General features: G+C 35.5%; 1 protein-coding gene across 1 annotated transcript; it reads right to left on the bottom strand.

Annotated features, from left to right (window-relative positions):
• Positions 1 to 12,930: 12,930 nt before the first annotated feature.
• LOC138711922 (cytochrome P450 6j1-like) lies at positions 12,931 to 113,142 on the bottom strand. Its single transcript, XM_069843221.1, has 7 exons — positions 112,419 to 113,142; positions 92,986 to 93,259; positions 82,556 to 82,659; positions 56,628 to 56,849; positions 54,063 to 54,326; positions 45,846 to 46,018; positions 12,931 to 13,761 (listed from the first exon to the last, which is right to left on the bottom strand). Exons 1-6 carry the CDS (start codon positions 112,939 to 112,941, stop codon positions 45,849 to 45,851), a joined length of 1,557 nt encoding a protein of 518 aa, XP_069699322.1. The 5' UTR covers positions 112,942 to 113,142; the 3' UTR covers positions 12,931 to 13,761; positions 45,846 to 45,848.
• Positions 113,143 to 121,371: the final 8,229 nt, after the last annotated feature.

The raw sequence follows: 121,371 nt of genomic DNA, 5'->3' as shown, positions 1-121,371 counted from the left end.
AGAAATTCCCGAGGGTAATTTATCCTCTTTCGCCTAATATTGAATTTTTCAATTAATAACGACCTATTTGTCTTAGTTTTCTTCCGAAAAAATTCCAGTCTTTTACAGAGTTTTAACATTACTATTACCTCTATTAAAGCCATTTCTGTCTTTCAATATCGTACAGTAATTGTTGTAACTCGTTTCTCGGTGATGCAAAAATCGTACATTACCCTTCGCACTACACTCTCATTAAATGCGTCTAGTTTCGAGACACTGTTTTTAACTGTTTTCTTCTTATCCAGTGTTTCGAAAGACGTACCGTCGCCACACTCTATTTTCCTATTTTTGACCACTCTTACGGGACACGCCTACAGCCGTTGTCACTCACTCTTGAATTCTGTGTAGAGGAATTTCAGTTCCTTAAAAAGCGTCTTTAGACATAAATCCAATAATTTGTTTATAACTTCTTCGGTTTGACTATGAAGCTTCTTCCCTTTTTAATTTTGAAGTACCTGGAGCCATTTTCTTATTAGTTGCACTTCTAAGCACTTAAACTAACTCTACATAAGAGTATATAATATATACATTTCAGATACATATACCTTTCAGCGCTACTACTAAATACTTTTAAAATTTTCGTAATGTAACACAAATCGAATCACTACACGATTAGCAAGCGAGCGACTGACAAAGAAAAATATTTTACAAATGGACATTATGTCTGATCAGGAACCGATACCTGCAGTTTAAATCTCAACCGTTGCGAGGCTTTGAGATCTTTCGCGGGAGCTGTACATTTTAGTCATTATTCTGAAGTTTCATTTAGTACTCATTGTAAAGAGATTTATCATTCAACTGTTCCTAACCGCTTTGTTGATTATGTGACCAGTTTAGACGGCCATGAAATCGTTGAACATGAATAAAACAGGCTGTCATACTATGGATACTTACTCTACTTCTTAAAGTTTCTGACATTGTGATCTTATAACCTCTCCAACTTGAAATATTTATTTAATTTAAATTTGTGCTATCGTACAAAAACATATTGTATATGACACATTCGTGAAGTCACCGTTTTGGCTTTACCTCGTTTAACAAACTTTACACTTGTGCTAAAAAGTGAACTTTTAAGAACTTGTCTCATAAATAACTATTATGCAAGCGCACCATTTGATCATTTTTCACTCTTTTCTTGAATAAATTTAATCTGAAATTATTGAAGAATTTTCTTTAAATCTGTTTAATACCAAAATGATTATGCTAATCATTATAACCAGCACACGTTCCGAATATTTCTAACGTTAATGAAATATTTTGCATGGGCTAAACATATCTGACTGATATACAGGTGAATCACTTGGGCCTTATTTATACGAAGTTATGCAATCCCGCACATCCACTGTCAATTCCGTAAACATTGTACTCTTAATCATATTTTAAATGCAAAAGGGAGTCGTAAGGCATACTATACGTCGTTCCATAATATATGACAGGCTACTAAACATTGCCGGCAAAGGAGTAAAGTATAATGGCTATCCAATCAATGACGGAGGTCTCATTCCACGCTTGTCTTGAATTGGAAGGGGATAGAACGCTTCAGACTGCCTAACTTCAAGATACGCGTGGAATGAGACGTCTGCCATTGGTTCAATAGCAATTATTCTTCTGTCTCCCTCTTTCTCTGCCGTCACTCTTTACGATGTATAGATCCGGTGATTAATAATAATAATAATAATAATAATAATAATAATAATAATAATAATGATTTATTTAACCTGGCAGAGTTAAGGCCATACGGCCTTCTCTAACACTCAACCAGGAGTAAAAACTGCGTTACAAAAACACTACAAATTTACAAAGTACACTACAATTTTACACACAAAACTGAATAAGATAATAATAATAATAATAATAATAATAATAATAATAATAATAATAATAATAATAAAATGTAAAAAACAACTAAGAAGAAATCAGACATAATATATAACATAGAGAAAGAAAGAAAAAAGCATAATAAAATGTGAACAGCAGGTCAAAATAAATGAGGCATACAAAGTATAAGAAAGACAATTATGATAATAATAATAATAATAATAATAATAATAATAATAATAATAATAATAATAATAATAATAAGAATAGTAATAATAATAATAATAATAATAATAATAGGCCTAATAGTAATAATAATACTAATACTAGATAGATAGATAAGTGCATTTATTGATGCATAATAAATTATACAAACTCATGTACACAAGATCCTTCGCACGAGCTCATACGGCCATTCGTGTTGTAACTATGCACAGTTTGAATTTTCAAAAAGAAAATAATGCCTACTAATAATAAAATAGTGAAACAACAGTTATTATTATTACTACCGTTATCATTGATTACCACTATTATAACTAATCTAACTTTATACCAAATTTCACAAAAATAATACAAATAAAATAAAAGGGAGATATGAAAAACAGACACGCACAGTGTCACACACACACACACACACACACACACAAAAACACACACACACACAAACACACACACACACACATATATATATATATATATATATATATATACACTATAAACAATTCAATTTCTTGTTGAAGCTGCACCAAATAATCCAAATAATAAATATAAAGGTAATACAGTATATAAATAAAAACATACACACGCAATAAAATACAAAAGATACAGTAAAAAAAATACATTATCCCCTAATTATATCATTCGCTCAATGTTAATATTACTCATTGCAACACTAATAAATCTTTCCCTTATCCATCGGCTCCCTCCCCCTCGGCCAATTCCACCCTCAACTGTCGAACTTTTGCCATAAATTTTCCCACACTGTCACAGGATTTAACGTTATTTAATACAGCGTATGTCGCCAAGTGCCCCCTGCTAGATGTAATGAAGGACTCTGGCAGGAATCGTTTCCTCAGAGCTTCTGTGGCTTCACACTCCGACAAAATGTGGTGTGATGTCTCGCCTCTACCGCAAAGAGGACATATTCTCGCCCCCTCTTCGTTGACGATTTTAAGTGCCCTCCAGGCTCCTAGACGGAACCAGATTAAACCCAGTCTACCATCTTTGCTATCTCCATAGAGATATAGTTCGGCCCCCCCCCCCAATTTGTTTTGATCATCGATTGGATCTCCAGAGCAACCTTATCCCTACATTCCCCTTCTGTTATTTGCCTGTCTATATCCTTCAGGCGTTTCTTGACTTTCCGCCAGACATTTCGCTTGTTCCTGCAATCTTCCGCGATTATAAATCCCATGCCTATTTCCTCCAACCCTCTGCGTAATCTACCTGCCCAGGTTACTTGGTTTCTCCTCTCGAGTTGCTCCCTATAACACACCGCTCTAATAAGAGACTGATCTCCATGCACAATCCTCAAGTAGTACTTTAAAACGTTTATCTTGCATTCTATTGAGTCTCTATGGCGTCCGAATTCTCTTAGGATTCCGCTGTTAGCCGTTCCCCTCCCCACTCCCGCTATCCGTTTTAAAAAGTCGCTTTGTACCTGGTTAAGCTTTTCCGTTCTTCCCCAACCCCAAATTTCTGCCCCATACGTAATTGTAGATCTAACTACCACGTTATATACTTTATCTAATAGACTTCCGGGATTTTGTTACGTATCTTCAGCGTTTCCATCGCTTTTATCAATGCCCTATGTTTTGTAGTGTCTATATGTTTATTCCATTTTCCGTTCATCGGCATTGTTACCCCTAAGTAAACAAAACTTTTCACGTTGTTCAGTGCTCGGCCTTCGTATGTCCAAGTCTCCGTTTTACTGTAAACACATCCGTTCTTAAAAGTCATAGTCTTCGTCTTTTCAGTATTTACTTTTAATCCCCAGTCCCTAGAGTATATTTGAAGCTTGTTAAGTCCTTTCTGCAATCCCTTAACACTTTTAGAACATAATGTCAAATCGTCAGCGTATAATAGTACTGGAATATTCACGTCCCCTATGACGGGGGCGTCGATGTCCTCTCGTAACATAATCTCTGTTATATCGTCAATAAACAGGTTAAAAAGTAAGGGGGACAGTATGCAACCTTGTTTCACACCTCTGCGACTGCAAAAGCTTTCAGACACTCTGTTCATGTCGTACTTAACACAAAATTCCACTTTATTATATATCCCCTGAAGCGCCCTAATCATCTTGCCCGACATCCCTTTCATCCATAATTTATACCAAAGCGCTTCTCTCTCCACAGTTTCGAAAGCCTTTCGAAAATCCACGAAAGCGCAGTGCAATTTCCCCCCTTTTCTAGACATTTGTTTCTGTTTCAGTGAATCCAAAATAAATATGTTGTCAACTGTGCTACGACCTTCCATAAAACCCATCTGAAATTTTGAAATTTTGCCATGCCGAGACACCCACCCCTTCATTCTTTCATACAAGATTTTACAATAGATTTTACCCATAGTAGGCAGTAAGGCCACGCCTCTATATGAGTCTGGAGATCCAATCGAACCCTTACTTTTATAGATAGGATGAATGATGGATGTAGCCCAAATTTCCGGGTATTTCCCATACTTAAATAAATCATTAAACACAATTTGCACCCTTTGTACAAATTTATCATTGACAAGAGCAGCCTTAAATATTTCTGATGGCAGACCATCCCAGCCTGGTGCTTTATTATTCTTCAAAGAGGAAACCGCTTTTCTAGTTTCTGCCCGTGAAATATCTGCGTCCAGCTCCGGAACCTCCGGAAACCCCAATAATTCTTCCGGTCCTATCACTAATCCCCCCACATCTCTCCTTCCCCATAAACACCCCTAAAATATTCCCGCCATAATTCTGGTGTAATTTCGTTCCTTACCCATCCCCCACCTCTTATTCTTTTAATAGTGTGCCACATTTTAGATATATCCCCGTTCTCTACCACTCTACTCAGCTCACCTGCTTTCCTGAGTTCCCAGTTAGTCTTTTTGAGCTGAATGATATCTTTGTAATTTCTCCTCAATTGAACATACCTTATCCTACTTTCATCATTCCCCACGCGTCTAAATACCCTTAGGGCTTCTTCAGCCATCTTCTTAGCCACCCTACATTCGTCGTCATACCAGTCATCCCGTTTGCTCCCCTTATTCTTTCTTCGTTCCACCATACTACTCGCTGCCGTTCTTAAAATATTTGTCAGCGTCTCCGCCGATTCCCCCCGCCCCCCCTGAAGCTGTCCATTTAAGTTAGTGAGAAATAGTAATAAAATAGTGCAGTACAAAAGTATACAAGGCATGTAACTAATAATGGTTCGGATGTTATACTACATAATGTTAGTTACTTAATGCTCTTGTTTTAATATGGAAACCCCGGAATATTCCACTTATTTCCTCATCTATTCTGCTCCAGTAATTATATGTATATTTATTGTGTATAATTGCTATTTGAGTATATGTTAGCTGTAATTTATTAAGCTTATGTACTTTTTGTGAGCTATTATTAATAAATATCTACATAGTACTATTCTGCTCCAGTGGTGTCGTACATATAGGTCAAACTTGGCTAATTTAGTAACATGGCTAATTTCGTGATATTTCTTTTCAAATTTACCACGAAATTATAGCAGCGACAAACGTAATTATTTTGATGGTTTAGTATAAGTGGTACAATATATAATTTAACATAGCTTTTATTCACTGCGCTCTTTCAGTGACGTGATTTTATTGGAAAGTACTTGAAGAGTTGTGAGATCTATAGCTTGAATTTGAGAGTGAATACACCATCCGATGTGCTTTGTTAAAAGAAGTTAGTTTTTGTGCCGTATTTTGTGCTCCACATTGTTTTCAGTGGTAAGTACTAAGGTTGTATATTTCTCGGAGAAGAATATCTACTTATCAATGCACTGATTGTGTAACAGAGCCTTATCTCGGAAGGTTACTTTCTTAGCGTTTTTTTCTGAATCCACGAGGCCATTTTTTCTCTTTAAATTTTTATATACCATAAAAACACTCTCTGATGGGACAAATATCGAATATAAGAAACGTAAAATACTTGCGTGTGTATTCAGAGCATCTGTGATAAGTTATATTGTGCACGTCGTTAATGCTGCAGATGGCAGATAATCGCAAGGTCAAAATGTGGAAAGAAATACAATACAAATTATATAAAAGAGACAATTCATTGTGTCTTAAACAAAGGAAAACTGCCGTCTTTTTCTTGCAAATATTTACGAGGACCAGGAAGGAACCAAAGATACTGATATTTCCAGCCTCCAAAGTTAGTTAAAAGAAGTAGACAACGAAACAGCATCATTTTCAGAAGGCAAATAAAGAGATGTGCTTGAAGAAAAGAGAATGATAATTAACGTTGGTCTAATGATTTGTTGCTAACTTGCTCAGGAAATTTCGAGGACGACAAGCATGGTGAAAGATGGATTCAGTGTGTCAGTTGTGATCAGTGGTTTCATTAAAAGCCCTTTCAAAATACCGGAAGAACTTTAATTATTTGAATTGTAGGTATGAATCTGAGGTATTTAAAATTGAATTGAATATGCCTAAATACTCGTATTTTTTATTTTAAGACTATCACGAAAATACCATTGTACTGTTACAAAATTATGCCAACCCTTATAAAGAGAGTTTTTTTTTTTGTATATCGTCGTTGTTCCTGCAATAACTCCTATGTGACATGTTTATCGATTTTCAGATTTTTGCTCTATTAAATAACTTAAATAGTGATACAGCAAATAATAAAATCTTCTGTATGTAATTATATTTCTTTGTTTCGAAAATGTAAGAATTCACAGTCTCCTATGTACTGCAGCCATAGGATGAATAAATGTGTTTTTCTTCCTACTGAAAATTTTTATATTTTGCACATAGGAGTTATTGCGGGAATAACGACGATATTGCGTGTTTAACTATACTATAAATTTATTTGAGGTAAATTGCTGATACGTAACTTTCTGAACTCTAATAATGTACGCCGAGTATGCCCTAGTGCAAAACGAGGCCATCAGTTCTGATATTTATTATGAAATTTATTATTTCTCCAACACTAACATCTTAAGTGCTTATAAATTAATAAGTTATTTAAATTTGTCAGTATAACTTAACGTCTTAAGTCTATCATAGGTGTCTACTTCATTAGCTTTGAAAACGAAGAAATTGTATAAAATCAACTGGTGCTAACTTTTCTTTATAACAAAATAAAATACATAGTTGCATATTTTCAATTAAGAAATTATCCACCCTGTAGGGATATAAATTTGCGTTAAAATCTCCTAGATTCCTAGAAATAGGTACCGTATCTCAGTTTCGTGTGCATGTTATAAAATGCAGGATTGCATAATATTTGATAGTATGCAGCAAGTGAATGATCCTGGAGGTAATTTGTAAATATGAGTTTTCCTTTTTTCTTTATTCAAATCATTCCGCATGCTCCATTACAGAGTAATACTGCATGCGATTAATGTCCTTAAATCTTTACAATTCAACTTTCTCGAGTAAACTACACATTTTACACCAATAAACAGATAAACAATGCTGCACATATATTTACATTATATGCTAGCATTGAAATATATATTTTTGTCTTTTTTTTTCCTGTTTTCTATCCATGATATTTACGGCCTAAATCCACTTATATAACTTTTTATTAGGCGGAACCCAGAACACTTCAGCCGAAGTAACCTTATGGTGCACACTGTTTGAAATGAGTTGTAGACCTACCAGTTCTGTTCCCTGGCTAAGCCGGCTCCACAATCCATGCATTTCTATTCAGCAATAATATTCATATAGGTATATCAAAACTCTGGTGGTCGTCTATCGTACCTCATAGATTGCCTGAGTCACCTTTTTCTTTTAGGAAGGTGAGATTCTGGAGGGTTCCGAGTCCTCTTCTGCAGATCTCTGAATTGTTTAGAATCCACCATCACTGCTGTTTACCTAACTTTCGATAAGCTGCGAGTAATCCTCACCAAGGTAGACGATCGACTCGGTGTCTTACAACACAAGCAGTGCCCTATTTTTCGAAAGGGAGATGATAATGAGACGGGATTTGTATAGGGAGTCGGAGGAATTAGAAGGGGAAAAACGGGAGATTCCCAGAACAATGTCAAAACCTTGGGTTTTTCCACCAAAAATACAACTCAGCCAGCGCTGGCATTTGAACTCTCGCGGCCGTGAGCCACCGCTTTGCCAGATAAGCTTCTATGGAGACGAACAGAGTTACACACATCTCATGTGAAAGATTTTTCTTATAAAAACGGTTGTCGTCTAAGCTTACTCTAGTCCCTTAAATGAAGACTTCTCATCGAAAAAGATCCTGGGTTGGAACCAGTAGACGATTTGCAGTACATTGGTGTAAATACGACGTGCACTGATAAACGTATTCGTATAGCCTAATTAAAAAGTAAAAGATTGTAACACAACATCTAGTGCTCCTCCTTGGTCTTGAGGTAGCGTGCTGGACTTCTGATCAATGTTCGATTTCCGGTCGTGAAGTCAGGGGAATTTAATTCGGATCTCTTCACGGGGACTGATTGTCTGTCCATTGTCCCAGTGAATGTGATGTCTTGCAGTGGCCCCCGGGTACCCCGACCCAGTAAACGGGGGAGTCTTGCAGTGTGTGCGTGTGTTCAGTAGAATTGTGGATCTAGGCACAATAAGCCTCAAGCAGTAGTGCCAAAATTATAAAAAAAACCACAACATCTAAATTTCTTTACGAAGAATATATTTATACATTATAACAGTTAACAAAATTCAACAGCCTCATGCGCTAGTGGTCAGAGCTTCTGACTACAGTTTATGAGGTCCCGAGTTCAATTCCCAGTTAGAACACAGGAATTTTTCCTTAAAAGGGAATGTTCCAGTGTTCGTCCATGGTCTGGAAATTAAGTTAGGCTTGGGTTTAAGACTCTCCTGGCACATCATAATCATTCCTATCATAATATCATATCTTCGGAGCAGCGTAACTCCACCTTCCTGGCACCCCAACCTCAGAAGTTGGTTACAATTAAGCCATTGCCAGAAGAGACCAGAAACGTCAAATGACAACCTGATGGCTCCTACTAAGTGCGAAAATCAGACATTGAAAGTATCATAAATTATGAAATCATTGAAATCGCCTACCTTTGGTCTGATTCAGACGGGGAAAGTTTACAGGAGTCAAATACTTGAAACCTCTAAACTTTGCACCATAATTGTGATCACACGAAGTCACTAAACTTGAAACCATTTTCCACACGTAAAAAACTCGCGCTGAATGTTGTAAACTTGAAGGTACACTATTTTAAGTTTTTTTTTTACCTTTTTGCGAACCACTTGTACAGTAATTTTTTGGAAACCTTGTCCCGCAAGTTTTGTAAGATGTTTTTTAAATATTGCCCTCTTGATTTCTTTAGTGAAATATTTCTTGTGCCGAATATTTCACAGAAGTTCGTATCTGTCATGCACTTCTGAGAATGTAATATATATTATATATTAATGCTACAATAGGATCTATATATTTATTTTTATTTACTTATTGTTACTTATAGGAAAGTACACAGGTTTGTTGCACATTAAAGCACCTTCTTCACATAAATATACATGAACAATTTAACCTATAATTATTATTATTGATAATAATTCACATGAGCGACAGTTATAAAATAGAAACGTGCAACTCATTAGCAATAAAAATAAAATAAATGAACACATAAAATAGAGATGTAACCTGTAATGAGTCAATACTGACAAAAAATCAGAAATTTAATAAATCGATAATAAATTGTAGGGACAAAACAAGAAAAAAGTTGTGTTATTGCAGGACATGAATTACGTATACTTTTCTTTTTATTTTGGTTTCTGAATAACTTTCAGTGGGAGCCTAAAATCCCGCGGAAACAACAAGAATCCGATTATATCTACAGAAACAGAAAGTGCAGAGTAAAATATTTCAAAAATGCTATAGAATATTAAAAAAAAATCTCCCAGTCAAGTATACGGGACACTATAAAAAAAAGGAATGCTACAAGCGTTCAAGTTATCCCGACAACCGAACCTAATTGTCCACGAATTTAATTATAAAAATTGGCCTATATCACTTATGAAAGAAAACACACACAATTATCGGTTACTTGCATCTGAAAAGGTTCTGCGTCGTTTTAAGAAATAAAACAGGATAAGCTCCAGAAAAATGACAAAATTCGATGTAGACCTACAGGATGAGTCTACACTAAGTGAAACAGCAAAACACCTGACAAATTTAAACAAAATTATTTCAGAAATCCCATACAATGCTGACTGTGTATTCAACACCAAACAGTCTCGATCTGAATACGAGATGATATCTTGTAGGACTTTATCACAGATAGGTGAAAAGCACAGCCATGCAGTTGTGCAATCATTATCTTCTATGACGCTCTCATACACTATACAGGTCCATATTATTTCATCGACTGGCACATTAGGTACTCGAATTTACCTTTGTTTCTAAGATCCGAAAGGAGAATTTGGACCCAAAGTTAAACAAACTATTGAAAGGGAAACTCCATTTAATCTTGTTGTTGATGCTAGCCATTCGGGGAAACTCACGAAAAACCATGTGAAAAGATGGCTGTTGAGTGTGTTCATTCTTGATATTAAAGATGATATACTAGTTCTATTAGATTCCTGAAATGAACAAACTAATAAAAATGTTTGTAATGACCCTGAAATAAAGATGCTTTTAAATATTAAAACTATTCAGACGCAAATAATTCCTTCTACCTCCAAGACCACAACGTTTGTGCAGCCACTTGAAGTTTATTTTTTCCGGCAGTATAATTATATTGTAATTCGGAGAATAGAAGACTATTTCAGACACAAAATTATAATTAAAAATAGTGCAGGAAATTTGCATGATAGTCTTTATAATAAACATTACATTCTGTTGTCTAACATCAGTTCTGTTCCCCATACTGCAAGAGATGTTAGTATACGTGTCGCGGAAATCTGGATATATAACAAACAAACTGGATAATGGTTTTCGAAATATTTTTCGAACTCTACTTCAAGTTAACAATAGCGAATGTGAAATGGAAGATTGTGAAGAAGTAGAATTTGTTAAAATATCTGTACTTTTCCATGGTCCTTTGTTCGAACCACTTCGTTTTGAATCAACACTGTGCACCATCGATAAAGTAAAAGTAGTTTAAAATTTAAATTGATATATTTAGAATGTAATATGTCCCATTTGTTACTAAATGAAACAAGGATGAGCCCACACCTGTAGAGTAACGGTCAGCGCGTTGGCCGCGAAACCAGGTGGCCCGGATTCGATTCCCGGTCGGGGCAAGTTACCTGGTTGAGGTTTTTCCGGGGTTTTCCCTCAACCCAATATGAGCAAATGCTGGGTAACTTTCGGTGCTGGACCCCGGATTAATTTCACCGGCATTATCACCTTCATCTCATTCAGACGCTAAATAACCGAAGATGTTGATAAAGCGTCGTAAAATAACCTACTAAAAAAAAACAAGGATGAAGAGTAGCCTATAGAATTAGAACTTGCCGCTTGTTATTTTGCTTGCATTTAGCGCATGAGTGGTATATCTGCGTCCTTGTTTTAAGTTTTTATCTATCATTTGCCGTTGTTTAGCATACAAAAATTAGCTAGTATAATTTTTTTTATCCAAATAGCCGCGGCCCAGTTGGGACAGTTCCCTTGTTAGTCATTTGTCAAGTTGGCTACGTGATCTGTGAAACATCGCGTTGTATGTGTTGATTTCTTTACAGTAAGTCAAGCAATAGTGCAAGGCTAGGCACCGGAGGCGAATCCAGACTCTAAACGGGGACGCTTAATATCCATCCGTGACGGCATCAACGCTGTGCGGTGTTCGGCGAGGAAGAAAGGGGTTGAAGAGAAGTCAAATGGCTTTCCGTGAGAGAATAGAATTCCCTCTTCGTGCCCAGCCCTGCAATAGTGCAAACACAACGCAATTTTCGACGGCTCGGCGGTTCATTTTGAGTAAATATCCTTCGCATAATGTTATCAACGTTTGGGTATCAAAATGGCGTCAGACTGGGAATGTTGTAGACTTGAAGCGCCCAGGCCAACAGCCTTCTGTTTGTACCCGGTAAAACATGGAGAGGATTAGTCAGGTGTTCATTAGAAGTTCGCAAAAATCTGCTTCTGAGCTACGCATGTCTGATCGGAGTGTGAGAAAACTTCTGAAGGACATTCACTTTCATCCACAGTGTCATTGACAAATAGTCCAGACTAACATTTTGCTAGAGCCTTCTTGAAACTTAAAGAACAGGAATCCCGAGATTTTTTTACTGTTTATTGATTTTTATTTATCGGGATTCATAAATAAACATTTCCGATATTGGTGGAGTGTCAATCGACGTGATGTTCACCATCACCAGCTTCATTCTCCGAAGGTTTGGTTTGGTGTGCAATATTTATGACTGGCATAACTGGACCATATTACTTTTAAGATAATGAGGGTACAACAGTGACTGTGACGGCTGCTCGATACACTAACATGCTAGAAAGATTTATTTAGCCAGAATTAGCAAGATTTCATCATCCGGTGTGTTCTCATCAAGATGGAGCCATATCACATACTGCCAGTATAAGTATGGAACATTACGAAGAATGTTTCCAGGTCGTCTGATTTCGAGATGAGGTGATTTAAATTGGTCTCCCAGATCCCCAAATTTGTTAGCTTCTGATTACTTTCTTTGGGGTACCTTAAGAGCCGCGTGTACCAAACTCGTCTCGCCACCGTGGATGATCTTAAGGTAAGGCGTTCAAGGAGTACCACAGGACATGTTACAACATGTCTTTCAAGAAATCCCCAAAAGTCTCCAAGAATGCACCACTGAGGAAAGTGGACATTTACTTCACACCATTTTAAAAAAGTGAACGTTTTCAAAGGTAGACGTTATCTCCAATATTTCATTTTTGCTGCAATATGATTGTAAAATACTTACTGAAGCAAATAAAGAAAAACAGTCTTCTGTGCCGGACTCTATATTTCCTAAATGATGTATAAAGCAGCCTATATCTACATTGTTTTGGACTACTGCAGTTATTTTGTTATATGTTGCATGTGAATCACTGCAATTTTATGTATTCAAACATTGGTAAATTAATATACTTTTATTTTAAAATATATGAACATTACCTTATACTTCATATTAATTTTAATTATTTTATTAAGGGGAGAATGTAGGTATCGGTAGGTTCCTAACTCCGCCATGTTAAATTGGTGCACTTTATTTACCCTTTTCTCTGAATGTATTTAAGGTAGAATCATGCAATTTTGCACACTAGTAGACAAGAATATTTTTAATCATCCTTGGATTTTTCAGATTATGTTAGAAATATTGAGATTTGTCACAAAACATACCTACATTCTCCCCTTAATTTATGACAAAATGTACTTTCTCTGTGTACTGTTACAGTATTGTCACTACCGTCATAGTCATAATTTTAAGTATCATATCCATAATAATTAACCACACCTCGTCATAATCACCACTACCATAGCTAAGTTAACAAGAACACATGTACGTAGGCTTATTAAAGGTTCTGATAATTGTTTATTTAAATGAACATAAAGCCCAGGCCTACATTATAAAGCCACCAATGCTGCATGTACGTGTGCGATGCTCGATCTTCTCGATTCGTTCACTCCATGCGGTCAGCAGGCAAAATATCTGAAGTCCGACAGGGCACTCTAATGATGGAGTTTGTTCTAGAGGATGGTCCTCTGTACGTCAAAAGTGCAGGACTCCCCTTTTTTGATTCACGTACCAAGATGTCCTACACTCGAGCCAGAAATCCTGTTGGAAAACATTAAAAACACCTCAGTAAATATTTTGTTAATTAGCAAGAACTTCTTGCAGTCCATCGTTAAGTCGAATTGCAGAAAGGTTAAGGCATAGTTCAGTTAACCACAGAGAGGGATCTATGTTGTATTCTCAGTTAATCTTGTGGGATTTCTGGTGGAAAAGAATGACATGAGAGCAGAATTTATACTGGTGGATCAGTTTTATATTTGGAGAAATCTCGTGAAAATTTAACAGCTACAAACTCTTCTTGCGTATATTGAAAAGTTAAATAAATTTCGGTACTTCTTTGGAAGAAGGTAACCAAGAAGTGTAAATCCACTATAAAATACAGCAGCGCACATTTCTTCCTGTATCTCATAAACTGTCAAAACAATATATTTGAAATTTTTAAGGCAGATAAAGAAAACTCTGATGAACATTCCCTGTAAGTTTCAGTAATTTAGTAAACCTATAACAATTTTAATAAATTATACTTTAGAAATAAACATTACAGAAAATAAACTGAAAACAATTAGATATGGCCAATATGCTCCTTTATCTAAGAAACTAGTGGAGTGGTTGGAATGAAATTTTTTGACAAAATAAAGACATGATTTAGTTTTGGGAACTAGAATCATTTTTCTACGTTGGTTTGGAAATTATATGTGATTTGTTTTGGAAATTTGAAAGCTTAATGTAATTTTCTTCACATTTTGTGTATTATTGCTATGAACTTCAATGAAACAATTAAAATATTAAAATAATTTTAGTTCACAGGATTCATACATGATTGAATAACGTGTGTGAAAATTTTCATGCAGATTGGTCCAACAAATCCAGAGGAAAATTGGAATTTAGATTGAAAAATTAAGTTTATGGGAAATTAAACATTAAATTGTCCTCTTTTGAAACAAACAGAGTGGACGTGTCCATTTTTGAAACACAAAACCCAAAAAAAGGATAATGATGAGAAAATCCTATGGAAGTCATTATTTTATTCTAAAACCATTTCAACATAGAAAAAAAATGCCTCAAAGCGGGCGTGGCATTAAAATACACGTCTCTCATAAATAATTTAAAACTCTTTTAGAGGCTTAAAATATTTTTTGTAATAAATCATACATCAAATTAATCCTAGAGAAATGTAGATTTGTTTAGACTTAAAAACAAACAAAAAAATTAATTTTTGATCATTTTACACCTCCTGGTTACCTTAAATAACCTAACATGTTTCTGGGTAATAGCAAATGTCAAAAGAGGGCGATAAAGTATAATTATTATTCTTATAAGCTATATGACATAATATCTCAAGAATCCTGAAATAAAATCGAATTTTACAATATGTGAAAGTGACTTCAGTGAAATTAATGGAGTGATGACACTTCAAAATTGTAATTGCTCTTAAGTTTCACGTAAATGAATAGGTAGTATTCGATACAAAAATACAAAGGGACAGTAATTTCGTAGCTACCTTTTCGTGCTTGTTACATAGAAGGTATGTATTTCATTAAAATTGATGTATTTAAATATATGTTATAAAAATTAATTTAGTTACTTCTGCGTTCGAAACTGTAACACCGCAAGAAAGCTCTGAAGGAAAATCATCTTTAAGTACAAATTCATTCTGAACTTCAGAGTAGGTCTATTTCATCCATTGTTAAACCGATCCACAATCAAAAATCCATCTTATTCCAGCATCAATTTGTTTTTGGACCTAATAGATTTCAACACAGAATTATAGAAAATCGGTTGAGTTATTTATGAATTTGTCAGTATATCTTCGGAAAGTAATTCACAGATAACATGAATTACCGCTTGAAATCAGGCATATTATTTCCTTACATATGCTCTTGATGTTATAACGAATTTTTACACCATATCAGCCTGTGCAAATTCGTGGCTTCCATCCCAGCCGAGGTTTTTTTTTAAGGGTAAGATTTTTATGTCCGGTTTCTTCAAGTATTGTTAGAACATTCAATTAATGTCGCACTCTAAACAAAACTCTAAACAATTTATTAAGTTTTTTGTGTTAACACTAGTTTGACTTTACAAAATGTTAACTATTTGTTAATTTTGAATATAGGACTTCAGGCAGTTAACTAATTTCACAAAATAAATAGTTCAATATAGCAGATGACAACACAGCAGTTAAAATGGAAGTTGTGAGGGCAATACTTTGTATGTTTCTTTAGAAAATGTTTACTATAGCTATTACTGGTAATGTAACATTTAAAATATACTTTGGAATGTAATGTAGGGAAGATAATTTCTAAAAGTGAACTTATTGTGACATTGGCTACTTATTTTTTATGCTGAGCTATTTTTTTTATTGAGTAGGCCTAGATGTTTAGAGAATGCGGCACCAGAAGTGTCATGGTAATTAGGAATTATGATTCTTATATTATTAATGGCCAAGGTTGCCAGATACTGTCGTCAGGAATCCAGGACAGGTGACGATACTACATACCTTAATGTGACTACATATTTGCATTATTTTAATTTGTAATGCAACTGATTTTATTCGTTTTAGCCTATGTAGCCTATTTCAATTAATTGTATAAGATCTAAACTTTAAATTTTGTTAAATTTTTGCTTGATTATGAAATTTCCTTTGAATTATTGATAAGGTCTGGAAAAAATGTCATATTACAGAAAAATGTATGATAGTGTGTTTAAATCCTATCAACAATAAATCAACTTCCAAAAACAGTCAAGAATAAAGATACTGCATAACACCTCATACATAGTACTATAGTACTATCGTTCGTATTTCAATATAATCCGATAGGAGCCGCCTGACGGCATTGACGACGACGTTGAACATAGGTTGGTCAGGGTCTTGGGAAAATGAATAAGGAATTTAAAAATAAATTTATAGAAATGAGCAAAAAATTGTATTTTCCAAACTTTTTGACATTCCGGGAAAAAAAATAACTCAATCCCGGACACAGGACATACCATTAAATCCAGAACAATCTTGGATAAATCCAGGACGTCTGGCAACCCTGTACATGACATTCAGTGTGACACGATATAGATTTTAAAAGAAGTTGTTGTTCAGTCAACTGTCTGATGCACACATCGCCGATTAGCTACATATCATACTGATCAGACTTCAGATGCATACAAACATTTGTTCTTTCTCTGATACATACCGTCCTAGATCATAATTATATACCCCAGATAGGTCGGCCTTAGCCTATAGGCTTTGACGTTAACAACTTTTGTCAGGTTTACTACGCTGCCATCTAGTTGCTACATAAGGAGTGACGTCATAATTCCCATTTGAATTGCATTAGCGACTGTACTGCCATCTTGTGTTCGTTTACGGCGGACGGGTGGCGATCCTGGCGGTGTTCTCTTCAAAGTGCTGCCGATTTGAACATAGTGATTACCTATCTGTTACATAATATGATCTAGGATACTGTCAAGTTAAATGTACTGTACAGATATAAGTCAGAACCTCAATCAGAGGATATCAAAACAAGTAGGCCTCAAAATTTGGACGAAATTGAATTCAGACTAGAATATTCTACAAACAGAAATAAGCCACTTACTCCAATTAAGCCTAAGATTCTATGCTACTGGTTCTTTTCAACTAAATATAGTCTATACTAAGCTTATGGCCGATGACGATAGTGTTTCAAATTGCACAGTGAGTAAATGTATCGAACATGTTTCAGCAGCAGATGCTTCTTTGAGGTATTACATACACAATTTCTACATGGACCTGAAGCAGAAAGAGCGATTAGAGAATAATATATGATGGAATGGAATTTATGAGAGGGGGGCATTATGGCCCAACACTGGGACCTGTTACGAAGTATTGTGCTAAACCTCCAGCTAGGTGCATTCTCAAACCTATACTGCCTGACCTACACTAAAGTTAGCTGCGTACTCAGGTTTCGAGCAGGCAACTCCACTCGTCCCTAGGCCACTCCTCTCCGTGCGCTGCCAACCAGCAATCGGGGAATGCTATGTAATGATGACGAACTGCAGAAATGTTGACGGAATGATGTAGATGCCTAATATGGGGGAAAACAGGAGAACTCCGAGGAAAACCCTAACTACGATCTAGTCTGCCACAAGTATCACTATGGATTTTAACTGGTATTCGAACCAGCCACCGCAGGGGATCTTATTATATGATTCCGGTACGAAATTTTCCTGGCGTTTGGGTAGAGTTGACTGCATCCTCATACCCAGGGCCGTGTATTTATGGACATCGGGAAAATGTACAGTATCACTACGAGCCACAATGTGTCGCGAGTCACGTTCTCGCCACGGCTGCCTTAAGGTATTAATCATTTGATGAATGAATGCATTTGTATTTTAGTGTGGCGTATATGCAATGGGGTATTTCGTAAAACTCACCGTGGGCAGCCTTCTAGCCCACGGCCACAAGCAGTTCATTAGCTGAGGTTCGCGAGCGCGTGCATGTTTCCGGAAAATAAATTGTTATAAATGTATGTGTGCTGATCCCATATTTCTAAAAGCAGTAGTTTACAGATAATACAGCAGGGAACAAGTCTATATTTTTCAGATTTTTAACTTGGCTATATAATATAGTAAATTTTCTTTGAAAAATAAATGATTAAAAAATTAGGCCAAATTTTAAACTTATTTGTTATAAGCCTAAAGTAATAAAAGTGTTGTTATTTAGTCTTTCAAATGCGCCAAACCGCAAATTTCAATTATATGTAGACACAGAATTCCAAGTGATTTTTTGTAACAGTGCGCGCATAATTTGCGTAATTTCAAATAGTCATAAGTATACAAATAATTAATAATTGTGAAAATAAAACAATACGGGTCTCCTTATTTGATGTCTGGTATTCATGAAAAAAAAATTCGACCATTTCCGAGAACGTCGTGTTTTATTGCTGTGCGATTTTACGTGGAATGACTCATATAGCCAAGTGTTTAACGATAGCAAGGCTGGGTAAGACAATAAACTTTGACAGTAAACAGATGGGAGGAGACAAAATATAGAAGAGAAAAATAATAAGTCAGGGTTTGAATTTCATGGAGTGGCGTGACTTTTATACAACATTAGTGACAGCAAAGATCGCGTAATATATAAGAAGTGTTTAAATCCATTTGACCTTCCTAATCACGCTTTTAAAAAGAAAAGTACACTAAGACGCGTAAGTCGCGATTTATTGATAAATCTCAATTTAAAGGAGTCTTTGAATGTGCGAATATGTGATTCTTTCCGTGAAAAATCTATCAACTTCCGAATAGGTTAGGTGAAATTATATGTGAAGCCGGTAGTTCTTGTGATATTAATAAACATGAATCAAATGAAAATGCGGACAGAGAAAGTGATTATGCCAGTTCTTCTTCTAGCAGTTATATGGATAAAGCGCTAGAAATCAGTAATATTGAGGAATTAAACAAGAGTTTGATGTCAATAGAATCCCTTATCAAGAAATGAAAACTACAACGAACACGATACCCTCGTGAAAAGTTTAAAAAAGTAAAAGGTTCCCTAGCAAGTAAAGTTTTTCATGTAGAAGATGCATAGTCATCCCTTCAAAAGTCGGCCATATTTTATTTTTGACGGAATGCAAAGAAAATGTACAACCTGAAAATTACATAGTTATTGGAGACTTTTCTGAAAATCATTCATTTGTAATACAAGATTCAGTACAAGGTGTGCATTGGAACAAATGTCAAGCCACAATACATCCTTTCGTAGTATATCGTCGCTTAAGAACCAATACCGCGTAACTGACATTTTTGGTCAAAACTGTTTTTTTGCACAGATGGTATCTCCACTGTCATCTGCATGCATTGACAAGCGCGGGAATTTGATTGCATGAATGGCCTGCGTGCGAAGGAGGGGGGTACAATACCGCGTATCTGAAGTCACGAGAAGTCTGTAGGAAATACCGCGTATCTGACAACAGATAGGCTGTTATGTCTACTCCCTGCGCGCCCTCAGTACGGAAGCTGGTTCTCGTTACTGCCTTGTAAAATTGTATCAACAGTGTGTAATATTCTGAGAAGATTAAAGAAGCGTTCAGTTTCAATTATTTAAAAGGTAAATATAATAGAATTATTTCACTAATGTCAATTGAATGTTAGTTGAGCTGAGTTCCCGCAGAATCTCCAAGTTCATTCATTGAAATAAGTACATTTAATATTTTATTATTATATAGGCCTACAGATACAAGAAAAGAAATGGACAATGAATCAGACGACAGTCAGTTTAGCGAGAACGAAATCCTATCTGTGCTATGTTCTGCATTCAAGACGGGAGAAACTTCTGTGAACATTAACAAAGGTATGGCATAAGAAGTATCACAGTTATTAAACATTTATTTTTCTTCAGTTACGGAATCATAACAGTAAACTTAATTTAAGTACTTAATATAAATAATAATGAATGGGGCCGCTAAAATAATTTGCGCTACATTTAGTGGTGCTGAGCTTGGTTCCTTCCATTTCCTCCGGTAGGAGGAAGATCTAAATTGATGATAATATTTACTACACATGTTTTTAAGCCATTTATATCACATTTATAAACACTAGTAATCTCATCTTATTCGTAGGTGTACTGCCTGATAATTCAAATGCAAAAGAAAACCGTCCTTCTGGAAATGGGCTGCTGCAGATCAGGGATTATCCGTCCAGTGTTACCGGTAATGTTATGATCGTATTATGCAGTCTGGTATGATTTAAAGCAACGCTATTAAAATAATACAGCTAGAAATAGGATAGGACACAAACTGAAAACAATACCATGTCAATGAAGGATCTACACCAAATTTCGGAAGCGTCTTCATATGTAGACGACCCCGAAGAATTTGTGGGTGCTACTTATTCTACATCTTTACATTCGTCAGAAAAAGGTAAAGAGAAGAATCTACAAGCGTTTCATGGAAATTTGACAGAAAAGAAAAAGAAGTTCAAAGCCACAAAAGGGTAAGTGGAAGAAAATGAAAAATAGAAAACTTAGAATGGAAGAGGAAGCTTATCTTAGCTACAAGAGATCGAAAGATGTCAAAGTAACACATGATACGGAGAGAGATGCAAGGAATTTGGGGCCAGAGTGTAGTTATAAAATGTGCCAAAATTCGAAAGTAATGGGCTTTAATTTAATTTCTAATGAGAGAAGACATCTTTCAGGCATTCTGGAAATCTATGACTTGGGAACAGAGGACCGTTTACGTATCAAATCTACGAAAAGACCTGACAGTACAAATTCTGAATCGAGAAGAAAGAGAACATTTGTCTACAACCTAAAAGTTGATGAGAAAAAAATTCAGGTTTGCAAAAAGATGTTTCTGTGTACATTGGGAATTAAAGAATGAACTGTGCAATATTGGTTACCTAATAGTACTGATGGCGTCCCTTCAGTAAAAAAAAGTCATGTTCTCGTGCAAAAGCACAGAAAAAAAAGAGCATTAGTAGCCTGCCTAAATTACCGTCACATTATTGTATATAGAACCGATTGTGCCATAGTTTTTATGATAGGGTTACTCAAGGATTAGTTTTTGTGATTTCAGCATAGGCCTATAATTATTTCTTTATTGTGTTTAACGAATATTGTGCCTGAAAAATTATCATCATTATTATATTTTTATATGATTTTCTTTTCATTATTCGCAAGTCAGTCAAGTCCATTGTCAATAATAATAATAATAATAATAATAATAATAATAATAATAATAATAATAATAATAATAATAATAATAATAATAATAATAATAATAATAATTATTTTGTTATAAAATTATATTTGTCAGCAACGTTTTAGCAACAATTCTACTTATCTATTCATATACGTAGTGTGAAAATTAAGTACCTGGTATCAGAATGTCATTATTGTTATTATTATTATTATTATTATTATTATTATTATTATTATTTAGCCTACTTACTTACAAATGGCTTTTAAGGAACCCGAAGGTTCATTGCCGCCCTCACATAAGCCCGCCATCGATCCCTATTATTATTATTATTATTATTATTATTATTATTATTATTATTATTATTATTATTATTATAACAATAAACATTGAACTGTGTCTTCTTTTTCCTTTCCCATAGTTTCAGCATTTGATTGACTAAGAATGCAGCAATCAATGTCTGGAACGTAATCTAGTGCTGATTCAAGCTACAGCCTACCGACCTTGACCTCAAGTCAGATGGTAGGACAACAATTCAGATAACACATTGACATATACAAGAGCACGAATAATATTTCCAGAAGGCAGTTTTCACGCAAAGAAAACGCTTGTCAGCATGTGTCCTGAAGCTGCTAAAGTTGCCTCACAATACCGCGTAACTAACAAAATGTAGTCAACGGCAGAGTTCCAATACCGCGTAAGTGACATGGCCAAATGTCTACGGCCATGATTATCCATTTTCACTTCGTTACAAATTAGTTATGCTATTTCATAGCCATACACCACTTTTCAAGACTATTGCGTTATTTTTATGGTTTTTATTCGGTTTTTTCCTTCTCCTGTAAAATTTACATTTTGTCAGTTACGCGGTATTGGTTCTTAAGCGACGATATTTCAAAGAATATACAGAAATTCGTCACAAAAGTATTGTTGTCACCTCAGAAAGCATGAAACATGACACCGATTCCTTTCACTTTTTTCAATTCGAAGCAATCAATTTCTTAAACCAAGAATTCAACGATATGAAAAAAATCATCTACTTTTCCAATGGATCAAGTTCACAATACAAAAACATTAGCAATATGCGTTACAAGAGCGGTATGTTGAAGTTTTCATGTTCGAGGAAAAGTTTGAAAAAGCGAAACGTAGTTGAGCTTTTTTAATTTCCGAGAATTGAAAGAAAGCATACCGCTCGTGTATTGTACATTATTTTGTGCGAAGATCGTTTATTACATACCTGAAAGAGGAATTTCTAATTAGTTGCAATGAAATCTCCATCTTGGTTTCTGTTCAATGACGGCAGACTTGCAAAACAAAAATATCTATCTTCAACATTGTTGCTTTAAAATGTTTTCTGTGTTTACTATACTCCAGCAGGACGTGATATACGTCTGTCTTTTTTTCCTCCAGTCTATAAATGCGAACTTAAAACAAACGGTAAGGTTATGTAAGGATTTAGAGTTTACTTAATTTTTGCAAATATTTAAAAACAATAATTAACAGTGCAATTTAGGTGAAATTGCAGTGGTAAGTTTCAAATTTATAATTATTACTATATTGAACGTCTCTAAAAATAATATGTTAAAAGCCTAAATTAGTAAAATCAATCTGTCACTTAAGCGGTAAGAAGAGGGAAATTGTTATGTGTGTTAGGTTGGGAATCCTGAATGTGAAATTTTACACTTTCAGTATTCTCAACCTAACACACATAACAATTTCCCTCTTCTTACCGCTTAAGTGACATTTTGATTTTACTGCTTTAGGCTTTTAACATATTATTTTTAGAGATGTTCAATATAGTAATAATTATAAATTGGAAACTTACCACTGCAATTTCACCTAAATTGCAGTGTTAATTATTGTTTTTAAATATTTGCAAAAATTAAGTAAACTCTACAACTCCACTAAAGTTATTGCATTCGTGATGCAAGTAACATTAAGGAAGCCGTGAAAAAATCAACAAGATTCCAGACTCATTACATAACCTTTGTTTTATGTTCGCATTTATAGACTGGGGGGGGGGAGACAGACGTATATCACGGCCTGCTGGAGTATAGTAAACACAGGAAACATTTTAAAGCAACAATATTGAAGACAGATATTTTTGTTTTGCAAATTTGCCGTCATTGAACAGAAACCAAGATGGAGATTTCATTGCAACTAATTAGAAATTCCTCTTTCAGGTATGTAATAAACGATCTTCGCACAAAATAATATACGATATACGAGCGGTATGTTTTCTTTCAATTCTCTGAAATTGAAAAAAGCTCAACTACGTTTCGCTTTTTCAAACTTTTCCTCGAACATGGAAACTTCAACATACCGCTCTAGTAACGCATATTACTATTACATGAAGACGATTACGGAATTAGCGCCGAATGACACTTCTTTGCAAGGTCGCATGGTAAAGGAGGAACTGTTAAAAGATTTTCCATTAGAGCCAGCCTATACAAGATCCTATAACAACACCAAAAAAAAAAAAAAAAACTCTTTCATTGGTCACAAAAAACAGTTCTAACGTGTCATTTTTATTTTGTCCATTGAATAAGCACAAAAACCACACTGAAAATTTGCAGGCCAGATACTACAATTAAAACCAACAACTGGTACATTTAAATTATATTCTTTCACTCCGTTGTCAGAAACTGAAGATTTAGTACAACAATTTTCTTTCGAGAAAGAAAGTAGGCGAATGAAAATTTAAAATGTAGTGTGAATGAAAACAAACGTTTAAAAAGCATAATGTACAAATATTTGAAGATATAACAAGTAAATTAGCAGTGTTTTCTCGAGTGACTTGATCCATACTGGGTGTAATGTTGCAACGTTCACTCGATCATCCAGCGCCGATAAACCTCCCCGCGCGCTTCAACGCTTCCCCTCCACTGCTGCTGCACCGACCGCTACACATTGTTTCGTAAGTAATTAAATTTCCATTAAACTATTGGAGATCCCATTGTGATTTTTTCTGGAATTATTAAGAATACTTCAGTGCACCTAGTAGACATTTTTTTAGATTTTTAATGCGGCTATTTCACATTGATATCTAACTTTTAAAAATTGAATCATAAAAAATATTTGTAATAATTATATTAAAATTAGTTAGTAAATATTCAACAAAAACAGTATTTTAAGCTTTTAAATGCATTTTTTCAAAAAATTTTAACATAAATATCGTCAGAAATATGACGCTTTAAATGTTGCATTGTGCGACATTTTTAACGAAATTTAGCATGCAATATTTTAAAAACATGTGGACTTAGGAGGAAATAAAAACAGACTTGTTGGTTTATTAGACCCATAGAGTTGGTAAAAAAAATATAAACTCAATCAGAAATATGAAGGTCAAAATTTGTATAATTTCGTGCTATTTGACGTGCAATGACTCAATATAGGCCTTTTCTGATAATCTTTACGAAATAAGTGATTCCGATTAATAATATGCGGATAAAACAATCGCGACAAATCGCGAAATATATAGTTCTAATAGCGAAATATGAACAAATTCGCGAATTATTACTATTGTGTTGTTTTATAGCGAATTTCATATTCTGAGGTTTTCTTTTTCGGATTTTTTTTTTTTTTTCATTTTAATTTGTTATATTTCCAAGTAGCCTACATTACATGATATTCCAGGTGTTCTGATTACGTTAGTTAACTCGAAAGATGGAAAATTCATTTAACTAATAATTTGAAAGTGTTAATTTGAGGGCTGGAAGTTTTTTCGTTTTTAATGAATGTGTGTTAAATACATTCTCTTTATCTAAAATAATTAAGAAAATTAAGAAAAATCCGGACCCAGAATATTACACTAATTATATTCGCTACTTAAAGAAAAAGACAAGGCGCGCATTTAGCAAACGTAAACGGAGCCATGAGCATTGGGAAAAATATGTTGAATTAATTAAGAAACTTGAGTGTGAAAAAAGGTTAGCTCAGGAAAATTTTCTAAAAACTATTTTAAAAGAAGATGAAAGTAACAATTGGAGACAGTTTTATAATTATGTACGCAGGAGAAAAGGGAAAAATGAAGGAGTAGTGCTTTTACGAAATCAGAACGGAGAAAGTATAACTGATGACAAAGAAAAGGCCGACTTATTAAATTCCTATTTCATTTCGGTTTTCAATAATAATAATAATAATAATAATAATAATAATAATAATAATAATAATAATAATAATAATAATAATAAAAATCCCGCTGATAGGAGTGGTTGTGTCACAGACCGTGAATGTGAACCAAATTCGACTTTCAAAATAACTTCCAAAGGGGTTAGAGAGAGAATAACGAAATTAAAAAATCGGAAGTCTCGAGGACCAGATAGTATTGCTACAGAGATTCTTAAATTAGGTTCCGAGGCCATAATTCCATACTTAATGCGTATATTTCATGTTTCCATAAACAATGCAGCTATTCCATGTGACTGGAAATCAGCTATAGTGGTACCCATACATAAAGGTGGAAATAAATTAGATGTCGGAAACTACAGACCGATTAGCCTTACATCTGTCGTATGTAAAGTCATGGAGCATTTGATATCGGATTATATTCGTCATGTTCTAAATGCGAAAGACTGGTTTTACAACCGCCAGCATGGTTTTAGGGAAGGCTTCACATGTGATAGTCAAATTACGTCGCTGGTTCAGGATCTAGCTGAAGAGGTAGATAGAGGCGGAAGAATCGATGCAGTTGTGATTGACTTTTCGAAAGCATTTGATTTGGTGCCACATGACATATTAATAGATAAGTTAAGTAGGCTAGGAATAGATAAAAGAGTGGTGCTATGGATCCAAGAATTCTTAAAAGGTAGAACCCAGAGAGTTAGAGTAGGTCATGAAATATCGGAAATTGGAAATATAAGTTCAGGGGTGCCACAGGGCAGCGTTCTGGGTCCATTACTCTTTATAATATACGTAAATGACCTATGCCAGGATATTACATCAAATGTGAGGCTATTTGCAGACGACTGCATTATCTATAGAAAGATTAGAAATAATTCAGATGTAGATGCTATTCAAACAGACTTGAATAACATTTACAACTGGGCGTTAAAGCACAGGATGAAAATAAATGGTTCTAAAAGTAAATCTATAACATTTTGTAAAACCCGAGAGGAAACTAGTCTTAATTACGAATTCAGTGGTGTTGTAATTCCGCAAGAACAATGTTGTAAATACCTAGGAGTGTATTTAAACTCCAAACTTTCTTGGGGAGAGCATGTTGATAATGTTACAGGCAAAGCATGGAGGGCACTTCACTTTATTATGAGAATCTTGAGAAAGGCTAGCCCCAAATCGAGGGAAATAGCATATCTAACATTAGTGCGACTGTTAATGGAATACGGAACTACATGTTGGGATCCCTATAGAATATATCAGATAAATTCCTTAGAAAGAATCCAGTATAGGGCAGCTAAATTTGTTAAAGGTAAAAGAGAAGATGGGAACGATACGATAAAAGAACTTAAATGGGAAACTTTGGAAAACAGACGTAGGAAAACTAGAATAACATCATTGTATAGAGCACATCTAGGTCAGAAAGCATGGGTAGACATAACGGCTCGGTTAGAAAAGCCAACGTACTATGGTAGGAACGATCATGATTTTAAAATCAAATGTAGGAAACAGAAAACGGATGTAGGTAAATTCTCATTTTTAAATAGAACTATAAATGATTGGAATGACCTACCTGCAGCGGTCTTTGAGGGCTGTCCTTCCTTAAGGAGATTCAAGAATAATTTAAAGAGTTGTGTATAAAGTGAAAATTAAAATTAAGGTGACATTCAACATTTAATTTTTTAAGGTGGCATGTATTTATCTAGCCTTACGAGTTTACTTCCTTGGTTTGAATTGTAAATTATTTAAAAATAGCGTGTAAGAGGGCCTTAGACTAGAAATGTTTAGTTTAAATGTAGTTCTGTTTATAAGTATGCATAAGAATGCAATTATTTGACTTATTTGAACTGTTGTATCAGTGAAGCGAGGTGAGTCAGTGAAGTTATGGTTTTACAGTGCAGTGAACAGTTCCGATCAGTGATAATTTATAGCGTCAAGGAAATGTGTTACAGAGTGTCAGTGAAATGTGTGCTAAAGTGTCAGTGAAATGCGTCATAGTGCCACTACAGGGAATGAGATGAGAGTAAAGTGAAAGACTATTGAAAATTATGTAGGACCTATACATAATTATGTAGGTTGTGTTGTAAAATTAGGTGTTTTATTTTATGTTTTATTATTATTGTGTTAAATTGTATTGTGTATTCTTATTGTATTGTGTATAAAATTGTATATGTGTTGTAAATTTTATTATGTATTGTAAATTTTATTGTGTATTGCTTATCATTTTAACTGTGTATTGTTAATATTGTATATACCACTGCCACCGGGTGCTTGCCCACTTGCAGTGTAAATAAATACATACATCTAACAAATATTGCCTACTGGCCAAACCGCACTTGTACCAGAATCCAACGAACCTTCAATGTTAATTATTGGGAAAGTAATTTTCATACTGAGTTAATATACTCCAATTCCAAAATAATTGTATTTCCCAAAATTTCCATTAATTTCCGCCAATAATACAACTCAATCTACAACAATCTCCGTCGACACCAATATTAAAAAATACAAGTGATAAAATTAATCTCCATAAATAACTGCCCCTGTCCATAACCCTATATTGTCATCTGGTGGTAACAATACTGAGATTTTTCGGAACAGAAAGCCATATTTTAGCATTAAAATTATAAGCTTACTACATATTAGAATTATTATTCAGCACTAATCATCACCTACAACTTCCATTTCTCAACTTTTCTTTATGGATCACGGCCTAGTATAACAGGTTGTGTGTGATTCTATACGTTTCGTGACGTAAGCCTACTGTCAACAATACAGAATTTAAAGAATAATTTCAGGCACTCAAAAATTGCCTTACATTTTTGTGTAAAATCATTACCATTTTTTATTGCTGTTGAATAGTTCGAATAGTGCTAACAAATTAAGGTTGGACAAAAGAAAAGGCCGTAAGTACCAATATTCTTGAACTTTAGTTAAAAAAAAAAAAACATAATTATATCTCTGGCTGAATTCAATAATAAAAGTGGATAAGTGTCATTGTAATTATATTTCATTTAAAACCGATCTTATCTCGTAGAAGTGAAAAATGTATTATATTACTAGTTGCACAAGTCCACACCTGTGGAGTAACGGTTAGCGCGTGTGGTCGCGAAACTAGGAGGCTGGGTTCGATTCCCGGTCGGGGCAAGTTACCTGGTTGAGGTTTTTGCGGGGTTTTCCCTCGACCCAATATGAGGAAATGCTGGGTAATTTTCGGTGTTAGACCCTGGACTCATTTCACCGGCATTACCACCTTCATCTCATTCAGACGCTAAATAACCTAAGCTGTTGATAAAGCTTCGTAAAATAACCTACTAAAATAAGAAATAAAAAAGTTGCACAAGGAAGCCCTGTTTTCTAGGATTTTTCTATTTGGACTTTTGCATCTCCTGTCTTTAAATCTTGAGTTAAGTGTTGGTTGTTTCAACTGATAAGAATACACGGGCTTTTCATTTAACATTTTTAAAGCCATATTAAACGTTCCTTGAAGAAACTGGCCATTAGTATAGAGTCCTTCGGAAGGCAAGTAATGCCGTGGATGCCGTGTAGATTCACAGCCCTTCGAAGAACCGTGCTCTTAGCAGAGGGCAGCAGGAAAAATTTGTCCGCTATTAATTGCCACGTTACATTTCTACGCTAAATAACGTTTGCAGCTGAAAGCGTAATTAAATAATATACTAAGATTATTTTCTTACATAAGCTCAGAAGGCCCTCTTGCATTCATCTGTCCATGTTAATCTTGTGCGACGAGAAGGGGGGGGGGCGTCGAATATGTAATCGAATGATGCTGATATCTCTGCCCTTTCAACCTTTCAAATGATTATATTCTTGAGGTGAAGTAGGTTTCGTTCCCTGTTAAGAGTCACAATACATTGCTTAAAATATAATCACTGCTTCACAATGAATCTGAGTTTGAACTCGGTTTCAGCGGTGGGATTATTTTACTCTCCCAGAAGACACGTTCCTCGCACAATAAGCATAGACAGCAGCAAAACAGACGCCAATAGCAAATAGCACGTGAAATTCTAATGTGTTACATAATATTGACATCATTCCCATTGTAAAAACCGCATCGTACACTAAGGTATCGCCATCGAACAAACCCATCTCACTTTCGTTTTCACTCGTGGATTCGAAGGCAACAGTATTCACGCACACGTACAAACTTGAAAGCAAGGTATTTGGATATACACTATTTTGTTGTTACTTTTCCCGTAAAAGTATTGTATTTCTTGTGATAAAACAGCACAAAGTGTAAGAAAAAAATGTAACTTTATTAATCACACGCACTGACAACTGCTCACTTACGCAAACTTCTCGAGAGAACTTAAAAGTTTGTATGATATTATATTTACCACAGTCTGCTTTCTTGCTTACAAACAAGACTGGCTACACAAGGTCACCGGGATTATCAGTTGTACACGCAGAAACTCGCATGTCAGTCAACTCTTCAGCAGTGTTACCACCTCTTGCGATTAGTATGGGGTGGGCGATAATAATTGAAGGTTTCTTGCTATGTATGATGTTATATTTGAAAAGGATAACATAAATCAATAAGAAAATACTTACTATTTTATTTATTACTCCTTGATGCTTCAAATTAAATAGTTCTCGTGTATTTTTTATAATTTCATTTAAAGTAGCCTCAGTTCTACGCCGCTTAGCGCTTGCTTTCTGGTCTCCTGTGCAGGCGATCCGGGTTCGATCCCCTGCCAGATCGTAATGGAATCTTTGGTTGACAAAATAAACTATGCAGAGGATTTTCCTCGGGATATTCCCATTTTCCTCTTGCATTCCACATTTTATATACCATCTTCAATCGTTAAAAGTAGGCTGGGGTGAAATCCTGGTGCTAGTACAGATCTTCGATGCTAATATAGATTATTTATAACTACAGTCCTGCGTTTGTTACCTAAAGTCTCCGAGCAACGCGCAACAGTTTATATATGTACGGAGTATATCGCAGCGTACACACTTTAGATCTGATTTTTAGTGAACCATGTCGAAACAAAACGAAGCTAGACGGTTGGAAACGAGTGCTCCAATAGAAGAATTTGATAATGGCCACTTCATTAGAAAAAGAAAACGTAGTTTATCAGAAAGAAGAAGAAATGTTTCTTTTGAAACAATTAAAATATTTACAGTTACTTGTAATGTATAGAGACTAATAAACCAAGTAGTCAATGTAAATAATTTTTTATTGTGATTTAATCTATTATTGCAATTTCCACCATTTATTTCTGTATTTATGTATAGATGTGTACATACATAGTCTGTGTCCAGTTACAACGTTCATGTGTAAAACAAGTAGGTCTATTCATAAGTAATTTCTATAATCTGGCATTAGAGACGCTAATACATGAAGACAAAGACAACCTACAAACATTTCTAAATGAACAAAAAGTTGAAATATCTGAACCTAAATACAGTATATTACATATATTTCAATATGAACTCATTTTTAATTGTGAATATTCAAATTTCAATCCTTAGAATAAATTATCATATTATTTACTTCTATACTCATTTCGTTTTGATAAAATATACCCTATACATTTATTTTAGAAAGTGCAATTTCAAATATTAAAAACTCTGTAAATAGGCGAAAAATAATGAGCATTGACTTTTACTTTTTGAGTGAAAAATATATTGTGAAACAAAAAAAAAAAAAAAAAAAAAAATAGGCTGTCTAGAATCTAGACGCGATTTACTTATTGTAAGAATAAGATAATCGCTATCTTAAAGACAATAATAGTAGAATCACTTTCCTATGCTAAAATACAAATGTAAGACAATTTGTTGCATCATAAATAACGCATGTTTACATATTTGGAATAAGTTTAAATACATTTACAAAGTAAGTGCTCAGAACTGTCACATGGATTTGCCACGTGTTATCTTTTTATCTTTCTGCTGCTTAAGACCAAAGCGGAATGAACTGGAAAGTTTCACTTTAGTCTTTTATTAAATGTCTTTGCTGCTATTAACGAAAAATTATTGGTTTTAACTAAGTCACCGTCCAGATCCAAGACCAATTAGGCTAATCTGTTTAAATTTACCTAACTTTATAGTATGAAAAAAAAAATGAAAAAATGAGTTTTTTTCCTTTGTACGAAGGAGGAGCCCAAAGGCTATCCAGCAGTAGCCTTCTTTGCGTAGGAACGTTTTTTGAAGTTCGAACGGCTGCTGCTGCTTTTTTTTTTTTTGAGCTATGTAAGCATAAATTCCCGATGAAGTCTACTAAGGTGTCATTTCACTCCTCTTCTGCCTTTTTTAATGGAATGGAGGTGTGAGGGAAACGGGAGAATCCCGAGAAAACCCTCAACAATTTTGAAATTGATCACCAAAAATTACAACTTCGCCATCACCGGGATTTGAAACCGGGTCCACAGTCGTCATAAACCAATGCTCTACCACTTGAGCCACCAAGACGGAAAAGGGGTGAGTAACTATTATTCTTAAAGTAATAAAGTAACGAATAGTATACAGATGATTATTTTTCAATGCAATTTTTGTTTTACTCACTGAAAAGCAACTTATTTTTCCACATTACTGTAATTACTCGCATATTAGACTTTCTTTTTTAATTTTTTTCTGTGCGCATTTATTTAAAAAATATATAAGGAGATAAAGTTTTTCAACTTAGATAAAAGTAGGTGTCAGAATATAAATTAGTTCTAAAATTCCAAATCATTTTCTCCGTTTCGAAAGTACGGCATGCAAAATCAATACCATCAATAGAAGAAGAAAGGGAATTCATCTAACTGTAGAGACAGAATACAGTAGGTCGTTTGAGAATAGACAGACAAAGAGAGATGATCCTCTTTGTCAGAGTGAAGGCAGTTTGGAGTAGTAACGGGACAACGGGACTGAGGATAGTTACTGTTTCAAAAGCGGATTTTACTTTGCAGTATTTCCATGAGCATTATAACTAGATCCCGGATTTTATGTAATATGAAAACGAGAAATATTTACATAAATATGTAGGCAATAATAATAATAATAATAATAATAATAATAATAATAATAATAATAATAATAATAACCATAATAATAATAATAACCATAATAATAATAATAATAATAATAATAATAATAATAATAATAATAATAATAATAATAATGAATTAGATGTTTGTGACCATGATGATGGTACAGATTGTCATGGTGAGGTATAGTACACAGTATTACTAGCATTATTATTCTAGTACTTAAAATGATTTTTTTTTCCAAGAGAGCGGAGAAATTAATATTCTTCGAGACTGCGATAATGTCTGTTCATCGTGCGTGTCATCCTATCTGGGATAAAACCATGCGCTGAAAAATATTAAATACGATGGCCGTCCAGGAAGTAAGTTTCGCTGGAGGCGTTTACAAAAATAAAATACAGTTTCATGGAAATATTTATTGGAACAGATAGGGCCTACAGCAATAAATTGTTGGGCTATTTTTCAACGTCAATTCCACCGGAAGTGAGACATTTGTCACAACGTGGGATCAACTTTTGTATCCCTGTGTCGTAGAAGTCTGCCGCCTGGGATCGGAACCAGTTTGAGACAGCCATCTGTTGATTCCACGGTACGACAAATGTCTCAATTCCGATATTGTAAACTGCCCAGGGAAACTTACTTTCTGGACGCACCTCATAGTTGTACATACTGCGCCGAAGATTATCCTAATGTTATCGGATCTGCAGACCGACCCCAAATGAATGCATCCGATGTCACAATCGAGATTATTCCATATAACTTTTCCGTTGCACAAAAAAATGAGTTTGTCTAGTCACCTCTACAAAGAAAGAAATGGAAGAGACATTGTGAAGTTGCAGTTACAGTAATTTGAGCGGTTTTAGATCGTTATATTTGTCTTGTCTATACGAGTATGTAGGCTACTATACCAGTGGTTCCCAAACGTTTTGAAGGCGCGACTCACTTTTGGGTGAGACTTCTGTATGCGATCCCCACCTCCTCTACCGAACTGGTGGGATACTTAACGCCATTCGAAAAATACAAATCCCTGTGAAATCGAAAACAATGAGAGTTTTACTGAAAATTAGTGGAAACCACCCAAAGAACGACCAAGATAGAAAAATATAGTGCAACATTGACATGAAATATTACCTGAAGATCATTTCTAATAGCTTACTTTGCTGATAATTTCGAACACTTTGAATAGTACGAGTTTGCAAGGCCAAGGTATTAACATAATAATAGCCAGGGATAAAATGAAAGAAACTTGATTTGTGGTCTACGTCACTTGACAAGAAGAAATTTGATGCATTCCAGCGCATTGAACAACTCCTGAAAAATTTAGCTACTTGTGATACTGTAAATACTGAGTTTGTTAAATTAAGTGTGCACAATTCTGAACAACAGCTTTTTTAGTATTTTCTGGAAGACACTCAAAACAATACGACAGTCACAGATGGATATAAAATCCATTTTTAGGCAGTTGCGTTCAACGGGTTCAAAATAATAATAATAATAATAATAATAATAATAATAATAATAATAATAATAATAATAATAATAATAACTAATCCTCTGATTGAGGTTCTGGCTGATACGTACATCTATTACTAGGCAGTGCATCTTACTTGACGATATGTGTCGGAGGAAGAACAACTGTTTGTATGCATCTGAAATATGTCTAGTGTAATATGTAGGTAGTCGGCGATGTATGCAATAGAGGGGGAAAGGAACTGGCCATCTTAACCCATTATCTCCTGGCCTATTACCTCATAAGTGGTGCTTTCTTGGTATCAACTTGTGAGGATAAGTCCTGTCTTCGGACAGCTGACTAAACAAGGAACTATAATAATAATAATAATAATAATAATAATAATAATAATAATAATATGTACGTACCTATTGATTGAATATTGAAACTAGGCTTTTCTCAGAGTATAGGCCAGTTGTGGATCAAAAGAATGCATGAATACCTCGAGCTTGCAAATAAGAGCTGATAATAGACTAATTATTGTACAGCATTTCGTCGTTGTTCCTGCAATAACTCCTATGTGACATTTTTATCGATTTTCAGATTTTTGCTCTATTAAATAACTTAAATAGTGAAACAGCAAATAATAAAATCTCCTATATGTAATTATATTTCTTTGTTTGAAAAATGTAAGAATTCACAGTCTCCTATGTACGGCTGCCATAGGATGAATAAATGTGTTTTTTCTTCCTACTGAAAAATTTTATATTTTGCACATAGGAGTTATTGCAGGAACAAAGACGATTTGCAACCTCATATTTATGAAAAATAAACTTCTCGTCTATGATAGTCATCGAAACAAAGGCGAAACATCTCATTGAACTTGAAAGTGACATCACTGTATGTGTGTGGAATACAGAGTCCACATTTAAGAGTTAGTTTCTGAAATGCAGGCACATTTCTCGCAATGATAAAATTATTTTTTTATTTTATTGTATAACTACTGAATTTTTTATGTTGAATGTTGTTTGTTTCTGTATATTAATAAGGCGTTTTTTGTTTATTTTGTAAATCATCTCATGACCACCCACCCTTAACTCTTTATACGACCCCCAGTTTTTTCAGGTTGGTTATTTAACGACGCTGTATAAACTACGAGGTTATTTAGCGTCGATGATATTGGTGATAGCGAGATGGTATTTGGCGAGATGAAGCCGAGGATTCGCTATAGATTACCTGGCATTCACCTTACGGTTGAGGAAAACCTCGAAAAAAGCCCATCCAGGTAATCAGCCCAAGCGGGGATCAAACCCGCGCCCGAGCGCAACTTCAGACCGGCAGGCAAGCGTCTTAACCGACTGAGCCACGCCAGTGCTCCTCCAGTTTGGGTACAACTGCACTATACTATAGTAAACAAAGTCATTGTTCGCATTCAACATGATGGATAGGCATACGCTTATCAATAAGGAGCGGATTCCTATGTAATTAAATATTCTTTTTGCGTGTGATAAAACAATTAACAAAGTTAAAAATTCCGAACATGATGTTTCAAGTTTAAAACCCGAATTTTATTTCACATAAAAACACATATTTTCACAAAAAAATTATGTAAATATATATTTTCAGGAAATCTATTATAAACACATAAATCTTGGAGTTTTTTATTTAAATAATTTTTTTACAAGAACTTTTAAATATTTTAAAACTAAATCAATTATACCACTCAGAAGTACGTTATCTTTTTAAGGATTCTTGGTTGCTTCGTGTTTTTAAGCGCTGTGTGGTGTATCCATGATCCATGTTTGCAATAGTATCGCCTCAAGTTCTGAGAACTGCTAGGCAGCATATCAATGTTATTATTAGAGAATAAATTAACATGGACAAGGAGGAGAGATCTTGCAACACCTATAATTAGGAATGTTTATTGTTGCTGTAGATTATTTCATTACACGCTTTGTTTGTGAAACACAACAGATAAGAGCTCGGGTATAGTCGGAGGCACCGATTTTGGCAGATGACCTCGATGACATTTCCAGTAGGCGAGCCAATATTGTTTGTGTAAGCTGCGAGAATGAGATGCGATAACATTCAGAGTCGTTCATATTTTCATAACAGCAGCTCATATCAATTATCCTTATTATGAAACACACCACGGTACAGTCCTACTCAAAGAATACCTTTAATAAGTGTAAATGACTTTCCTTCGCAATGATTTTACAATACTGTACGTCTCCTACATTTTCTAAATTAAATTAATTCTTAATTAAAAGGAAAATCCTACCCTTACCAGATCAATATACAAGATTTGTCCAGTAATAATCTAGGGATCATCTACTGGTGGTGCGACAATTCAAGTTAATAAAATTACGATTCTTCTTAATAATCAAAATATAATTTGGTTAATTGGGTAAAATTCATGCTGCGGAAGTTAGATTTATATAAGAGTATAATAAATAGGATTGTAATGGATATTACAAGGGCAATAATTTCTTCACACGCACATTGTGAGTAAAACAGAGAAGAAAGCATTTTAAAATATTCGAAATCGTACAAAATATCGGAGAAACTAATTTTCCCTGCACAAATTGAAAAATATAATTACCATTCACAATAAATACTGTATTTTATGGATTCTAAAAAGTTGTTTATTAATCTAGAGGTATTGGCTGATGACTATATTAAATTCCAGCACAACATTCATTCAGAATATGTAGAAATTACACTTTGGATTTTACTAAATGTATAGGCCTACTATCAAAAGGTGTTACATACCCCCTTAAAGACTATACATGTGTTACCTGTGCGATATCCGATGTTTAATTTTTAAAAATATAATTCTTAGTACTGAAACTGCCATATTGAATTCGCACAAATTGTATTATTCGTAAGTTTCGTCTCGAAAACCCCTAAGATATCTAATTTAATTTTTCACCCATTTTAGTCCCACTCCACCACTTTAGGGACAAAGTCGGACTAAATAATACCTTATTCGTATTCTGTGATCACAAAGATCCCCAGATATCGACTTTCATCGAGATCGGATGACATGAGATTTCTCACTCCCTTCTGCCTTTTCATCAGTACCTTAGGATATGGTATTTAAAAAATCTAAGAATGTTTAACCAGTAATGTAGAGAGTAACCTTCATTTTAAATTTTACGTCTCTAGTTAAATATAGTTTAGTGAATTTTTAAAATCGTCGACTTCTTTCTCTCTCCTCTCTGCTCGGAAGTAAAAAAAACAATTCTGAGAGATGAGATGAATAGTCTAACCCAATTTTATGAGTGAATCTTTGTTTTAAATTTAAATGCTGCTGGTTAAACAAAATAAATCGGTATAATTATTTTGATCATTACTGCCTCCCATTTTCCATCCCTTAATGTTCGTATTTCGTAAAACTCAGTCTTATCTATTGACTAAGGATTAACATATTTCCATATACATATATATTTCCATATATATAACAGATTATATTTCCATTTCGTACAATATTCTGGTCACGAGACATAATCATATACTTTGTCTTTTCGGGATTTACTACCAAACCTATCGCTTTATTTGCTTCAAGTAAAATTTCCGTGTTTTCCCAAATCGTTTGTGGAGTTTTTCCTAACATATTCACGTCATCCGCATAGACAAAAAGCTGATGTAACCCGTTCAATTCCAAACCCTCTCTGTTATCCTGAACTTTCCTAATGGCATATTCTAGATCTAGAGCGAAGTTAAAAAGCAAAGGTGATAATGCATCTCCTGGCTTTAGCCCGCAGTGTATTGGAAAAGCATAAGATAGAAACTGGCCTATACGGACTCTGCTGTAAGTTTCATTGAGACACATTTTAATTAATCGAACAAGTTTCTTGGGAATACCAAAGACACATATAGACTACTGTAATATTTGTTTAGTTTTTGGAGGTGTCTGTCCAGAGTGCACAAATACTCGGGCGTGCGTGTTTACTCTTATGTCCTACCCATTCCATTGTGACAGAGATAACAGCCGATCTTGCAGCGGTGAGAACTCGCTCTCCAGTTCACATTAAGAAAATCCATCTGCCAAAATCCCTGGCGCGACCTATATGAACATTATTTAATTTAAACAAATCTCTTGCCTCTCGCTCATGTCTATCTTGTTGTGATTCCCTGTTATCGGGCTTCGTCAATCGATATCATTCAAGATATATTGAAAGATGATTGTGTAAAAACGATTTGGCTTTCCTATTAGCAATACAAAGCTTTTTGTGTGACACCATAAAAAAAACTCGAAACATCCAAAAACCTGTTGTCTGAAACAGGGAAGTGCGTGCCGTGTAAATTAAACTAGACTCGCTATCAGGTTCACATGTACAAGTACTAAGGAACAAATTCCAGAATGTGTTTGGGAAAAACAGTGGATATAAAAAAAATGTGTAAAGTTCCTCAAGTATTGGAGGGTGTGCCTGTAGGTGAAATTGACGGTATTTGTATTTGGGACATTTCTCTCTTTAAATATGCACGTCTGATGTCCTGTGATGTGGAAAGATCGTTTTCACAATATAAGTCGTTGTTCAGAGATCATCGGCATGCATTTGTGATGGAGAATTTGGAGATGACCTTTGTTGTTCACTGCAATTCTCGGCCAACTACTAGCTCTCAATTATAGCTGGTAAGTATTTAGTAATATTTTTTTTTCAAGCTAAGTAAGGTATTTTTGTCATATTGAAAAAAATATATATTCTTTTATTTTTAGCAAATATTTTCGTACTTTTTCGCACATAAAAAATTAATATATTTAAATTTTTAGCACATAAAAATCCGCTCCCTACTTATCAATATTGTCACATTGCAGAATGGCCGATTCATGTTTGTTTGAACTCGTGGATTTCTTTGCACTCGACACAATGACGTGTTTCTGCACGCTTCTCTTGTGCTCTTCTTTTGGAGTTTCCAATACTGTTTAATCGACATAGTAGTATCATCGGCAAACGATTAGATATTGTAATTGTGTTTGCACTCTCCGACAAACATGACAGTACACATTACTTCTTGAACTTCTTCCAAGGGATATCGCTTTTTCTTTGTGTTTTATCATGATAATATACTGGTTTTCAATTTTGAGGTTCTGCCTTAGGATTTGACAAGTATATATATATATATATATATATATATATATATATATATATATATATATTCAGATAAATGGGCATTATTTGAAAAACTACTTAATTCAAAAGCTAATGTGAGAGGGGACATACTACGTACGAACTAAAACCTAGCTCGCAATTTCTTTTGTTTCAACACGGTCGAATGTGCTAGTCGCTTCGGTAGTGATGTTTTCTTTTTGTGTAGTAGGTTACTTTACGAGGTTTTATCAACATCTATTGTTATCTAGCGTCTGAATAATATGAAGTAGAGCTAGGATAAACTGTTCTTTTTAAGAAACGGTTTCGACTGTAACTGTTTCATGAACGATGCTGTTCCAAAATAACAGTTTCAAAGAAACAGTTCCATAAGAATATGTTTCCGACATCAGTGCCAACTGTACCTAGTATTCCAACTGTTTCAACCTCTCATCTGCTTCGGGAATATGTTTCAAGGCCCTTGAATCGTCTTTAATCACCTGTTCAGTGTATTATGACAACGAAAGTCATTTTCTTAGGTTACTGGTAAGGGTACAATAAATAACTACAATTCAAAATAAATCAATTTTAGTAAAAATAACCCTAGGCGAGTTTAATAACGATGACATTAGCCGATGATATTTTTCGCGGTATATTAATAATTAACACTATGTTAGGGCACCATGAACATATTCTCCATCAACGGACAGCTAATAATTAGGAGATTTATTAGGGAATTTGATTCGTGCAATTAAATTTCGCGATCCTACATAGGCTACTGTTGCACGAAGGCCGTGTGGAACATGGATACTATTATATCTACTTTCGATTGGAGGTCAATGATAGCACTACACAACAAAGAAGAGGAAAACTGTTTATAAATTGAACTGTTTACCTCTTGGAACCATGTGGGTAGTTGAAGTGATCACTAAGCAGTGTAACACTCTTTGGAACCGTTGGAACAGCTTATATCACGAAACTGTTCCATATCGAAACAGTTTCAATTGTGAAACAGTTTCAAATAAACTGTTCAGCTTTTTTTATCCATCTATAATATGAAGGTGATAATGCCAGCGAAATGAGTCCAGGGTACAATGCCGAAAGTTATAAAGCAATTGCTCTTAATAGGTTGACATAAAACCTCGGAAAAAAAACCTCAACCAGGTAAATTGCATGGCCCGGATGAAATTTTTTTCGTAAATTTGATAAGCAGTGTTATCAAAGCAATAATTAATTTTATGGCAGCTGAGAGTTTTTTTTCGTAAAAGACGAGCTATTTTCTCTGAACGAAAAATACAACACCAACGCGGTAAGAATTACGTAATTAGCTCTTTGACGACGATTGCCCCGAAATTTGATTTCATCTATTTGAATGATATTCCCTAAATCACATCATATTTCCCCTTTATTTCGCTGTAATAATCTGATATAATAAGTTATCTTACAAAATCTTTATTTTCTTTTAGTGCATTCAAAAGATCGCCGTTATACTCCGTAAACCTTGCATTTGAAATAGTGCTGAAAGAATATAGTCGCGAATTTTACTAGCGACATTTCGATTGTCTTTTGTTTTACTTATTTCTGTCACTGGTGGCGAGCATAGTCAGCGCTGCTGTGCGGTCCGTCTTATCCAGTTGTTCCGAGAGATGATATAAAGGAGAAGTGAAGTGTTGGAATGAAAGAAGGAAACGGCGTAGCCTGAGAAAAACCCCTTTGCAACGTATGTTTTTCCATCATACATTCCACGCAGACCCAATGGAATGGAAGGCCAGCGCACTAGCACTGTAGCCACACATGCGGCACGTATGGGTGTTACACGTCCAGCTTCCATGCACGTCCACACTTCCTGAATCTTCTACGCGCTGGATCCTTTGATGTTCCGCAGGAAAACTGACAAGTGGTGGAACGCAGCGCACCTCGGTCCGTAACGCTCAGGTTACGCGCCGAAGTTACGAAGTACCGTCCGCGTTGCGTTACAAGGTTCGGTTGCAAGTCTGAACGCGGCTTTACGACGTTCCATTGTACACGATTTCTAAAGCCTTGGTTTTTCTGAACCGACGCATGTGACAAATCTGTACTACACGAGAGATAGTGAGTGGTTTCTATAACTGCGAGATGCGAGGTCTGCGCACTTCGCAGTTACAGAAACACTCACTATTTCTCGTGTAGTCCGGATTTGTGCGAGGCGGGCCTCGCACCTCGCACGTCGCATGCGTCTGTTCAGAAAAACTGAGGCTTTACTACCCCATGTCCATGGGGTAAGTGTACGTGTAAGTGTAAGTGCTTATTTTAAGTGCATACTTCCAGTTTGATAATTTGTTACCTATAGCTGCTACTAAAAGCTGAGTTTGCAGTGAAAGATCTGCCCTTGGGCAGAACACTGAATGAATGAGTTACTACTACTGCAGTATTACTACTGCTACTAATGAAATAGTAATATCATCACCGTATTCAAAATAAAGCTGTGCTATACTCAAACAATGAACCTTGCTAAAAGTAGAATTATGCGGTTCTCGAAACGATTGAAGTAAGAAGTTCAATTTTTTTCTTTCTAAGCTATGCAATGATTTTGGACTCCAAATCCAAAGACCGTGTTGTCTTAATGTTGATGATTATACTGTTATGGATGTATACCCTATGATTCCGACAGTGGCTCTTATTAATATGCTCTGTCATGTACTGTGCCTTTAGGTTTTTAGATATATTTGTATTTTCTTACGTCTGAAAGTTTTTTTTAATTGCATTATTAACACCTAAGTATTATGATTTAATTGCGCACCAAGGTCGTATTACTATTAATATCAATTTAAAGAAGTAGGGCAGTCTTTCTTGTGCTGTTTTATATGAAAACCAAACATTATAATTCCTGAAAACTCCATGTCATAAGTGTTTCGCTATTGATGATTTTCTCTTATATTAGGCCTAGCCTATATATTGAAGTACCAACAGTAGTCTGCCAATATTGCTCTATCCCAGCATTCCTGGTAATGTCTTTCTCCATCAAAAATATCTCATGAAAGTGCTTATCTTGGTTATCATTAAAGCTGTAAGGTTTTCCGGTAACAGTGCAGAAACGAACGGCAACCAGCATTTCTGTATAGCTCCTCAGTAATTTAGACACCAAAAATTCATACTATTCTTCCATTTCATTCCATAGAAAATCTTTCACCTGTGATTTAAACGATTCCCTTGCAGTTAATTTAAGTCTTCAATGTTTACACTCAAAAGCATTGTCTTTGAGTGCTAGTCTAATTTGCGGCCATACAGAAATACATAGGCCTATATTTAATTTCATTTGAGTCACGTTGCACAAAAGTGGGACTTCGAGCATGTGAGAACAATTTATTCTAAAGCCTTAACAAAATTATGCTTAACCTAAGCTTCCTATGTAAAGGGACTGAAGAAACTTGTGTTTACTAGAGATACGCACCGTATATTGTGTGTTCCAGATATATAGTTTTCCTCCTTTCCCCACTCTTTCGCTGCATAATATTGGACGGTACTCTACTATTCCATGAACATAATAAGCAGCAATATTTTATGAATCCCGCTGCAATCCTGTACGAAATGTGGTCACTTTAAGATTACCACAGATTTCCCAGCATTAGTTTCGGTAACTAATTGCGTTTAAAATTAAAGCCAAAAATTCGTCGGTTTTTCTTCATCCATGATGCATGGAATAAAGAATTCGTGATGAAAAAAACATTGTCATTACATAGTAATACAATCGGTCTGTAACATATATATTCATGAAAACTTTAATATATACACTTAATACACAAGTTCTCTCTTATTATGAAATTTGAGCAAGTTATTCATGCCAGGCGGATGCAGTGTCTTTTACCAGGAAATTTCAAAAGTTGTAGCCTAGAGGCTAGTAATTTTTCCGACTTTTTATCTAAGTTTAAGTACCGTAGCGAATAAGATTATTGAAATAATTTCTTGACAAAACAAGTGAACTTCTTTGCTGTGTTCATATTGATGCCCAGAGTCTTGCGATAGTAAGGGCCAATTTTATCGTGTCCACTATTTGAAGCTACTCCAGCTGCTCCAACTCGTTCTTCTGGAGAAATATAGAACGCGATGTTTTTATTCGTAAAGGCTATTCGTTATCTCGTGAAACCTGCCTGCGCGTGAGGAGAAGAAGAAAGTGGAATGAGAAGCTTCCCTTCCTCACTACGCTTTCACTTGCTCGTTTACCACAAGTTTCTTACTGTAAGCTACAGTGCACCAATCCGTTTCGATTCACAAGGTAACGAATGACCTTTACCAGTCGTGCTCACAGAGGGCAACCTGCACTCAGTGCATATATGTGGAGCTAGGGCAGGGCAAGGTGCATTACGCTGTGATGATGTAACAGCGCGCTAGTTCGAGCTTCTCCCCAGCTGATCAACCTTTCTTGGCTTGTATACTTGGCTTTCCTGACAGATGTGACAAATCACTTAAATGACCTAAATATTTCCTTGCAAGGTAAAGATCTTCTGATTATTAATTTGTTCAATAAAATTAAAGCCTTTCGAATGAAACTTAATTTGTAGACACAGCAAATACAAGAACACAATTTGCCTCATTTTCCAAACCTCAGCAAATTTGTGTCTAATGTTACGGATTCACAATACGCTGCATTTGTGGAGTCTTTGACTAACATAGATAAGGCATTTGAGGAACTATTCAGTGAAATGGAATCCCTTCATTTGGATTTTCAAATATTCATGTTACCATATCCACAGTTCCCTCCACGCTTCAAATGCAATTAATAGATCTCAAATTTGACAGCTTTCTTGAGGTGAAGTTCAAAATAACTGAAGATATAACTACATTCTATCATTATATCTGATCTGATCGTTCTCCACGTCTGCACAGGCATGCAGCAAAAATAATGAGTATGTTTGGTACGACGTACTTTTGTGAGCAGGTTTTCTCTGTTTAAAAATGTGTGAAATCAGCCACAGATCACAGCTAAGCGATAAGCATTTGACATCTATGATTCGGCTGCATTCGAGTAGATCGATTGTTCCAGATATTACTCGTCTGGTGACACAAACACATATGTAATGCCTAGCAATTTAAGTTTACGTCTGTTCCTAAAACACTGTTTCTGTTTATAATGACTTTTGTCAATGTAAATGTAATAAATTGACATTTTGTTTGAAAGACGATCCTACATCCTTATCTTCTTGCCCCGCTGGCTCCGTCGAGTTCCATAGCACCGAGTTCTACTCGTTGCCTGATCCATACTTGCCCAGTCTGCACCCTCTCGCCCCGGGTGAAGCTTCAGGGCGGTCCCATGAGCATCCCTGCCCTATACTACGAGAAAATGGTTTGATTGCTGATAGGATGCATGTATAAGAGAACAATTATTTCTTTTTAAAATACCTGTTATTCATGTACTACGGTACAAAAGTAGCACCATTGAGATGATTTCATTGAGTCCGCCATACCCTAGGGCCTAGGCACTACAATTCGCAGAGATTTGAGTTTTTCGTGTAACTATTATTTAAGTGTTACCTTTCAGTATGTTTTGTTTAGGCAACAATCCAAAAACAGGTTTGGACCTTAAAAGTGACACCAATAAGGCATCACTCTTGAGGCAACTAAGCCAGGAGAAAATGGAGAAGGTCTTTGACTCTATGTAGAAAAAAATAAAGGACACATCTTTTTCTTTAATATTCAGGCATAGTTAGGCCTACATACACACTGAAATGCGGAGTTCAGAACTATATTTTCCAGCAAACGGATCACGATGGTATGAGTTGACCTCCGTATATTGAACTAGCAGGTACTTGCGTGGTTTAAGAATAAGGGACAGTATTGTTAGCCTATAATATATTAAATTGGTTCATCTCTACAGACAATTTTGGCCTTTTTCTCTATAAGGATAACTAAGTGATTTAGTACCTACTGCTAATCATAAAATATTAGTACTCTGAACCAATAATATGATGAAGTACGATGGATAAAATGAAAATTAACGTCCAAATTACGCCAGTTTTAATTTAGTTAACGTTTTATGGCTAAAATTTAAATCAGTTTTACAAAATATATGTCTTAGGACAAGTAATTAAATAACAGGAACTTTATTCTAAAGTTCATGAACATTTATGTACAATGAAATTTTGTATTTCAGGACACAAAATGGTTCCTTATCAATACGCCATGAAAATGTGACGATCGAGCAGTATGCTCCTGCGCAGCAGCTCGTACAACATGGCCGCTTCATTGTTGACTTGCACTGTAGAAGAACAACGAAACGTTATTAATTTCTTCTTCTTCTTCTTCTTCTTTGGTGGTCAGTGGGAGCGAATCAAGTCCTGGGTGCACCATTATGAATCAGAGAGTACGAAATAGCCGATGGGGTGGAAGCACATGTTGTCTTCGGAAAGACACAGGCATCCGCTGGGAAAGTCATGCTGAAGACCTTTTGGGATGTCAGTGGTGCATTTCCAGAAAAATGATCAAACTATGAGTAATGCTCAATATAGTACATGTTGGTAAGCAAATTGAAGACTGTCATATGATGAAAACGCCGGGGACTTCTGTCAAAATGAGTATTGCACGACAGCGCCCCCCCCCCAATACGGCTGTGCTTACAATGGATGCAATACGTTGATATGAAATTTAAGATGTTCAAACAACCACCATACAGTTCTGACCTGGTTCCATCGGACTTTCACTTGATTGGACCCTTGAAAGAACATTTGTGGTGGTCAGAGTTTGCAGATAACAACGTATAAATGTTCATAATAATCACTTAGGCTATGACTTGAGCGGATATAAAAATCGTCCGATACCGTACGGCGAAGCGACCCACTTCTCACGCGCTTATCCTGTTGAATTTGAGGTACACCGTGTCGAGCGGCAGGAGTAGGAACGGCCTGGGGTTGAACCTCAGTGGAACAGGAGTTTCCTCACAAGGCACCACCTCATAGTGGGACAGGATGTTTATGAGTCCAGATTTGACCTGCATGTTTCCGAACCGGATACCTGCAAAACAAGCAATATGGAGATTTGTTTAGAAGTCAGTACTATAAGCCTACATAAAATTTGATATGAAGGAAATTTGAAATAGAATTCATTACTCTACTGTATATAAAATAATTTGAGTTACAATGGTTGGTAGTGATTCTGATCAAGGGATAAAGAAGCGGATGTTATATTTGGTTTCTGTTTAACACTGCAGACAAAGGCACAGTTCATTCAGTTGATGGCTTCTTAAGAGGCAAGAAGGGTTCAATTTCTTAACAAATTTTATTATGTATGTGTTTGCAATGATATACATCGATTCATAGATTCTATTCTTAATCGTGAAAATCTCATACGGAACGTCTCTACCGGACCGATAATACGTCTGCTTACCATGTCAGAGAACTTGGTTGAAATTCTAGTGTATCCAAGTCTAATCTATCACGTAGAAAGATACTGTGAGGTCCTCGTTTTCGCAATTTTCTCTCGTTTTTCTTTCTAAGCGTTCCATAGTGTCTCCATTAGCTAATAATAATTGCGTGTGTGTAAATCAGTCTCGCATATCCTCTACTGACAGTGTCTGTCACAGTAACTTGATACACATGGATGGATATATATATATATATATATATATATATATATATATATATATATATATATATATATATATCATATATCACAATAAGAAGAGTGGTTTTAACGGGAGTTCAGATTTAGATTAATTTTGGATAAATAGTAGGCCTATCTTTACACCCGAATGTGACTTTTTGTACTCTCCTGATACGCACATTATTAATTATATTTCGCACAGTATTTAAATTTTTTAACGATCCTGTAGAAGCCTTACAATATTCGCAAGAAAATTAAAATCTGATTTTTGTTTTTCTGATCCGCCTACCTGACACCGCTGCAGCTTTCAGATCTTCGAAAGATATCAACACTAATCTCGAAACTTCAACAAGAAATGATCTCCATTAACTTTGTACATGTGTTAAATACGAATTGTTGGACGGAGAAATTATTTTATGAAAATAAATGCCTTTCTATATATATATATATATATATATATATATATATATATATATATATATATATATATGTCAGTTTCTTATTGCAAACGGGAGTATTATTGTTCCAGAATTTTCCTGTTATGTGTTGCTTTATTAATACATCCGCATGTCATAACAGATGACATATATGTCAGGAAAACAATTTCAAAAATATGTATATATGAAATAGAGAGAAAAATAAATACAATAGGTAGCAATCATAGTACAATATGCAATTTAGAAAGTTTATAAATTAAACATTATATAAATGATTATGTAAAATGCTTATGGATTTCTTTAAGATATTTAAACAAATATTTTTAATATCTTGGGATATCATTCATATTGTTTTCAAATGTCAGTAGTACCGGTATATTTATATTTTACTTTACTAAAGATATGTTATGTAAATATTATCCGAATATAAAGACATCCGCTTACATTTGTAATTGCTTCTATGTATAGTCGTGGTTCAAATTGATCTGAAGTTTAATCATTGTTATGATCGATAAGTTCTTCTACATCTATTCAGGTCCCATTAAAAAGCAACGAAATTCTTTTATTTTTTAATTATTTTTTTTTGGAAAATGTCTCATGGAAAAGAAGTGGACCTTACTGCACAACCGGTGGGTTCAGAATGCTGTGTCTTACGAAAATATCCGTGCATGCACTTGTCTATATTATTTAATGCATTTGTATAGTGTTCTATGACAGCTTTACAGTGGGAAAGGTAATGGATTTAATGACTTCTCAGTATTTTTTGAACACGCGGTAGTAGCAAAACCAATAGCTCTTTTCTTAGACATGTTTTACCTCGCCATTTCGCACAGTCTTACAACCCAATACGGTGTAAGGAGGGGATAATACCAAAGGGGTTTAGCTGTTGTGATGGAAGGTGTATCCTCATTGAAGATCCTTAGTTTGCCGCTTTGTGGGAGGAATATATAACTGTGTTCCGATGATAGCGATGGAAAGAAACTGATCATAAGTGTTGCCAATATTACAGTTTTAAATAGATAGCTATGATGAATACCCATTATTTACAGAATTTGGGAGTTTTATAACAATGATGATATTACTGAATCAGAAAATGTCTTTATGTACAGCCCATTTACATACTTTACATACATTCCAGACCCAATACAATGATTGAATCGATTGACAAGTTGAATTGTGACTTACCCACTGTTTCCACTTGGGCGGCCAATTTCGGACTCGCCCTTAATCCAAGTAAGACTCAAGCTATAGTTATTGGAAATAAACATTTAGTTAACTCTCTTAACAACAGTAATCTTCTAGTTGTTACGCTTAACAACACACTAATTCCTTATTCATATGTCGTACAAAAATCTTGGTTTCTTTTTCGATAATAGGCTAACCTAAATTAGAATTTTAAAGTTAAAGAAACAATAAAAAAACCTGTTCCTCCATTCACTGTTTGAGTCTCTTAAGAAACGTTTTGCCACAGCAACTGAAACTGCCCTAGTACAAATCTCTTGAATTGCTCACGCCGGGAAACGCACCATGGACCGCTCGCGTGGAAACGTACATATATGCTATTCACCTGCATTACAGGCGCTGTGTTCAGTCCAAATTTGTTGAGTATGGCGATGTTCGCTCTGTTTGTTCCTCCTTCTCATAAAAATATTTGTTGTCCTCCACTCCCACCCCTTCATGTTTTAACCCTTTAAGGATCTTAGCACAGATCTTGCTATTAGTTTCTCATATTAAATAAGATGAAGATTGTAATGCCTTGGTTGCCTCTCTCATGATCGAACATTGCAAGACACTGCCATCTACGGAGCGAAGGCCATTGACAGAAGTAAGAGTGCAAGTCTGAATATAGCTTACTGCTATCTGGTGCATACTTACCAAGAGCTCTATCTAAAGAAAAACCAGTTAATTTGGCATGCAGTATCACAGAAAAGCATTTATTTTGTTTCAATAACGCCCTAATTTCTGTAGATAAAGACGTGTTCTGAAGGATTACCATGTTTGTGATTAGAAGTGTTTTTTTTTATTACAGTTATTGGTTTGTATATAAGTAAGCGAATTCTTTATCGTAATTTCTGTTATTTCTTATTTTCTTCGAGAAAGTGTGGACGTATATTATTGAGCTTTCCTTACTTAATTTTCACCTTGTAAAAAACCGTTTACGATACCGTATATTCGAACAAACAAATTCATATCTTTAAAGTGGAAAGTCTGAAACAATACTTTGTGATAATCTCATGAGACGCCTGTATTAGCTTCGTGTCGTTTATACGTTTATAGTGTACTGTTTATGTGATGAAGTACCTGTAAGTGTATTAACCTACTTATTTTATAATGTTTATACTAGAGTCGTACATAAAGGCCCAGCCCACGATCTGCTTTATCACTGCAGCCCAATGGCACTAAACAGTGTCGCACGGAACTAGCCCGTGACGTCACCCTGCATCACCGCACGGGTAGCGGCGGACTGCTTGTGGAGCGGTTTAGCGGATTTGTTTGTATGAAAGCATGAGCCCAAGTTTCCGCTTCTATCAGTTACTTATGAATTGAGTTGGCGCGGGTTTGTGCTTGTGTGTACGGTTCGATCAACGATCAGCTACTGTTTCAAGCGTTTTCGTTTTTGATTTGTTTTTCAAGATGAGTCAAAATAATGGTGCATCACAAAGAAAATACAGTCTCTGTGAGATTGCTATTACACTATCAAAATTCTTTGACAAAGAATATTATGATAAAATATTTCATCAAAGATCTTTGATAAAAGATAGGATTTGGGGTATAGTACACCACATAAAATCTTTTAATAGTACATTATGCAACGAGCCTGTAATGGTAGTAATTAAGACGCAAGTATGATTGTTTATGAAACGAGCTCAAGCGAGTTTCATAATTTTCATACGAGCGTCTTAATTACCACTACAGGCAAGTTTCATACGACTTTTTATGCTCGACCATAATTCTAACTTGAAAAATTATGATTATGTGCGAACTGACCTGAATTGTGAGATGTGCGCAGACGCGAAAGTATTGATTTTTTCCAAGGCCGAATTTCATTGACCTTGGCACAGAATAAGATGAACATTACTCTGATTTAACCTGAAAATTGATTTAGAATTGAAAAACGAGGTGACAAATTGAATTTATTTGAATATTATTTACAATTAACTCTAATTATTATAGTAACAGAACATAACCTTCTGCGACAGTATTGGATTTCCAGCCTCCGTGACTTTTCGCTAATTCTCTTTCGGTTGCATATCCGAGAATAATCGATACTTGCGGTTTTATAACGGTACAAAGCTGACTTGTCATTGGCTGAACACCTGTAAGCTGACTTGTCATTGGCTGAACACCTGTACTTTAATGAGTAGGTGTACTTTAATGACATGCATTAAAGGACTGCTACCAGGTGTATAATTACTACATTTCGGCATGGTTGAGCATAAAATATTTAAACAATTTTATCAAAGAAAATCTAAAATTAGGAACAAATCTCTCCTAACACTTGTTCCACAACAATGAACATGTGTTCCGTGGATTTGTTGGTACTGATATATACGCCCTAAGTTTATGATTTGTTTATATACTAATATTTACGCTTTAAGTTTACAACGCCATGAATAAAGAACATTATTATGCTTGTTTATCTAAAATTAGTTCAATTATTACAATATAAATGTTACTGAGAAAGAAACGCCTTTGGGTTAAACTCCTGATCACAATACAAATATGTGGTCAGGGGTTAAACCGTGGATTGCAAAACGTGATAAGAGAGGTATACATCAGAACTTACTGAAAGAGCTACAATGAGAGGACTTGAAAAGTTATACAAATTATTATAAAATATTACTTACTTACTTACTTACTTACAAATGGCTTTTAACGAACCCACAGGTTCATTGCCGCCCTACATAACCCCGCCATCGGTCCCTATCCTGCGCAAGATTAATCCAGTCTCTATCATCATATCCCACCTCCCTTAAATCCATTTTAATATTATCCTCCCATCTACGTCTCGGCCTTCCCAAAGGTCTTTTTCCCTCCGGCCTCCCAACTAACACTCTATATGCATTTCTGGATTCGGCCATATAATATTAATACTATATTATAAATATTATTTATTTACATTTCATTTCCTTCATACTCCGAAATCAGAATATTTGTGGTAGCAACAGTCCAGTCATATTTGGGTTCTGCCATATTTATTTCACGGTATAGAAATCTTTGATCAAAGATAACAAGCTGAACTTACATTTTATAAAAGATCTTTTATGAAAGAAACGTTTACAAAAGAAAACCCATTACACTGTCATATATTTTATAAAATATCTTTCTCAAAGAACTTTGATAGTGTAATAGCAGCCCGGAAAACCTTCATTCCAGATACCGGCCTTGAAAGCATACATGCTAAAATACAGTCTCTCTAGAGAAAAAGTAGTGAAGGAGAAAATCGCTGCTAGGGAGTTTAAAACAACAGAGTCGGATGGAAATTAAAGAAGTACCATAGAGACAGTTTTTAAATCTGTGTTCAACAGCAGTGGAAAATAATTTAATTTTGTAATGTGTCCGGTATGCAAGTAACTGTCTGCTCATGCCACACACCAAGCGAAAACACAACCGATGTGTGCAAGCAGGAAAACAGTTGAATGCGATCAACTGGTGCAGCGCTGCGGACTTGGGCTTGGGCTTGGAAGCCCAGTGCACTGGGCTAGGAAGCGACCGCGTCAAGCAGTGTTGGTCTTGGGTGGGCTGGGCTGCGGATACATTAGGACTAGCAGTGCTGAGCTGTGGGCCAGTCTGCACGACTCTGGTTTATACCATCTTCAATATTAAGTTACTACATATATTATGTAATTTCCTCTCGTACTGCTGTACGTCTTTGATTACCAGTTTCCTTTCCTATCAAATCGACTTCTTTTTTTCCAACAAGTTTCTTCCTCAATTACCAGATTAATAGGCTTGCAATAGGCAGTCTATTTCCATACTATTTCTCTATGGGCATACAGTAGACTAGTCCACACCTGTGTCTGGCCGTGAAACCAGGTGGCCCGGGTTCAATTCCTGGTGGGGGAAGTTACCTGGTTGAGGTTTTTTCCGAGGCTTTCACTCAACCCAATATGAGCAAATGCTGGGTAACTTTCGGTGCTGGACCCCTGACTCATTTCACCGGCATTATCACCTTAATTTCATTCAGACGCTAAATAACCTACTAAAATAAAAAAAATAAAATAAAAATACAGTCGACTGGGATTGGTGTAGTGTAACTGTAGTGTAGAGGAACTAATGAAAAGTTTAGTTCTATCTCACTATACTTACGTTAATTTCTTTAAGGTGTAGAAACATTTTTGGAAGGTTTATTATTTATACCTGGTTATGAAAGTGTGATATCAATCACTTAATTGTTTTATCAACAGTAATCTCACTAGACGTTTTGATTTATCTAGAGAAAATCAAAACTCGAGTGGGATTTAATTGACTATTACACGATTAGAAGAAAGTATATAAAGATTAGAAGTAACGAAGTACTCCAATACAATAAAATATTATTTGACTTACGAAAATACAACTGTCTTCAAATGTATTATTGTACCATCTCAACATTACAAATATTACGCTAGATGCCTGCTAGATGGCAGTAGTATGCCTTCTCGTCGATAACTTCTCTATCTATACACATGGCAATGTTACTAGTAAAGAAGGCTTTGTTGATTCAGTTTCATTTTTTTTATTAAAACAGTTGGATTCTATTTCAATTATCCGAATCCCAGTAATCAACGTCACTTGACAGATGATTTTCAATAAATCTTAATATTAAACAATCTCTGATACGTGACTATCCATAATATCATATAGCAGAGCTATAACATAACCTAACTAATATACACAAGTGTTAGAAAAGTTTTTATTAACGACGATGATATAAAAAATAAACATGAATAATTTTAAAAGGAATAATTATTGAATGTACAATTTTCAAATTTGAATGTGGTTGGTGGTTCAATTGATGTTATATTGGACGTGTGCGTAATAGAAGTGGAACTCGTTGATTTAGGCCTACATGGTGTATTCAACTTATTCAGGATTTCCGAATGAATAATTTTAAAAGGAATAATTATTGAATGTACAATTTTCAAATTTGAATGTGGTTGGTGGTTCAATTGATGTTATATTGGACGGGTGCGTAATAGAAGTGGAACTCGTTGATTTAGGCCTACATGGTGTATTCAACTTATTCAGGATTTCCGAATGGTGCTCTTCATTTATTTGTAAATAGGATTTCAGAAAATGCATAGGTATGATCAGTGATTTTTATTAATTCTTGTTCTTGATTGCCAATGCGAGTTATATTTGAAACTGCTGTGCATCGACTGGAGTGGTTTGTAATTATATATATATATATATATATATTTTTTTTTGACGTCCAGACCAGCGCAGTTTCAAATGTTGGCAAACAAAGAAACAAATGCTAGGTACGCGATGAAATTAAACAAATGCTAGGGACGCGATAAAATTAAACAAATGCTAGGGACGCGATAAAATTGTGCGATAAGCAGCCATGATTGGTTGAAATACGTCCTTTCGTACCGTTTTATTGGTCAAAAGTAGTATGACGTAGTAAGAGTGTAATAGTCTACAATAAAGTCACTTTTATTTGCGGTGTAAATATAAGATAAGACACCTGTACCCTCACTTCCCTTTCAAAGAAAGTTATTCACCAAAATGTTTTACGTTGTCATCCGGATTCGAACCTATCGTACATTGAAACTAAGACTAGCATGGTGATCATTGGAGCACAAAGGATGACAAGGAGAGAAGTTAAATGAGCACCCTGGAGCTAGTGCCTCTTACTCGCGGATAAGAAACTGCACTATGGTGCATCCGTGGCTGCTGGCGGGTATGCTCTCTCCCTCTTCCTGCTGCACGACGGGGCATATTACGATGCACTGCTTACCCGTTACCCATTTGAGCGTCTGCGGACGACCACTACGTTAAATGATTAATTGTACCTACACTTTGCCACTTACCTATGCACTGACGCGGCCCGTCTCCGAACGGAAGGTACGCCTTTTTGTGACGTGCCTGCTTGTTCTCCTCCGAGAAATTCTCTGGGTTGAAGGTCTCCGGGTCCGGGTAGTACTTGGGATCGTGCTGAATGCCCAGCAGAGGGATGTATACGCCAGTGCCTGCAGGCAGCGTGAACGTACCTTTCCCGGTTGGATGGGGAAGCTCGTAGTCCTTGAGGCAGGCGCGGTCCAAGAGTCCCTGAATAGGATACTTGCGGAGCGACTCTGCAAGTTTTCAGAATCAATTTATTTGACACTTTCATGTGAAGGACGCATCATTTCTAGAGAGTATGGAATTAATTTTATAATAAAATTGATATAACCTGTATATCTACCTATGTTCATTTCAAAACTTGAATAATTTTATATGTGCAGGGGACACGAATTTGAGGAAAAAGAAGTCGTTTTAATTTCCGAGGAACAAATTAAAAACCACTGCTGATTGAAGTTTCTGTTCTATCACTTAACTTCCGCCCACGTACACATTTGAATTTCAAATTGCAGCTCCTATCATCAGAGACATAATTTTAATGTGAATCATAAACCCTAACCTGAGATATAGGGCCAGAAACGTATCATTTAATGGATTTGAGTTTAGTTGATATTAGGTGCTATTACTTGTGTACTAGGAAACAAATCTATTGGCTGCTTGGCATGGCTGGAGTTTCTGTTGTCATTAAATTTATTTTTACACACTTCAAGATTTGTCCGCCGAGTTAGCTCTGTGCCTGCCTCCAGACTAGCTGGCTCGGGTTCGATTCCCGGCGGGGTCAGAAATTTTCATGTAAAATTTCTACCTCGGGTGCACAACTTCTAATCACTAGATTGTGCACCAATATGCCTGGGTTAAATCCCAAATCTCTCCGCAGTGCATATGAAGAGAAGGCATATGTCACTGTTGATAGTGATTCGTTCGTCGGATGGAGACGTTAAGCCTGGCGGCCCCCTTGGTGCTATTCGACAGGAGTAGGCTACGTGCCGGCACCGGGTTTCCCCTTCTCCCTTCCTCATCATCATCATCATCACTCATCTCCAGACACTACACTTACACGAACACTTACACATACACTCACCCTAGTACACGACATAACTCTCCACAGATACACATCATGTACAGCGTGACCCACCGAAGTGGTGTACAACTAGAAAATGTGTCACACTTCTGCCATCTATCCGCAATATGCGGAACTCGAATGACGCAAGTGAAGAGGGTTGGCATTGGACACACACACACACACACACACACACACACACACACACACACACACACACACTCTTCAAGATTTTAGGTGATATCGCATGTTTAGGATCTTTGTGTATTTATCATTAGGCCATTAACTTTTGTGATTTTGTTTCTATTCTCATTTGTTATAAATGACTTGTATTCATTTTTAAACATTATAATCATATCATTGTTATTATTACATGATGCGATTGTGGCTCTAAATCATAAACGGATGTTCAGATTTTTTTATACATGGATTATCATCCCGTTAAAATTATGTCTTAAGATAAGGGTGCAAATTTGAAATTCAAGCGTGGGGTGATTGCGGTGAAGGGGAGAAACAGAAAATTCAATCAGCAATGGTTTTGAACTTCCTCCTCGAAAATTAAATCGACATGTTTTCCCTCAAAATAGTGTCTCCTGCACATATAAAATTTTTCAAGGTTGGAAATTTTGAAATGAACACAGGATATGGTTACACTGTTATAAACGTAATATAAAGTGATCTTTATAATTGTTAGTATTCTTAAAATTCTATACAATTGTAATACGTATGCTTAGAACCGATACTTTTCTACCTGTAGGCCTATATGTAGGCTTATAGAGAAAGCACTGAGCTGCCTCCTGACGTTGACCTAAGTAACGCTTTGGCAACATTTAAGACTACAGAGCAATATCAATGTTTATTTTCATTTGACGAAACAAATTCTGCCACATAAGGGCAAAACCCTTCCAGCTAAAAATAAAAATTATCATAGGCCTACATGTAACACTAGGTACTAAATAATATTAATAATGACCATGATCTCTTCAGAAAGTACTAAATCAGCCATAAAAACTTCAGATTACAGTCTAAGTGAAATGGAGGACTGTCAAATAATTATTTAATAAACGGGAATAATTGTACCCAAAACTCTAAAAATTCAAGGCCATTGCACTTCGCCTAAAAATGTTTTTCGAAAATTGAAAATTTTCATGCTTAATTACTGGGACGTAATACAACTTTTTTCCCCTATTCAACTTTGAATTTATATATAAAAAATATATTTTTTCGATCCACCCTAATATACAGGTATTAAAAGTCTGTAATAAACAAATTTAATAAGAATTTTCTTTTGGAAAGAAGCGAGCAAATTTTATATAAATGTTTATTTGTACATACCTGCATATGTATCTAACGATCGTGAATTACTCTCGAAGTTCAACTTTCGTTGATTACTATAGTGCGTCATCAACATTACTTCAGCAATTTCTTTCACTCCAAAGTGTTGGGTAAAGAACATAGAGGCAATATAACTCACCCGACACCACCATGTCGAGATAGGTCATCTGTTGAATGGACTCGTACGTCACTTGCTGATCATGTCCATTCAACACTTCAGTTATTTCTTCTCTTAGTCTGTCTTGAATCTCAGGGTTGAAGGCTAATTCGTAAAGTGCGTAAGTGAGGGTAGAGGCTGCCATTTCGAAGCCAGCGAATAGGAAGGAAAACATAATTCCTACCAAGTCGTCGCCCTCGATGTCTGTAATTACAAATCATATTCTGAGAAATAACTTATTTCTTGATTCTGCAGAACAAGAACGTACCGAATTTCGTCGGTTTGCAAGCAAAGTACACTGAATAAAAAATATTACATCTGAGAGAAAGGCGTATATAATGTATGTGTATTGCAAAATGAAATGCACATAAAGAGAAGTAGTTTACTAAAAGTGATATTTTGAGGATTCAGTTTTGTCAAGAATTTTGAAACGCCTTTTGGTGAGAAGTAATATTTTTTTCTTAACGTGTTTTGCTTGTAAGCCGATGATATAATCTCAAACATTGGAATAAGTTTTTAGAACAATTTATTTCTGCCATTATGAATTGGTTTATATTTAATGATAAAACACACATGTTTAGGTCGATAATACATTGTTCATTGATTCGATGAAATACATTAAAGGTGATATCTTACAGTTGTATGAACACTTATAAATTCGTTGAGGAATATTAGTTAGACATGTTTCGGAGAATGCTTCTCCATCTTCAGTGACAAATACTACGACGAGGTGGTTAAGATGTTCGAACACAAGAATACAGTTCGAACATCTGAACCACCTGTCGTAGTATTTGTCACTGAAGATGGAGAAGCATTCTCCGAAACATGTCTAACTAATATTTCTCAACGAATTTATAAGTGTTCATACAACTGTAAGATATCACCTTTAATGTATTTCATGAATTGGTTTCCCTAAGATCAGCCTTATTGCAAGCGATAATATAGTAAATGTATGATTACTATTATTGAATGTTCTATGCATAAAATAGTGATAACTCTGTATATTACGAGTAGAACACGCAACTGAAATATTTCATAATAAAATCAGTAGGTCTATTATATACAAAAACTACGTTCTTTTAATAGCCAAGACATGTGCGCCAAATGGATGTTTCTTGACAAACGCGTTTAAAATTCCATAATATATTTACTAATTGTGAAGTTGACATATGCAGCAATTCTAAATTTAGAAGGGAGCATAATATCTTTCTTCTTTGCAATATTTTAATACAATTTCCCCTACTTAGCTATGTGGTAGCACATCTGCCTTCAGACTAGCCGGGCCGGCTTCAATTCCCTGCGGGTCCAGAGATTTTCGTGTAAAATTTCTACCTCAGGGCTAGTAGAGGTGATGGTGCAGAACTTCTAATCACTTAATTGTGCACCAATATACCTGAGTTAAATCCAAAATCTCTCCGCAGTGCATACTAAGAGAAAGCATATATCACTGTTGATAGTGATTCTCCCGTCAGACAAGGACGTTAAGCCTGACAGTTCACTTGGTGCTTGCTATTCGACAAGATTAAGCTATATGCCGGCACCGGGTTTCCCCTTCTTCTTTCCTCATCATCCTAATCCATTCCCTACATTACACTTACACGAAAATTTATACATACACTCATCCTAGTACACGACATAACTCTCCACATATATACATCATGCACAGTGTAGACCGCCGAAGTGGTGTGCAACTTGAAAATGGGTCACATTCTTGCCATTTATCCGCAATAAGTGGAACCCGAATCACGTAATTGAAGTGGGTAGGCATTGGATACGCTCCTGCATATTTTAATACAAAATATTGAAGATTTGATTGTGTTTGAAATGACGTAATAGAGTATAGTAACATTCATATGTATACAAAATTGCAGTGTCTGCGATTAGCCTATACCACTTATTGCTATAAGTCAGGCATTCAGAACCCTTAAGTAGGGGAAATATGACGTCAGCCTCACTGCACTTCTATTGGGGATAATCGACTTCTGCGTAGAGTTGTTTACATACTTTGCGCGTGCAAGATATATCAGTGGCGGCACTGTAATTTTTAAAAAGGATTGTAATAAAGTCATGTGTTATCTCGTTTCACGGTTTACAATTATGCTAGATTTCCTGTAGGTAGTTTCTTTCAGAATTCTTTGCACCTAGCCTGCTTTTGAATTTCGAAAACGTTCATTCTAACACCACCTACGGAAACATAAATGTATGACATTTAAGTAATGAACCTTGAAAGTCACTATTAATTTCAATTCAAAATGAACACAGCGAGTGATGTTCTTAAGTTAACAGCAAATAAATAAAAAATCAATATACAGTTTGTAATAATTATAATCACTAGATTGTGCACCAATATGCCTGGATTAAATCCCAAATCTCTCCGCAGTGCATTTGGAGAGCAGGCAATATGTCACTGTTGATAGTGATTCGTCCGTTGGATGGGGACGTTAAGCCTGGCGGCCCCATTGGTGCTATTCGACAGGAGTAGGCTACGTGCCGGCACCGGGTTTCCCCTTCTCCCTTCCTCATCATCATCATCATCATCATCATCACTCATTCCAGACACTACATTTACACGAACACTTACACATACACTCACCCTAGTACACTACATAACTCTCCACAGATACATTTTTATGTATAGCGTGACCCGCCGAAGTGGTGTACAGCTAGAAAATGGGTCGCAGTTCTGCCATCTATCCGTAATATGCGGAACCCGAAGCACGCAAGTGAAGTCGGTAGGTATTGGATACACACACACAGTTCGTAATAATGAAAGTTCGTACATTCCATAATTCTTAATATGGGCATTGCTGAAATGTGGTTTAATATTGAAATGACGAGTAGAAATAAATTGGATGGAACACAGTAAACAAACAATTCTTTCCTCTTCTTCAACAACAAAATAATTATATTCCCATTTCCTTTGGAAATATTATTTCTTCAGGGATTTAGATTTTGCCATGTTCCAGTTCGCTTTAAACTACAATACGCGTATTATGTATTTATTTATTTGTTTGTTTGTTTTATTTATTTATCAATTTCTTTATCTATTTATTTATTTATCTATTTACTTATTTGGCTGCAGTGCGTTACAAAGTTGAATGACAGCATTGACCTCCGGTCATATAGCTAACACTCACTTATCAACATACAATTTATATATCGTCCTATTACTAACAAAACCAGTTAAGTCCAGTAATGCAAGTTTTGTAAAAACGTGAATTAAAACTTTATTAATGCACGAAAAATCATAATAAATTCTTCAAATAAAGTAATTGGTTTGTTGCCTGCATGCAACATTTCGGACTTAATTCATTTCAGCAGAATACAGAGCACGGAAAGACAAGTCGGGGACTGTACTTAACTTAATTTACACAAAAAGTGGACTTAATCGGTTTTACTAGTAATAGGACGATATATGCATAGGTGATTCTCTTACATTATATGCACACATACATTTTAAAATTTATTTTACATGTCTTTTAACTTATTTATTTCCCTCATTCTTTTTTCTCTTACTTTCCAAAGCTATGTTCCTAAGGATTTTATTATCTGTTCATTTATAATTTTTGATAGCGTTTTGTATAGGCTACCTGCCGCCGCGAGAATGAATGTAGTTGCAGCCGAGCGTAACTAGAATGCTATGACCATACTGGCAGAAAAGGTGGGTAGTAAGGCAGTCACTCTGAGGAGTTACAGTTCTGCAGGTCTGCTATAAGTGATCCACTTTTTAGGTATATGAGATACAGTTTGATCTTTAAGTCGCTCCACAGTAATGTAATAAGCATGAACCCGCTAAATATGAGAAGTGTGGTGATAATTCTGACTCTGTGTTAGCATTAGCATAGACAACCATTCAGGAATGATTAGGACAATGGCGGACTAGTTGAAGTTAATTGAGAGATATCAGTAAAAAGAGATAATGCAAAAAAAAAAAATAAAAATAATAATAATAATAATAATAATAATAATAATAATAATAATAATAATAATAAGTGAACTTCCCTTTTCAAATAGTATGTTGAAAATTTGAAAATGTTCCCCATTCTGTCGAAGGCGTAGATCCACACGTTTTATTTTATTATGGAGCAATTTAATTGAAGTTTATTTTGTTACTGAATTTATGTAAATTCTTATTTCCAATTTTAGGTCATCAATTCTTTAGAGTTGCCTTGATATAGGCCTACTGCCGACTTAACAGCATCTGAAAAGAAATAATTGGGTAGAGTAAGATTATGGAATCTCCGAGGCCATAGTCCTTGAGAAATCATCCTCTTTCCGAAAATGTCTCCTAACAAATTCATTGACGCATGGCCTGTATGAGCCGTAGCATTATCCTGTTAAATGAAATCATTTAGCAATTATTCTTCATGAAATTTAATCGTCCAATAAATGGAAGAGAATATTGGAGCAGTAAACTTCAGAACAATGGTTCTTTATAAAAATAGAGCCAAAAATAAGAGAAAGGTGGAAAACGAGGAAATATTGGAGAATGCTCGGATTGCAGCGAATGACCTGCCCTTTTGCAGAACACTATGAATTAATCAATTTAAGCATCCAGGCCACACTCCTATTTTCTCTCGATCCAGTTTCGTTTCCTTCACTGCATACGGATTTTGAGATGATCAAATTCTGTAATTTTAAGAATTAGCGTAACACGACAGGTGAAACCAGGCTTCATCCGTAAAATGTGAAAATGTTCTAACCGAGACTTCAAAACCATGGCGCTGAATCTGCAATCATTCACAGCAATGAATATGCTTCTCGTGGTCGCAGAATTGGTTGTTCTGTTATAAACATTTTCAATCCTGTCACAGCACGCTTACACACTGGAACAGGGAATCCAACACTGACCGTTATCTCTAACCCTTGACAGTGTCTGAAGTGAGATATCAACTTCTCTGCAATTATACTGACCGCCATTGTACTGCTATAGCGTGGAGGGACTAAAAGATCGCAGTGTAGAAAAGAGCCTGCGCCAGAGACCACTTATCCGTACTGCGCAGAATGTAATGGTGGGTATCGGTTGTGTTCTCGAGTCACTCCGTGGCATACTGTCAGGCATCAGTACGTTTTACATAGTACTGTACTTATAAATTAGGCCTACAGGTTGAAGCTGAGTTTTTCATTTCGTATCCCCAACTATTTTGTTCCTTATCCATCTGCGTATCTGTTTAGTATTTTCAATTGCCTATTTTTTTGACGTTTTGGTCTCAAATCATTTTTTGTAATAACTAATTTCCTTCCATTTGTTTTAAATGTCCTTTTAACTGATTTTGAAACCTAAGTTATGAAAATATACGATCTCTTTGTATATATTTAGTACTTCCTTATTTGTAATTAAACTTAATTAAGGCACAAGCATGAATAATAAGCCTGGTGTTGCTAGCAATTATTTACAATATAGCGAAATATTTGCAAGAATAAAAGGATTCAATTGAAATATATTGTTCAATCTACGAGTGAAGCTTCTGGAGCGAAGAAAATATTAAAAAAACCACTGGTCAGGTCAAATTTTCAACTCGGAAGGAAAGTCTGAAGAGAGTTTGAAGAAAGTGGAGATCGATTACTTTGCTAATGGAGTTGTTAGAAGGAAAATACATTAGTATCATACTATAAATAAAACTGTTCCAACTTCGGCAACAGTGAATACTTATTTTCAGAACAGTGGAGGTTTAAAATGCAACAGAAAGTATCTAAGAAAACTCATTCTTTAACTAGGCTTCAAATAGAAGAAATGTGACAAGAAAAAACTTCTTATTGAAAAACCCGCGATTATTTCCTGGCGTGGTAATCGCCTCCGAGGAATTCGAAAATACCGTAAACAGAAGGGAGACATTATATATTTAGATGAGACTTATGTAAAAGCTCGCAACACGATTGGTTCATGTGGGCGTGGTTTGGCAATCTGATGACAAAGCAGGGGTCACAACGTCTATTGGTGAAAGACCTAGACTGATTATAGCTCATGCAGAAGAAGAAAATGGCTTCGTAAAAATACTCTGCTAAACTTCTTATCAAAGCAGAAGACGGGCGACTAGAATGACAACATGAACGCCTTTAACTTCACGAAATGGCTAGAAACGCAATTTCTGCCTTATATGCCTTGTAAGTCAGTCGCTATGACTGACAATGGGAGCTATTACAGACTGCAGATAAATAAAAAGTCTACGTCGATGACTTTCAAAAGACCTTTCATTCAGTGATTAAGTCAAAATAATATTAACTTAGCCATCGGCGTAGCTCAGGTGGTAGCGCATTTTCCTGCTGATCAGGAGTTCCGTTCGGGCGTGGCTCGATTCCCGCTTGGGTTGATTACCTGGTTAGATTGTTCCGAGGTTTTCCTCAACAATAAGGCGAATGTCAGGTAATAATATATGGCGAATTTTTGGCCTCATCTCGCCAAATACCACTTCGCAATCACCAATTCTATTGACGCTAAGGAACCCAGTAGTTAATGCGGATCGATAAATAACGAAGTAAAAAATATAAACTTTGATGAAAACATGCAGGAAAACAGATATTTTACAATTGCTGAAAACAGTGGCCGTAAACAAAAATTATCAGAGTCGACTAATCTATTAGATAACCCGGCCTAACAGACTACTTGTTTGTAACGTGCTTCCCTCTCTTCGGTGGCGTAAGTACATGCAACAGGCAGGGTTCTTTTCCATCTTGTCGACCTAACTTCGTCGCGCGAAATGCAGTAAATATTATGAATTATTAAATTCAATAATATAATCGTAATAAGGACTATCATAACTTGGGTTTTGGGCATAGGCCTACCAAACTTATTGGTGCAACATCATCCCAGTACGGTGTCAGAGATGGTAGATTAATATTCCAGAAAGCCTTTACTCCGATATGAACTACTTGTAGGCTAAATCTCCTTGGCCAGAAACAATTGCTTTGGAATATACAGGTTCATTTGGGGGAGCTTATTGGTAATAAGTTCACGGATAACGGGAAGTTATTTTCGGGATAGTGGCATAAGTGTGTTACGGTTGTTTGGTTGTGCCACTGTCAGTCAGTAGGTTAGATTTCATAGAATCATAATCCTTGCCACTGCTTTTCTGTAAAATTATGAGATGCGCATTGTGTAAACTGTAGTCATTTTGACTCCTGATACTTTACCGTATGCATCCGAAAAAAGGAATACCTCTCCTCCGGAAAATTTGACACCTAGGGATTGGCACTTTGATACGTGACTGTGAAGGACCATCTAAGTTTCTGAATTCGCACCTACGTAACAAGACCACATAAAATGTTTTTTCTGTATTTTTTAAAAGTCATTATTACAATAGATATGTATGAATGATGTGGCATCATAAGTGTGTTCTATTGTTGTGAGTCGCACTGAATAAATGTACATATGTGCATTAGGCCTACAGCAGGTATGTCAAAACCCTGCACATTGTGCAGTCGCGCACATTGTGCACTAGTCTTTGTGCAACGTGCAGTTCCTATTCCCCTACCTGGAGGGAGTGAATCGGCTTGGAGGGGAACGCGACAGGGCTGTACAGTACCTATAGTAGCAGATCAGCTTTAGTTTCAGTAACACAGATCAGTACGGGTGCTCATTGAGCTGTGATTGTGAATGCGTTATGGAAAATAAAGTGAGGAATCCACAGATATAACGAAGAAGAGAAATCACGAATCATATAACATAACTATTATGATGTTTTCCTCAGCCAATAGTAATTATTTTAAAATGAAAGGCTTTCATCATATCATGTGGACCTAATAGTGATGTGAGAATTTAAATCATATTAGTAAAGTTTAGCAAAGAAGGGCAGCACTGCTACCTACAGACCTGTTACTAAATCTTCTTATTACTCTGTGAAGAGATTTATTAAATCTACATACTTAGACTTCAACAAACAAAATTTGATAACTCAATCCCAAGGGAAAAAATGGAACTCTCTGCATCAAAATCCACAGTTAATTCCCGATTTACCACGAAAATCGTCTGTAGCTGCATTTAGATTGGCAACAGGCCATGATTGTTTGGCCAAACACCTGCATAGAATTGGAATATATCAGTCCCCTAACTGCCCATTGTGCAACTCAAACCAAGAAATGGATTCGGAACACCTCAAAATCTGGTCGTCAGTGGCTAGTCATGATATTATCTTTGAAAAATATTGGAGTGCAAGAGGTCAAATGACTTTATTGTCAAACGCCTGGCATTAGAAAACAACAACAACAACAACAACAACAACATATTAGTAAAGTTCTCAAAATATGACATTCGCCTGCTCTTATTTCTTAATTAGTACTCTCACGACAATGATATTGTTTTGGAGTCTGTACTAACACAGCCATGAATGGTTAGACGACTTACAACTTTTATTTGATAAGCTGATAAGTGATGAGAATATAGTGAGGAATACATGTGAGGATATTGAGGTTGTAAGGGAAGGAAGAAAGCAACCATTTGTAAGACGGAAAATTTTTCTGGAAAAATAATACATAATGGCGAATTTTCCATCTCACGTTACTATATTACCTTAATATACTTACGTTAATAAATATTTAAACCTGACTTAAAGAAAATGTCCTCGCTTCACAGCTTGTGAAGTACTCTTTTAACTCAATTCAGTAACGCTCCCAACTTGCTAATACTTGCTCTCAACGTTTTCCAAATAAACTATATACATAAATTTAAATTCAAGCGTAATTTATCCAATTTATTAATAATAATGTGAATTTATATTAATATATAGCAAGGAAATGATTCCAGTGTAAAAGCCTCACAATGTCCTATTGCATGTAATTGGGAATAAAATATTTTCTTTCTTAGCATTTGTGCACCAATGAACCCAATAATGCTTGAGGAACAATGAAAGAGTATTACTTTGAAATAATCAGTACCTACTACATAAAATGAAATATTGTGTTCGTTTTTTGTTGTTTCGAAATTACTGCAATTTTTATATTTGCTTCAAATATTGTATACAAATCATGCAAATAAATGATTCTTTACAAACGACTGCATTGTGTATTGTAACTGAGTAAGTCTATTGTTTCCTGTGTTACAATTATTGTAAAATATAGTCACAGACAATGATTGTGTTTTTTCCTTCTGCTAAGTATGTTTATAATGTCCAAATGTCAATTTAATTGAACACTAGAAGCGCAGAATAGATTCTTGTACATCCCTCCCGCTAAGAACTGGTAAGAGCAACACGTGAATGACGCAATCTGCACAGACCGGCGTTCCGCGCACATACACTGCACTTTCAGTGTCTGATTTCTGACATGCCTGGCCTACAGTGTTTAAGTTTCCATTTTGTCTAGAACACTTAAGCTCAGTTTAATTTTGCTATATAATGGATGGACAACTAGCTAAGTTATTTGATTTGAATCCTTATTTGTCATACTCTTATCGAAATTGCGTACAATTTTTGCGTAATTAATTACAAAATTATTAGTTCATAACTTTATCTTGTGGTACTAGACACCAGAGTTCGCAGCAACTGTCATCTTCATTCTCTGAAAAAAATTTTAGAAGTGATGCGCCAATGTAAATCTCTTCTTAGGCCTGTATACATTTCAATATCACGAAATTTATCCAGATTTTGGAATTTATATTTTCTTTTCTCAGAATAATTGCACGTATCACTCATGAGTGATATGAATACTTGTACTAAATTCAATTGAATGTGTTTGTAAAATTAGTCCATATTCGGCAGCTTATTTGCTGTGATGTTCGATGAATAATATATATATCATACAGTTTAAAAATAGCTAAATCAGGAATGAGACATTCTGCTCTGCTATAATTGCTTTGAAGTGCGATTAGAACACTAATTGGTTCAGTTACCCTTGACCGCATTGATTTGACACTTTCATCGTTATCTCTTCATGGCCACGCTGGTCTCTTTCTTCGCTGCCAGTTCCTTTGACCCTATTACTAACAGGACTTAATCAGTTGAGCCAGGGATGTATAAGAAAAGCGCGTCAACGACCTTCGATTACTTCGCACGCTACCTGTCTGCAGTATATATTGTTGTGCAGGTGGCAGTGATTAAAAGACAAGGGTGAACAAAATGAACTTTAAATGAAACAGTTATAGAATTTTTTACAGTTTTATTTACCGTTTTATTAAATGCAGTAAAATTATTTCACAACAGAAGATGTTACGTGATTTCGAATAATCAACCAAAAGTTACTTGTAATTTGCAATACCAAATTAATAATTTAAAAATAATTGCGTCCACATATAAAACTTCTCAAAGTGCTAGAGCATATCATTGCTATTATAATAGCGATTCTGTTATGCAAAAATACATTTTTAACATATAGGCCTAATTTCGCCAGAATGTTTCTTCGATTTCCGTCTCACACTAGCTTTTACGTCTCGTAAAATGTTATTTGAAAAAACAAGTCTAAGCATAGCTCGCTTATCATCATCGAACACCTTAGCCCTTATTCTTGGATTTCTTAGGTTCAATATATAGGCCTATGGTTCATCTACCCTTAAGTCTGCGAAAGTTAATATTGTGTTGCAACAAAAATAAACTACAATATTGGGAGATTGAGGCATACGTCCTTGCTTTTTATACGTCTTAATTTTCATATGCGATAATTAATTGTAGAAGTCTTATCGTAATATTAATTTTTAAAAAATTTAATTAACCGGTATCACGAGTCTGACTTTTACATAGGAGTATTGCATTAAATGGACTCATAATTCTTACGAAGAAGATGGTGCAACACTGGAAAACAAATTAAGGGAATGGCAAATGCACCCGAAAACAGCAATTGCATCATTTTCGAGCAGAAGATGAGATACAAAAGAAATTGTGCCCACCCATCATGAAGTAAGCGTTCGCTACATCAACGATCAACGTTTTCAATTGGCAAAAAAACACACAAAATATATTTTCAGCTATAGCATCTTTAATTTTCAGATACTCTAAGAGAGAAGTATTAGATGAAACTCTATCGTCATTAGAAAACTTGGTTACAAAGTATAAATTTGTCATTTCCTATATATGTAGATTAATGAATCAGAACAGAAGATACTTTCGCTTTCAGTAACTCCATTCTTTTTTTGGCCTACTGCTGTACTGATTACATTTGCAATATAACACCTAACTTTTCTTCTTTTAAATTTTATACCACATTCCGTAACAGAGTGTAACAAAGCACTTGGTTGTAACTCAGTTGATATTAATTATATAATTAAAGCTCTTATTATGTTCAGTGGTATCGGTAAGTTCTGCAGTTTTAAATTTAATTTCAATATCCACTGGATTTCTAACAAATGCAATGTAAATTAAGGAACATTTTCACTTGTAATGCATTTTTTTTATAAGTGAGGATGTTTTACAATAAGTAGGAGACTTCGAGTCTGTTACAGTTACGAGCTTTTCGAGTGACTTTAAAGAACATATAAATGGTGCGTCAGAAAGAACGGATGGATTTCAAACTATCGATACGCAACGAGGAGAGAGATATAGTGAGGGGGACCACGACTGTTGGGTCAGCCATAGAATGCAGTTTCAGTTGAGAACATGGTGTTGGTCTGGTGTGCAACGTGCTTTCATCGTAGAGACATTTTTGAAAAATGAAGAGTCTGTGATCGCCACTCAGGACTCATTTCGACATCGGATGTCACGCTAGGATTCCAACTCGGAATACAATTTTGCGGTGGGAGGCTTCATTTCGTATCACAGGTTCAACATTAAAGAAGAAATCACCTGGACGAAATTCTATTGCACTGAGATTGTCCGAGGCTACGGTAAGATCTCGCGCCCTGCGCCTTCTTTCTTTGGGACCATTTGAAGGCGTAAGTTTGTAAACATCGATCACATACACTGGACGAACTGAAGACAGCGATTCGTGAAGAAATCGTGGCAATTGCACGAGCTATGACTGTGAAAGTGATGGCGAACATCAGAAAACGCCTCGATGCCTGTATTGAAAGCCAAGGACATCATATGGATAATGTTGTTTTACATAAATAAACTGCATGTATTGGTGAATATGTTGATAACAATAAATGTTTGATTTGATGAATCTTTACAATTTTCTTGTCATGTGAAATCCATCCGTTCTTTCTGACGCACCCTGTATTTATTATGTAATATTTTAGTCTATAACGTATGAACTTATTATGAAATAAAGAATTAAAATTCTATCATTTCAACAAACATAGTGTTTTCGATCTATTATAAGGTCATCTTCAGGTGGTTATCATAGGTATATGTGACATAAAGTATAAACACAGGTGAATACAATGGGTTAATATAAGTGCACATGTATATAATGTTATGTTAAAAATGATGTAGAGAGTATATAGTACTATAATTATATTAACTAGTGTTGTTCTGAGTAAAACAGTCTTGCGATGGTGACTACTAATTTCGAGCTAGAGCTCTTTCATGCCCGCTGCGCGCGCGCGGAGCTCTTTTACCTGTAAACATTGCTAAAGGATGTACAGATCTTAGAACACAGCGCATCATGACGGAACGGAGGCGCTTAAAGCTTTCAAGGAAGAGTGGAAGATACAATATTCATGCTTCGAACATGGTGATGAAGTCCTGTGTTTGTTGTGTAAAAAAAATATCATTTCCAAAAAAAGCAACATAAAACGGCATTATGAGACGCAACATGAAAAAAATAGGCATTATTCAGGAGAAGAGAGAAATAAATTGATTTCGGAATTGACATCGAAGATAAATTAATTTACATTTTGGTCAGTAGATTGTATCTAGATTAATTTTATTTTTTTATTTTAAATGTATTGTTGATGTTTTATTTGTTGCTTGTTTCTGGATATTTACTTTTATTAAACTACATGTTTCTTTAATTTAGAAATAATATTTTACCTTTGATTGCACTTTACCTTGTACTATTACTAAGCTCAAAAAGGTAATTCACTTTTATTCCAATAACTATTTTCAAGATTTTGAGCAAATATGAACTAAACATTTTGAAAACTTTGATGCAAGGAGCATTTTTAGTAACGTCAATATAAAATATACTTAAAAATATAATTTCAATAATTACACCAAATTTTATACAGATATTATTATAGATCTGTTTATATAGTTTAAATTTCATAAATTTTGGCCGAAATTGTGGAAGTTTTAAAAATCATACATATCCCCTTAAATCATTGACCCAAAAAATTTCGATGGCTCTCATTATCTTAATTTAATCAATTTGTTTTTTCGTGTTACGTACATCTCACAACTCACTCTAAGAAAACTCATTACATAATCACGACTGGAGAGTAAGGACTACATTTTCACAATCACACAATCAATATACTCTATTTCAATCAATATTGTCATTATTATTTTTTCAACAAATACTCAAAAGTACTTAGAGATCACACATGTCGAGCAGGTAGACCCTATTAGTTTCTCCTAACCAATGAAGTGAAGTATTTACATAATAAATAATTGTTTTTAACAATAAAATAGTTTACATATAATTAACTTTTTCTATTTCTCTTTTTGTTCTTAAAATCCTTCCCTTTGCGATTTGTTTATATATGTACATGTATATTAAACAACTGAATAATTAGCCCTATTACATAGCCAGAAATTTAGTAACGCAAGTTATTGTAATAATTGCTGCCTTTATTCGCTGCATGTGCATGTACATCCCTGTGTCTACGTTACGACGCTATGTAATGGATGCGCTATGCGATCGTGATCAAGGTTGAGCTCTTCTACCATGATTGGGAGCTAATATTGTCTCATCCCTGGAGTAAAACATTATAAAAATTATTGCGTATAGTAACTTATGTCGTTGGATAACAATATCAAGACTTTCAACATTAATGAAAGTACAATTGAATCAGTCGGAGCTAAAAGGAACTAAGTCACTTTTCACAACTTTTCAGGAGAAGCAAAAAACATTCCACTAATAACACAAATGTATATATTTTTATATTGTAGAAGACAAAAGAATATTTAAAAGTCTTAGTTCCTTTTTCCACCGTTCGATGCACATGATATCCGTTGTTCAAATTGTTGCATAACCCAAAACTACGTATTTTGACTTTGTTCCTTTTAGCTCCGACCGATTCAATTATTTCTTAAATGTTAAAACAGTTATTATTTAAAATGTAGTTACATCGCACACTAGTTATAACATGTTCTATAAATTGTAATGCTAGTTAAGAAAGTCCATGTGTTGATTTACTGTGTCTGTGTTGTTATTTAAAATGTAGTTATATTGCACACAAATCATAACATGTTCTATAAATTGTAATGCTAGTTAAGAAAGTCCATGTGTTGATTTACTGTGTCTGTGTTGTTATTTATAATGTAGTTATATTGCACATTAGTTATACCATGTTCTATAGATTGTAATCCTAGTTAAGAAAGTCCATGTGTTGATTTACTGCGTCTACACACATTTATTTTCTAAACTAGCATTACAATTTATAGAACATGGTATAACTAGTGTGAAATATAACTACATTTTAAATAAAAAATGTTTTAACTTTTAAGAAATAAGTGTACATTCATTAATTTTGAAAGGTTTGATATTGTTAACCAAGGACACAACTCATAAAGTTACTATACGTAATAATTTTTTATTGTTTTACTCAGAACAATGCTAGTTAATATAATTCGACTATTGTACCAGATATCTCCACATCATTTTTAACATAACATCACGTACATGTGCACTTATATTACCCCATTGTATTCACCTGTGTTCATACATTGTCACACATACAGACGATAACTCACCTGAAGATGTTCTCATAATAAATCGAAAATATTTGTGGAAACATTATGTTCTTTATTTCATAATAAGTTGATAAGTTGTAGACTGAAATATTACATAATAAATAGATATTCTTTAAAATCAATTCAACTTATGTGAAGCTAAATATCAAATATGACTTTCAGATTTTCGAGTGAATATGATGTTCTTGAAATAGCGTATGATACTAAGCGAAGAGACCAGCAGAGCATGTCTCTTAATGCACATATCTTACGATAGATGTCATCGTACTGGTGTGCACCTGTTCAGTTACTTCATCACAGTTTTAACAAGAAGCGTCCCTGTCGTCTGAGATAAATAACTTGAGTATTATTTATACAGTATCACTAAAGAACGATAACAGAATATAAATGATAAATATCGGTTTATTTAATTAATATAAGATTAATATATATTACATATATTTAATTATTTAAATAAAATAACCTATTTTACAAAGAAATTTTAGTAGGTTATTTTACGACGCTTTATCAACAGCTTAGGTTATTTAGCGTCTGAATGAGATGAAGGTGATAATTCCGGTGAAATGAGTCCGGGGTCCAACACCGAAAGCTACCCAGCATTTGCTCATATTGGGTTGAGGGAAAACCCCGGAAAAAACCTCAACCAGGTAACTTGCCCCGACAGGGAATCTAACCGGGGCACCTGGTTTCGCGGCTAGACTCGCTAAAGAAAAATGGTTATTTGTATTATAATAATTACTTACATAAAATACAGATTATTTATATCGCGAAAGAACAATAATAACATATAAATAACTTGAATATTAGTTATAGCTCTAAAAAACGAAAACAGAATATAAATGGTAACTTGAATATTATTTATATCGCTAAAGAACCATATCAGAATATAAAAAAAAAACGTGAATATTATTCATATCGTTAAAGAACGATAACAGAATATAAATGATGACTTGAATATTATTCATATCTCTAAAGAATGATAACAGAATACAAAAAATTATAACTTGAATATTATTTATATCGCTAAAAGAACGATAACAAAATATAAATAACTTGATATCGATGAAGAACGATAACAGAATATAAATGATAATTTGAATATTATTTATATTGCTAAAGAACGATAACAGAATACAAAAAATTATAACATGAATATTATTTATATCGCTAAAAGAACGATAACAAAATATAAATAACTTGATATCGATAAAGACCGATAACAGAATATAAATGATAATTTGAATATTATTTATATCGCTAAAGAACGATTAAAAAATAAAATAAAAACTTGAAGAAGGCCCGAACCCACTAATTTCATATCATTAAACAAGCACTCTACCGCTGGTCTACGAGACGTAAATATGGAATACTTCCATAGTTCCGGAACTGCTTCTACAAGCACATGCATCTTGTAACATCGCAGTGACCCGAAGTGCACTTAGAAAATATTCGCTGTTCACGAGTGTGGCCACTTTATTTTTTGACAACTGTACCGAAGTACATATGATATTTCCGTGCAGGAATTCTGCATTACCATATGTTGAAGAATGGGTAGAAACTCGCTATCAAGGCAGCTAAACAGTTTGAAGTTTGAACTAGGTGCTCATATAAATTTTCCCCTGTGTTGGCTGAGTGGTCAGACCTCCAGCCTGTCACGAAGACGGCCCGGGCTCGAGTCCCGGTTAGATCTATGATTGTTCATTGAAATATCCATAGTGACACATGTGGCGGACAAAGTCGCAGTTAGGGTTCCCCCTTTTTTCTCCATATTACGCATGTACATAATTCCGTCACTTTTTCTCCATTTCGTCATCATTCCATAGCATTTCCCGATCGTGGGCTTGCGACGCACAGAGTGCTGGCTTAGGGACCTGGGTACGCAGCGAACCTTAGTGCAGTCAGCCGATGTGGATTTGGGAGTGCACCTAGCTTGAGGGTTAGCACAATAGATCGCAGTTCTGGGCCGTAGTGCCCACCTCCCGTAAATTCTATTTGAGTCATTCCACGTCAAATCGCACAAAATTATACAAAATTTTGAAATATTTCATATTTATTAATTGCGTTTATATTTTTTTACCAACTCTATGGGTCTAAGGCTGGTATTCATAGTCGACACTTTATATCACCACTTTGCAAAGTGACACTTTTGATGAAAGTGGCGCTTTCATATTAGTGGTATTCATAGACGATTGAAGAAGTGCACTGTACAAAGTGCCATGCACTTTACGCCAGCAAAGTATAGAGTTATAATTTGGTTGGAAACAGAAGTCCCACAATGCCTTTCAAAACAAGTGAACAAACAATAACAAATTAATTTGTAACCTACAAATTACAATGCTTGTGATTTGAATTGGGAGCCTAATTGATCGCGCGAGAAAGAAAATAAATATTTAAAGTTGTTTTATTTCAGTTTCTAGTTTTTGTTGCCGATAATTTAGATTATTTCAGTCAGTTCAGATATATAATATTTTATTAAATAGGTAGTGATACTGCTGGTGAAATTAGGTTAGGTTTTGTACAGTACATAACTGATCCTTTAATTTATATAGTTATATTAGGTTTTGTACATATCTTTTTCATTGATTTATGTCACTAAGTTAGGTTTTGTATGTATCCATTCCACTGATTTATATAGTTCGGTTAGGTTTTGTACATATCTTCTATTAGTTTATATAGTTAGGTTAAGTTGGACTGAGTAGGTGGTTTGTGTGTGTGTGTACGATATATCAATGAAGCAGATACGTAGAGATATGTATAAAACCTAACCTAACGATATATATATATATATATATATATATATATATATATATATATCGAAAAAAAATCGAAAAATCGAAGGAGAATTGGGAGGAAAATTTTAAAAGGTACGCAAAACGCGTCCTTGCAAGGGGTTGGGGGCTGTACGAAACTAAATATGTGAGCTCCAAGCCTGTTGGCCACTAGTCTCACTCCGGGTTACGCTGCTTCTCTGAAGGAGCTCTAGAAAATTTTGAAGGGGAAGCCGAAATTGGACGTAACATCTTAGGTACCACACATATATATATATATATATATATATATATATATATATATATATATACTGGGTGTTCATTTCAAAGTGTGTCATGACGTCACTGTTGCGATTTGAAGCGAGTTTCAGCTTTTATGTCAGAGAAGTTGCCTATTAATCAAGGCGTTCAATCTGAACTTGAGAACGTGTATGGTATAACTTGAACGTCGTAGCAACAGATGGCGGTCTGTAAAGTATGTGTGCTACCGTAATCTCTTTCGAATTGTGTTTTGTGCGAGCAAGTCGTACGCAGGGTATCTGTTATCATCAGTTGCGTACGGAAACATTCCACTGTACAAATCAAATGCTCCGTGTCCATGTTGACCGTCCAAGTTAATGTCAACAAATACGTAAGTAATCGTCTTAAACCTCTCCCCATATCCCCACAGTAAGAAAAAAACTCACCTCAGTACGTGTTTCCAAACAATTCATATTCCTGCCACTACAGGCCTTACCGTACGTATCGGTAAGTACTCTTCAGAATGAACGCCGTACTTGCTAGGCAACTTCTCTGGCACATAGCTAATACGCCTCTGCGGAAATGTAGGAAGATTGAATTCTCTAGGCTCATCGACTAGCCACATGATGGCATACAGCGAGTCATGACACACTTTGAACTGTACACGCAATATATCAATGAAGCAGATACGTATAAAACCTAACCTAACGATATAAATTTAATTATATATACTGTATATTAAATATATATTAAATTTATATCGTTAGGTTAGGTTTTATACGTATCTGCGTCATTGATATATCGTTTTATTTCCTTTATTTTCATTTTTTCTTTTTCGTGAATAGTGAATAGAAGTAAAAAAAGGAATGAAATAAACACATTACTACTGCTATTATTATTATTATTATTATTATTATTATTATTATTATTATTATTATTATTTTCTCTCTCGTTTCCATTATTGCCTGCTCTTCAGAAATATTTTGAATGCCAAATTTTTCTACAATACTTACTTACTTACTTACAAATGGCTTTTAAGGAACCCGAAGGTTCATTGCCGCCCTCACATAAGCCCGCCAGCGGTCCCTATCCTGTGCAAGATCAATCCAGTCTCTATCATCATACCCCACCTCCCTCAAATCCATTTTAATATTATCCTCCCTTCTACGTCTCGGCCTCCCTAAAGGTCTTTTTCCTTCCTGTCTCCCAACTAACACTCTATATGCATTTCTGGATTCGCCCATACGTGCTACATGCCCTGCCCATCTCAAACGTCTGGATTTTAAGTTCCTAATTATGTCAGGTGAAGAATACAATGCGTGCAGTTCTGTGTTGTGTAACTTTCTCTATTCTCCTGCAACTTCAGCCCGCTTAGCCCCTAAGCACCTTATTCCTCAAACACCCTTAACCTATGTTCCTCTCTCAGAGTGAGAGTCCAAGTTTCACAACCATATAGAAGAACCGGTAATATAACTGTTTTATAAATTCTAATTTTCAGATTTCTGGACAGCAGATTGGATGATAAGAGCTTCTCAACCGAATAATAACACGCATTTCCCATATTTATTCTGTGTTTAATTTCCTCCCGACTGTCATTTATATTTGTTACTGTTGCTCCAAGATATTTGAATTTTTCCACCTCTTCGAAGGATAAATCTCCAATTTTTATATTTCCATTTCGTACAATATTCTGTTCACGAGACATAATCATATACTTTGTCTTTTCGGGATTTACTTCCAAACCGACCGCTTTACTTGCTTCAAGTAAAATTTCCGTGTTTTCCCTAATCGTTTGTGTATTTTCTCCTAACATATTCACGTCATCCGCATAGACAAGAAGCTGATATAACCCGTTCAAGTCCAAACCCTGCCTGTTATCCTGAACTTTCCTAATGGCATATTCTAAAGCGAAGTTAAAAAGTAAAGGTGATAGTGCATCTCCCTGCTTTAGCCTACAGTGAATTGGAAAAGCATCAGATAGAAACTGACCTATACGGACTCTGCTGTATGTTTCACTGAGACACATTTTAATTAATCGAACTAGTTTCTTGGGAATACTAAATTCAATAAGAATATCATATAATACTTCCCTCTTAACCGAGTCATGTGCCTTTTTGAAATCTATGAATAACTGATGTACGTACCTTTATACTCTCATTTTTTCTCCAATATCTGTCGAATACAAAAAATCTGATCAATAGTCGATCTATTACGCCGAAAACCGCACTGATGATCCCCAATAATTTCATCTACGTACGGAGTTAATCTTCTCAAAAGAATAGTGGACAAAATTTTGTACGACGTCAACAAAAGTGATATTCCTCGAAAGTTACCACAGTTGGTTTTGTCCCCCTTTTTAAAAATAGGTACAATTATGGACTCCTTCCATTGTTCTGGTACAATTTCGTTTTCCCAGATAGCAAGTACAAGTTTATAAATTTCGCTATATAATGCACTTCCACCCTCTTGTATTAATTCTGCTGGAATTTGATCGATACCTGGAGACTTGTATTTTTTTAGATTTTCTATCGCAATTTCGACTTCTGAAAGCTTGGGTTCGGGTATAAATGGCTCAGCAGTTTGTATTTCAATTTCGTCCCAATCATTTCTATTTGACCTATGTACATTTAGTAGTTGCGCAAAATAGTTTTTCCATCTGTTTAGGATTGATGGAGAGTCTGCAAGCAAGTCACCATTCTCATCCTTGATCACGTTTACCCTTGGCTGATATCCGTTCTTAAATTCCTTTATACCCTTATATAAATCTCGAATGTTTTTATTCTTACTATTTGTTTCTACCTCATTCAGTTTTTCCTTTAAGTAATCTATCTTTTTATTCCTAAGTGTACGACTTGCTTCCCGTCTTTCATTGAAATAATTATCTCTCTTCTCCTCAACTGGATTCTGTAAGAATTTCAATTTTGCCTGTTTCCTTCTTTCCACTACCATGCAACAATCTTCATCAAACCACGGTTTCTTTTTCTTAGTTTCATAATAACCTATGCTCTGCTCAGCTGCAATTTTGATACTATCTCTGATATTTTCCCACACGCTATTAACATCTAATTCTTTCTCAACTTCGTCGGAACTTTCTAAAGTGGCAAACCTATTCGAAATTTCGACCTGATAATTTTGCTTAGCTTCCTCGTCCTTTAATTTCAAAATATTGAATATAGTAATATTAACTTGTTGCTATACTCGCTTGGCTACTGATAATCTTTCTCTTAATTCTCCAATCACCAAGTAATGGTCAGAATTACAGTCTGCACCCCTGAAAGTTCGAATATCTACTATACTAGTATGTCTCCGTTTATCTATCAAGATGTGACCTATTTGGTTGTGTGTCAATCCATCTGGAGAAGTCCAAGTATATTTATGTATATCCTTATGGGGGAATGTTGTACTTTTGACAATTAAATTTTTCGATGTGGCAAAGTTGACTAATCTAACTCCATTGTCACTACTAATTGCGTGTAGGCTCTCTTTTCCAACAGTTGGTCTAAAAATATCCTCCCGTCCTACTTTAGCGTTGAAATCCCCCAATAAAATTTTCATGTGATATCTTTGGAACTGATCAAAAGTATGTTCCAATTCTTCATAGAAGCTATCCTTTATATGGTCGTCTTTCTCTTCTGTAGGGGCGTGAGCATTTATAACTATGATGTCGCATCATCTACCCTTAAGTACTAAATATGATAACCTGTCATTGATAAATTCGACCTTTTTTACTGCTGATTTTATTCTTTTATGAACAAAGAATCATTTTCCTAATTGGTGATTATTGTTTCCTTCCCCATAATACAAGTAATCTCTTATTTGTGATATGCCATTCCCATCTAACCTAACCTCTTGTGCTCCCACGAAGTCTATTCTATATCTAGCTAGTTCTTTAGCTACTGATGTTACCCCTCCTGTTCTATAAAGACTAGTTACGTTCCAAGTGCCAAATCTCAAAACCTTATTCCTTTGCTGTGGTCGTGCCAAAGAATCAGTCCTATTCCGAGGCTTATTATAGGGATACGTAACAAGCTGTTTTTTACGGTGATGGGTTGTTAGCCCTTCGCCCAACCCCCAAGCTGGAAGACCACCCCTTATCGGCTGTCCACGACTGCTTATTCAATATATTCGCAGCTACCCTCCATATCTGGAGGCCGTCTCCTCTATCCGCAACCTGAGGACGCGCCATGCCGTGGTGATAGAACTTTTCTACAATGCAAAACAAAATAGGCCTAATAGTATGAGATCCCTTTTCATGGTGAGGTTATGATTGCACATGAACTAGAGACAGTATCTCAGCAGAAGCAGCCATATCTGATGTATTGCTTACCGGCATGAAAATATATATTATCAAAACAGTAATGATTATATCAACATCAAGATAAATCTTATCTCAAAATACAGGTAGTCAACAAAAATCAAACTAATTTTAAACCAAATATAATTATGGAATCTGTTTAGAAGGTAGGCACGTGAGGTCTCTCAATGCTAATTTAAGATAGTTATGCCTACATTAGATTGAAGTTAGTTTAACATTATTTAAGTTAAAAAATTCGTTTCAGTAATGAAAAATAGGTTATATGAGCATATATACCTACATATCACTTCATCGAATTGAGGTTATAAATATACGAATGTTACTACAGAAATATCTGATATATAATATTATAGATATTAATGTATGGTACATTTCTGTAGCATAGAATTTTAATGAAGTCAATAACTGTAGCCTATTATTGGAGGCACTGGCAAACCTCTATTATTCCTTTTTGTCAACCGGTCATTGAAAAGATAGGCAATCTCAATAACAGTTTCTTTATCAAATCGGAACCGTTTTTTAAAATTCTATATCATTATAAAATTCCACGGGATTGTCTTTAGGCTTATCTCTAATGTAGCGCTTTCGTACATTGTCCATTAATTGTGCTACCTCTTCCGCACGTTCTAATAAATAATTCGACAACTTCCAAGATGTCCGCCATCTACAAAGTGATACTTTCGGCTCAATGTGTGGTCGGAAGTACACTTTCATCCAAAGTGTTCCTTTGCACCAAAGTGTCGACTGTGCAACGAAAAAGTGATACTTTGCGTCTTCCAAAGGACACTTTAATCGAAAGTGTCGACTATGAATACCAGCCTAATAAACCAACAAGTGTATATTTATTTCCTCCTAAGTCCACATGTTTTTAAAGTATTGCATGTTAAAATTCGTTAAAAATGTCGCAAAATGCAACATTTAAAGCGTCATATTACTGAGGATATTGATGTTAAATTTTTTTTGAAAAAAAAAATGCATTTAAAAGCTTAAAGTACTGTCTTTTGTTAAATATTTACTAACTAATTTTAATATAATTATTATAAATATTTCTTTATCATTCAATTTTTAAAAGTTAGATACCAACGTCAAATAGCCATATTAAAAACCCCAAAAAATGCGTACTAGGTGCACTATTCTTAATAATTCCAGGAAAAATCACAATGGGATCTCTAATAGTTTAATGGAAATTTAATTACTTACGAAACAATGTGTAGCGGTCGGTGCAGCAGCAGTGGACGAGAAGTGTTGAAGCGCGCTGGGATGATCGAGTGAATATTGCAACATTACACCCAGTACGGATCAAGTCACTCGAGGAAACACTGCTAATTATTACGATATCTTCAAATATTTGTACGTTATGCTTTTTAAACGTTTGTTTTCATTCATACTACACTTTAAATATTCATTCGCCTGCCTTCTTTCTCGAAAGAAAATTGTTTTACTAAATCTGCAGTTTTTGACAACGGAATGAAAGAATGTAATTTTAATGTACCAGTTATTGGTTTTAGTTTTTGGTATTTGGCCTGCAAATTTTCAGTGTTGTTTTTGTGCTTATTCAATGGACAAAATATAAATGACACGTTATAAATGTTTTTCGTGACACCAATCAAACAGTTTTTTTTTTTTTTTTTTTTTTTTTGGTTGTGTTATAGGATCTTGTATAGGCTGGCTCTCGTGGCAAGTCTTAACAGTTCCTCCAATGCCATCACATGGACCTTTACCATGCGACGTTACAAAGAACTGTCATTCAGTGCTAATTCCATAATCGTCTTCATGTAAGCAATTATTTGAAAATTATTTTTCTTTTTGTATTGTGAACTTGATCCATTGGAAAAGTAGATGATTTTTTTCATAGCATTGAATTCTTGCCTTAAGAAATTGATTTCTTCGGATTGAAAAAAGTGAAAGGAATCGGTGTCATGTTTCATGCTTTCTGAGATGACAACAATACTTCTGTGACGAATTTCTGTATCTTCTTTGAAATATACTACGAAAAGATGTATTGTGGCTTGGCATTTGTTCCAATGCACACCTTGTACTGAATCTTGTATTACAAATGAATGAGTTTCAGAAAAATCTGCAATAACTGTGTAATTTTCAGGTTGTACATTTTCTTTGCATTCCGTCAAAAATAAAATATGGCTGACTTTTGAAGGGATGACGATGCATCTTCTACATGAAAAACTTTACTTGCTAGGATGCCTTATACTTTTGGAAACTTTTCACGGGAGTATCGTTTTTGTTATAGTTTTCTTTTCTTGATAGGCGATTCTATTGACATAAAACTCTTGTTTAATTCCTCAATATTACTGATTTCTAGCGCGGTCTCCATAGAACTGCTGGAAGAAGAACTGGGATAATCACTTTATCTGTCCGCACTTTCATTGATTCATGTTTATTAATATCACAAGTACTACCGGCTTTACATATAATTTCACCTGACCTATCCGGAAGTTGATGGTTTTTTACGGAACAAATAACATATTCGCACATTCAAAGACTCCTTTAAATTGAGCTTTATAAAAAATCGCGACTTACGCGTCTTAGTATAATTTTTAAAAGCGTGATTAGGAAGGTCAAATGGATTTAAACACTTGTTATATATTACGCGATCTTTACCGTCAGTCATGTTATATAGAAGTCACTTCACTCCATGAAATTCAAACCCTGACTGATTATTTTCCTCTTCTATATTTTGTCTCCTGCCATCTATTTACTGCCATAAAGTTCACTTTTTACCCAGCCTTGCTATCGTTAAACACTCGGCTATATTAAAGTATAAACATACAGCATTGTGAAGGGCTCCCCCTCTTAGCTGAGCTGAGAATAATGAAATAACTTTAGATAAAATATATTTATTGTTCCTTAAGGTTTTAATCATTTGATGAACGAATGCATTTGTTTTGTAGTGTGACGACATCAGTTATTATATGCAACTGGGGATTTCGTAAAACTTTCCGCGGGCAGCCTTCTAGCCTACGTTCGCAAGCAGTTCGTTAGCTGGGAATCGCGAGCGAGTGCATGTCTCCGGAAAATAAATTCTTACGAATGTATGTTTGCATATCCCACATTTCTAAATGCACTGTTTCAGATAGGTAATACATCAGGGAGCAAGTCTATGTTTTTTCAGATTTTTAGCTTGGCTATTTAATATAGTAATTTCCTTTGAAAAAGAAATGGTTAAAAAATTAGGCAAAGTTTTAAATTTGTTTGTGATAGGCCTAAAGTAATAAAAAGTGTTCTATTTAGTCTTTCAAATGCGCCTAACCGCAAATCTCAATTATGTGTAGACACAGAGTTCCAAGTGAGTGTATGTAATATTGCGCGCATAATTTGCGTAATTTCAAATAGTCATAACAAATAATTAATAATTGTGAAATAAAACAATGCGGGTCTCCTTATTTGATGTCTGGAATTCATTAAAAAAATTCGACCATTTACGAGAAGGTCGTGTTTTATTGCTGTGCGATTTAATGTGGAATGACTCATTTATATATGATTGTATTGCTTTTGTTAAGTTTTGTATGAGGTTCGCGAAGTATTACTTTAATTTGTTTATTAGTAAAAAATAAGTTCATAACTGACTACCTTTATCCATCAATATAATGTACTAAACTTATCGGAAAAACATGTCTTTGAAATTACGAATATAAAGTGTTTTTAGTCACACTTGTAATTTTACAAATTCAAGCTAAATTGTTGAGTTGTACATTGCCCAAACGTTGAGTCAGAGATTTAATGAATAACGATTGCTATGTCACTTCAGCGCATCCAAAATTCCTGGTGTTACCTGAAAATTAATTTCATTTATAGACTTAGAAATTTGAAAAAGTAGACATTTTTAATAAAATACAGAACTGCATTTACCTATTGGAGTAATAGATGCCTGGTTTTGATTTATATCTGTGCCCTTCTTCTTCAGCTCTATCATGCAACTCACAGCATCAGATTGATTGAATTCATTCTTCTCCCTGGAAAGATTAAAAGATTTGCAAGTTCATTTTTGATGAGCATATTTTAATAGTATGTTAGAATTAAATTACTCGAGTTTTAATGTAAGCCATAATAGTATGCTACTTTGTTGGAAGTATAGTAATTCAACTTATTCTGTATGTTCGTGCTTGTTGGTGAATCTGTCTATTACAAGATCTACAAGTGTTTTTGATATTGACATATTTTGTAAAATAGATGCCAAGTAAATGGAACATTACTTAATATAATTCACATATTAATTTTGTACATTGTAACGAATATATTCCAACGGTAAGAAATTAATATGCTTATGTATAGTTTTAAAATAATTTACCAAATAATATGACATTTGGGATGACTTAAAAGTAAGAAGGTAAACAAGAAAATAAAGAAAAATTAAGTCAAATTCGCTCGTAGAACCTAAAGTGAAATAAAGTAAAATAACAAATCAACATTTGAAATGAATATCTTGTTACGTTCGTGAAGTATTAAAGCCTTAAATATTCTAGTGCAGTCGTGGCGAAAATGTGACTCGAGAGCACATTGTGGCTCGCAATGATAGCTGTGCACTTCTCTTGCTTCCTACCTCCCCCAACCTCCATCCTCTCACTCACTGGAGTGAAACTCCTTTCCATTTGTATTTGTCTCTGACCTGCGAATGGTATATATTCGCAATGTCTCTCTCGAAACCATGTACCTCTACAAAATCGAAAGTTTCAAGTAGGATGGGAAGACGCATTTGTTTGCTACCAATATGGTGAGAATATTAAATGAATGATTTGTTCACCATAAGTATTACAAGGAATACGGTTGTATAACATAAAACGGTATTATACTACATATTACTCATGAAACATTAAAAGGTTAAGTATTATTATTATTATTATTATTATTATTATTATTATTATTATTATTATTATTATTATCATCATCATCACTATCATCATCATCATCCTCCTCATCATCATCTTCATCATCTCTGTACGTTGATCCTTTTTCAGCAGATGTACGAATAATGCGATTAGATCTTCAATTTAAACTCACAGATTTACAATGTGATGTTAAATGGAAGCTAAATGTAAGGATTTGACAAATGTTAAACTTTTCAAATCTTTGCCAAAAAATAAATATCCGAAGCTTCGTTCTTTCGCTTGCTCTGTTGAACCCATGTTCGCTACAACTTACGTTTGTGAAACATTATTTTCAACAATGAAAATAGTAAAAACCAAATTTAGATCACGACTGACAGACAAATGCCTTCGTGATCACATACGACTGGCAGTAAGTGACATAATTCCTGATTTTGAAACTCTGTCGCAGAGACATTCTGAAGAAAGTTAGCTAATAGGTTGTGATAATGTGTCCTATGTTTTCTTATTCATTACACGTACTAAACATTAGTTTGTAACCTTATAATGTATAAAATTATATTAAAGTGCTTGACGTAAGGAAAATGAAAATCCGTTAATAAGTCAGACAGTTGCTTCACTTCCCCTTCGGATGTCATCCTCCTTCCATAGGTGCTATGCACGTTGCAGGTTACACAGTGGCTAGGCGCACAATCTCATTTTCGCCACGGCTGTTCTAGTGGTATGGAAGAATATTATATTGAACTGCGAAACTGAATGAGAAGCAATGAGAAGGAATTCGACGCCTATTTCCAGAGCGCAACCATTTTCACATTCCATCTAATGACATTAAATGACTTAGGCTAATACTCGTACAGTGTGTTTGATAAGCAGTGGCGCCAACGTACATGGGCTCATGGAGCCCGGGCCCACCCAATGATTTGTCGTGTTATTATCTAGAGAACCCGTGCTGTTTCGCATCGTTCATTTACTCATACTTCTTTCAATATGAAATTTGCTGTGAGCCTGCCCTTTGGTTCTATTTCAACATCAAGAGTTTCAAGACTTTGCTCGGTATAGTGCGATATGATGCTGTCCATGACTGAATACAGATTCTGGTAAACAATAGCCTACTTCTTCTCATATCTGGCCTTGAAGTTTATCGATCGTTATACAAAAACCAAAAGTATTGGAAATTGCTTTCTTTCGGACGAAAATAGCAAAGAAAAATAAGATGGCGTTACGTCAGTGTGAGGCAGTAGTATCCTTTGGCCAACATTTACGCCAGTTTTAATGACCAGATCTGCCGCATCTGTGGCTGTAGTACTAGCGCGCTGCCCTTACATTCAGGCGGCCAGGGTTCGATCCCCGACAAGGTCGTGATGGAATTTGTGGTGGACAAAGCAGACATTGCAGAAGGTTTCTCTCGGAGTAATCCTATTTCTATCATTTCACCAACACTTCCATCTCCTCTTCATTTTATCTTGTATGTATATGTACATTTATTATCATCAAAATCATGTAACCTACAATTTGTGTATCATTCGTTAATTCTGGCCCTGTCAAGTTTCTGTTTTCCAGGAAACTACCCTTAACTACATTTCACTATTAATAATTATTGTTATATATTCCATACTACAAACAATCATTATAGTTATTTCTTAACAAAAACTCTTTCCTTTTAATCAATATTTATTATATAAGCTTACCTATGTTTATACTTTAGTTCTCCATTTCCATTTTTCTTTACTATAAACAAACGTTTTTCCAGTTCCCTCAGTTTTCTTCCGTTTACTGTTCTATACAATTTCCTATATGCTACTTCTACATTTAGTTTTAGTAATGCATCCTGAATAAATTTTTTTCTTGTTCTTTCATTTTCTGGGCAAAATAGAATAATATGTAACGCGTCTTCTTTTTGATTACATAAAGGACATATATCTCTTCCTACGTCTCCTCTTCTATTTTATAATCTCCAAATTCCAAAATTCCTCCACGCTAGTCCCATCCTTTCTTTCTTATTGTTAACTTCTGTACATTCTTCCTGTCCCCATATGATTTCCATTTCTTTGTATTCTATTAGTGATTTTAAACCATTTTACTTGCTAAACATTTTCTGTCTCACTATCTCGTTACTCCTCCCCATTATAATTTACTCTATCAAATTTATATTAATTTCATCAATTTCTTTCTATAACCAATTTAGTCCTGAACTGCTTACATTATTTGCGAATTCTTTTATCCAATTAGACTTAGTTTCCATTGTTTGTAAAAGTCTTAAACATCGTTTCAAGATGTAATTTTATTCTTTTTCTACAATATAACCCAAAAATAGACATCACAATAACAAAAGTTTATAACAAAGACACTTTCAAAATCTACAGAAAACCCACAACATCAACAACACACATACACAACACATCCAGTCATCCAACTCACCACAAACAACCTGCATTCCGACAGACTACTCGACATGCCAATGAGTCAACAAGACTACAACAAAGAAGAGTTAAACGCTATCAAATACATAGCACAAGAAAGCGGATACAACCCTAACATAATAATCAACATAATAGGAAAGCCAAAACAGAATTAAAAAAAAAACATAGGAATACAACACAAACACAAGAACATAAAAAATACATCACACTAACAAGGAAACCTTCTATCATGGTGAACTCAAAAGGCGGTAATGCCGTATATCTTTGGAAAGAGGAAGCAAAAGTAAGTCAGCAGGTGAAATTTTTCCGCCTGAGCTCCATAGGAACAAAAGTTATGGGACTAAATTTAACATGACAGTCTGTGGGAAGTGACTCATTGTACACACTTAAAGGTTAAAATGAAGTTGTTGTCGAAGTCACTGCATTGCAAACGTGATATTACAGCTGTTGTGCGTTTGAATTGAAACATTATGGACATCGATCTTCATGCAATGAAGAAGTGCTGGGCGAAAATACTTGCGAAAGCATATCCATGATATCTGCGTTCCACATATTCGATGAACCAGAAGCATATGATTTGATGTTATATGGGTCAGGAGGTTTATATTTAGGGAACTTTTCCTGTGATTCCGCTGACACACGATACACTGGAGAGAAGATTTGTCCGTCCATGGAAATGACTGGCATAATCATGTAGGAGTATGTTGTAGCAGCTCTGATCCTACTGTGGCATAAATATTCTACCTTCATTTGAAACGCAGGGTTCGCCCGGAGTGAATCTCTATTTAAAATCGACTTTGATCAGTGTTGAGGATCTGGCGAGCAGTGAAGCCACGATCGATGTACAACTGCTTCATCTTCGACACAAAATTGTCCGAATTCTGATTCACCTCTGCCTCTTTTGATGCGAAGTTTCTGCTCACTTTATGCGTCACAGAACGTGAAACGATATGATTGCGCTGCTTGAATCTCCATACCCGCGAGTCAGAAACTCTGAAGTTAAGACGGTTATCACTAGGGGGCGGATGTTGATGAAAAGTCATCTTCTTATTTTTCACATTAGGACGATGCCTATTAATACAGAAATCCTTTCTATGGTAATATCAACGTAAAAAAGTAATTTCTATATTGCATTTTTTTGTCGTTTTTGAACAAATAAGTCATTTTTTTTAATTTTTCGGCATTTTTGGTCATTTATAATCCTTTGAAGAACTTTTAGATCATTTGGGATGCATTTTACTTTCTTCTTTACCGATAGGTCTGTTAAATCATTTTCTAAGCAAACAAGTCTGTAGTAGTTTCCTACTGAATAAGTGAATAACAGTGAAGTTTGAGTTTTATAGTTTAGAACAGACTCTAAAGTCCATCTCTCATTCCACTGAATGCTTCACCTCACACAACGGAAGTAATATAAAATGCTGACAACAGCTTAGTTTAAGTGAGGACTTTGACCACTACTGTTCTTTTGTTGGTACGAGGGTGTCTTTAGAATTTATGTTTGGAAGGGGGGAAACTTTCACCGTGTCCTGGACAGGACGTGTCCTCAACATGGTTCGGAAGGGATATCTACTGTAGTAGACAATATTTTAATACAAAGATTGCAAGAATGCACGCTGCGCCCACAATTTGTTTTGTCATTCATACTCCCTCATCTGGAAGATCTGGTAACAAAAGTGAAGCGCGGAATGAGGAGGGGAGAGTGAAGGCACTGACATGGATCATCCCTAATTGAAACATTGTTTACCCTTAAAACCTTCACTTTGTTGCATATTGTTTTCCTTTATCTTAGCTAAATTCTCCGAGATTCGTAGGGCAGTCATTGAAGCAAGATGACTAATTTTTAAGAAGTTGTAGTGCGAGTACAGTGAATAATATTTTAATGTTATTTTCTTTTAATACTATGTCATTTTTCCATTAGTTTAAGGACATTTTAATGTTCATTTTAAGTGGATTTTTAGGTCATCAACATCCGCCCCCTAGTTATCACTATCAATTTGAGTTTTCACGTGTAGGCCTCAAAGCCTGATAATTCTGTCATGAATGATAGCGTTCGTACTTGACATTTATTTGAAATGCTGTATAACCATGGCATTAATGTCAGCCATTTCAGGTTTTTTTTTCACTTTTGCATCGTAATCGTAAAGCAGCATCTGTGTGACGAGAGGGAATCGATTTTTTTACAGAAGTGAAGGATCGTCTCTTTCCGATGACTGTATTGTTCATATAGTCGAGCGCTTTCTGCTTGTAATCGGCGTCTGGTCCTTCTAGGAGAAGGAGCGTAAGAAGACGTGTTGGTCTGCGACGAAGTTTCCGTTTCTTCAGCGTCCTCCGCTTTCTGGCAGTCTTATTGGCGTCCCGCCATTGGTTCGTCTTCGATGTCACCATAATCTTGCTCCCCATCTTCCACGTCCAAATTTGGTGTCTCGTCAATAAATAGCGACTTGTATGCTTCCACGATCTCCTGTTCATCCTTTAACTCATCCCTCAATTGGTGGAACATCCGGATGTCTGCGACTGACGGTTTAGCGTCACTGTTCCCAAACTCACGCACCAGCAGCTGAATCACAACTTTAGGATTCATCCTGTATATGATACAAACGCCAATAATTACTTGTCACGTCCCCCTACAGAACACGAATGAGAAACAAAACTTTAGATTGGAGCTTTAACAAGTAGTAGCGTCAACATGCATACCGTACCCTCCGTAAGAGGAGAAGAGCTGGCTTACGAATTCGTACGATGAGAGGCAAGGAGTGTCTGAGCAGTGATTAGTCACACAGTCTGAACACAAATCAAACTTAGGAGTAGCTATAACAGCAGAATTAGGTCGAGCAAGACTTATCTTTCCGTAAGATGAAAGTAGGTGGCCGCCTCCTAAAGATAATACGCAGTACTATTTAAAGTACATAACATCTATAATATCTCGTCTTCAATGGAGTGACTTTGAAAACAACTTCATTTTAACCTTTAAGTGTGCACATAGAGTCACTTCACACAGACTAACATGTTAAATTTACAGTCCCATAACGTTTGTTCCTATGGAGCTCAGGCGCAAAAATTTCACCTGCTGACTTACTTTTGCCTCCTCTTTCCAAAGATATACGGCATTACCGCCTATTCAATTCACCATGATAGAAGGTTCCTTTGTAACATACGAAAACAAAAACACACACAAAATTGCAACCTCATTCAAGAAATTAAATTACAACATAGCATACAGAACAAAAATAATCTACAAAAGCATCTCAACACACAAACACCACAAACAAGCAAATATAATCGCACAGGCTTATACAAACTCAAATGCAACACCTGCAACAACTTCTACATAGGACTGACAGGCAGATCATTTCAAACACGTTACAAAGAACACATCACAGCCATAACAAAATCACAAAACAATTCCACATACGCAGAACACATCACAAATGCTAACCACACCTACAGCAACATAAATACAAACATGGAAATTCTTCATATTCAACCAAAAAGTCAGAAACTAAACACATTAGAAAAATACGAAATATACAGACACACAAAAACACATCCCCATGAAATCCTTAATACATAACTCAATTTCAGAACACACATACTTTTTGACTCCATATTACATTACACAAACACACCCCTACAGGAAGCACAATCAGAAGGCGCGAAAACCAGGACCACCCAGTTCTGAGATACCCTACAACAGGCTGAAACTAGGAAACAAGGTAACCTAGTTTTAACATGTGAAGTGATATAGTGTTGGAAGTTGTGTAACCAAGATGTATATGTCAAAAATTTAATTTTCGTAACTAATATTGTTCCCCTACTATCCTCCATCCCCATTTCGAATCTGGCTGCAATACCTGTATTTGAGGCATTTCTATGTGATCCCCAAATATTTCTTACATAATTTAGATCTTATTCTATCTATGTATATTTACTTCTGATAAGTAATTTCTCTATACCTCAACATTATATAAGACCCGTGCATTGGATTTAAGAGAAAATTCTGTTAGTGTAGTGCATCTGTATGTATAATATTGCTAAATAAATCCATCTATCTACTTTAATATCTTTGCTTCAATCATCGCTCTGTAAATATCATTTAATCTTTTGCTGTCTGTGTTGGGTCATTTATTTAAACATTTGTCTGTTGCTGTTAGTGCTACGTTTCCTTTATTTACGGTATTTCCATTTTGTTCTTTCCACTCTCCCTTATTATCTAACATTACACCTAAATATGTAAATTTGGTCACACTCTCAATTTGAATATTATTTATGTACCATTTTTTTTACTTCGTACTCCTCCTTTCTTGCATCCACCTCACATTATGATTTGGCAGGGTAGCAGATCAACTGCCTGTACCGTAGGCCTATTTCTTCGATGGCCATATGACTTACCTCCATGCGATTAACGAATGATTACTTCCTGAATTCCAGAGGAAAGACAGGTTCAACAAAACGGCGCAAGAGCTCATTTCGCCATGAGTGTGAAAATGAGTTTCATAGAGCTTTTCACAGATAAACGGATTCATCCGGTATCCGAGAACATTTCCTTCACTTTTGAGAGGATCAATACGAAGCCCAAATCTCACACGCCAGACATTTCTCACTGATGAATCATGAAACACGATGTCCGCAAAAGTCGCTACGTTTCAAACGCTTTTGAAAAATGCTGTGATCAATGTTTTCACGACTGTCACGCTGCAAATACTAAGGAAAATGAGGAAAAAGATCTGGAAATTCATTTGCCAGTGCGAGCATGAAGCAGTACTTGTGGATGTTTTGGATCCATAACAGGCATGCCAAATCATTGTAAATCTACTAGTATATTGATGATAGGGATATAGTTCCAGACAAATCATAACGCCCTTGTCCTACTCCACCGCCTGAAGGCAGCTCAACTTTTTCAGCGATTTTTACAATGGAAGGTAGTTGTGAGAAAAGGGTTGCCTTTTGTTCACTGATATTTACAGTACGCGATAAGGGGTGAGTACCTTGAATACTTTTGAAACTAAGGACGTTATGTTTTGTCCACAACTATATACAGGACTTTTCGCTCATTCTAAAGCAGTGAAACTTAAGGATGAAATTAATCGACTTTTTATATGCATAATGAAACATGGTTATCACTGACATACTGTAAATTACAATTGCGGGAAAGGTTTCCTCTCTACTAGTCAGGACTTAAGACTTCAATTTCACACTAAAACTTTTTAGTTCTGTCCTCCGTATTGCTAATAGGTCTTGAAATCTAATTTTCACGAAAAAATCATTTATGTCTTCTCTGTTTTCATGAAGTGCACGAGTTTTCATTTAACGAACTTAGAGTGGTGCATTGCTGGGGTTGAAGTTGCTTCCAGAATACCTTACAGTTCGTGAAGGACAAGACACGCCACTGTTTATAATCAGGGTGATTCACAAAGATTGTGAAATACTCTAGTAACTGATTTATGATAAAATTGCGGTGAAAAAGTTCCCAGGTTATAGTTTATTTTAAATTTGTGTTAAGTTACAGCATCCTGAAAATTGAATATGGGCGTGGTAGTTATGAAGGTATACGCATTAAAATATCTAGGAAAATGGTATTAAAAATAAATGTATTATACATTTATTGAAGTGCATTAAGATTATTACTCATCAGAAAATTTAGTATTAAAACTGTTTTTAAAAGACTCCTCCTTCTACAGCAATGCTCGACTTTTTAGCCCCCTGAACAACGCCAACCAATCGCTCTTAAGCAACGTTGCCTCGTAATGTTAAAGCTCTGTTACTGTTACTTATGGTGAGTTAAATGTTACATGCTTCCAAACAAAATATTGTTGCAGGAAAAAGATCAGACGTAATAGTAATAATGATAATAATAATAATAATAATAATAATAGTAATAATAATATATTATTATTATTATTATTATTATTATTATTTATACTGGCAGAGTTAAGGCCATAGGGCCTTCTCTTACACTCTACCAGGTTATAAAGTAGACAAACAGTGAAAATTTTTACAAAAAGTTAAAGAACAGAATACTAACATATTACCAAAAAAAATTACAGCATAACAATAATCGACACTAAACAACATGAAAACAATACCATAATAGAAAAAAGAAAGTAAAATACATTGGAATACAATAAAAGCAACTCATTTAGTACAAATAGTTAATATAGAAAAACGTAAGGATGAATATAACGAAATGGAATGTAATGAAATAATAATAAAATAAGAAAATTAAGTAAAATTCACAATAAAAAGGTTATCATAATAAATTCATCTGGTGATCAAGGAACAAAAAAGAGGAAAGGAAGGAAAAGAAATAAATATATATTTTTACAAAACTATCGCAGAGAAAGGGCTTATATTTGAAGGGAATCTGAGTTGAAAAAAGGCAGTTTTAGTTTATTTTTGAAACGAGACATTGTCCGACAGTCTCTGACATGTTGGGCAGAGAGTTCCAGATATGAGATGCAGGGACGGTGAAAGATGAAGAGTAGAAGGATGTTCTGTGTTTAGGAATGGAGAATGTGATATGGTGTTGTGAGGGAGTATCTGTTTCGTTATATGAGGACAAATGTTGAAAACGAGAAGTTAAGTAGCTAGGATTAGAGTTCTGAAGAATATTGAAGAGTAAAGTGAGAGAGTGCATAGTTCTTCGCTCTTTGAGACGGACCCAGGACAGCATATTTAGTGAAGGTGTGATACGGTCAGATCTACGGATGTTGCAAATAAATCGAACACATGCATTATGAACACATTGTAGTCTGTCTGTCAGTCTCATGTTAAGGTCAGTGTAGAGAGTGTCACAGTAATCAAAATGAGGCATCAAGAGCGACTGCACTAAATTCTTACGACGTACGAACTAAGTTGATTGAAAAGCATTATATTAATGTCACTAGCTACTGAATAAGCATGACTTCAGTTTCAATTATATCTAAGTTGCTGTTAGATTTTATGAATATTTCGCAGACCGTCCAATAAATTTCCATGTTAAATCAAGTATTATGTCTATTTAATATCTGATTATCGGAGTAACTAAGACATCTCTCACCTGTATTTGATGGAACTCCAGACGATTCTACGCAGAAGCTGAGTATACTCGTCGCTAAATACTTTGAATTTCAGCATGTTGTGGAAGTTGGGCGCGAAGTACATGAGCAAAGTTGAGAAGCCGTTAAGCACAGAGAAGTTGAGCATCTTTCTGTGGTTCTCCCAGATTTCGGCGTTGGATTTATTGAAAGAGTTGCTCTTGATGCCAAAAGCGCATGAAGAAATGAGATCAGTTGCGTACATGCCCATTACTTCCATGACGTTTATAGGAGCGCCTGTTAACAAGTGTCATATTTTTAAGATCTGTTTAGGTTCAATCAGTGAATATTGATATACAGATGTCCTTCAGAACCTGAGTAAGTGATTGTAGTGTTGTTAACTTAAAAAGGAAGCAATAAGATTTCTATATTCGGTATTTTACCTGATGTTGCATCTGTCAAAAATACCGCATGGCTCAGAAAATATAGTTCTACCTATAATGCAACGTACTTTTGGGCCTATAGGAGTGTCTGAAATGATATTATTAGGACCATTAGGAATGTATTGTTTTGAATCAGTGTTTCTCGAACTTTTTCGATCGCGGAACAGTGAATGGTAGGAATACAGAACAACATGGACAAAGAAATAAAACGCAGAGTAGCGATAGCATGGAAAGCTTTCTGGCCCTAAAATTCGTTCTATTAGACAAAAAAAAAAAGCCGAAAAATCAAGATCAAAACACTAGACTACTCCATTTTTCCATTACTACTCTACTGATGTCAAACCTGGAACTTCACGAAAACACAAAAGAAACGCATTAAAGTTTGTCAAAGAGATGAAAGTACTAGGATTATCCCTTAAAGAAAAACTACCAAACACCAGGATAACGGAAATAAGCAAATTGGAAGACGTATCAAGACCAACTTGAAATGCCGGTCGAGGTGGGTTCCTCCAAGTGGTGACCGGGGGGTGCAATGGTGGCTCTCGTGCTTTTCTTTTCGGCCATTTTTCGTCCTATCACCAACCACTCCTCTTTGTTCTCTCTTCTTTTTCATCACTATTTCTCTCCGCCGGCCGCCATTGCATGCGGAACGCCCACCAAATCATCACAGCCATTTTCACCGCTCCATCCCCGCTGTTTTGTTCTTGCCACGTCCGCCACCATGACGGGATTTGTTAACAATGTCTGATGAGGCTTCATTCTTTTTTTTTTATTTGGTTATTTAACGACGCTGTATCAACTACTAGGTTATTTAGCGTCGATGAGATTGGTGATAGCGAGATGATATTTGGCGAGATGAGACCGAGGATTCGCCATAGATTACCTGGCATTCACCTTACGGTTGGGGAAAACCTCGGAAAAAACCGAACCAGGTAATCAGCCCAAGCGGGGATCGAACCCGCGCCCGAACGCAACTTCAGACCGGCAGGCAAGCGCCTTAACCGACTGAGCCACGCCGGTGGCTGGCTTCATTCTTCTTCCTCTTCTAATTCTTGTATCTATTATTAGGTTAAGTTTCTTAGGTTTATAACTCCTGTTTCATCAGCGGGGATCTTTCCTATCTCCGTGGTCCTGTCCCACGGTTTCGAGCGCGACTTCCGACTTGTGTGGCCCGACAGTGCGCCCGGCAACGAAGCAATAGTGGACCCTTCATATTGCCTCTATATGCAAGTCTAGGTGCGGAGCCCGGACCAGTAGTCATGTACACTCACGTAGAGTCCCAATGGGGGCCCGGAGCGACTTAAACGTCCCGGTGACCGACTCTGCTCGCCGGGGCGGATATATCGCTCCGACGTGTTAACGCTGACGTATGAGTGTCGCAGTGTAATCAACCACAAGTCCCCTGAAGCTGCGTGCGATCTCGGATTGCTCCGGCTTTGGGAGGGTAGGTCGGAGTTAGCCGAAGTAGTCTGGCGGTTGTGTTCAGTGTAGAGTGGGGAGCCACGGGCAGTTATTCCCGTGGTAGTGGCATAAAACTGCGACACGCCCCTGGTGTGAGACTTGCCATTAGGTGTGTAATGACCAGTTTGAAGGGTAACTTGCGTGAAGTGGGTTGCTTGGGATCGGGCTGTGGGGGGGTCCCCACGGCCTGCACAGACCGCGAAGAATTCTTAGGTGTCTTTTTCTTCCGCCCCCCCCCCCGTGGCAGGCTGACGCCGACGGTTCCGTAGGGGGGGACAGTTCAAAATGGCCTCTTCGCGCTCCTCTTCCTCTCCGGAAAAACAGCAACAAAAGAAAATGAAAATAGTAAAAGACAGTACAACTGAAGTTAATAAGACTAACACTGCAATGAAATTGGTCCCTGACAAGGTAATAATTAAAGTACCGTCTCCAAAATTTATTAGTATAACGTTGGATGGGACGGAAAAAGCAATGAAAAACATTAGTCCATTTTACGTGAGACGCGTGCTCGACGGACTCGTAGGCAAGGTCAGAAATGCAACTTGACTCCGGAATGGCAGTCTCCTTGTTGAGACTGCATCTGCAAAACAGAGTGAAACACTGTTGACAGCGAAGTTGCTGGGATCATACCCAATCAGAGTAGAGCGACACTCCTCGCTGAACACCACGCGAGGATTTGTGCATACGGATTCTCTAGATGGTATGTCCGATGAAGAGATCCAATTAGAGCTGGCGGAACAGTCCGTATCTAAGGCTTACCGTTTACTGCGTAAGCGGGACGGACGGACTGAACCCCTGACCACAGTCTTTCTGACCTTTGAAACGTCTCTCTTGCCAGAATACATCTTTGTTGGGTACGAGCGTGTCCCTGTGCGTGCGTATGTGCCGAATCCAATGCGGTGCTTTAGGTGCCATCGGTTCGGACATACGCAAAAACGTTGCACAAACAACATCTGCGACACAGACTGCTGAGTCAGACGACTCGTGTGGGCTGGATATCAGGCCTTACGTACCTAGAAAGATCGCTACCGTGACAGCAGAGAAAGATTCTAGACCTGGTAGAACACCGGAACGTCGCGCTCCTAGTTCGGATGGCGGATCGAGATCACGCTCTCGATCACGTCCTCGATCAAGATCACGATCAGTAGTGCGACGATCTGCAAGTGAGTCGCCACAGTCCAAGATTAAGCAGTCCCAGACAAAGGCATCAATCCATAGAAAAGAAAAAAAGAGAAGATCGCCTGTGAAGCCACCATCATGATTTAGCTCCTCGCGATGACAGATATTGTACAGTGGAATATGAACTGTGTACGCAGCAGATATACAGAACTACAACAATTGATCTATCATGAGAACCCTGCTATTTATGTCTACAGGAGACACACCTCCGACCCGAACATTCCTTGAATATTTCAGGATACAATATTTACCGGTACGATCATCTTGCCGGTATTCGGGTCAATGGAGGTTGTGCCATCCTACTCCGTCAAAATATCTTTTCCTCCATCATCAATATTAACACTCCTCATCAATGTATAGCAGCTAGAATATCTTTATCTAGCGTCCAGTTCTCTATAGTTTGTGTCTATATGCCCCCTGATATACCTTACACAGTTAATGACGTTGAACACATTCTATCGCAGGTACCTGCTCCATATTTGTTAATAGGAGATTTTAATACATCTCACCACTCTTGGGGCTCTAATTCTGATGATGGCAGAGGAAATAAAATAGCAGAGGTATGTACCCGCCTTAATCTGATTACCCTAAATTCCGGGGAAGCAACACATCTATCCTCGGCTTACGGTACTTTCTCCATGATAGACATCTCTATTTGTAGCTCAGTTTTGTCCACGCATTTCGAATGGTCAGTTATTCATGGCCTTCATGGTAGTGACCACTACCCCATTCGAATGCGTATGTCCGCTTTACGTCCTGCGGAAACTCGCTCTTCAAACTGGGTTATTAAAAAGGCTGACTGGGTCGGATTTTCGGAGTCCATATCATTCGATGATATTGGATATGAAAGTGTGGACTCCGTCGTAGAGCACTTTTCAAATGTGGTTATTAAGTCTGTGGAATTATCTATCCCCCGGTCGTCCTGCAGGCCAAAACGCTTCCCTGTCCCTTGGTGGACGGACGCCTGTAGAGATGCAATCCGAGACCGCAAACGTGCTTTACGCCAATTTGAGCGCCACCCGACCCAAGAAAACTTTGTCAGTTTAAACGTCTTCGAGCCATAGCTCGTCGCACTGTGTGCGATACTAAGAAGACGTCCTGGACAAATTACGTCAATTCATTGAAAAAATAACATCCCAGCTAACATCGTGTGGGACAAAGTCAGTCGGATAATGGGGAAACATAGTTCTGTAATTCGGGGTCTTCTGAACAACGGCGTACCGACCACCAGTCACATAGAAATTGCAGAGATTTTCGCTCACTCATTTGCACAGATAAGCAGCTCAAACAATTATGACCCGGAATTAGAAAAAATTAAGGATACTGCGGAGAAACTAACTCTGAACTTTACATCTAATAACATTGAACACTACAATGCACCGTTCACATCTGAGGAGCTGGAGGCGGCACTGGACGCATCCCCTGACACCTCCCCTGGCCCTGATAACATCCACAACCGTATGCTTCGCCATCTTCCGCCAGCTGGAAAATCCTTTCTTCTGGCAATGTACAACAAAATCTGTACTGAGGGTGTATTTCCATCTGCTTGGCGTTCCGCCATTTTAATCCCAGTCCAGAAACCAGGAAAGGATCCTTCTTTACCTGGCAGTTATAGGCCAATTTGTCTTACCAGCTGCGTATGCAATGTTACGGAAAAGATGATAAGCAAACGCCTGATGTGGGTACTCGAATCGGAAAACCGATTATCTAATATCCAGTGTGGGTTTCGTAAGCACAGATCAGCCGCAGACCATCTTGTTCGGCTAGAGACCGCCATTAGAGATGCTTTCCTCAAGAAGGAATATCTTGTGACGGTCTTCTTTGATCTAGAAAAGGCTTACGATACCACATGGCGATATGGCATTCTGCAAACTCTGCATGATTGGGGACTTCGTGGCAGTCTACCAACATTTATTGCGAAGTTCATGGCAGAGCGGTATTTCCGAGTTCGAGTAGGCACCACACTTTCTAACGAACATCTCCAAGAAAATGGCGTTTCGCAGGGGTCTGTATTAAGCGTTCTTCTTTTCTGCATTGCGATCAATGGAATTGCCCACTGTGTGGGTGGCCGAGTATCTTCTCTCTTGTACGTTGATGACTTCAGTCTATTTTACAGCTCCCGATATCTTCCATCCATCGGTCGACATTTGCAGCTGTTCATCAACGTACTATCAGAATGAGCTGTTCGCAATGGCTTTAAATTCTCCACTCAGAAGACGCAGTGTGTCCACTTTTACAACCAACGTGGACTTCATCCACATCCTGAACTGCGTCTTAATGGAGTACAGTTGCAATATACAGACACTGCGAAATTTTTGGGCCTTATCTTTGATTATAAATTAACGAGGGAGGCACATATACGTGATTTGAGAATGCGTTGCGAGAAATCCTTAAACATTTTACGCCTTTTGTCAGGGGTTCGCTGGGGTGCAGACCGTACAGTGCTTTTACGTCTTTACCGAGCTCTTATACGATCAAAGCTGGATTATGACTGTTTTATTTATGGCTCAGCAAATAAATCTAAATTACGTTTTTTAGATACTATCCATCACCATGGGATACGACTCGCTACAGGGGCCTTCCGAACCAGTCGGATAGCGAGTCTTTATTGTGAAGCAGGAGAACCATCACTGTATCGGCGACTTAATGTCTTGTTCTGCTCATATGCTGTTAAGCTTCGCTTGCAGCCTGAGCACAATTCTTATGACTCTTTCCATCATTCGTCTCTTTACGGCCGATACAGTGAAAATCCACGGAGACTTCGTCCAGCAGGTGTGCGCTTTCGTGAACTGCTCTCTGAGCTGGATATACATCTACCATCAGTTCGCACACTGGAGTATACCACCACTCCACCGTGGATTATGCGACGTCCCATGTTTGATGTAAGTCTGAGCCGCTGTTTTAAGAATTTTACACCAGCTTTTGTTTATAGACTTCGTTTTAGTGAATTTTTATCCCGATATCCAAATTATTCATTAGTTTTTACTGACGGATCCCGGATAAATGATTGTGTTGGTTGTTCCTTCGTTACAATTGGAGAGATATTTAAATATAAACTAAGCCAATATACTAGTGTTTTCACTGCTGAACTCTATGCTTTTTACAGAGTTTTATTGTTTTTAATTAGGCAACCTCGGGGCAGATTCCTTATCTGTTCCGACTCTTTAAGTGCCATCCAGTCCTTGCAGTCTTTTAATTGTGATGATCCGCTTGTCTTAAGAACTCAGCAGCTGTTCCATACTCTCCTTTGCTCTGAATATGAGATTGGAGTAGTGTGGATTCCTGGTCATGTAGGGATTCCAGGAAATGAGGCCGCGGATGCTGCAGCCAGGGCTGGCGCACTGAATGGCTCTCTGGTATATTGGCGCGAGAGGTGGCAGGACATTCAAAACTACTTGAAATATAAAATATGGTGGCAATGGGAAGGAGAATGGTCTGCACAAGAGGGAAACAAATTACGAAATATAAAGCATACTGTTCGAGTTTGGGATTCGTCTACAAGAGCGTCGCGACACGAGGAGGTTTTACTCACCCGGTTGAGGATTGGCCATTGTCATCTGACACATGGCCATCTCCTACGTGGCGAACCTCAGCCGGAGTGCGATATGTGCCATGTTCCACTTAAGTTGGAACACTTTTTATTGCGTTGCAGGAAATATCACCATGCACGGAGGCAATATGGAATTCGGCCGACATTACGTGACGGTCTTGGAAATGATTTTAATTGTACAAATGCAGTTCTGAGATTTTTTATCAAATACAGGTTTGGATAAGGTGATTTAGTTTTTTATTGATCCGCTTTACTTATCCTCCGGACCCTTTACATCCGGAGGTTACATTTGCTGTTTTATATTTGATTTTACATTGTTGACATTTCGGACTTTATACATCCGAATATTTTATAAAATTTTATGGTTTTAAAATATGATTCACAAATTATCTCTGGTGGCCTTAGTTTTATTGTTTTATTTGTTCGTTTTGAATACCACCTAGTGTGGTAGAATTGCTCACTTTTATGATTCTGTAGAAATCACCTTATGTATACTGCATTTGTGTGCCTCGTTTTATCGTGACAACGCTTTTTAGTTCTTTTAGCACTCTGATTATTATATTATTTATGTCTTTGTTATATTAAGAATTTTAGATAAGGGCGCAAATAGCCATAGTAGCTGACGGGCCCTTCTTAAACCCTACTACTACTACTACTACTACTACTACTACTACTACTACTACTACTACTACTACTACTACTACTACTACTACTACTACCGACTTGAAATGGAAATGGGGAGGACACGTGGCGAGGCTTCAGAACACCAGATGGGCGTACATTTCTACAATGTGGACCCCACGCATGACGACGCCTTCAAGAAGAAAGCAGGAGCACACTGGACTAAAGCGCTTTCAGAATAAGAAGGCATATAAGGCGGAGCTAGTTCAGGCTGGTCTAGCTCGACTAGCCAATAACAGTGAAGCGGTGTTGCCTAGTTAAATCGTCGCGAAGTCTCGCTGAAGCGTCGCGTATTAGTTTCTTTCTTGCGCGCACAATATTTATGGCTAGGAATGAATTTTAAGCTGTGCCATTCGATAGAGCTACGAATTCTGAATTGAACAGTACAAGAATGGCAATTATATGTCAACTGGTTCGCGTGTTATCGCTTTAGGGCTAAACAGAGATACCCAACCTACAACATACAACGTATTTTGCTCTGAGGTCCCTCTCTGTAAACGAAGATAGATTCTGTTTATTTTCAAATTCAGACGTGGACTGTTTTCTCTTGTGTGATGTGTAACTTACCATAACAATGTCTCTTGAAGGGATTGGAAGTGGCTCTGGTGTTTCATCTGTTATACGCAAAAGAATAGTACCGTTACTACACTCACAGGCGAGGAGTATTTTATTTTCTGTAATATAATTTTTCTGAAGGACTAGCTTATGATGCAGTGAGTGTCGATTTTTCAGAAATAAAGAATCTGACTGTAGAGGCATGTGGTTTAGAAGTGCATACGTTATCTCGTATTCTCGGACAGGGCAAAGGGATAATTCAAATTGGTAGTATACTGTACCTGTATTTACCTCTCCTGGAAAATAACGCAAAACGTGTTAATTATTTGGACGATTTTCAGAATCGTGTATTACTTCATCGTACGATATTTTAAGTAGAATATATTAGTAGTATGTGTTAGCAGTGACATTATAGAACGTGGAAAGCAAGGAGAAAGCTGAGAATAACCACGGATACGATTTTCACTTTTCATTGGAATATTATACATGGCATAAGACGAAATACTGCTTAAACGTATGAGATATTTGGTTGATATTGTAAACATAAACACTCCTGCCTCTTTTTCGATGAGTTATACGAAGAGTATTAACAACATTCTTGCTTAAGAGCATTAAAAACTTTTTAAGATCAAGCAATTTAATTACATTTTACTTTTAAAATAAATACAGGCGGTCCACAACTGTGGAGTAACGGTTAGCGAGTCTGGTCGCGAAACCAGGTGGCCCGGGTTCGATTTCCGGTCGGGGAAAGTTACCTGATTGAGGTTTTTCCGGAGTTTTCCCTCAACCCAGTATGAGCAAATGCTGGGTAACTTTCGGTGCTGGACCCCGGACTCATTTCACCGGCATTATCACCTTAATCTCATTCAGACGCTAAATAACCTAAGATGTTGATAAAGCTTCGTAAAATAACCTACTAAAAAATAAAAATAAATACAAGAATGCTAGAAGCGAGGAGATTTTATAATTCCAAAACTCAGTTTCTATTTTAAAAACCTTGCGTTGTATATGATATATTACATTATATACCTTTTTCTAATATACAAATTTACCTTCAATATATTAACGATATTATTGGGTTACGGTTTTCATATTCACTTATATATAACTACCTTCACTCGTAGGCTTATACTGCCCAGGCCAGAGTGATAGAACATAGAACCCTGGACCTCTAGGCAGGTATAAGCTTGAGGATTAAATGAAATTTTAGATAGGCTTGATTTAACAAAGTAAAAGAAAGTAATCTTCAATTTCAATATGAGTACTGAATTAGGCCTACAGGTATGCTTATATTCTTATAGCTGGATTCTTAGCCAGACTATAGAACCCTGGACCTTTAGATACGTAAAAGTTAGAGAATAAAATTAAATTAGATAGACTTAGTTTAACTGAAAAAAAAATAATAATCTACAGTTTCAGTATGAATACTGAATTATGTATGATCACATATACGTTGCATTATAACCAGATTCGTAACGAGAATATAGAACCCTGGACCCCTGCGTATGTATGAACTTGAGAATTAAATTGAATTATATAGGCTTAATTTAGCAAAGAAAAAATAAAATACTTTTCAACTTCAATATCAATACTAAATTACGGGTACGTATTTACAGATATGTTTACGTTTTATTATCGCTAGATTCGTAGGCAGTCCCAACAAACTTTATCTCATCTTTCCTCTGGAGAAATAAACAATAATAAATTCAACATTGCTGTACAAGGAAGTCTGAACATAAGGATAATGTTTCTCGCTCTCTGTATTTTCAGGAGAGTATTTCTACATGTCAGATAGTGCAATACAATATGCAGCATTCTTTTTTTTTTTTTTTAATTAAGACATTCTTTGTCTGACATTAGCATAGTAAATTTCTACATATCTGTCACTTTATTTCGAAAGTTAGTGCCTCCAAAATCTATTGATCTGTGAAGCGAAGAAGTAATAAAGATTGGGATGAACATTACTTCAGCAAGAGTAATTATATTTAAATATTACATATAATGAAGGAACAGATCTCGACCCACCCGCTCGCTGCAATGAGCTGCAACCGATATTTCTGTCTTATCTGTTGTCTCTGTCTTCCACGTCTCGTACACTGTGTGACAACTCTGACAACGTCGCACTGCTGCTAGCACTCGATTGGCGTAGGCCATATGCCTTCTTATTCTGAAAGCGCTATAGGACTGCACGAGACAGCAGCGGCTGAAGAGACATCCGAAGAAGGGGGCTAAACACGATCATCTAGTGCCCGATCGGAAAGAAGGAAGTACGCTTAGTGAGCAGTGACAAACACGATCATACAGCGCCCGATCGCAAAGAAGTGAGAGAGGAATAAAGAGGTGAAGTGCGGAAGTGGTCCAGTGATTGCCTAGATTTGAGAAAATCCTAACGAAGCTAACCGCTTACGCGGACTCCCCGCGTGACTCTTACCGAGCTACCCCTCGCAAGAGGAGGTCTTACCCTTCATTCATTCATTCATTCATTCATTCATTCATTCATTCATTCATTCATTCATTCATTCATTCATTCATTCATTCATTCATTCATAACAGTTGAACCCTTGTAATTTATTTTAATTTATTTTGCTATTATTATTATTATTATTATTATTATTATTATTATTATTATTATTATTATTATTATAACTATTGCCGTTATCATCAATTATCATTACCGTTATCACAATTGCAATTGATTCCATTTCATACCATATTTCACAAAATAATTCAAATGATAAATAGAAAATAAATGTAAAATATAGAAAAAACTACCGTGAAACATTTATAAAACAACAGTTAAATTCAGTTCCTTATCAAAATTTCAATAAACAATCCAAATAATAAATATAAATCATCACATGTAAAGTGAGCATTAAGAAGTAATACGAGAAGAAAAAATGACTCGATAAAGACTATCCAATGAAAAATGCGATTATGAGAAATGTTGAAAAGCCGAAAGAAAATAAATAATTAATATAACAGAATGATTGCACATGTATAACATAAAGTTATCATACGAAAACTAAAATCCGTAACAATCACGTGATGATGTCAGTGGACGTTATACATCCCTGATTCTGCCTGCGAAACAGTTAAATACCTCCAACATGTCTGGACTATTTGGGCTGCCTTAAAAAAACTGCTTAAATCAGACACCTTGTACAAACATACATGCATACGTACATACGTACATATACATACATACATACATACATACATACATACATACATACATACATACATACATACATACATACATACATAGTCTACATACAGTATACACATACACATTACTTCTGTCAGAGAACTGCCATCATATCTATAAATACCGTAATAATAGAAAGAGTCGTTAGTAGAGGCTGCCCACAAAGCTCTAACTGCGGATCACTGTTTTGGAATCTCCAGTATAATTCACTATTAAATCTAAGCTTTGCAGACGAAAGCGGTAGCCTTCGCGGATTAGCTCATCTTGGCAATCAAAGGAGAAGGAGCTTATGAAGTAGAAAATTTCGCAAATATGGAACTGTAAAAAATTTCGTCTTGGGCAACACAAAACAAAATAAACTTTATGAACATAAGTATTCTGTAATGTTGGTGTCCAGAAGAGAAGAGAAGAGAAGAGAAGCGAAGAGAAGAGAAGAGAGAAGAAGAGAAGAGAAGAGAAGAGAAGAGAAGAGAAGAGAAGAGAAGAGAAGAGAAGAGAAGAGAAGAGAAGAGAAGAGAAGAGAAGAGAGACCAATATTAATGTCTATGTTAACGATGAACTACTACACCAAGTTAACCAAATGAAATACTTGGGAATCATCCTGGACAATAAATTTAGATTCACTACACATGTAAGCAACGTAGCAGAAAAATGCACCAAACTGATTCATTCCTTATCAAGGTCAGCAAGACTGAGCTGTGGCTCAAACACAAAGCTCTGAAAACAATCTCTAAGGGAACCATACTACCTCTACTAATGTACTGGGTACCTGTTTGGAGAGAAGCAGTGTCAAGAGAATACAATACACTAAAATACAACAGAGTAAAAAAACTCATGAATATAATGATCGGTAAAGCTTATCGTACAGTCTCTAACAAAGTACTGTGTGTTCGATATGGCGTAACTCCTATCATAATAGAGACACGAGAAGCAGCCAAATTGTATGACATCCAGATAGGAAGAGAAAATTGGGTTCATCGAGTGGAGAGGAAAACAGCGAAACAGCACTGGGTCCATCCAGCAGAAGTGAACAAGATTTATGAGCCCGATGCCCAACAGCCTACAGTACAGATATTCACAGGCGGAAGTAAGAGCGACAATGGAGTAGGAGCAGGAGTCACTATTTTTTACAGAATACCAACTTGTTCATCAGTCAACGTATAGACTCCATTCTAATTGCTGGAACAATCAGGCGGAGTAGCTTGCAATAATTAAAGCAATAGAAGCATTATCCACAATAGTATTTCAAGACATCAGTGAAAGGACAGCGCAAATTTATACAGACAGCCAGATAACTTTATACTCGATAAAGAGCACCAGGAATCATAATAGCCTCATCGAAGAAATTAGGAAGAAATCTTCAATGGAAAATAGGAATCGCATGGGTTGAAGCCCATGTGGGAACATATGGCAGTGAACTGGCAGACACGTTGGGCAAAACAAAAGGCATGAAGAAATGACATTGAGGTGTGCTACAATAAATTACCATAAAGCGCCGTACTCAAGGAATTGGAAGAGGAGAGCTACAATATTTGGCAGAATGAATGGAGCACGAAAGTGAAAATGGATCAACAAAAACATTCTTCCTAAGTGTAATAGACAGACTGGAATCAATAATATAAATCTGCAGTGCCTGGGAAAAGTGACATAAGTCAGTTTCCAAAAACCTTTTTTGGTAATTTATTAAAAATTTATGGAACATCTGCTCCCTTGAAAAAAAAGAAGACATAAGTATTTCTCCCATTACAGTAATGCATACAGAAAAAAATCAAATCGACATAAACCAGTGTAAGTTGTCAATAAATTATCAAAAAAAGTTTGTCGAAATTGACTTATGTCACTTTTCTCAGGCACTGCAGAAATATCACTACTAACATCGCAGAAATTATAACAGGACATATGAAAACAAGAGCCTATCTAAAGCGATTTAAAATAATTGAAAATTACATTTGTGCTTGTGATATAGATGAACAAGCGATTGAGCATTTATTATTCGAGTGTCCTAACCTAGAGAACAAAAGACAAAATCTAAAAATCAGAGTTTCGTATTCGAAAGAATGGCCAGTGAACAAAATTGTATTGGTACCTACAAAATTATTTGAAACCTTTTGTCCATTTTATCAATCCAATAGACTTTGATAAACTCTAAAAACAGATACTTCAAATCTAACACCGTGAACTAAATACCTAAGTCATCAGAAACAATATTTTTCAAAAGCCCATGTATATATCACTAGTGTGTAAATGTGTATATATATATATACAAAGCATATAGTATTACTAAAATTATGTAATGGGGCGTGCTGCAAATAAATATAAAAATACGTACGTACATACATACATACATACATACATACATACATACATACATACATACATACATACATACATACATACATACATACATACATACATACATACATACATACATACATACATGAAGAATTATGCTGTGTCAGTGAAGTGTGTTGTATCAGTGAAGAAGTATGCGGTATCAGTGAAGTGTGCTGTGTAAGTGAAACGTGTTCCTGTTAGGGAAGCTTTATAGTTTATAGTGGCAGTGCATAGTATTTGAACAGTGAAATGTTTTTGAAGTGTCAGTGAAATCAGGATAGAATCAGTGAAATGTGTCGTAGTTCCATTGCAGTGAGTGAGTTGACAGCGAAATGAGTGTAATTTGAAAGGTACTTGTGCAGATATGAACATATACTCGTGGGTTTTAGTTCGATCTTAGTTTTAAGATACAAATTAGATTTATTTCAAATGTTATTTTAAGTGATCATTTCATTTAATTTAGTATATTCCCTGTTGTTGTTATTATTATTATTATTATTAATTATTGGTAGTATTAATTATTAGTATTATTATTAATTGTATTTTTAATTAATAAGTTTATTATTGTCATTATTGAGTGTAATTAGTTACCACTGCCACCGGGTATATACCCACTGCAGTGTGAATACATACATACATACATACATACATACATACATACATACATACATACATACATACATACATACATACATACATACATACATACACACATACTTACATATCCAACATGCCCATGTTGTAATAGTGATCAAGAAGTAGTCCACTTGCTCTTGATTTTAAAAAATAAATAAAGAAAAAGGCGCTTTAATAGGTGCTGTGTTAAGAATAGAAAACTAGCCAGTGAGAAATGACATTTTAATTAAAAACTACACTAAGGACTTTATCAACTTTACAAACAACATACCCCTTAATAACTTATAAACAGGGAACGGATTTATATGGACTAAAAATATATGAAATATGTAAATATATATGTAGTTATTTTTACCAAAATATGGAATTAAATATGGATTTTTACCAAAATATGGAATTAAATATGGACTTAAAATTATAAAAAAATGACTATGTACGTTAAATATTGGTACATTTTAATCAAACTAAACAAAAAATATAATGGACGTACCTTATCTTCCAATGTAGTTTCAACAAAACACAATTTTTATTGTCTGTTACCATAACAATAGGTTACAAACATTTCTTTCAAGTGCTGAAAAGTGAATCTTCTTCTATTGTCTCTGAGGATAGATTTATACTGACTAAAAGAGCGTTCGACGTCACAAGAAGTAACTGGTACATAATTCAATTTCACAATGTCTGCTGGGGATAAGTCCAAGTTAATCTTCACTGTTGATTCACCACTCATCACAGCAACAACCTTTTGTAGTTCTTCATATCCAGGGTTTTTTGAAAGTACAGTGTCCACCTTAGCTCTTACTGCATCTGCAACTTTACCTCTACCACGATTCAGTTGTTCCACAGTACTATTTATAATTTCAAAACTTTCAGATAGTGAAAGGTGCCTATTTTGGAGACTTTTGAGCGTTTTTATGATGCATGAAAATGTATGCTGAATGTGAGCTAAGTCATTCTTCACACTTATGTCACAGGTAACTGTTTTCGCAGTATCAATTGAGACTGCATCTTCAGAGTCCAATGCAAGGAGAACATTGTTAATAGAGTCTATATGTTCGGCATAATATTCAACTGCTTCTAGCCATGTACCCCATCTAGTTAAAATTGGCTTTGGTGGCAATGGAATTTCAGGGTACATTTCTTTCAACACGTTAACTCTACTGGGAGCTTTGAGAAATACTTTTTTCACTGATGAAATCAACAAATCTACTTTAGGGAAATTGTCTCTGACCACTTCTGCCACACGATGAAATGCATGCGCCACACAAGTAAAATGAGTCAATTTAGGATATACAACAGATAATGCTTGTCCAGCTTTGACCATATAAGGGGCAGCATCGCTAATAAAGAATAACACATTATCGTACATAATACCCTTTGGCCACAGGATACCCATAGCTTCGTTGAACAGTTTAACTATAGTTTTGTTATTGCACTTTTCTAGAACATCACAATGTAAAAGAATTCGTTCAGAATATTGTTCACTTAACAAACCGATAACTACATTACCAACAAGTCTACCTTCTTTGTCGGGAGTCTCATCAATGGAAACCCAAATTGAACTATCTTTAATTTCATCTCTTATCTTCTGTATTGTCTCATCGTAGATGGATGGAGCATACGTCTTCCTAAGTGTTGACTCATCCGGGATTGTATGTTGAGTATATTTTTCAAGGAATTCCCTGAAGACCTTATTCTTTAGTTTGTAGAGAGGAATATCAGCAGAGATGAGAGAACGGCACAGGTCGATGTTAAACTCAGATCTTACATTCGATGTTGTTGGTTGTGTTAAAAACAATTGTCTCTGCTTGGAATTTAGTTGTTTGTTGGCCTGATGTTTACTAGTTGTAATGTGTTGTTGCACCAGGAACTTTTGTGTAGATGATACTGCACACTGACACAAATTACAAAATAATATTTTATTGTCAGTTGATAAACCATCTTCTTTAAATTCTGAAATGTAACTTGTTAGTTTTGATTTTAAATTGACTGAATGACGTACTTTTGGCATATTTACCGTCTTTATAGTATGATTTACAAAACTGAACCTATGTGTACTCTGACTGGCATTTAACTGTTGAGCTGCACAACTGAAGTCTGTTAAAAATTTTAAATTAAATTAATACAGTTTTGTAACTTACTTTCCCATTGTTGATAGGACTGCTAATTTTCAAATAACTCTGATGTTAAAGGGATTACTGAACATGTGTTTAAATCTCTATTGTTGAAATGTATTTTTAAAAGTTAATGGAATTTTGTTTTGTTTTATTGTTAAACCTAATATAATATGGACTGTTTTATATGAAATATGGAAAATATATGGAAATTAACGAAAATATGTACTAAACTCTAAAATATGGAAAAATATGGAAAATAAAAGTAGGATTTTTCAACCCTACACATTGTGAAACATAAAGATAATGCAAAATATAAATTATATTAGCTTTATAAGTAAATATGTATTTACATATAAATCCTTTCCCTGCTTATAAACAATATGACATGTTATAAATGTATAGTATCCATATTGTACAGAGTATTTAGTATTATGTTTAATCATGAAATATTATAAAATTGTTTTAAATATGGAAGTTCATTGCATGTAGTATTATTCCAAATAATGGAGCATACATTAAATAAATATATAAAAAATGCATAGATACATACGCTCTTCATACGTAGGTCTACTTGTAAACAAGTGAGCGTTTAACAGATGATGCGACAATAACTCCATGTAATTTGTTGTGCACCTTTCCGAACATACGACCCATTGTTCACTTTTCCAATATTTTCTTGTTTCATTTTTATTCGCAGAATGTAGGTAATATAGATAATTTTCATTTACCAATAACCACCAATCCCTTCTTGATTCGGTTAATAGTGGATCAATGTGTTTGTGTGACTAGAATTTTTATAACTTAAATTTACTATGTTTGTAGTGTGTGTTAACTATGTTTTCCAGGAAGCATATGACAATATAATTATTTCTGTTAAAAATGTAAAAATGGGTGGAATTTGACTGGGCTAAATCATGTAGCACAATAAAAAATTGGTGTAGTTACTCGGGACGAAATGTTGTTCGGTGAAAAAACATTGGGAGAAATGTCTTTGGCTGTAATAAATTTGAATACTATTAACAAATTACAAGATTAACAAGACTGAAAATTCAAAATAGTCTCTACTAAGAAAAGCGCAGAACAAACATTTATTATCTTCATTAGAAGGTGTTTTCCAAACCATAATACTGAATCCAGATGAATCGTCTGTCACGTCTTTTCTCGAACTTGTTTTGTGGCTTCTTGCATTATCTTTTCATTCCACTGCTGTATTAAGTTTTTTTGGAAGGTGAGGTTTTCCCTCCTCTTAGAGATGCTAACACTAGTAACGAAACAGAAAACCAGGGTATAAAGATAGAATATTAATAATACTAGTATTTCGTATTTGTGACACACTGATGTTTAAAGTCATAACCTCAAAACATATCATAATTTAAAAACTACATCAATGAAGCATACATTGCTATAAACGTAGATTATTTTTTCTCTTTAATAATATATAGCCTATCATTAAAGTATTTATAACACTGAGGAATAACAGAGTATATTCAAGGAAAGAAGTTAGGCCTACTGCAAAAATTTTCATTTTCCTCGAAAAAGCAATAATGATAAACGTTTCAATAGTTTACATTCTAACTCCAAACTAACACATTCCCTCGAAAGAAAGCATCAGTTCGTAGAAATTTGAAATACTTCCGCTAGAATACAACACGTTTCAGATCATATATCACACTATTTTATATTATTTGTACACCTACTTCGTATTTGTAACTTTTTTTCTATAGAACGAAGCTACTGTTCTGTAGCGAATGTCTAAATTAAGCCTAAGGATGCAAATCCTAATTTTCGTAAGTGCAAGTTAAATCAACATAAATTGAATATTTATATTATAGAAAATTCGGCATAAAAATTTGTATTTTTTTTTTTTTGTAATTACGAATTGTGTATAAATTAGTTATAATTATTTAGTGTATGTAATATCTTTGTGAACTATTAATAAATTATCTTATCTCAGAATCATAATTTTAAATTCAACTTATTGCTATTTTAATTTAAATTGTTATTCTAGTTAATGCTACAACGTAATTTTTAAACTAAAATTTCTTGTTGTTTTTACTATATCATCCATTACGATTTTTTCATTTCTTTTGTAAACCGAAAAAATTTAATAATTGCAATTGTATTTTCATAATAAAAGAAATGTATATATTTTAGAATGATGAAAGCAGTAATCAAATTTAACTATTCTCTAGTCAAACTTACCAAATAGTAACAACAGATCACAAATTTAATAATTGCAATTGTATTTTCATAATAGGAGAAATGTATACATTTTAAAATGATGAAAGCAATAATCAAATTTAACTATTCTCTAGTCAAACTTACCAAATAATAACACCAGATCATAAATGGGTGATCTCACCTACAATGTATTTTAAACAAATATTAATTGTAAAATTTAAAAAGCATATTATTTGATGGGTTTGTGTGAGAACGGCAATGAACCACCGGGTTTCTTAAAAGTAATAAGTAAGTAATATTCCTTGACATTATAATGATGCTATTAGAGACACAGAAAAATATTCTTAGAACTTCAGTACCCCCTAATATTAGGCTACATGAATGTTAATGTAACTACTAAATAGATCTAATCGACTAATGCAAGAGTAGAGGGGAAAACATTCAAAGTCATAATTTTCTTAAGGGTGATGTCATCATATAATTCAATACATTACTGCAAAATTTATGTTTTTTTTTTTTTTTTTTTAATATCAGAAGTGGTAAAGGAGAATTATCGCCACTGATTCTGTCATCCTTTCCTAATTTGTCATTAGGAAAAGCAATAAATTTTGCAGTAATATACTGAATTAGAAGATAACATCACCCCTAAGATAATTGTGACTTTGATTGTTTTTTTGCCTATACTTATAATCGAGAACGTTAAGCTAAATAAATGTGAAAATTTAAAGTATGACTATTATTTAAGCCATATATAAACTTTGATAACTTCATTAACCATGAATAAATTATTGTTTTGTAGATTTCTTATAACATTTAAACAATATTTAAATCATTTAATTACTTTTTGAGAATATTGTAAATGATATTCTTAGGTCGACCCATTACTAAATTTAGTTAATGATCCATTTTTCCCTACATAAATTGATAACTTCTATCATACTTCAGGTAAAAAATATGGTTTTGGATTATCATAATTATCGTGTTCTAAAAAATCTTTGGTAGGTGCTAGATATAACAATAACATAAATTTTTTTAGGAACTTTGTTCCTTCATAGAATCTCAATGTAAAATAACATAATTTTCTTATCGACTTTATCCTATTTTGTGTACTCACCGTTGGCAGCCACGTTTTCCATGTAGGTGTTGAGATCTTGCATGCAACTGACTACCAGGTTAGTCATCTTCTTGAGCTTGCTGATGGTGAACACCTGTGTCATGCTGGAGCGCGTATGACGCCATTTCTCGTTCTTTTGCATGATGATGACACGAGACACGACGGGATCGACGTCTTTGCTCATGGCAAGTATGTGGTTTACGAAGTGGTGTGCGTCCTTCACCAGTACGTCCCTCACCAGGTCCAGGTCGTTGAGGACTAGAGCAGGGCGATCGAACGCCATGATGCCCACGTATGGCTTGTCCGAGTGCTGCTCGTAGATGTTCTTTAGGTATTCAGAGATGCCGAACTTTTGAAAAAGAACGTCCTTCATATCACCGATGAAAGGAGTGGGCTCGAGGTGCGGTATATCGTACTTTTTCCAGAAGTTGAAGTTCCGCGTGAAGTACAAGTACAAAGAAGCACACAGGACAGTAACCAGAGCTGCGAACTCGATCACCGTGGATTCGAATAGGAGCGCCATGTCTCACAAGATGGTGGATTATGGGTGTATAATGTCGGTTTTTAGGTAGACGTCTGTCTTGGAAATCGTGCGCATGTCGAAAGTCGATCTGCTTAAGAACAGCAAATTTTTTATCCTTTCAGCTCTCTTACTACAAGTATATTAATAATATGAACGTATTCTGTTGAATGTTAATTTCGTAACAGTATTCACTGCTTTATGATAAGATAATGAAGTAGGGCAGATTATATAGTTATTGACATTGTTACAGTAATCGACACTTGTCCAATCTTGTGTACATAATAAGGTTCCTACTGCAAAGAGGAAGAAGGTATTTTTCATTATCTGATGGCACACTTCAATCCTAAAACAACACTGGTAATTTGTTTTTTAAGTTGGTTGCATTGTCGCATAATTCTAAACTTTCATAGGCCGTGTAACAGTGGGTGCATATTTTAAATATTTTCGTAAGGATTTACATTTATTCTTTATAAGGATACGTACAAATTGTTATCAGGTAAGACATAATTTCAATTAGTATTATTATAATAATACTACCTAAAATGTTAAACATATTTCTACCACTTTTATCAATAATAATAATGTGATAATTTATTCTTAGTGGCGATAACTAGAACGTTAGATCTATTAAACTGACATCCTATGTCAACAACTGTATTTTTAAGAAATTTATTTATAGCTAGAATTTTAACTAAATTTTATACATATTAGCAGAATGAAACCATAATGCGGATTTTAGAAGTGCTAATTTCACTTTTTACAGTTACTGTCACTGGGTGTCGGTAAATGTGTGTTGTGTGTCAACAGCTATCTTCTTCTTAGAAATTCGATTCACCCCTTGGTAGGCCTAAGCCTAATATGAATAAACAAAACATCAATACTCTTCTGAAGTATTAGAGACTGTTATAGAAGCTGTAAAGAATGAAATGTCTAAGAAAGCTGCAGCATCTAAGTTCAGAGTTCCACGTACAGTACAACCATAATATTCCGGTCGAGTGAAAAATTTACAAAGCCAGGGCATGGTCCTGAGCCAGTTTTGAACAAAGATGTGGAGGAGACACTTGTGAGGTGAGTTCTTTATCTGCTTCTTAAAGTAAAATAGTAGACCTAGAATTTATATTCTCACTGGGCTTACTGTGTGGGCAAATAAGGTTGAAAAAAATTGAAAGCAGTGTTTTCCGATACTTTTCCTGGCAAACACAATTATTATTCTATTAGTAATAACCCTATTTATTGCAGATGGATCATAGAGTGTTCAAAGAAGGGATTTCCTCGAAGAATGGAAGATGTCCAAACCAGCGTGAAGGAATTTATAAATCAGAATCCATGTATAAACACATTTAAAGACAATTATCCTGGAATTGGCTGCTGAAAGGGGCAATATTTTCCATGTTAGGCCTATAATTTTGTTTTATTTAATTTCACTGAATGCAGTGAATAAATTTAAAGTAATTGCCTAATTGAATTTAATTGTTTCAGGCTTTCTTGCGTCGTTATCCAGAAATACACCTGCCAGTGCTGGTATCAATAAATGGTTTCCTGAAATTGAACAAGTCTTAAAATTGGAAGTTTAAGTGTCTGTTCTAGACCAAGACTTAGCAAAGTCATCCACAACTGTTTGGTTCAACCGTTGTTTGATTTATCCTAGCATAGGAAAAATTACTTTCTGGACGCCCCTCGTAACTCCTGCATGGCTGAATGTGGTTTGCCTTTGCCGTCAACCCACAAAGAATGAGAAACAACTCGAATATTCGATAAACCTAACCTGAGACACTCCGCGAGATGGAAGAGCTTTCCATACTGACTATAGCGACAGGCTTTCATTAGCAATATATAATTTTTATTTTTCGTAACCGGTTGTGTACGACTCTAATATACACTTACAAAAGATACAAAAAAAAAAAAAAGAGAAATTTCTTTTAATTGTAATCATGAAAAATTTTTTGTACATTTAAATTGGTGACATCAGGTGGAGGATACGTAGCCTGTGGTATGTGGTTTGTTAATCCGAGAGATTGCAACATCTACAGTTTTAGGTATTTGCAATCGTGTGGCGAAAGATAAGGATTGGGTTCAGAAGCAACGTAATGTGATAGAAATTGAGAGTCCATTGAAGTTCTCCAATGTGCAAGTAATAAGATCGTAAAAGCAAATAATGAAATTGTTTAAAAATAATAATCTAACTTCCTCTTAAAGTCATTAATAAATGTGCCGATATTAGATTTTCGTTGTAGCGCATACTTAAAATTCTGTTTTACGTCACTTTAAATGTCATAGGTTGATACGCCTTCTAACTTGCAAGTGGATAAAAATTGTTGTTGAAACAGTCCTTATGTAAGGAATTGACCTTTGTGAGACTAGGAACATCACAATATCCCTTGACACTTTGAGCCGTCTGTGCATTTCACACAAGAGAATTGAATTAGAGTACTGAGAGGATATTTAAATTATAATTTCCTTGAGATCATTTTCTTAGAAGTTCAGGAGCAAGTGATGATATATAAATTATATGGTATATAACTATTTCATAAAGTCCATAAAATTGTTTTTCTTCCCTGTTAGCATCTTGCAGATTGACTTTAAGGCAATTCATCGATGAAATTCCTAAAATTTGTGTTTATTAACTTATGAACTTCAAATTTTTACCAGATCATGAAAGTGCAATGTTAATACAACACACCAAATTGCAGTGCTGTAAAATGTACCATTCCTGAGATATTGATCTTTAATTAAATTTTTAATCGCTAAATTTATATTTCATCTATATGCACCATGCGATGAACGGTTTCAAATTTCTGTCTATGAATTTAATATTTGCCCACAATACCAATATGAACAAACTGATTTGGGGTTTTCAAGAAACTGTTGTTACATTTCTATTAAAATAATATTAAATATTGGTATGATTTTTCTTTTCGCTTTTTATGTTATCTACCAAAGATTTTTTTAAAATTATATGATTATTAGGGCCTATTAGCACCATGAAAGAAAAAGCCAAATCAGATTTTTAATTCACTATTTATACACAATTCCTGAAAATTTCAAGACAATATTGCATGAAAACTGTATCGCGTAGTGGATTTTGAATGCAACAAAATGCTGAAAAAAATATTAGAGAAAAAATAATTTTAAAATTCAAATGTAATGATCTGTATATTATCGACATCCTGTTGCCCCAGAACTTTCCAGAGGAAAGTGCCATATTAAAATTGAAAGTTTATTCATAATAAAATACTGGAAAAAATTTTAAAAAGTTTTTTTTTTTTTTTTTTTTTTTTTTTTTTTTTTTTTTTTTTTTTTTTTTTTTTTTTTTTGACCAAAATTTTACCGATACTTTGCCTTAAAGCAGTTCTTTCTTTGTTTTGTTTTGTTTTGTTTTGTTTGGTTTTCTAGTCTTTTTATTTTGTTTATTTCCCACCAGTTCACAGCTGCATACAATAAACCCTTTACATGCAGAGTATTTTTTCTTTTGAATGTCTCTTGAATGCAAAATGTGGGGACACAGTGCACGTTATTCTTTAACTTAGTTTATACCTCCGAACGGTAAGGCAAAGTTAGAATAATCTCCTGTAACATCGTATATTACAAAGAGACTTCGTAGATTTTTACACAATAAAATTAATGTGTAGCTTGTGAGTTATAAATTTTGGGAGTTTTTAAAAAGTTTTAATCGGTTTTAACGAACTCGACTACAAGTATCCTTGTACACATAAATTCGTCCCCAATAAGGACATAAATTCGGCCCCAGTTGTCCAAGTAGAATCTTTTTACTTCCCCTCTAAAATATAAATTCTTTCCCAACAAGAACATAAAATCGGCCCCAGACGTTCAGGTACAAATATTTCTTTCCCATTCTAAATAACTTAGGACTGTCGGCATTGTTATTGTCGGTATGGATACAAATTTTTTTATATGGAGGAACTTTATTAAATAAAAATGAAACTTCGCAAAATAATTAAAATAAGAAGTCGTCTTTATTTGGGGAAATGACCAAAAGCATCAGCTCTAATATAACCATTAGTATGACTTACTTCTCATTGAAACGTATGTGCTAGAGCGAATATGGTTTAAAACTGCAATTACCTGAAATATTATAATGTTGATATACCTAGAAGGTACAACAAACTTTTACCATTAGAATGAAAAATTTTACCATTTCCATGCAGTACAAACGGAACATTCTGTAAAATCGACCAACAATACCGGAGGAAAAAAGCTGTTTTCGTCAATGTAATTTTCTAGCACATAGTTAGAAAAATTGTTAACATGTTTATCATTTGGCAAATTTTAAATAAATTCGCCAGCAAAACTGTTACCTTCTCCTAATGCATTTAACAGGGGTAATAAAAAGACTTCAGGAAGTTACTAATTTCGGAATCATTTTCTTAGTATTGCTTACTTCAACCCACCTCTTGAATTTTCTTACACCAATTCTAATCAAGATTAAAAACGACATTCTTTATTTGCAGTGGGGGAGACTTGATTGTAATACAGTTACCATGGTTACCGTGACGTATTATAGAATGCGCAGAACAATAAAAACTCGTTCACGGTAAGAGCATTCCCTTACATTCTGTAAAATCGACCAACAATACCGGAGGAAAAAAGCTGTTTTCGTCAATGTAATTTTCTAGCACATAGTTAGAAAAATTGTTAACATGTTTATCATTTGGCAAATTTTAAATAAATTCGCCAGCAAAACTGTTACCTTCTCCTAATGCATTTAACAGGGGTAATAAAAAGACTTCAGGAAGTTACTAATTTCGGAATCATTTTCTTAGTATTGCTTACTTCAACCCACCTCTTGAATTTTCTTACACCAATTCTAATCAAGATTAAAAACGACATTCTTTATTTGCAGTGGGGGAGACTTGATTGTAATACAGTTACCATGGTTACCGTGACGTATTATAGAATGCGCAGAACAATAAAAACTCGTTCACGGTTCGCCCTTGTCTCATGATTTAAGGGTACTGGGACGCGACGAGTGCCTATTTTAGCTCTTGAACTAGCAAATAACATATAGGCTCTACTGAAGCATTCCTATGTCACAGGTTTATGAAATTTATACCATGCATTAAACAATGTTTATATTATCTTTTCATGAAAAATTAAATCACTTATCTCCAATAGAATGTTTATAGGATGTTCCCAAATAAGGTAATTAGAAAATAAATTCTTATGCATGGTTCATCAGTTAGGTACACATATCTCATAGAATTTTAGTCAGACCTCTCTAATTTTTTTTGTGGTACAATAAGAACATATCAAATGACAAAATGAATGCACTACCTTCTTGACTAAACATCACATGTGTAAAAAATTAAAAAAAAATTATTGACAATTTTTTTCCAAAATTTTCCTTAGATTTGAATTTTTAATAATTCAATGATGAAGTTTAAAAGAAAACCACTCCATTCATTTTAAAGAGTTAATTAATATGTACCTGCCACAAAAATTTCATGACTCTATCTTCATTAGTTTATGAGATAAGTGTACCTACGTTTTGAAAAATCAAGGTTACGGGAAAATGCAAAAAACTGAAAACGTGTATTTTGTACTTCACTCACCAATCTAGAACATTCCAGCCCCATACTCATCCTGCTCCTGTGTTTCTTGGTCCTCTCTCCTCCTTTTGGCATTCCTCTTTCTTGTTCTGGCCTCTTTAGTCATTTGCAAAGCAAACTTTTCACCGTCTTCGAAGCGCTTCTTGTCAATGGTGTAAAGTGCAGTTTTTGTATTTGAGCCCACTTCAATGCCCAAACTGTCCAACACATTTAGTCTACTTACACAACCATCATTAAAACAGATGACTGCATCTAATACACCCAGTTTTAAGGTTTTTAAACCCACAAAAACTGTTTTTGGGATGCGCTCCCATATACAATGATTAAAGCTTTCATTAGGGTTTTGTGTATTCCCATGTAAGCATTTTTTCAATAGCTCCTGGTTGCTGAGGTCCCTAAAGATGGGTTTTATTTCATCCATCACAGCTGGAGGCAGTGAATGCTGATGGGAATACTTATTTCCAGTGACTGAAGCTTTATTGTACCCACACCAGCAGTCTTCATCTGTACCTGGAGGACATAAAGTGTGATATGACTCCTCATCTGTGCTATACTTGTGGAAGTATATTGCCCACACTGCTCTTCTCATTTTTTCTACATCTTTTCCAGCATTCCTCCTTATGGCCAGTCCATAAAAGGTTTGCAACTGATCTATTGCACTATCTGTTAGCCGCCCTCTCCCTGTTAGCGGTTTACCATCAGAACATTTTTTACCTTTCATGTCTTTACATAATTTTCTTAGTCTTGTTCCCATTCTCTTTTGCACATGTCCACAGCACTCCAGCTTACTTACTTCCACATTCCCATAAACATTTAATTCTTCAACTTTCTTATATCCCTTTGAGTCCCCATCTCCTAAGTAATTCACATACCTGACCTGATATAAATTCTCAGACCTCTGAAAAATTTTTACTACTCCATCACTCTACATCCCATCACTGAAGCCATCATAATTTTTCATGCAAACATGTCCAGGCTGGTCTGATTTACAATTATGGCAGAATTTTGTCAAACATTTGACATCAATTACTTTCCCATTGTCTAGTGAAGTTGCAGTGATGACACCATTGAGGGAAGTGTGGCCTCGCTTCTGCCAGGACCCATCGAAAGCAGCAGTTATGTCCCCACTGTTTTCATTTAGAGCCACTGCTTCTTCTATAGCATTTGTCATAGATTTTTTTGCTACTTCTTCCAGACATTTCAACAGCTGGGAAGTGCAGAAATTAAATTTGGCAGTTGGTGGTGGGAGATCCATTATACCACACAGAGTTTGTGCTCGCTTCCTGCCTCTGCCAATACTTCTCATTTCATATATAAATCTTAAATTTACTTCATAACATTTTGTTTTCCCTACCTTTTTGGATGTCAAACTTGAAGCAGACTCTTTACACTTATTACAAACAACAGACAGTTTAGTTGCAAGCCCTCTCCTACTATTTTTATTTTCTGTAAGTTCAACACAGTCGACGCCACTACAATACTTACACTGTACAGTTTTCTTCACCAAATTACATAATAATCGAATGTCCACAATGATAAAACCCTTTGAATATCCCTCATCACTAAAATAAAAGTTGTCATCACACTCTGGTTTTATGTGAGACAATTTTCTTGCAGAAGCTGAATGCACTTCTCTACTGCAGCTAGGCTCTGACAGGTTATGTTCACTTATATTATGTTTGCTTTTACTTACATTACAATTAAACACTGGTTTTCTTTTGCCAAACTTCTTTAATCTGCCCATTTTTACTACACACACACACACACACACACACACACACACACACACACACACACACACACACACACTAATAATGCTGAATAAAACTGATGCAAATAACACCACAAAGATTCTTTTTGCAACAAAATTTACACGAGGTTATTCAAAACAAAACAGGAGTGCTTTCCACTGGGCTGTGTTATGCTCTTTGCAGTTTCAGAGTATCCAGAAGCACCAACAACAGCAAAGAAATTAACCCGGTCAAAATATTCCAATAAATAGCCCAGAAATTATAACATATTTAATAAGTTGAATTGGGCATTTAAAAAAGGGGCGTGCAACTACGACGCCATTTTTAAATTCCCTATTTTAGGGAATTTAAACCCAGAAACCCCTACAATATATATATTTTTGGATAGAGAATTTATTCAAGAATTCGAAAACAATGAAAACAAAAAATGACATTTTTGGCCGATTTTCATGTCCTAGTACCCTTAACTTTCTTCGTAACAGTCTTTGAGTTGGATATTTAAACTATCAGTCGGACCGAATTCATAAATTCCTTTTTCCTAATCAACTCTAATGGGGCCGGATTCATTAGTGGCCTTTTAATCTCGGTGAAAGCTGTTAATCGTACAAATACTGGATCATAATATGAGCATTCCACCTGTCTAGTGAAAGATACGTATAGCTAAGGACAAATTCAATTTTATTGAACAGCATGCATTCATAAACAAGTGCAATCCGTAAAGGACAGGGGGTATAACGTCCGTATTGCAGCAAGTCAATGTGGTTCCTTTGAATAGGTGGGCAGATAAAAAATCGTAAAATATTCAGTATATTTTAGGCAACTGAGAATTACGAACTACAAAACTCTTAATTAAAATTAAGATTAGAGTAAAGGGAGAAACAACGCATCCGAAGAGCAGGAATTCTCGAAGGCTGCCTACTGTGAAATACGAGTATTGAGGGTGTATCAAAAGGTCAGGTAAATCCTTAAGGAGGTGATTCAGTACCCTATTTGCAACAAAAGATCCTAATACACTTTTTCAATATTCATCCCCGTTTCCGAGTTACACGATTATCACGTACCGTATCTATCCCCATTTGATTCCACACCTAATGAACCTGTCTGCTTGAGAG

This window comes from Periplaneta americana, chromosome 13 (genome assembly GCF_040183065.1).
Source record: "Periplaneta americana isolate PAMFEO1 chromosome 13, P.americana_PAMFEO1_priV1, whole genome shotgun sequence".
NCBI classification, from domain to species: Eukaryota; Metazoa; Arthropoda; class Insecta; order Blattodea; family Blattidae; genus Periplaneta; species Periplaneta americana.
This window is presented reverse-complemented; position numbering and strand designations above follow the sequence as displayed.

What these genes read in the sequence shown, in the direction of transcription:
- LOC138711922 (XM_069843221.1), bottom strand. Translation starts at nt 112,941, where the DNA reads ATGGCGCTCCTATTCGAATCCACGGTGATCGAGTTCGCAGCTCTGGTT. An exon ending in GGAAAACGTGGCTGCCAACG is followed by an intron (nt 93,260 to 112,418) that starts GTGAGTACACAA and finishes ACTTGTTAACAG; the next exon opens with GCGCTCCTATAAACGTCATG. An exon ending in CGGGCCGCGTCAGTGCATAG is followed by an intron (nt 46,019 to 54,062) that starts GTAAGTGGCAAA and finishes CTTGTTTTGCAG; the next exon opens with GTATCCGGTTCGGAAACATG.